The sequence below is a fragment of the Carettochelys insculpta genome, chromosome 1, assembly GCF_033958435.1.
Source record: "Carettochelys insculpta isolate YL-2023 chromosome 1, ASM3395843v1, whole genome shotgun sequence".
Classification (NCBI taxonomy): domain Eukaryota; kingdom Metazoa; phylum Chordata; order Testudines; family Carettochelyidae; genus Carettochelys; species Carettochelys insculpta.
Window position 1 is genome coordinate 176,348,781 of NC_134137.1, and position 144,179 is coordinate 176,492,959.

The following is a 144,179-nucleotide window of genomic DNA, read 5'->3' on the forward strand; positions in this document are numbered from 1 at the left end:
TGAGTTGGGATACGCAGTTCCAGGGCCTGATCAAAAGTTCTAGAATCATACCGAGGAAATTCATGGATGTTGAAGGTATGCAGCATTAGACTGGAGGTATTCAGGATGTCTCAGGATCACAACTCTGCTGAATAGGAGATTGAAATGCCATGAGGACAGCCTTCCTGGTGTGGATTCTCATCATATGAGCATATGAAATTTCCTTTCCCTCAACTATGAACCTGAATATTAGCCCTGAGTCAGCCCTGAACCACATTGTCTGCCTAAACCCCATCTGGATTCAAACATGGCTTGTTCACCTATTCGTCATGCCAAAGAATTCTAAAGCTGAATTTTGGAATTCTCTGTGGTATATTGTAATTGACATAGAACAATGTGTGGGTAAAACAAGCATGTAGTAGTATTTGATTACTAAGGCCCAGCTTCTGCTGCCCTTACTCACACTGAGTACAGTCGTAGTTTACTTTCTGAGAGACACTGCTGAGATCAACAGAACTATTTGTGAGTAAGACTGGCAGAATCTGGCCTTTAATTTATTGTCTGTAGCTTCCTAACCCTGACATCAGAGAAGTCAGAGCATGTGCAAAAGGAAAAGCACATATGGAGGAGCTCTGTGCAGATAATTACAAAGTCACAGCAGAAACTTTTACTCAAACCCTGCAACGTAAAACCTCATAAAAGAACGAGAATGTTGGTTATTTGCATCTGAGATTCCAATACTGAGTTCTTCCCCTCAGGGAGAATTCGCCCTTACAGTGCAAAATATTCAAGTTAGGTAAACTTCACCTCTGAGCAGAGGGCCTTCACAAAGGGTTTCCACTGCTCAAGAGGTCCCATTTATCAGTATTGTCATGGCTTAAAAAGTGGATAGGCCTCTTGCAGATGGTTTGCTGCTCAGAGATTTATTTCACCCAATGAAATGTGAGCTATCTAAAACCTACCTCATGCTTCCACAAACGCTAGCAAAAATGCACAAATCTTCAGGAAATGAAACTATGGAAATTCTATGCAACATGTGCATTTTTGTTTAGTTACTGTGTCTGTCACGGACCTCATGTAGAAAACACAATTTGCATCAAAACGTCTTGTCTGTTTTCCAGGGGCTCGGTCCAACTCCCACAGAGGTCAATGGGGCTATGTCTATGTGACAGAACTATTTCAGGATACAAAATAGATACTCCATGTCTTTGCCATGTGCCTGTTATTTTGAAATAGCTTTGGCAATTACCGGGGGGGAGGGGTGGGCAGCTCTATTTTGGCATCCCTGTATTCCTCTTTGCGGGAGGAGTAAGGGGTGCCTTGAAATAGCACGATATTTTAAATTTTGGCACTGTTTAGACATCACCAAATGCTGAAATAGCTTCAAATTACACTCAAAATAAGCTAAGCAATTTGCATAGCACAAATTACATAGCTTATTTTGAGTTTAGGCTGCTGTGTGGACATAACCTGAGAGTCCTTGCCCTGAGTTCAATGGGAGCTAGATGGGAGTGATCTTTTCCTGTATAGTCTAGTTTACAGATAATTAGCTAGCAATCCCAACTACATAGTATCTTGAAAATCCAGAAAATTTATATTTCAGATAAGATTGCACCACGACAATTCAATACTGGATAGAGAGCAGAGAGGGAGAAAAGCCACAGGCAAAAGAAATGGCAGATGAGCCTAATAGCTAGTTATACAGTCTCACTGAGATAGCCATGTTAGTCTGTAGTTTCACAGAAAACAAGCTTCTCATGTAGCAGCTTACAGACTAACAATTTCCTATGCTTTAAAGACAGGGAGCATGGACAAGGAATATTTCAGTCTGTGGATTTTTGTATCTGAAGAGTAATGCAAACCTGACAGGCACCATTTATGGGGAGCTAAGATGTGCAGTACCACCCGCTCCAGAAGTTTAAACCTCTGAATTTCATACTTGAGATCTGCTTAAAGCTGTGTCTGGGACTAGGGTAGGCACTTTAACTGCAAGGAGCGCACTGCTCCCAGCTTTGCCTCTAGAGCAGAGGGAGGCAGGGTGACTCATCATCATCATCAACAACCATGGGCTCAGAGTCCGTTGGTGTCCAATGCCTCCACTGTTTCCATCCATCTTTCCCTGTCCAGTGCAGAGTGGCTTAGTTTCTGTAGACTAGCTCTGCACCAATCTACTATATCCTCTACCCATTCTCTGTGGGGTCTGCCTCTCCTATTTGAACCATCCATTGTGTCGAATACCAGGGTCTTGATTTTTCTCTCATTGTTCATTCTGCAAATATGCTCGAACAGCTGTAACTTCTATTGTATAACCTTCTACAGTAGGTTCTCTTTCAGCTGTATCTTTCTGTATAATTCTTCATTGGTGACCTTCTGCATCCATCCTAATCTCAGGATCTTTCTCTAACTCCTCTCGCACGCCAATATCCTTCTCTCTGACCTACTCTCCTCCTTTATCCAGACTTGGGATGGGCATGGAACCCCTAAAGGCTTCATAATGGAATTGCAGGGTGATTAAGAGAAAAGTCTTGTCATTCAAGTAGTTAAAGGCTCATTAAATGATTGTGCAAACATTCCTGGGTACTTCACTTAAAACAAAGGAAACAAAAGAGTGGAACTGACTAGTAGGTAGTCCACTGTGTTCGATGATGACATCTTGAGCTTGCACAGGCTCATCGGTTGTGGACTCACATGTGGCTGATGAGTCCAAGCTTTGAACGGCATGGGCGTTCACAGTGAGGGCAAGGGAATTGTCCAGGCTCTGTTGGTGCAGCTGCCGCTGTTGGTTTCTTCCTCTCACAAGCATCATAAATAATAGTGTGAAAAAGGAGGTAAACTGAGAGGTGGGGAAATTTGCAGATGATACAAAATGCCTCAAAATAGTTAAATCCAAAGCTCACTGCAGAGCTTCACACAGGGATCTCACTAAACTGAGTGATTGGGAAACACAATTGCAAATGGAATTAAATGTTGATAAAGGCAAAGCAATGCACGAAGAAAAATATAATCCCAGCTATAGGTACCAAAATGGATGAGGTGTAAATTAGCCATTACTATTCAAGAAAGAGATCTTGGAATAATTGTGAATAGTTTGTTTTGTTTGTTTTTTTAAGCTATTCTTTTTTCCACATCCCAAGTTTGAATAAAGTGTGGTAAAACCCCAGTTATCTGACCTTCAGTTAGCCAACATTCCATACTGCTCAGTCGCCAACCAATATGGAGCGGGGAAGTCTACTGTCGGGACAGTGCTTTTGCAGGTGTGCGGGGCAATCAGTTGCAATTTGCTGCATGGGATTGTGCCCCTGGGGAATGTGGATGAGACTGTGAAAGGTTTTGAAGAAATACTGTTCCCTAACTGTGGAGGGACAATCAATGGGGCTCATATTCCAGACTTCCCCCAGCTCCTACCTGACCTCAGAGTGCATCAACCAGAAGGGGTCCTTCTCGATGGTGCTCCAAGTTCTTGTAGCTCTCTGTGGTGGTTTTACAGATATAAATGTGGGGTGACGTGTCCAGAAACAGTGGTCTGTACACAAAGCTGCGGGGAGGTACTTTCTTTCCAGATCACAAAATAACAATGGACTGTGTAGAAATGCCTCTCATGACCCTGGGGGACCTGGCCTACCCCTTACAGCCCTGGCTCATCAAGCCTCCCCCTGGGCAGCTAGACAGCAGCAAGGAGGGGCTCAACAATCGGCTCAGCAGATGCCTCATGGCTGCTGAATGCACCTCCGGTCCACTGGAGAGGCAGCAGAGGTGGCTATCTGGGAGTCTTGACCTGCTTCAGGACCACATCCCCATGGCTTTGGCCTCCACAAATCATGTGAGCGCAAGGGGGGGAGCATTAGCTCATGGCTGGAGTGCGGAGGCAGAGCATTTGGGCAATGCATTTGAGCAGCCAGACACTCATGCTGTTAAGGCAGCCCATAGGGTGCCCCTTAATATCAGGGAGGCCTGAGGAACTACTTTGACAATGATGAAGGCTGTCATGGATGTGTATGGCGGGGGTTGGGGGCTCAGTCTCACCCTGGACACGGCCACCCTTACTCATTCCCCTCACCTCTCCCGTTCCCCAAAGCGTGTTTTCCTGGAGTAAGAATAAAGGCATCGAACACGGCATCATTTTGGCTTTAATCCACCTCTGCAAATGAACACATAGCAGCACTGGCATAAGGCTTGGTGGTATTTGAGGGAGAGAGATGGGGGAAAGGATCACAGCTCACCTAGACAGTTCACTGTTTTGTAGTTAGGGGTTTGATTTTTCATTCGTCAGAGTACTACTTAGCACTTGTCTTTATTGACTTTCATCTTGCTGATTTCAGACTCGTCCTCCAATTTACCAACATGATAATCCTGCTCTCTAGATTGCTTGCAACTTCTCCCAGCTAAATATCACCTACAGATTTTTACGTGTACTCTCCATTGTATTCCCCAAGTCATTAATGGAAAAGCCGAATACAGCCTGTCTCCTGTGGAACTCCACTCGATACTATCTCTGTTTTACAATGAGCCTTTTTATAACAGCTCTTTTTAGCATGATCATTCAACCAGTTGTGTAGCCACATTACAGTATTTTTTTCCCCAAGGCCACATTTTCCTAGTTTCCTAAGGAGTTAAGAATTTAGGTGCCTAGAGTGAGATAGCAGTGCACATGCTCAGAAGCAGAAATACAGAAGCCTTCAGAACTTTTATTGCAGAAACATAGGTGCTGAGTGAGTTCTAGCGTCTATGTGGTTCGTCAGAATCTGAGTGAGGATTTTGTGAATATCATTTGTGCCTGCAGCTATTGGTATCAGAGGGTAGCTGCATTAGTCTGTAGTGACAAAAACAACAAGAAGTCCTGTGGTACCTTATAGATTTATTGGAGCATAAGCTTTCATGGGCAAAGACCCACTTCATCAGGTGCAATAGATCTGTTAGTCTAGAAGGTGCCACAGCCCTTCTCGTTGTTGTAGCAATTAGGTGTCTAAGTCCTTTTGTGACTCTAACTCAATGCCTTTAGTAAAAGCGAGAAAGCCGTGCTAGTCTATACACTATCAAAACAAAAAGCAGTCAAGTAGCACTTTAAAGACTAACAAAATAGTTTATTAGGTGAGCTTTCGTGGGACAGACCCGCTTCTTCAGCCCATAGCCAGACCAGAACAGACTCAATATTTAAGGCATAGAGAACCAAAAACAGTACATAAGAACATAAGAATGGCCATACTGGGTCAGACCAAAGGTCCATCCAGCCCAGCATCCCATCTGCCGACGGTGGCCAATGCCAGGTGCCCCAGAGAAGGAGAACAGAAGACAATGATCAAGTGATTTATCTCCTGCCATCCATCTCCTGCCCTTGTTCTGAAGGCTAGGGCACCATACTTTATCCCTGGCTAATAGCCATTTATGGACCTAACCTGCAAAAATTTATCAAGCTCTTTTTTAAACCCTAATAGAGTCCTGGCCTTCACAGCCTCCTCGGGCAAGGAGTTCCACAGGTTGACTGTGCGCTGTGTGAAGAAAAATTTCCTTTTATTAGTTTTGAACCTACTACCCATCAATTTCATTTGGTGTCCCCTAGTTCTTGTATTATGGGAAAAGGTAAATAATTTTTCTATATTCACTTTCTCCACACCATTCATGATTTTATATACCTCTATCATATCGCCCCTCAATCGCCTTTTTTCCAAACTGAAAAGTCCCAGTCTCTCTAGCCTCTCCCCATATGGGACCCTTTCCAAGCCCCTAATCATCTTAGTCGCCCTTTTCTGAACCTTTTCTAATGCCAATATATCTTTTTTGAGGTGAGGAGACCACATCTGCACGCAGTACTCAAGATGTGGGCGTACCATAGTTTTATATAGGGGAAGTATGATATCTTTTGTCTTATTATCGATCCCTTTTTTAATAATTCCTAACATCCTATTTGCCTTACTAACTGCCACTGCACACTGCGTGGATGTCTTCAGAGAACTATCCACTATAACTCCAAGATCCCTTTCCTGATCTGTCGTAGCTAAATTTGACCCCATCATGTAGTACGTGTAATTTGGGTTATTTTTTCCAACATGCATTACCTTACACTTACCCACATTAAATTTCATTTGCCATTTTGCTGCCCAATCACTCAGTTTGCTGAGATCTTTTTGTAGTTCTTCACAATCTGTTTTGGTTTTGACTGTCCTGAACAACTTGGTGTCATCTGCAAACTTTGCCACCTCACTGCTTACCTCATTTTCTAGATCATTGATGAACAAGTTGAACAGAATCGGTCCCAGGACTGACCCCTGGGGAACACCACTAGTTACCCTCCTCCATTGTGAAAATTTACCATTTATTCCCACCCTTTGTTTTCTATCTTTTAACCAATTCCCGATCCATGAAAGGATCTTTCCTCCTATCCCATGACCACCTAATTTACATAAAAGCCTTTGGTGTGGGACCGTGTCAAAGGCTTTCTGGAAATCTAGGTATATTATGTCCACTGGGTGCCCCTTGTCCGCATGTTTATTAACCCCTTCAAAGAATTCTAATAGATTAGTTAGACACGACTTCCCTCTGCAGAAACCATGCTGACTTTTGCCCAACAATTCGTGCTCTTCTACATGCCTTGCAATTTTATTCTTTACTAGTGTTTCTACTAATTTGCCTGGTACTGATGTTAAACTTATCGGTCTATAATTGCCAGGGTCTCCTCTAGAGCCTTTTTTAAATATTGGCGTTATATTGGCCGTCTTCCAGTCATTTGGTACCAAAGTGGATTTAAAGGATAGGTTACAAACCACTGTTAATAACTCCGCAATTTCACATTTGAGTTCTTTCAGAACCCTTGGGTGAATACCGTCTGGTCCTGGAGACTTGTTACTATTCAGCTTATCAATTAACTCCAAAACCTCCTCTAATGTCACTTCAATCTGAGTGAGTCCCTCAGATTTGTCACCTAAAAAGGCTGGCTCAGATTTAGGAACCTCTGTAACATCCTCAGCCGTGAAGACTGAAGCAAAGAAATCATTTAATCGCTCCGCAATGGCGCTGTCTTCCTTGATCACTCCTTTTATATCTTTATCGTCCAAGGGCCCCACTGCTTTTTTAGCAGGCTTCCTGCTTCTAATGTATTTAAAAAACATTTTACTATCGTTTTTTGAATTTTTGGCTAGCTGTTCCTCAAAATCTTTTTTGGCTTTTCTTATTACATTATGACACTTAATTTGGGAGTGTTTATGTTCCTTTCTATTTTCCTCACTAGGATTTGACTTCCACTTTTTAAAAGCTGCCCTTTTCTCTCTCACTGCCTTTTTAACATGGCTGTTTAGCCATGGTGGTTCTTTGTTAGGTCTCTTACTGTGTTTTTTTATTTGGGGTATACATTTAAGTTGGGCCTCTAGTATGGTGTCTTTAAACAGTTTCCATGCAGCTTCCAGGAATTTTAGTTTAATTACTCTACCTTTTAGTTTCTGTTTAAGTAGCTTCCTCATTTTAGTGTAATTCCCCTTTTTGAAATTAAATGCCAGAGTGTTTGACTGCTGCGGTGTTCTTCCCAACACAGGAATATTAGAAGTTATTATATTGTGGTCACTATTTCCAAGCAGTCCAGTAACAGTTACCTCTTGGACCAGATCCTGCGTTCCAGTCAAGACTAGATTGAGAATTGACTCTCCCCTTGTGGGTTCCTGTACTAGCTGCTCCAAGAAGCAGTCATTTAAGGCATCAAGAAATTTAATCTCTGACTCCCGTCCTGAGGTGACATGCACCCAATCAATATGGGGATAATTGAAATCTCCTATTATTACTGTGTTTTTTATTTTGGTAGCCTCTCTAATCTCCCTTAACATTTCAGCATCACTATCACTGTCCTGGTTAGGTGGTCGGTAATATATTCCTAATGCCATATTCATATTAGAGGAGTTTTGCTTACCTTGATACTTTTTTTTCCTGATTTGTCAACCTTGATAATTTTCTTCAGATTTGCTCACCTTGATTATTTTTTTCTGATTTGTCAACCTTGATTACTATTTTTGGTTCTCTATGCCTTAAATATTGAGTCTGTTCTGGTCTGGCTATGGGCTGGAGAAGCGGGTCTGTCCCATGAAAGCTCGCCTAATAAATTACTTTATTAGTCTTTGAAGTGCCACTTTACTGCTTTTTTGTTTCAATGCCTTTAATATATGTACAGTATGGTGATTCTTGTTGTGCAACAGTCAGACAACTTTACTTTTCTGCTACATCTGCAGATATTGTCTCTTCTCTGAACTTTTACAAGCCATGTGATTTCATGTTTCCTCCAACAGTACACTAAATGAAAACTATGACAATCATAATCATGTAATCAACTTTATTATATTGCCAGTGTTTAACAGAGAGGAGCCTACCGGGATTCACAAGTATATTGAAAAAAATAAAGCGTATATACATGGCAAATGGTTAATGCTTCAATAACACACTGAAAAACAAGAGCACATGTAAACATGACTGAGGGGAAAAAGAAAAAATGTCTTCACAGTGTAATTGGGCACACAGGGTAGTCTATGTGCTGATAGGCATGAAAATTTAATTACCACATAAACTATTGAAATGAGAGATGCAGCCTCCCATGCCCATAGAACAAAGTTCATGGGCCAGGTGGGCATGATGCAGTTCCACAGAGGAGCTGAATTCACTTAGCCCAGTATTGGATTTATCTCTCAATCTCCAAAGCCCTTTGAAGTCTATGGAAAGGCTTGTTTTGCATTCTGTGAGTTTTGGCTCACACCTTTAGTGTGGTTTGCCAATTGTATTAAATTTATGGCACAGACACATTGCGTTGACCAACCATAGTACTGCAGCCCAGACCAGTATAGGAGTGGAAGTGGAAATGGAGTACCTAGTGGTTCTATTTCTGTATCTCAGGGTCAGGACAATAACTGGTCAATGAATATTTAGAGTCATTCCGTTTAGTAATTAGACTGTCCATTTGGTTGTATTGTATTTATTGCCAAAGTGTTGCCCCATCCTCCAACATCTTGCTCACAAGTAGCCACATAAAAATTAAGGCTTTGTCAGAAAAGACAAGATTATTTGCCAATGAGCTCTTCCCTTGCTCCAGCTCTCTATCCTTTAAGCCTATCTGAGGAAATAATTTCCCCAAGGAAGCTCTTAGGTAGAAGCTAGGTCTGAAATGAAACACAGAGAGAAAGAGAGATAAGATGTGCTTTTAATGACCAATTCATATGTTTTATTTATAGACCTCATTGTTATAAAATACTGCAAGTTTACAGCCAGAGGCTTGAGAAGGCCTGTGTGACTGAAACAACTGTAGCTGATACAGAAATGCAGACAGGAACCAACAAAACATGGAGCTTCACCAGAACTATACTTTAAAACTCTTTGGAATGGATCCCAAAATCACATTATGTAGTTTCACCTCTTACGACCTCTGATGGGTTCACAGTAATGATCTGCCAGAGAATGTCTGCAAGCCACTTTCCCTGGCAGTCTTCTAGGGGAAGAACTGTGCAGCAGGCTTTGGCCCTGCAGTGCTTGCAGCCGGAGGGAGAGTGTGACTCTTCTCCTGTGTGCCTCTGTGCCGGTTAGTGAGCTCAGGGAGCGGAGCTGGCCAGGAACATGTGGAAGAAGAATGGCAAGGGAAAGATACGTGGAGAGGCTGGGCTGGTGAGTAGTGATGGCAACACTGGAGCACAAAGAGAAGTTAAAGAGAGACCAAAAATGGTGTTGATAAAAATATTGCAAAAGCAAGTATTTAATAATGAGATGTCCCTACTTAGAGGAGTGGGATAGAAACACCCAGAGCTGCTGATAGACCAGATTCCAGTGGTGTGCAGTACCAACAGCAGCACTGCCATGTACCTACCAGGGCCTCACAGCAGGAAGGCCCACCATGGTCTGGGCGCTCCAATGCCAGCCTCAGGGTCCCAACTGCCAGCCCCCTGCATGGGTTACCGATGCCAGCCCTTCTGCTGCCGCCTGGGGTCCCAACCTCTGATCCCAGGACTACACCTCTGGCCTTGGCCCAGGGCTCTGCAACCATCCTTAGCTGTGGATACAACCAGGGGCAGTGAGGGGTGCAGACAGGGAAAGGGGGGTGCACAGAAAAGTTGGCACCTCCCTTGACAAGCAGAAACCTGGCTAACTAAAATCATACTGGACCATAGATGTTGCCAGACCAGAGAGACCTGGGCTAGAGACTTTCAACCAGTACAATAAAAGAACAGAGAAATCAGTACAGGTTGAACCTCTCTCATTTGGCACCCTTGGGACCCAATCAGTGCTGAATGAGAGAATCTGCCAGCCCACAGGAGGTCAATATTGTCCAGCAGCATTACCAACACTTCCACTGCTTACTTGGCCCTTAGAAGACATTTAGGGATAAATTACAGGTAAATAACAGCACAGAACACTCAGACCCAGGACTGGTGGCTGGAAACAAACTTGATGGAACCACAGGAAATTTGGCCACACCCCTGATAAGTGGTTGTCCAGCCAACTAACATCACACTAGATTACAGGTGTTGCCAGACGAGAGAGCGTCAGATGAGACAGGTTCAACCTACACTTCGGTAGACAGCCATTTTGAGGATCTGAGCCTATTTCAGAACTATACTCAGTCAGCAGATTCAGTTATTTTTTTTGGCAGGGCTGTTGTTTGTAAACATTTTAGTGTGACAGACAAGTTTTGTGCTTAACCTTTTGCCCATAGCAAGGTTAACAATTTAGCAGGGATTACTTACTTTATTTCAGTTCCTGGGTTTCATGTTTAGTCTGAGTCATATCTTAATTTGGAGCACCCAGTGTTTACATTTTCACAGACAATTGTAAATATTTGATGAAGGGCGAAGCAAAATTTTCCTAACTTGAAAATTGTTTTTTGATCACTGCTAAGTGAAATCTTGTTTTTCTCAACGATTCGCGGGTATATCATCTCAGTTGTGACCCTCCCTGAAAACAAACAAGTAGATCCTTAACATGAGCAGTATATGAGAAAAGACTTCAGAGTGGAACAGCGGGAAGTCAATGTTTTGTCAAGGGAAAGCTCTGCACAAATACTGAAAACATGCAAGCTTCTTTAAAGCTCCAGGTCTAATTCAGACAAAAGCTTTGGTGGAATACAGAATTAGACCCTTAGTATCTTGTTAATGAAAATATTCACTTGAGGTTGGTGTTTCTGATCAGACTTGTAGCAGATACTTATATCTTTAGATAGCACTTAGCTCCTAGCTAGTCAAATGATTCCAGACATCATATCACACCTCATTCAGGCTGATAATCAAAGTCTTTAAAACTGAATTAATTTAATATGGCTTCTGCAATCTGTAGAGACATGCACTAAGCATCAAAAAGTTTATTATTAAAATTATATACAATATATACAAAAGACAGTTGCTGTACTATTTGCAGATTACATTGTTTGGTTTCTGTTCATTACTTGGTGATTCAGAACAGGACCATTCTGAGCGGCGTTCACTAAGTGAATATATAAAGCACTGGAAATGTTTCAAAAAGTTTTTTTCAAGCCAGTTAGGTACAGGATGTTTAGCAGAAATCTGCTCCATTAAGAAGTCCCTGACCTGGTAATCCAATATTTTCACCAAATACCCTGGTGACTCGCCGGCCTAGTAGAAGCATAAAGTTCTATTATTCATGTAATAGCACACATAAGTGACAGGTAAATGGTTACATTCCAGCTGGGCAGAATTTTAATGCCCAATACACAAGTGCTACAGTCTACACAATACCTTCTTTTGTTCTGCTTTACATTTTGTTTCCGATACAGTCGAAGCCCAGTCGCACCTATTTTGAACTGAGAGCAGTCTCTCATGGGAAGTGTTCTGACTCAAGCTGGGTGAAATACTACAAAACGTAACAGGGGAGATTTGTTTGAATACAATGATGAATTCACTTCAGTAATCACAGCCCATTTTATTTGTCTATGCAAGCATGAGAGAGATTTTTGTTTTATTTAGAAAGCAAAAGCTTCCAAAGTAGAACTGAAACTATTCACAAATACAAAATTACTTGAGTTAAATTTGATTAATACGTTTGGCTGAAAAAAAACTTAAAACAACTGAAAAAATGTTCTTTTTATCATAATCCCTTTTGAAATTTTGTTTCAAAACATTTGCAAAATGAAATGACAGCATAAATTATTTTGTTCAATACAAACTTTGTGTTTTTGTTTAGTTTTGTTGTACTGAGACTTCACTTTCAGGGTTTTTTTTTCAGATTGTTTTTGTTCAAATACTGAACCAAAAAAATTAATTATGTGCTTAACTCACTCACAAGTACTTATGAAAATGCATTTGCACAGTGATATACACTCAGGATGGGATCCACAGGCTTTGGAAAACTGAGCATCATAGTTCCTAGCTTTTAGGAGCCTAGAAAAATCACAGGAATGACAAAGCTGAGTTAGATGCCAAAACTCTCTATACACTGAGGCCATGGCTTTGCTAGCCCACTCCTTTCAGAAGGGGCATGGTAATGAGCCACTTCAGCAGATGCTAATGAGGCACTTCCATGAATATGCAGTGCCTCATTAGCATAATGGCAGCCACATGCATTTCAAAAGTGCTGCTTTCAAAACGTACACAGCTCATGTGGACAGGGGCCTTTCAAAAGGTCCCCCTGATTTTGAAAGCCTCTTCTTCCTATTTGGTTTTGGGAAGAAGGGGCTTTCAAAGTCTAGGAGTCCTTTCGAAAGGCCCCTGTCCACACAGGCAGCATGCGTTTTGAAAACAGCACTTTTGAAACATGCGCAGCTGCCATTATGCTCGTGAGGTGCTGCCTATTCATGGCAGCGCCTCATTAGCATCTGACGAAGTGGCTCATTACCATGCCCCTTCTGAAAGGAGTGGGCTAGTGTAGCCAGGGCCTGACTGGAGAGAGATGGAATCCACAAAAGCCCCCAGTGTTAGGCGGGGAGCCACCTAAGCTAGGAAATGGAAGATGCTAAGCTGAAGAGTGGGTGCTAAACCCAGCCCCTCTCTCAGAGAGAGGCATCTAGATCTGCTGAGCAACCCTTTGTTGTCAGAATGGCTAGGAGACAAACCTACATTACAACCCTCTACTCTGCAGTAAGAGCACTCACCCAGAAGGCAGGAGACCTGGGTTCAATTCCTCCCCCTCCCCCAGAGGGGGTAAACCATTTGAACAGAGCTCTGCCACCTCTCAGCAGAGTGCTCTAAGCCTTGAGAAAGGGGATATTCTCACATGGGGCTATGTCAGTCTCTTCCACCAAAGCTGTTCCACTGTAGATAAATAACACAAGAGTGATCAGAGCAGGGGGACTGACCTCCATTTCTCCCATGTCCCAGGAGTGTGCCCTACCCACCAGGGAACAGTCATTGTCTTTCTTTCTCTAGCCAGCATAGACAAATCACTAAATCATTATTGAGCTAGAGAGACCAATGGGACTCAATCTAGTAGACATGCTCAGAGTTTGCCTGTCAAATTGGGCCTGCCCATGGGATAGGCAGCCAAATGCCTGCCCTCTCCCAGTTTGTGATTCACTTTGGGACTTAGGTGAGAGACAGGCATCTGGACACCTAAGCTACATCTACACTAGAGAGTTTTGTCAACATAACCAGGGTTTTGTCAACAAAACTTGCAGCGCATCCACACTAAACATCCATTCTGTTGACATACTGTCGACAGACCTCAGTACTTTTGCCGACAGCCTTCTGCCTCTCCCCCGTGAGGCAGAACATCTCTCTCGACAGACTCTGTCAATAAAAAAGCAGCGTGGATGCTCCTGGGGGCCCTCTGTTGACAGACAGGGCTTCTGAGTCATCAGGCAGCCCTGTCTGATGTGCTTCCGGTAGGCCGTTCTGTCGAGAGAGCAGCTGGACAGTCCAGCTGCTCTCCATTGACAGAGCAGATTAACAGAGTGATCTGCTTTTGTGTGTGGCCATGACCTGTCGACAGAAGGGTTATCAGAAGATATCTTCCAAGAGTAACTTCTGTCGACGGATCACTCCAGTGTAGATGTATCCCTAGAGTGAGGCAGAGATGCATGGGCTCAGAGGCAGTAATGTAGGCAACTAGGAAGCTTCAACCCTGAAAACGTCAGTGCCAAGAAAGTTTAGCACCTTTGGGGCTTGGTGGGAGTTTTGTGGATCACAGGGGACTGAAAAAGTGGGAATTCAGCACCTAACCCTGAGACTTAGGTGCCCAAGGCTGAGTTTTAGGTACATAAGTACCTTTCGAATACCACCTGAAGTGGTCAAGGCCACTTTAAATACTTTGGTTTCTTTTTTCCTGTTTCTGAGAAGTAGCAGAACATAGACAGCCCATGCAGCTGTAGTCATCTAACATGGTGAAAACCAGTTATGGGAAGTTGAAAGCATTGACAAAGCAAACAGTTCATAAACAATCCATGGGCTGAAGTGTCCTCATATTTGTTCATGTGGTACATTTTCAAATCATTAACACATTTTCAAAATCCAAGGCTGCTCAACGATCATTTCTGAGTAGGAGAAAAAATTGATTTGGTACAAGTAGATTCATGGAGTTAAAGGATACACTGGACTACCATAATCATCTTGTGCGATCCACTGCACAACACAAAGCATTGATGGCTGCATTTAGCCTAGTAACTTGTTGTTCAACTAGAGCATATCCTAAGAGTTTGTACAGCTCTCTTGATCATAAAATCATAGATTTTTTTGGCATAAAATCATAGACAGGTAGGGCTAGAAGGGAACTTGAGAATGCAGATTGATTTACTTTAATGTCAGGACACAGTGCTTCCCAGACTAGGGCTTGTCAATACTTGTGGGAGTATTTCTGGGACCCCCCCCGACACCTCTTTTTTCTGAAATAAAAAAATGGAGTGTTCACACTGCCATGCACAAAAAGTTGAGCTAAGCGGTCTTTTCAGAAATATCATCTCCAGCTCTGTGAAAAACTTTCGTCACCCCGCCCCCCACCACTACCATATCCCTTTTCAGAGTTGAAAATGAATGTGTGTGAACAAAGCACAGCTATTATGGCTTCTGCGAACAGGCCTTTTGCAATGCTGTGGATGTGAGTGGTGGCTGTAACTGAGAATTCTCCATTTCACAAAGCTGTGGCTGTGTGAATGCGATTTGTTTTACTTTACTTATTTCGACCTTGGGACATCAAAAATGGTATCCTCGAAAAAAACATGCAGTGTAGACATAGCGTTAGATCCAGTCTGCGCATGTGACGCACCCACAGTTCACAGACAGGCCAACAGGGCCTTTTCTATGCACCAAGTTTCCCAGAGCAGGGCCTCCGAGCTCACCAGTGCCACCGGCCAAACTATACCTGGGGCAGAGAGGAAAATCATTTTTAAATTATACAGGACAGCTGTTCTTCAGGCAACAAAGATGTTTCCAATCCACTGCTCCACAGCTTTCGCCCCATTCCTTGATCATTAAAGTGAATCAAGCTGTAGTCTTTACTGTCGCTGAATGTAAATGAATATGCCAAGCATTTAGCTGAGCATGTCCTAACTAACACACCCTCTCTCTGTGCCACGCAGAAATCCGCAACTCCTCTTTATTAATAGATTGGTTAAATAGACCAAAACTGAACTGGAGCAAAGGAATATTTGCCCATTAAAGTTGCGGGAAAGAGTAAATATTGGCTGCAGATGTCATCAAGATTTAATTCAACAAAAATTAAATATGGCCCAAGGCAAAACAAGCAATCTTTAGAAATGTAATGGTAGGCTGCAAGTAGAAACCCTTTGCACTTTATGAAAACAAAAGTCCTGGCAAAGCCAGTTTTAGCTTAGTTAATTACTGTTTTGATTCAGTGTGAACTGCCTTCAGTTCCCTCCCTAGATATTACATATAAGCTAGCCATTAACAGGGTAAAAAAAAAGCAAAAAACAAAAAAAAAACCCAATGAAAACAAATCAGTGTTCAAGACACTGTAATAGTCCCTAGTGGGGCAGAGAACACTCTTTACAAAGCCCAGCAGGGCTATTAATATACAAGTCATTTTCTTTCCTTCAAAATAAAAGAATGTGTTTGCCAGCTACAGTACGTCTGACTGAACCACATTTCTCTCACATTAGCTTATTTTTCCACAACATGAAAACCACTTAAAGAAAATAAAACACTGGTGTGAAAATAAAGGAGCATGTTTCCTTCTGGAAGCACTGTGCACTGACTTTGAGATCCCATTTTTATAATTAACCATGGCAAATATCTATGTGAATAAATCTTCTCACAGTATCAAACTCCACTTACCAAATGGACGTAGCATGTCTGATCTGACAGCTGGTACAAGGCAGATTCCTAAAATAAATCCAACTCTGTTAAATCATTATGATAAACAAAGAAATCCCACCTAAGTAAAACAAATACTTGATTAATGACTTGACAAAAGGACAGATTTATTCTATACCAAGGCACTTGCTTAAGAGGTCTCTGCTACATTTTCTTAAGAGCCTGTCAGCACAAACTGAATGCTTTTGTTTCAGTTTGTAAATAGGCATTGATGATGATGTCAAAGTTTGCTCAGACTATCAAACATTGCTTTGCTGTAACAACATTGTTCTCAGTCCTCTCTCTCTTTCGTCTTCCTGCCTGTACTTCTCTTCTAGTTTCTGTTTTTCAGAGTCCATGCTATAAAAAGTAGAATCTACACTTCTCCTGATTTGCTCAAACTGGCTAAAATCAGCAACATATTTTCCATTCTGAGAGAGAGAAACTACAGGCACAAACTCATAGCCCCAGTGGATCTCCTCTGGTATGTAAGAAGTTCTGCTTTGGCAGACGGCGCTAGTGGATTCTACTGTAGCATTCAAGAGGACAACCAGTTCAAAATCCTTTTCCTTTAGGTTTTGGGGCGTGAGATCTCTTAGAGGACTACTCTCATCCAAGATATGGTAAAAGGTTAAAGGTAAAATCAGAAATGGACTCTCTGAAGAGGAGTCAACGTGGAATTTGACGCTAGCTTGGTTAAGTAGGATCCTTTCCCCTTCTTTGGTCTCATAGGTTTGAAGAAGTTTCCCAGACAGCTGGCACTGAATCAGAAGGCTCTTCCTCATATTTGCCACTCTGATCACAAGGCAAAGCTCTCCGTTGTGTTTGGTAATTACTGCACAGTGACTGAATTTAATAGTTTCAGCCCGTTTTTTGGGTCTTGCAATTTTGGCCAAGAAGGTACCAGTGATAAAGATCTCAATCAAGGTTGTGATGACTAGCTGAGCAACCATGAGGAATATGGCATGAGGGCACTCCTCTGTGATGAAACGGAAGCCATAACCAATAGTTGTCTGCGACTCCAAAGAAAAGAGAAATGCCCCAGTTAGTGAGTTTACTTCCTTGACACAAGGCATATGTTTTGGGGGGAACTGATCCCTTTCTAAATCTCCATGAAGAAATGCAATGGCATAATAGATAACTCCAAAGAGAAACCAGGTCATCACAAAAGTAGCAGCAAACAATGTAAGTTTGTATCTCCACTTCATGTCTATAACCGTGGTCCACAAATCTTGAAGGTACAGCAGATATATACCATCTACTTTGTCAATCCTCACATTGCTGTGACCACTTTTGGACATCACCCGGGGTCTGTGGGTCTTCAGATCAGCGCTGATGATACTGTTAACAAGTGGGGCACTCGACGTATTGATTTGGGTGGTGCCCATTTTCAGTTCCTCAGTTCTAAGAAGAGAAAAAAAGAATTCAGTTATTGAACAAAGTCAAACATGACTCTTAGAGATCATTTGAAAAATATTGAAGGACAAATGGTACACAATCTTGACCATATTACGTAAGTACTGTATAGGAAAAGAACACCGCTAGAACAAAAAGCTACCGTCGTATAGTGTCTGATATTATAGCCAGTTGACTTTTAAAAATACTATGGCTTTAAGAAGGAGTAAAAGGATATCTTATGTGAGTTTGGAAAGGAGTTTTGACCACCCTAAAATTCTACATTTGTATGATGTTCTCCTAAAACTGACAAAGTGAAATTCTTCTCATTTATTATGTCAAGAAAGCAAGAGAGACTTGTTTTGACTACTGAATATATTCCCACTCAAGCACTGCCACTCAGGAGAGGGATTTCATTAAAGTTAAATCCATTTTAATGCTTGATTTAGAATGCCGGACCACCCTTGTCTTGCCAAACAATATTGTCAAAATAAGCAAACCAAATTTTGATCATGCTTGATTAACTTCCAAAAGTGATTTAATCAACCGTGTCCAGCTCTCCCCTAAACACAAACTAAGCTACACCCTGTCAACACATAAAGAAGATTTCTGGAAAGAAATATTTGCACCTGAAAACCCTTCAAGGCCCTTATCCAATTTCAAACAGTTAGTGGAAAACGGGAGGCAATTCACAAATTCAGCATTCTAGTATTAGGCCCTGACCTGTTCACACACAGGAATCAATGGAGCACAAGACTCAAGAAGTTTGTTTACTGTGAACCCAGTACAGGCCAGATGGCGATGAAGTGGGAGTTCCTTCAGGACAGAGCAAAACTGACAAAGTGCAGGAGAAGATTGTGTGGCCAGTTGGATGAGGCAGATAAAGAGATCCTGCTTCCAGGACAAGACAGTAGTTACGCAGTGCAAGGACAGGGCATACTGCAGTAGTTTCCAATAACACAACTTCCTGCTCTAAAAAAAGCCCCCCAGGCATCCTTTGTGCTTTGGCAGTTTGCACAGCAAACACTGATTTGTTCCATTGTTTTGCTTAAAAAGAAGCTTTAATAAGTGTTTCTTTTTTATGAACCACAGGGAAAAAAAATCTTCCTTGTAACTACTTAAAAGAAAACTTGCAGGAAACTCAAGACGTATTTGTGGTGGGTGGGTGTGCCAGACCAGGGCAGCAACATAATTGTTCACTGTTGTAACTTTCCTGTTATGTCAATAGAAATAGTTTTGTTTACTAAATACACTTATAAACCAAATTACTATGTTTCAGGGAAAGTGTAATTGAAATTTTACTTGTATTTCCACATTGTAATTCATTCAAATCTTGTTTTAATCATCAATGCTCATTTTCTTTATTTTATGCTCAGTTTTAAAATATAAAAAAATAGGAATGTGCTAATGATCCCAGGAGGAGACCTTTTATGTGACAATCAAACCACCATGCACACTGTGCAGCATGTCCAGACAAACAAACAAGAACAAAAAAAAAAGAGCCAAGTGATCTTAAAAAGAACTACAGAAGGAAGCAGAAAAAGCAAAACAAAACACAGCCACATATCAGCAACTGCCGTTTAGACAAGCCCAGAATTCAAATGGTGCTTTCAGAGAAAAGGAAGCTTATGTAATTATATGCAACTTGCAATGCAAAACACCCGATAGTCAAGAGGCTTCACTGCAAATGTCAAAGCATTATCATGATTATCAGTTATTGAAATAAGTGCCTAAGATCTGTCCTGTTATCAGTCCTGTCTCCTTTAGAGCTCACTTCCCTATAGGCTCTGTCTCTGTTCATGAAAAGTGATGGGTAATAATTAATTCCCTGCCCAAATAATTTCAATCTTCTAAAGCAGCTGTGTCCAATATGTTTGCTACTAGCCACATGTGGTGCACAGAACCCTGTGTTGTGGCAAATATGGGGGGTGGCCAACCCACAGCTCTCCAGCCACTTGCGGCTCCTCCTGAGAGCCACATGCAGGGAGTGCTGTCCACCCACTCCATGCACATGCCCCACCGCTTGGTGGGAGAAGTGCGTGGTGCCTCCAATGGCGGCTCCGGTGAGTCACAGGCATTGAATTAAAATGGCGGGGGTGGGAGGGCTGGAGGTGCCTGGCTCTGGGAGGAAGACATTCAGCTAGAGTGGGGAGTGAGGGGCTGGGGTGCCTGGCTCTGGAGGGGGGGTTGGAGAGGGCATTTATGTAGAGCAGAGGGGGGTGGCTGTCGCTATAAAGTTTTGTTTAACATAATGTGGCAAATATGGAAGGATGACAAGCACAACTGTGGCCATCTTTGAATTCCTATTGGACACCAGTGTTCTAAAAGCCAAATTATACCTTGTCTTGGGGGCCTGGCAGCAGAGTAAGGGCCAGCCGCACTCCCTTATGCAGCTTACCAGCATTGCTTCTTTGTGTGCGGGGGACATAGCAAACTCCCCAAAGCTGTTACTTTCCCCCAGCTGTGCGGGTACACGAGGCATGGGTGGAGAGAGCCAAGGATCTGCCCACTCCCCTCAGCACATCTGTTAATGGAGCTGAGCTGTGAGGAGGATGGTGAATGCTGGGCTGGTCAGATGGGAGGGTCCCAGAGCCCCAAACATCTACGCCACACTTAAATGGCTCATTTGCCCAGCAGCCCAGTGTGAACATACCCTAAAGGGCTATAGCAAAACAGTCTCATTCAAAGGAACAGGGAGGAGCCAGGGAAGGCACTGTGATTCTAAGGCCTGGTTCTATCCCACAGTTCTTCCAGGTGCTGCATCTTCCAAAGACATAGAGCCTTCACTTTTAGTTGTAAGTCACCTACAGAATGTTCCAAGTACCTCCCATCCCCACTTTCTAACCCCGGCATCCCCAGCCTTTGCTCCACTTCTGCAGTGGAGACTTACAGATCTGTAGGTTCCTGGTTCTTCATTAGCTCATATATGAATGGCTTCTTTCTGGCCTTTGCTATGCTCCTCTCTTGACTTGTATTTCTGTATTATCTCAAGGCTCTCTGCTCTTCAGATACTTCCTTTTGTGTCCTGGAATGGGTCCCATCGGAGCCTGGGCTTTTTTTCTGACTTCCTGCATTCTCCCTGTTACATCATCCATTCCTGCACAGTCTTGAATTCCTTTAGTCTACTTCTTTCCTCTCACAGGAAATTCATGTAAGTGTTCTCTCACACCAAGAGGACTTCCTCGGTTTGGTGTCATCCTAGCTGAATGAATACTGGAACAAAGGCATTGCTGTACTCTATCAGATCAGCAGTCCATCTAATCCAGTGACAGTGGCCAGTTTCAGATGCTTCAGAGGAATAAATCCTTTTGCAACCAGTTTTGGGATAAACTGCACCTATGGTGAATTTTCTCCGAGTCCAAATAGTTAGAGACTCACTTACACTCTGAAGCTTGCTGGGTTTTATCTTTTCCAAAGCTCTTGGATTTTGAAATGTTCTTTAGTTTAACAGGATATTCTTGTTCTTCAGATAAATATCTGATCCCTTTTTGAATCAGCTAAACTCTTGGCTTCTATGATATTTTGTGGCAATGAATTCCACGGGCTCACTGTCAGCTGTATGAATAAATATTTCCTTTTATCAGTTTTGCATTTACTGCCTTTCAAAGTCTTTGAATGTTCACTTGTTCTTGTAGAAAGACTGAACAGAAGTTGCCAACAACCTTCTCTAACTACTTCACATACTTTTTCCCTCTTAGAGTTCTTCTTTAAGGTTAGCAATCCCAATTGTTTCAATTTTTATTCATGTAAGAGCTTTTCCGTGCTATTAATAGTTTTCTCCTCTGAACCCCCGCCCCCAACACACACACATACACACAAACACAAAATTTGGAAAATATCCTTTCTGAGATGAGGTAACCAATACAGTATCCCAAATGAAGGGAAGTCATTGAGCTATAAAATATTGTTATACTATTTTCCTTAATATTTTCCATCTTTTTCCCTATCTATCTTTATACACAGGCACCTTAAAAGATTTCTACACACTGACTTCCTTACATCTGGAAGTTTTTAGTTTTGTTTTGACACCCTGCCTAGTTTTCAATCCTATTTCTTTCCCCTTCAATTTTTTCTTGAATCAGCAAACATTCCTAACACAACAAGTTTACATTTTTCAAAGAAACAGGAACATTCCCAATAACAACAAAACAGTTGTTAGCTGTAAGGGAACAAATCAGTTGATTTAAATTGAAGTGAAAACTTACAGGTTACTTAGTTAAAACAGCTTGTTGAAAAAGAAACCAACTCCCACCCCAACTCTAACTCCATAGTTAATTCATAAATAGAAACAGTAACATAATAAGGGAAGGGAAGGAGCCATCTCAGATTTGTATTGTGCTGTAGTGCCCAACAGATAGCTGCTTCAGATTTCTGGCCTGACCTTTGGAACCACCAAATACGATATTTCACGCGAGTCTGCAGACTGGTAAAGGAAGGTCAAGAAAGTTTAGATTTATGTACCAACCATAGACAAGCAATATCTTTAAGTTAACGCTGACTAGAAGGGACACATATCAAAGAGTTGAGACCCACTTGCATTCATACAAAAACGTCCACACTGTGCAATCAAATTTGCTTGTCCAAGACCTGCTTGGGCCTACACAAATTGATTAAGTACAAAAAAGAATTATTTGATCAAAAGCGCCTCAAATGCCTCCTCCATCACATAGGCTTAGAGACTAGAGCTTCTCCCCACTCTCCTCTTGGGTATAAATGGCTGCAACTCACATTGCTCTTCTAGCCACTGTACGCTACCAGCATTCAAAACCAAAATGAAACTTTTTCATCCTAGCTGTGTCTACACGTGCACGCTACTTCGAAGTAGCGGCACTAACTTCGAAATAGCGCCCGTCGCGGCTACACACGTCGGGCGCTATTTCGAAGTTAACTTCGACGTTAGGCGGCGAGACGTCGAAGTCGCTAACCTCATGAGGGGATCGGAATAGCGCCCTACTTCGACGTTCAATGTCGAAGTAGGGACCGTGTAGACGATCCGCGTCCCGCAACGTCGAAATTGCCGGGTCCTCCATGGCGGCCATCAGCTGGGGGGTTGAGAGATGCTCTCTCTCCAGCCCCTGCGGGGCTCTATGGTCACCGTGGGCAGCAGCCCTTAGCCCAGGGCTTCTGGCTGCTGCTGCGGCAGCTGGGGATTTATGCTGCAGGCACAGGGTCTGCAACCAGTTGTAGGCTCTGTGTATCTTGTGTTGTATAGTGCAACTGTGTCTGGGAGCGGCCCTTTAAGGGAGCGGCTTGCTGTTGAGTCCGCCCTGTGACCTTGTCTGCAGCTGTGCCTGGCACCCTCATTTCGATGTGTGCTACTTTGGCGTGTAGACGTTCCCTCGCAGCGCCTATTTCGATGTGGTGCCGCGCAACGTCGAAGTTGAACATCGACATTGCCAGCCCTGAAGGACGTGTAGACGTTATTCATCGAAATAGCCTATTTCGATGTTGCTACATCGAAATAAGCTATTTCGATGTAGGCTTCACGTGTAGACGTAGCCCCTGAGATCTTTGGCAAGTCGCTCAGTGGGTTGCACAAGTGCTTCAGAAATGCCCACTACCCTTCTACCTACACACACTCCGGAGGGTGGCAGGAACTGCTCTGGGACATTTGATCAGCTATACCCTCCTCCATGTTCCCACACATGGCATCAGAAAAGTGGGCAGCTCCTGAAACTGAGCTCCTTGCTCACCACAGGCAGAAGCATCCAGTCACGGAGCCTGGTCACTTGTGACCCTGCAACTGTTCCAACAACTATTACTTCTAGGCTCCAAGCTATGCCCTGGGAGGGAGTAATAGTCTCCTCTACAGCAAGAATCCAGGAAGGACACTGGTAGATCTTCTGATCAACAGTACCATTTTTTTAAACACATTTTTTTTATTTGTAAAAGGCCTGGGTCCTCAAGCTTCTGCCTGTGGTTGATAGAACAGTTTCTGAAACTAGGGCATTCAAAAACCCATCCATTCGCCTCTTCCAAACCACTAGTTCATACCAAAGAATGTGAAAGAGAGTTTTGTGAATGATACAAATGGCTTTTTCTGATTGACCTTAGACTTGCATTTCTCAGTGGAGGGAGTAGAACATCCAAACCCAGCCATGATTCTGCACACATTTTTTCTCTGCCTGACTGACATTTGGTTGGTTGAGAATGAGTTCAAACCAAAGAAGTCTAAGTGTTTGTCCCTTTGTGTCCTGCAGAGATTCATAGGGGAATCATGCTCTCTCCGGGGGCCTGATGAGGACCATTGCCAATGTTTTTATGTCAAAGGTAATCAGGTACTACAGTGATAGGAAGAATAAAAATAAAATAAAATTATCACAGATAGAAAATCTGTCCAAGTCAGTGGAGATATTCTATTGTTGTCAATGGCCTTTACATCAGAACCCTGAAGGGTTTTGAGGACCATAGTCCCTGCGGTATGGAGAAGCTTTCACTGTGATAGCCTATGCTCAGTAGAGAAACAGAGGATCTTGCTATCGATAGGTAATCTTTCACGAGCACCATTTTTTAAACAAACTAAAACATGCTAAAATTTGCTTTTCTTTTGTATAAAATCAGTTATAAAAAGCTTCTGGAACACAGACAAGCATTTATGCAAACAGTCACCAAAAACCTGTTATGTTCAAACTTTTACATGAATGACTTTTCCTCAGTAACAAAATATGCTGTATTTTTATGTGGCTCTTGTTGGGATATTATTTTTGCAAATTCCTTAAGTTCAAAGCGCTTTCATCTTTAGCCTTTATTAGCATAGGCAAGCATTCTGACTCCTAACTGCTGAGTGAGTTTCTCTCCTCCCATCACCCTTCCCCCTAGTTCCCGCTGTGCAAATCTTACCTGTCTCTTTAGGAGGGAAAGTATAAACAGATACTAGTTCACTGTGAAGCCACACTTTCTATTTCTGAGGCTTAAAGTGCTAGAATTAAACTGCAGGTTACAAACAGCCATTATCAGCTGTGCATGCTTATCATAATAATACTTAGTGCTTCCCCACTGTGTCACCTGCAGCTTCAAAGTACATAGAGACATTAATTAATCCTCACAGAACTGCATCCCTAGCTCAGTCTACCTAGCCAGAAAGAACCATGGAGAGAGACCAATGTCTTACCCAAACCTGCACAGTGGTAGCCTGGCCAGGATTAGAACTCCTGAGTTCCAAAAGCCTACCTTTTTTTTAATCCAGTAGGCACTACTGTTTGAGGTCCCCCATTTCTTTTCTCCTCTTCTTTTTAATGTGCTCTCTTGGGGTCCTCCATCCCCATGCTCCATCCCTCTTCCCTCTTCCTTTTGAGTTACCCCTCTGTGTCCTGTTTCCCCTAGTCCTGGGAAGTGTCTCCTTCCTCTCCTGCCCTCTTCATCTCTTTATTGTGGCTCTACCTATTTACAGGTGTCTTCCCTCATTCAGCACCACAGTGGCTTGGTCTCCTACAAGTTTTTGTTTTATTTTTTACAAGTATATTTTATTAGGCCTGGCAGATAACATCATCTATAGTGAAGGTTGTCCAATATTTGTCATTATCACACCCTGTTTTCAGTCATAACTTTGCCAGACTTTCACAATTTGGGCTGAAGTTTTCCATGGTAGGTGTTTGCCACAGAATAAATTATTTACAAACATTTCAACCAAAATGGTTCAACCATATCCAAGAATGAGGCTAGGGAAAAATATGTTTTATGCAAGGTCAAGCATCCATAGATCTGAAGCAGCCCCTTTGTGTGGCAGAATCCAGGTCCATAGTTCCAGGGCACCTTCTCTGTGGTATGGAGCAAGGTGACTGGAAGCTCTGGGAGCACTCAACATAACTATGACTTGGCTCTAGGCCCCATGGCAAGGAGCCTAGAAACCTTGATGTTCTCATGGTTCTCGGCTCCAAACTTGGAAATGCTTTGGGGTTCTCAGAACTTCCCAAAAAGTCCTCGGACAGATTTCTAGGCAGCAACTTCTTGGCAGACCCATCCTATATTCTGCCGTAGTATATGTCACCCAGAATTCAAGATCAAGGCCAGCTGACTCTCTGGGTTGGAGGAATCGTTTGGACTCTCTGTCCTGCCATCTCCTGCCCAGGTTAGTCTATGTAGCAGGAAGGTACCTCCCCACAAATCCCGGAAGCCCTGGTAGCTTGTGATGGAATTGACAAAAATCTTATCAGGTTCACTGCTGCTCATGTCAGAATAAATGTTAACAAGAATCCTATCAGTCTCATGCAGCCTCATTTCAGAAATATCCTGAGTTGGCATCTTCAAAACAAAATGGTTTTCGTCCAAGTCACAATGAAACCAAATTTTACAGTGTCAAAATTTCTTCCAAACCGAGTTTAGACCAGCACTAACAAAGAACTAATTTCTAAGTAGTCAAAGCACTCCTCAAGGATCTTAACCCTCTTAGCTCATGGCACTGTGAGAAATATGCAGACTAAGGACTTTGCTTCAACAGACAATGTCTTTATGGAGGGAGCCAGTGAAGACAACAGCAGTTTAGTGAATGGACTCCTCTTAGTAAACCTGAATTACTAAAATGGGTTAGGTGGCGACAGCTCCAATTAGGACCAGGCAAGCTGCTCCCATGGGAAAGGAGGAGACCTGTCCAGGGACACTTGAGCTGCGTCTACACGTGCACGCTACTTCGAAGTAGCGGCACCAACTTCGAAATAGCGCCCGTCGCGGCTACACGCGTCGGGCGCTATTTCGAAGTTAACTTCGATGTTAGGCGGCGAGACGTCGAAGTCGCTAACCTCATGAGGAGATAGGAATAGCGCCCTACTTCGACGTTCAACGTCGAAGTAGGGACCGTGTAGACGATCCGCGTCCCGCAACGTCGAAATTGCTGGGTCCTCCATGGCGGCCATCACCTGGGGGGTTGAGAGATGCTCTCTCTCCAGCCCCTGCGGGGCTCTATGGTCACCGTGGGCAGCAGCCCTTAGCCCAGGGCTTCTGGCTGCTGCTGCGGCAGCTGGGGATCAATGCTGCAGGCACAGGGTCTGCAACCAGTTGTCAGCTCTGTGTATCTTGTGTTGTTTAGTGCAACTGTGTCTGGGAGGGGCCCTTTAAGGGAGCGGCTGGCTGTTGAGTCCGCCCTGTGACCCTGTCTGCAGCTGTGCCTGGCATCCCTATTTCGATGTGTGCTACTTTGACGTGTAGACGTTCCCTCGCTGCGCCTATTTCGATGTTGGGCTGAGCAACATCGAAGTTGAACATCGACGTTGCCGGCCCTGGAGGACGTGTAGACGTTATTCATCGAAATAGACTATTTCGATGTTGGTTGCACGTGTAGATGTAGCCTTGGATGACTGCTCTTGACTGACTCCAGCAATGAGTGTGACTGGGTGGAGCAGTGAGGTGGCACAGTCAGGGGAGTCACCTCTGTGGAACACTCCCAAAGCAGGTGGGAAGGAAGCTAGGCAGACCACCGCCAAAGTTACTGAAATGGATTGGGCCTACTTTCATATATATTCTCGTGGGGGGTTTTCCCAACTTTACACTGGGTTCTCTTTCCCCTAATTACCATTTCCTTCTTTGTACACAGCCACGGAGTGTGCAAGTTCAGTCAGTTAAGGGCTAGAGTTCATTGACCTTTCCCAGGTTTCTGGGAGGGGGCTTGAGACTTCAGTTTATTTAATTGGCAAGAGGGACGACCCTAACTGTATTAAGCCTGGCCCTTCACGCTGCAGTTAACTCCCCTGTTAGAAGGGCTATATAAGAGAAGCTCAAAGTGTTGCTGCCAATGAGGGCTAAGAGGGGTATCTGCCTCCCCTGCTGTATGCTGCGAAATCAGAGACAAAACTCAAAGAGGACCACTCCCAGTGAGACGCGCAGTCATAGACTGGCAATATGCAGACAGATAATGAACCAGAAAGAAAGGTGTCTCCAAGACAGACAGCTCCTGCACAAGGGTTCCCCCTCCTGGCACAAGGGAGCACAACTAAAAACCTCACAGCTTGTTTTCACTGCCACGCATTAAGTGCTCTCCCATGGGCATAATGACTCCAGCTAAACAGGAGCCAGAAGCTCTGCTGGTGGGTGAGCATCTCTGGCCAACCTAGCACCAGGTAGGTAGCACTTTAAGTCGATGTAAGTTACATTGCTGGGGGTTGGGGAGAGGGAGGTGCTTTTCACACCCCTGATTGATGTAACTTACATTGCAATAAGAGGTAATATAGACAAGCCCTCAGTCTCAGCTGCCTAGGAACCAGAAATGGAAGAGATCAGGATTCCCCCCCGGCAAACTGGGGCAGCTGGTAAGTCACTGATTTTTCTTATATGCTGATGCTGGTTATTGCTATAGTAACAAGGGTTGTTAATTCTGGATCTCACCCTCTGTGTAAGACATACCAAGCAGAAATAGCACTGGTCAAAACCTCCGTCCAGGTGCTCCATGACCTGGGGGTTGGGCTGTCTCAGGCAGCAGCTTCCCGTTACAGACAGATCATTCATCCATTTGTGGGCTGGACATGCCTGTGTTTGTACCATTTGTCACTCTGTCCAGGACTGATATAAAACCAAATGTAGTTTTGTCAAGTATTATCAGGGCTGCACAGAGAACATAATTTTACACGACACACTGCTCCACCCCTGTGGCATGACCTCCCCACTGCACCCCTGTATGGAGACTTTTATCCCTGCTGTTTCCACGTAGTATATCCCGTGGAATGTGTTACACAGTGACTGAGATCCAGAATTAAACATCCTCATCCATTTAGCAAATCTGATCACCAGCGCTCAACAAAAGTCAAATCAGGCACCCCTGTGGCAAGCTCTTCACAACACATTCCCTGTATAAATGGGACTGATCAGGTAGCAGGGTCTTGCCAGCAGGGGTGGGCACACACCATTCCGGAAGCTCATACAACTGAGCCAGATGTTCTACATTTTGGGGGTGGCTGCCCTAGCCCCATGCTCCTGTCAGAGCAGGAAATTTCAGTGGCGTTGCGCCCCACGCACCAGGTTGCCACACCACTGACGGGACATCCAGGTCAAACTGGAATTGCCTTGCAACACAATGTGCTTGCTTGGCCCACCAGTTTTTGTAGTCTTTCTGTAGCCTGGGGGCAAAGGATCCCCACTCCTCAGCTTCTGTTGAGAAGTGGAGTACAGAGTACCAGGAATTCCCAGGAGGGTGCGGGGGCACTGGAGCTGGGCTTTCAATGCTTTCTGGGGAAGCAGAGAGGCGGGAGGAACTTGGGATCAAGGACACCCAGAGCTGCCTGTCTCCTAGTGAGGGTGGTGCCTCTCCAGCTTGGGTCAGAGCCTGGAGATGGGTGACAGACTGTGGGGCTGGGTGGAGGAAGCGCACGGGGCTGAGTGAGCCTGAGACTGCAAGAAGGGAGTGCATGTGGAGCTGTATGCAGGGAGATGAGCACAGGTCTAAGTGCAAAAGGATAGAATTTCGGGGGTGAGCTGCAGATCTGGGAAGGAAGAGTCCTGGGTCTTTCCTCAGAAAAATTCTGGTTGTGCCCCTACCGCTCTGTCTCTCTCATACTTATACTGACTCCATTACCACATTATCGGAGTACTGTGTTTAAGAACAGCACCTCGGTGTGGCAGGGCAGTGCTATCATCCCCTTTTTAGAGGTGAAGAAGCTGAGGCAGAGAGAGAAAGACTAAATTATTTGTTCAAAGTCACATAGACTAAGGCTACACTGTGGTTGCTGTTTCAGGATACCCGTGTATCCCGAAATAGCAACTCCAGGGCTAAATGAGTGTGGTATTTGTTTCTGCCGTCCCTCGTTGTGAGCGAGGCAGCAGGAACTTTGAAATAGCTGCTTATTTCAAACTTTGGTGCTGTCTGGATGGCACCGAGTTTGAAATAAGTTAACTTGAGATAATTTGCGTAAATTGTATGAGTTATTTCGAGTTACAGCTACAGTGTAACTGAAGCTATCAAGACTCTGTGACAGAATCCAGGTCTCCCAAGCTAGCATCCTAAATACCAAACCCTCGTTCTTCTCCCCAAACCTTTGAAATCCATTGCATGTCACTTCTTAGTACACATGCCTCATAATTTATTTATGTTAATAGGAATAAGCTTTTCAATGTTAACTTCAGCCATTTTCTACTTTGCATTATTCCCCCTCCACACAAGCACGTAGTAAGAGACACTCCCTGCTCCAAACTGTTCAGAAGCCAAACACACAAGGTAGCTAAAGATTCAGAGTAGAAACTGAGACACAGCAAGATTAAGTAACTTGCCCAAAGTCCCACAGCAAGTCATGGCATAGCCAGAAAGCAAATCCAGCTGTCCTGGCATGCAGATGAGTGTTAAATTCACTGGCTACCAATACATTTAAAATGAACTAGTTACTAGTTTACACTTGGTTTTCATGTTTTCTTTCTCAACTTTGCAATTATTTCAGCCCAAACCCATTTTTTTTCAATGCATAATTGTCACTGTGGATAAAATATATTTTCAAGTGTCCTTCATTCTTCTGGGAGCATAACTGTTAACAAAACTGGGCAACTGGATAACTCACAACAGTATTAACTTACTCTGGGTTTTTCCTAGTTTGGTGTTCGGCAAGTAGACAAGGAAGTAGACAAAAGCCTGCCTGGGGCCTCAGCCGTACTTAGTGAAATGGAGGGTGCAGCTGGACCTATAGCAGTGCTTCTCAGAGTGGGCCATGAGCTTGGAAAGGGTGAACTGCAGCCAATGTAAGTCCTGAGTGTCTGTGGCTACAGACCCTGTTGGTAAACAAAGCTGCATACCACCAGCCCATGGTCCACTTGGAGAAACACTGACTGATAGCTCTTATTCTGAATGGGCAGGATTAGGAGTAATAAACAACCTGGATGACACTGAGAATTCATATTGGGATACAAGAGCTTTTGTAAGTCTTTGGTTCAATCCTGGAGCAGAGGCAGTAGGAATCAATATGTGTTACCGTCTATTTGGCTTTCTAGAAACTATATACAACCAGAACCTAGCTGGTGCAGATTCGGTTATGTCCATTTATTTCAATAGAACTTGGACAGTTTATAAGCCATGAGCATCTGGCTGATAATCTGTCTAGGCCCTAAAACAAATTATCTTTTATTGCAGGATTTTGCCTGGGGAAGGTGGCGATGTGCCTTTGTCATTGATTTCAGTTATTCTTTCTTCCTCTTTTAACAAGCCAGACCGTCTGCCTGCTACATCTCTCATGCTAACTCCCCAGTGGCAGTTACTACATGTGACCCAGATCACAGGGTAAATGGCTGTGCCCCTTTAGTCAGCACCTCGGATACCTACAGTGTCATCAAGAGTCAACAATGGGTGAGTGCAACTAACAGTCAGAGACTTCCCTATACTCTGCAACTCTCCTTCAAAACATTAATATAATATAATATAATATAATATAATTAATATAATATAAAGCATCGCTTTGGAAATGGCTTAATAGAAACTTCATAAGAAAATAAAAAATGGCATCAACTTACAAACATATTTATAAAATGAAATTATTCTAGTGTACAGTACACACACATGCTTTGTAAGGCAAGAAAATGGGCAGGCAGTATGAAATCCTTAATTTAAAGGTCAGTATATTGCTGGCCTTTGGTTAGTTCAGAATCTAATGTAGATAGAATCTAATCTAGTTGGAGAAATACCACATATTCTTTCCCTGAAATAGGAGAGACCCAGCCCAACTACTAGAGTTTTTTTAATCTCTGACAGCTATGGGCCAGAGTCACTTGCATTCTTCAGCTGCTGTGTAAAGTAGCACTAACTCTGGCACAGCTTGCTAATTAAATCAGCTGTATGGCTGTTTTGCTCTATCAGAACATTCCAGTGAATTTGGTCTTATGATTTTACAATATTATAAAGTGTGTTTCCAAGAAAGGAAGACTGCTCTTGTCAAGGTTCCATCTCAAAACTTGTTATGAGCTGGTTTTTGCAGGAAGTGCCTGTGCTAGGCAGAAGAATTCCATTGCCTGTGTGAACAAGTTCATGCAGTGGAAGGGAGATGAGAAGATAAAGCATCTGTTTTACCCATCTAAACCTATTGGTTTTTAAAGCACAGCTTTAATTTGACTTTGCTGGACACTGACTCAGGCCAGGTCTATGCTACCTATTTGTTCTGGTAGAATGATCTGGCTGTGGAGTGTGGAAAAAATTCACACCTTCTACAAACAGTTATACTAACACCTCGCCCCCCCATACACATACCCTGTGTAGACAGTGCTATGTGAGTGGGTGAGCTTCTTCTGCTGATCTAGTTACTGCCTTTTACAGACGTGGAGATGTGAAGACAAGTCAACAGGATGGCTCATCAGAAGCTCTACAGCAGACGTGCTGCACTGGAACAGCTGCACCTACATCTTATATAATTTAAACCTGCCCCCACCTACCATATGACTACATTCTGCTTTAAAACAGGGACGTACAAAGTGTGGGGATGGTATGAAATTTCCTAGCGGGGGTCTCAGGCTCATCCACTAATTAAGTGTCAAAACAAAAAAGCAGTCCAGTAGCACTTTAAAGGCTAACAAAATAATTTATTAGGTGATGAGCTTTCGTGAAAGAAAATAAGTAAGAATGTCAAATGAAAGATCATCACCTAATAAATTATTTTGTTAGTCTTTAAAGAGCTACTGGACTGCTTTTTTGTTTTGGTAGCATACAGACTAGCACGGCTATCTCTCTGTTACTAATTCAAAGTGTTGAGACATGTTACTATTTTTAGGTATGTGTATTCACCTTTATAAACCGACTAATAACATTTTGACATTCCACAGACTTATTTTCTTACATGTGCCAGAAGGTTTTTTTTTCTTTTTAAATATGCACGTAACTGAAATTTCCATTGGTTTGGATCACATTAGACATGTTGAAGGGGCCTCTGGTAATTGCAGGGATGAAAAGTGAGGCCCAATGTAAAAACTTTGCTCATCCCTGCTCTAAGCTAAGGAACTAAACAACTCAATTACAGTGGATTGTCCCTAATTTGCATGTGTGGCTAGGAAACACACTACAAAGGGGTGGGTGAAATTCTCTCCTGCATAGCTGGCCAGTCCAAGGGCTCTGTACCACATGCTAGACAGGTGTAAATGGGAAATAAATGGTGCTTAAGATTTCATGCTGGCTGGCCCTCTGCACAGGGGGGAATTTCATCCTTTGTTAATGAGTGAAAAGCCTTCATGAAAAAATAAAACTATTTATATTTTCAAAAATCAAAAACTGGCACACTTGCAAAGACATTATTTTTGGGCTACGACATAACCACTCAAAAGATAAAAGTACGATGTAGGTGAAACCTGACTGCATTGACGTCAATGGCAAAGCTCCCACTGTTCTAAAGGGTGAAATCCTGGCCTCCGTCTTTTTGTAAATGTGTGCTGCTGTCACACTGCCAGCTTCTGACACAGCAATGGCACATGCATGTTAGTCAGAGTGCAGGATTTTCTTGCTGCTACTGTGTGTTCTGAATGAGCAGATCATGGCTACGTCTACACGTGAAGCCTACATCGAAGTAGCCTATTTCGATGTGGTGACATCGAAATAGGCTATTTCGATGAATAACGTCTACACGTCCTCCAGGGCTGGCAACGTCGATGTTCAACATCGACGTTGCGCAGCACCACATCGAAATAGGCGCAGCGAGGGAACGTCTACACGCCACAGTAGCACACATCGAAATAAGGGTGCCAGGCACAGCTGCAGACAGGGTCACAGGGCGGACTCAACAGCCAGCCGCTCCCTTAAAGGGCCCCTCCCAGACACACTTGCACTAAACAGCACAAGATACACAGAGCCGACAACGAGTTGCAGACCCTGTGCATGCAGCATGAATCCCCCGCTGCAGCAGCAGCAGCCAGAAGCCCTGGGCTAAGGGCTGCTGCACACGGTGACCATAGAGCCCCGCACGGGCTGGAGAGACAGCGTCTCTCAACCCCCCAGCTGATGGCTGCCATGGAGGACCCCACAATTTCGACGTTGCAGGACGCGGATCGTCTACACGGTCCCTACTTCGACGTTGAACATCGAAGTAGGGCGCTATTCCGATCCCCTCATGAGGTTAGCGACTTCGACATCTCGCCGCCTAACGTCGAAGTTAACTTCGAAATAGCGCCCGACGCGTGTAGCCGCGACGGGTGCTATTTCGAAGTTAGTGCCGCTACTTCGAAGTAGCGTGCACGTGTAGACACAGCTCATATGTTACTAAATAAGCCTGGTGAACCCTCACTCCAGAGTCACAGAACCGCTTCAATGCTGGCCTCGCTCATTTGGATCTTCATTTTAAACTACAAATATTGAAAACCATGCAGCCTCTTGTTCCCAGGGACTGTTTGTTTCAAGTAAACAGGGCAAATTCCACTCAGGCTTGAACAAACACTCTTTAGCTCTTAAGCAGACAAACAAGTGAACTGATGAAATAAAAAACTGGTACTGTCTGGGAAAATCAGGATATACAGGACTGCCTTACAGATGACACATCAGTACATACTTTGTTCATTCATTCTGACCACCTCAAGTGAACTTTTACTGTGTATAACAGCACTTCAAAGGACAGTACAGGTTGAACCTCTCTAGTCTGGTGCTGAACAAGAGCATTTGCTGAACTACTGGAGGTCAATATTATTTAGCACATTACCAACACTTCCACTGCTTACTGGGCTCTTACAAGACATTTGGGGTAAATTACAGGTAAATAACAGCACAGCTCACTGACAGCCAGGACGGGTGTTTGCAAATTAACTTTATGGGAGCACAGGAAAATTGGCCACACCCATGATAATTGGTCATCCGGCTAACTAAAATCATGCCAGATTATGGATGTTACTGGATGAGAAAGTGCAGGACTAGAGGGGTTTAACCTGTACTCTCATAAATGACTGGTAGTGTATTTTGTAACAGTAACGTTAGGGACAGGAGCAGGGTCTACACAGATCTATTCACGTGCAGCACGGTAGAACTTGCCTTAGAAATTACACCCCTGTAATGTGCATTACCCCACCACCTAGGCATGCCATCAGTAACATGATCTATCCATGCAACACTGAGTTGCTGTATTCTTGTCCAGAAGAGTGTTGAGAATGAGCAGTTGCAAGTATGAGCAGGTTTGCCTATTAACCAAGTGTTAATTTGTGAGGTAGTGCTGGATTTAGGCTGAATTTGGAAACATCTGGTTTTGAATACACATTCTGTTACAGTCCTTGCCTACCAAACTGCTAGATTCAGTTAGGAAAAATCTTTAGACTGAGACACAAAGGGAAGCTCTGAACTGACCTATTGCGATACCTTAGCCATCTCACTGAGTTACAGTCAGTACAGGACTCAGACTATTTTCTGTGAGCTAAATGTTTTTGAAGTTCTTCCTCAAATACCCTTTGAGTTTTGCCAAAGGACCACACAAACATGACGTGCATGTCCCCAAAAGACTCCCCTAACTTATGACTGGCTGTTAAGTGAAGCAGAGCAAAAGAGCTAGCAGAATGGAGAATGGGGCCGTAAAGCCGAATAGTCAAAGGTTATAAAGATACTGAATCTCCCATTGATTTCAAAGGGAGTTCTGCATGTGCACACCTTTGGGGATATAGGCCTAGTGGTTACCTCCGGCAGCAGCTGCTGCTACATAAGTCACTGAACCCTCACCACTACCCATGTGGATAATGGCTTTAAGCTACAGCCTGAACTCATAATGGGCACTGTAACAGTTCAGATACGCAGCTAAAATGCTTGGGCAAAAGCGGAGTCTTTCATCTGTCACTGTGCAACTGACAGAATGAGATTTAAAACGCCAATGGCACTTTCAAATTGTGGCCATAGCGCTTATTTTCAGTGCCAGATGAGTGTATTGTTTCAGAGCACATTTTTGCTTCTTTCCTCCCTGGTCCATGCATGTGGCCAATTTATGGTTTCGAAGCTTTTCTCCTTCACACACACACCCATATATATTTTCCACTGAAGGCTGTGCTTTTTCCTAGACCCACCCAAATTCCAGTACATAGTTCCCACGTATGCCAAGTTTTCATAGTCTCCACGCAATGAATGGAAAAATGCCTTTCCCCTCACACTTCTGCATATTAGAGGAAGGAAAGGCCTCCAGAGGTATTTGGTTATACCTGTTGTCTCAGAGCACAGACGCCAGCAGGTTCCACTGCTGATGAGAACATTCTAGCGTTGCCTGGGGTGGGGGCTGGAATCCGATCCTATCTGATTGCGTTTTCAAGTTGTAAATATAGAGGAGTGCTACAGAGATTTAAAAAAAAAAGTCATAAAGCAAAAGTAATATAAGCTACTAGATGGTGCGGCCCCCTTATCTGCTTATATGAAATATTCAAGTAACGCTCTTGAATGCATTGATGTTTTATGAGGGAGGTTAAAAACAAATCAAAGCTCAACAAGGAGAGAAATCAGGGAGTTTTAATAGGAAAAGGTTGCTTGTAGCTGGAACCTCATAGATCCCCTTTAATCCAATGCGGCAGGAGATCAGAGCGGATTTGTGAAAGGTGCCAGACCGACAGCATTGTGCTCCTCTCCTTCTCCCCTGTTCAGAGAGGAGATAAGGCTGGGGCGCTCCAGGCTCCCCCAGGCTGCTCCCAATTGCTGCGCTAGGGCACACCACTCTTAGAGCTGCAGGACTTCACTGCACCCCTCTTTGAGCCCCACTGTATTTCCAGAGTGAATTGGAACTCCTGTGGTGCTCAGAAGGGCCTGAGTCTGTTCCCTTTTTTCACACAGCACAGTAGCTTGCTCCTCTGTTGAAGCCAGTAACTCAGCTCAGTGCTAAGGCCCTTGGGACATGCTCTGAGGGAGGAAATCTCGGTGTGCATTTCCTCATGGGGGGGTGAGAGGGAGGTGGTCAGCTTCCCTCCTACCCAAATCTGATGATCCCCAGGCTGCTGGAGGTCAGGGCCATCCACTAACACACAACGCTTGGACGACATGCCTTTATTGGACTGGGCTACAGTGCCCATTGGGATTCCATATGATGCAGTGCTTTGTAGAAAACATAATCCAGTCCCATGTGTATCGTTTTCCAAGTTAACTCCCGGGGCATGGACAGGACAATAGTGTGTCTCCCCCTTCTCACTTTCCCACCACAGTCTCAGCCCCTTCCTGGAGCAGAGACACCAGCACTTCAGAGAGACCATCACAAATCTGAGAAAGAGAAAGTACTGTGTACCCTGGGTATGTGCAGAAAGGGAGAGAGACTGCGAGCATCCCTTCTGCACAGGTCATCTCAGGGGCACTATCAGCGTTCCATCTACTTTTTTCCTTCCTGGGGTGGCATAAACTTTGTTTTGTGCACCAAGACGTGCGGATGTGCACCTCCTGTAAAGAAACATGCTGACGGTTGTGGGTGCTCTGTTAATCAGCTGGGTGGCACCTGCATCTCTCCCAGGTGGCTGCTGCAGTGAACACTAGGTCCTTTCCAAGCCAATGGAACTACTTGCAGAACTCATCCTAAGTAAAGGCAGAAAAATCCATGCAAAATCTCTTTATTTGCGGATGGGGGGCAGAATTTTTTTGGTATTCAGTCCTAATTATTTTTATTTTCATTTTATCCTCAAGCCTGGTGAAAGCTATACTATGCTGCTTTGCAACAGACTTGAGAGAACAATGGTTCACTCCCAACCAGATAAATACCAACCTGTTTTTTTCAAAGTCAGCATACATGTAACTGCATTGAAGAGAGGGTGTAATGCTTGTTTTTGTACCTGTCATCTTATATTTATTATTGTTTCCTTATGATTCTGTCTCAACTCAAAAGTTCAATGATCTTATTAACCAGGAAACCTGATCACTGAAGAATGTAACAGGATATTTCCTTCATGTTCTATTGAGACATAGGTTTATTCTCTTCTTCAGAGCACCCGAAATTTATTTTGAAAGCCCTACAAAATTCAACCACTTGAGGAACTGTTTTAAATTATTTTTGTCTTGACTTGTTCACATGCCAACAAGGCCAGAAGTTAATTTGATGTTTTCTAAGTCACCTGCTTTATCAGTATAGCAAAATGACCCTTCCCCAAGCACCTTATAATGTCCTTTCTAGGTGTTTTGTTGACAAAGATAACTTACCAGGTTTTTAATGGCCTCATAATGAGTATCACAGAGAAGAGGGCAATTTTAAATTTAAACATGAGAACTGGTTGTAAAGTGGGAGTTTCTTCCGCTGAAAATTTCAATTAAAACTATTTGTAATCTTTTAGATAAAAATTCAAATCAAACTATGTGGCCAAAAAACAAAATATTTCTAGTCAAAAATGATACTGCAGTGATTCATACGAGTTGTAGTTTGAATGTCTCATGTTTGTGATCTCCTGTATAGGCCAGACCCTGTAGTTTTCCTTCTTGGGTAGGGAAAGTAGTGCACCATAGGAGTCCTGGTTCATAGAGAAGAATGGGTTCATGAGAAAGTCAAACTACATCTCTGACATGAGACACGTGGCAGTATTTTTTACATCCAAATGTTTCAAACTGAAGTTTTTTGGTTTTCAGGCCTCTGCCTTTGGATGAAAAAAAATACATTTTCCATTAAAATCAGACATTTTAAATGACAGATTCTGTTTAATTTAAATCCCAAATTTTTGGCCAGCCCTCATAAACAACCATATGTATTCTCATTAACTGGTAATTCTCTATAAAGATAGATTTACTACATAAACTATTGTGAAACATAAATGAATCTCACAAGCAGTTCTGAAGCTTGAGTTGAGAGGTACTGTGGGCCAAAATACCACGTAATATTACAATTCAATAACTGTAAGGAAATTTTTTCTTGCTTTTACTATGCAAAATCAACTGCTCCTGGTGTTCAGTGTTAAACAAAGCAAAACAAAAAACACGAACATTAATTTGCACTCCTGGTTGAACCTCTCTAATCCAGCACCCTCAGGACCTGACCAGTGCCAGACAAGAGAATTTGCTGGACCACAGGAGGTCATATTGTCTAGCACCTTACCAACACTTACACTGCTTACTGGGCTCTTACAAGACATTTAGGGGTAAATTACAGCTAAATAACAGCACTGAACACTGAGAGCCAGGACTCGTGGCTGTAAACAAACTTTATGGGACCCTAAGAAACTTGGCATCACCCAGGATAAGTGGTCGTCCAGCTAATTACAATCATTCTGGATTACAGAGTTTGCTTAGAGTGACTGTATCTCCCCAACCAAATATGGGACATGGAGGAATGAGGCAGTTCCAGCCAAAATGGGATGGATGGTCACTCTACCTGGAGTCAGGCGGCGGCTGCCTTGTGGGGGCTGCCGCACTGCTGGTGGCACTGCTGGTGGCAGCCGCGGCTCTCAGCTGCCCCATGACTTGGGGCACTGGGAATGGGGCTGCCGCCCCTCCAGAGGATCTCTGGGTTTCTACCAGCTGTGGGATGCTGGGCAGGAGCCATACTGATCTGGCTCCCAGATCCTGCCAGCTCTGGGCCCTGGATCCCCACTTCCCTTCCCACTGGGAAAGCCGGGCGGTATGCATGCTGCCATGTGGGTCCAGGTCCAGCTTCTCCCGACCAGGGGAGGCTGTGTGGCAGCTTTGTGGGTCCAGCTCTCCCAGCTGGGGGAAGCTGGGCCACAGCTGCGCTGCAACATGGGTCCAGCTCCCAGTTCCCCCAGCCACAGGGAGCCAGAACTGGGAGGCAGCCACCTGCGCTCATAAAAACGTGGCATATGGGGCAATTAGCCCCTTTGGCAAAATGAATTGGGATGCTGGGATGGTGCCCGAAATACGGGGCTGTCACAGCCAAAACGGGATGGATGGTCCCCCTAAATTTGCTGGACAAGAGAGTTCCGGATTAAAGAGGTTTGACCTGTAGTGTGCTTCAGTGGAATGTGTAATAATCTAGGCTTTACGCACCAAAGGGGCACTGACCACAATGTTTCCATTAGGCATGATGCAAATGAAACAGCATTGTGTCATTCTGATACCAATATCCCATCAGTCCAGATTCCTTTATTTGTCCCCAAGTAAGCAAAAATGGCACCCTGGGAAACCCAGAGGCCTCTCCTATATGTAAAACCCCTCATCCCTGGCCCCACCCAAGAAGCCAAACCCCCAGCCAGAGCCATCAGCCCCCTCCAATACCACTGCCCCAGCTGGGTGAGTGAGTGGATTGAGTGTGGAGGAGAGGAGCAAATGGAAGCAGGTAAGTGGGAGCAGGGCTTCCGGATGGGATGAGGCAGGGGTGTTCAGTTTTGTTGGATCAGAAAGTTGGGAACCCCATGGCTTAGCCATCCAAAGTGCTACTGCAAAGTTAATTTTTCTCTCCTATTATGTTGGCCACAACTGCCTCTTTCCTCTCCACTTGCACAGCCTTCCCTTCTTCTACTATGCAAAAGCACAATTCACCTTTGAAGTTTCCCATAACTCTGCCTTCATCCACTCCTACCTGGCCTCCCATTTCTTCTGGTGCACTTCTGACTGCTCCTTTTGTGTCCTTTGCTGACCCTGAGATTTCTCTCCTACCACTCTCCAAGCTGTCAAAACACTCCTGGTATGATAAAGCATTGCAGTGATAGTAGCTATGTGCCACACCATGTTTACCTGTAGAGTATCTGTATCTGCTGATTGTGCTGTATCAGATTCCACATGCACTATTAGAACTGCAGTCCCTTAGGGCAGGGATTTGGGTCTTTGTTTGAATGCAGCACTGTACAAATAATACATTTAAATTATGGCTCATATTCAGGGCTGATATTGATTCCAATACTGCTCTTTGTAACAAATGACCTACCTTCAAACCCTGCAGAAGCCCCATCAGGCTGATAGATATTGGGTTCCTACAGGAGGTCAGCCTAGATGATTTAATAGTTTCTTCCAGCCTTGACATCCATGGGCATGTCTTCACTACAGACTGGATTTATGGGCAGTCGTCGATCTAGCAGAGGTAAATTTATCATGCAGATGTGAGAAGTTGACTGCTGAGCACTCTGTTGTAGACTCCAGATCTCCACCAAAATGAGAAGAGTAAGCGGAGTTGATGGGAGAGCATCAGCTGTCAACTTGCCACATCAAAGACACTTCTGTAAGCAGACATAAGTACACCAATTTCAGCTATGTAATTCACATAGCTGAAGCTGTGCAACTTAGGTCAACAGTTTGCAGTAGTGTAGACAAGGTCTTAGAGTTTATGTTACACTTTTGTAAGCAGGTTAAGTTATGACGGAGGAGAGAGAAGAGAAGGGCATAACAGGAAAACAGCTAACTAAAAATATAAGACAAGGTGTGGGGCTGTGTCTTATCCTTTGGGTGCTTTCCCTTCCAGAGATCACCATCTCCTCTGGGTGTAAACCTTACTAATGCATGACTTGCATCACTGGGAAGAAAGCAAAAAAGCAAACCTCTGTTGACATTAAGTCCCAGTAAAAGAAAGTAAGACCTAAATAATTCAGATGGATTTTTGGGACCAACGAGTAATGGAAATAAGGGATGAAATTAACCTGTGAAATCATCTCATTCCATCCCCCACTGAAGTGTGGTCTCACCTGTCTAATGCTGTACAGGACTAGAAGTTCCCTAATCCACGTTGCAATCTAGATGGATTTACTTTAAAATGAGTGCACAACTATTGAAATACTGTACTCAAAAAGTAGTTATCAATGCTGTGATATCCAACTGAGAGGGCATATCTAGTGAGGTCTAGCAGGGGACAGTTCTGGACCCAGAAGGACTCAATTTTTTTTTTAATGACCTGGATAGTGGAATGGAGAGTGGGCTTATGACATTTGCAGGTGACGCCAAGCTGGAATGGGTTGTAAGCACTTTGGAGGATAGCATTAGAATTACAATTGACTTTGATAAACTGGAGAATTGGTTTAAAATCAACAAGATGTAATTCAATAAAGACACATGTAAAGTACTACACTTGGGAAGAAAAAATGAAATGCACTACAAAAATGGGGAATAAGGTGTCTAGATGTGGATACGGCTGTAAAGGATCTAGGAGTTATACCAGATCACAAATTGAACACGAGTCAACAATATGACGCAATTGCAAAAAAGGTTAATATTCTGGGGTGCATTAGCAAGAAGGACTTGATTGACTCTACTTGCACTGATGAGGCCTCAGCTGGAGTACAGTACTAGGTGCCAAATTTTAGGAAAGCTGTGGACAGATTGGAGACCGTCCATAGCAAAGCAGCTAACATGAGAAAGTTTTAGAAAACTTGATTGTGAGGAAGGATTTTAAAAAGAACTGCGCACATTTTATCTTGAAAAAGGAAAGAGAGGAAGCTGATAACAGTCTTCAAATATATTAAGAGCTGTTATAAAAGGATTGCACTCAATTGTTCTATGGCTCCACTGAAGATAGGACACAAAGTAATGGGCTGTATCTCCAGCAAGGGAAATTTAGGTTAGGTGTTAGGAAAAAGCTTTCTAAATATAAGGATACTTAAGCTTTAGAAGAGACTTCCAAGGAAGCTTGTGGAATCCCCATCACTATAGAGCTACGTCTACACGTGAATGCTACATCGAAATAGCTTATTTCAATGTAGCAACATCGAAATAAGCTATTTCGATGAATAACGTCTACATGTCCTACAGGGCTGGTGCCGTCGATGTTCAATGTCAACGTTGGGCAGCACCACATCCGAGGAGGCGCTGCAGGGGAGTGTCTACACACCAAAGCGGCCCACATCGAAGTAAAGGTGCCAGGAGCAGCTGCAGACAGGGTCACAGGGCAGACTCAACAGCGAGCCGCTCCCTTAAAGGGCCCCTCACAGACACACTTGCACTAAACAGCACAAGATCCACAGAGCTGACAACTGGTTGCAGACCCTGTGCATGCAGCATGGATCTCCAGCTGCAGCAGCAGCAGCCAGAAGCCTTGGGCTAAGGGCTGCTGCCCACGGTGACCATAGAGCCCCGCAGGGGCTGGTGAGAGCGTCTCTCAACCGCTCAGCTGATGGCCACCATGGTGGACCCTGCTATTTCGATGTTGCAGGATGCGGATTGGCTACATGTGCCCTACTTTGACGTTCAACATCAAAGTAGGGCGCTATTCCCATCTCCTCATGAGGATAGCGACTTCGACATCTCGCCGCCTTATGTTCATTTCAACTTCGAAATAGCGCTCACCACGTGTAGACGTGGCAGGCACTATTTCGAAGTTGGCGCCGCTACTTCGAAGTAGCCAGCACGTGTAGACGCAGCTTAGGAGTTTAAAGACAGGTCAGACAAATACCTATGAGGGATAGCCGTGGTACATTTTGCCCTCCTTCAAAATAGAGCAGGTGAAATTAATGACTTCTCAAGGTCCCTTCCAGCCCTCATTTCTATGATTCTACATGTTCGCAACTCCAGAAATGGCATGGGCTGTTTTTAGTAGCACATTTCACTGCAAACACATTGAACTCTGTCTATTATCAGCCCTACATCTTTTCGTAACATCACTTTGATCCTCCACACAGATATTCCTTCCTTATTAACGGCCGCTATTGCAAAAATGACTTTGCAAATATCTACACAGCAAAACTGCTATTTTAAAATAATTTCAACTTATTTGGAATTCTGTAAACCTCATTCTACAGGGAATAGTGCCTATTCCGAAATAGATAATTTGGAATAGGGGCTGTACAGACAGGCTGTGTCTACACTAGCAAGTTATTTTGAAAGGTTTTTCGAAAGAAGGCGACTCTTTCAAAAGATCCCATGGAGCAGCTACACACAAAAAATTGTTCTTTCAAAAGTAAATTGAAAGAATGCAGTGCTCCTTTTGAAAGAACTCTTCCACTCCCATTTCAGGAAGAACGCCTTCTTTCGAAAGCTTCTTTTGAAAGAAGGTATGTGTAGATGTTCTGTTGGCCCTTCTTTCCAAAGACGAGTCCTCATGGTGCCAGATTTTTCGATCCTGGCCCATTCTTTCAAAAGAGCAGGGGCTGCATGGACGCTCTCTATCGAAAGAGTGAATCTATCTTTCGATCCGCTTTTTTGTGTGTGGATGCACTCTTTCGAAAGGAGTTTTTTCAGAAGATATCTTCTGGAAGAACTTCTTTCAGAGGACCTCTATAGTATAGACGTATCCACAGAGAATAGGGGCTATTTTTAAATAACCTATAGCACTCCCTGGGGTTCTAATCTGAAATAGGCTCTATTGTTTGTACATGCACAATTTCGAACTAAGCCATTCCAGAAAATCTCTTTCAGAATAGTTTATTCTGAAATAAGGCTGCTATGTAGACGTAGCTTTAGCGGTATTTGTATTCCCTAAGAATTAATCAATAACCAATACAAAAAGAGACAAAATTAGAGCTCTGCACTGTCACCAAAAGCCTCTGACAGGTGCTTCTCTGCGTTGTTTTCCTTTTCCTCTCCTTTTAACATTTTCAAAGTTACTGATCACCCACTGATTTAAAGTGAAATTCTGTATGCTCAGCAGATTGTGAAAATCAAGTCTATTGTTTTCTGAGGCTGGAAGACAACAGCATCTGTCTGGTGTTCCTGCCTATTTTGTACATTTCCATGTTAACCTTTCAGCTCTGACAGCATGTTTTTAAGCAATGTTCTTTAACTGATGCGTTAAGAGGTTATTGCCCCCTTTCACCTGTGATGGTTATGTAATCCTAACAGACCCAGGTTGCCAGCACCAGGAACAGAACTTAGAAACATAGGGTCTAAAGTCCTGCACTCTACCACATGAGCTAAAAGTCAGCTGGCTCTCAGCTGAGGCTGTAGAGCAAAGACTTCACTCACCCCAGATGAGGTCTCAGTGCCTCTGGGTACTACAGTTAACTAGTTTTGTAAGAGTGTAAAATATCTAGAAGTAAAAGCTTTTTTTTTTTGGAGGGGGTGTGTTTGGGGGGTTGTTTTGTTTTGTTTTGTTTTGTTTTGTTTTGTTGACATCACTCAGAAGTCTTCCAAGAGAAACGTGGTCTATGAAATCTCCAGAGAATCACTCAGATTGTGTATCCACAAAACCATGACAACACTCAGCAAAACCAAAACTCCTTTACATGATTCTCTAGGTCAGGCGGATATATTACTGGGACTGCTCCATTGAATCAGTTTCTGCACTCCACTAAAGGACAAACCCAGAGAAATGGTGTCATGGTAGTATTTCTTAAGGTCTCCATCATGCAGGAGCGCTGATCATGATGTTGCAAAATTAAAGCAAATGTGATTTTGAGGCCTTGGAAGTCAAGTCACAGCTTGCCTATTTTATACTTCGAAACAATAAAAAGAAATAAATCAAGATCAAAGGGCAACTTTTTTCAGCTTCAGAAAATCCAAAAGTATTCTGCAATACCTTCTTCAGTTGCAACACTTCTGAAGAGGAAGGAGCTCAAACGCCACATACCCAGAGTCCTGTAGTAGGGCACTCACACTATTGTTTATGGGAGTTACACAAAGGACAAGCAGTATAAATCTTAAAGTATGTTGGTAGAGTTAGCTCAAGAAGAGCCAGGGTATGAAGAAAAATAAGACAAACCATAGGGGAAAAGAAAGTATAGTAACCACAACTGCACTCTTGTGTTTGCCTTTTCATGTATCTGAAGTTGAGTTTAGTGCTCATGAATTCTATCTCACTGTTCACACCAGAGGCAAAAGGCCTGATTTTCACTTGCATTAAGCTCTGCAGACATCATGCTGGTGGTGTGACGGGTCCTCAAGACCCACATTAAAGTCCCATTACACTTGCCAGATCAGTGTAAAAGGACCTAGATGAGAATGAAAAAACCCAGGCTGTAGAAAATTGTGTATCTACTGTGTATGAATAACAATGACAGTGCAAGATTTCTTTCACTGCCTGGTCTGTTTTCTTCCACTCGTAGTGGTCAAGCAGCATTTTGCATGCTGTGCCATTTCAATCTTTGGCTCTCTTGTAAGACTGCCAAAGAGGACAAGTGCGGTGACAGTGGGTTTTATGATGTAATACTGGTATACCAGGAACAGGGCTGGGACGGAGGGCATGCTCCAGATGAACCACTAAATAGCTGCCAGAGGGAAATCAAACATTTCCTGATCAAATACTAATTTGTGGATTCACCCAGTCCCCTTTGTTCACTCAATTCACTGCATGAAATGCTATGTGAATTCTGCCTCAGTTAATTTCTTCCTACAAAAATGAATGAGCCTTGCACATTTGCTAGAATATGCAAGCCCCATGCATAGACCAGGATGCAGCCTTATTTGTATGAGAGACAGTCTGAGACACATTTCCACAAAAATCACATTTGGTTTTCTTCTCAGATGATGAAACACAGAAATATACACATCTTTTAGAACCAGAAGACACATGGAGAGGTCATTGAGTTCCATCCCCTAACCTGCCCCAGAACCATGGAAGGCCATGCTCAAGGATTGACCTCACAAACCCAGGTTTACAAAGCCAATGCTTTAATGTTTTTCCTACCCTACCTGCTTTTGTAGTTTTGTGACAAGCTTTGTGGGGTGGGTAGGAGAGAGTTGTTAGGTTTTGTAGAGAGGGATTGTTAACAGGCTTAGCATCTAGGAAGTCAGGGCAGATGCTTTTGCAAATGGCAGAAGGTGGCTAAGGCAGCAGAGAAGTAACGGCTGTTCACTGGGGTGTGAGAATGACTGTGGATTCACTAGCTGAGAGGTAGAGTGAAGATGTTGGAAGCGGAGCCAGGAAGTTGTGCAACATATTCAGAGCTTGTCAGAAAACTGAGGGGAGGGCTCATGGAAGATGTCAACAGAACAAATATAATGTCAATTTCACTGAAATTATCCACAGAAAATGTTGGCTTGCTGATCACCAGCACCCCACCAAAAGACCCCAATAATAATTGGTTTTGACAGGAAAGCAGTTTTGATGAAAAATGTTCAACCAGCCTGAGGTACACTATCCATGGCTCTTTCATGACTCCCTTTACTTGTATTTCACAAGATCAATTCATCCTGACATGATGAGTCATGTCTTTGATAGGATCTTAACTACAGTCCACAAAGTTATGTAATAACAACAGAGTGGGACAAAAGATTCAAAAATTTATTTTTATGAAATTGTCCAATTATTGGATGCAAAAAAGGGGAGAAATTTTGACAAAATATTTGTGATTTCCCCTCCCCCCAGGCTTTTCCACCATTTCCCTCTAATCCACTTTTACCTCAGAAAAGCAACACAGACAGCGTTTTTAATGACATAGAGTGAACGAAATTTGCTGACTTGTGCATTGTCCCTTTACAAATTACACCAATTGTTTCGATGGACAATCTTTACTGTTAAACATCCTCAACACAAAAGTGCTAAGAAAAAATGTGGGTGAAAATAAGACTTGAGAAGATGATGTTTTTTTTCTAAAAGCTGTGCTCTAGAAATTAGTTTTGGGGAAATTCTGTGCCCTGTGTTATACGAGAAGTCAAGCCAGATGATTATAATGGTCCCTTCTGGCCTTGCAAGCTATGAAACTAGAGAAGAGCTGAAGCTGTGGAACAAAGTAAATCTAACCAGGTCATGCTAGTATGCCACCACTAATCAAAACTTACCATATATTATTACCTTTGATTCACAAAGGAAGCTTAAAGCCCACTAGTCCAAGCTCTGCAGGACATTTATGCTTATTTGAAAACACAAGGCATATAGCAAGTGCAGCTGCCAGTGCTCACTTACAGAACAAAAGTAAAGCAGCCAACCCTTTCTAAAAAACAAAGCAAAGCAAAACAAAACAACCCCCCCCCCACAACAGGTGAAAATATCTGACCCATCCCAGCTGCTAACTCCCAGGTGTTGCCCATCCCTTCCTAAATGCCAGAGGAAGAAAAAGGACTTTATATCATTTCCCGAAGGTAAACAGATCGGGCTATTTTGAACCAAGTGGGGGAGAAAATTTCTTAGTAATTCCTTCAGTAAAGTAACCCATCAGGAACTCCTTCACTCCCACAGGTTGAACTTCTCTCACCTGGCACCCTCAGGACCCGACCAGTGCCGAACGAGAGAATTTGTCAGGTCATGGGAGGCAAGTATTGTCTAACTTCTACTGCTTACTAGGCTCTGAGAAGACTTTCAGAGTAAATTACAGCTAAATAACAGCAGAGAACACTGAGAGCCAGGACTGGTGGCTGTAAATAAACACTATGGGGCCATAGGAAACTTGGCCACACCCATGATATGTGGTCATCTGGCTGACTAAAATCATGCTGGGTTATGGAGGTTGCCGGGTGAGAGATCAAGTGACCATCTGTCCCGTATTTGGTGGGATGGTCTCATATTTGGGATGCCAAAAAGGCACCCCTACTTATTTTTTAAAAGGGACTAATTATTCTGTATTTGGGCCTTCCCCCCACTGACCTTTTCCACCAGCAGCTGCGCAGGCTGCAGGCATGGTTGCTGGCCAGAGAGTACGTAGGTCACTTTGCCAATCCTCGGGGAAGCAGGGAGACCGTGGGCAGCTGCCACGTCCCTGCCTCTTCCCCAGGGCTTCTGGGGAGCACCGGGGTCTGCTGCTTCCCCAGGTCTTGGAGAGGAATGGCAGATGCCACCTCCTTCCCAGCTCCCTGGGGCTTGGTGGAGCTGGGAGGAACCGCCCCTCCCCTCATGTCTCCCTGTCCTATACTTGGAATAGGGAGCTATGGTCGCCCTAATGGGAGAGCACTGGAGTAGAGAGGTTCGACATGTAATTTCTAGCCTCAGCCTAACCCACAGCAGTACTGCTCCTTTCCAGAGCCAGGATGTAATCCTGGTCCCACGGAAAGGTAGTTTTACTATTGATTTCATGGCATCAGGATTTCACCCCCATACAATAACTAACTCTCCCAGAAGTAGGCAATAATAAATAGAGCTGAGTTTTTTCGGAAACTAACCCAGACCCCGCAATTGCACAAGACTTTCCACTGGCCACTTGGTGGAAGGGGGTGGGGAGCTGATACCTAGAGCCACACTTCCTTATTTTACTTCCTTTCCACCTGGCCACATCCTCCAAAATCACAGTGAGCCTCCAATCTGTGCTGTCCAGGCAATTTACATATTCCTTTCACATATTCATAAGCAAAGATGCTGATGCTATTCCTTCCCCCTCCCATCTGAAGAACTTACCAGCTGGTTCAGGCTTCGTTGCATATACTGCCACCCATGTCCACAGGCCAAGAGGATGATTTGGCCTTTCACTTTGCGCTCATATCCAACACTTAAAAGAGTTCTGACTTTTTCAACTGTGCTGTTTACTCTGAGGCTACGTCTACACTATGGGGATCTGTCGACAGAAGTTATTCTCAGAAGAGATCTTCTGACAAAACTTCTGTCGACGGATTGCTGCAACACACGAAAGTGGATCGCTCTGTAGATCCGCTCTGTAAACAGTGGCCATACTGCCCGGCTGCTCTATCAGCAAAATGGCCAACCAGAAGCATAACAGACAGGGCTGCCTGGTGACCTGGAAGCCCTAACTGTTGACAGAGGGCCACCCCCAGAGCATCCACACAGCTTTTTTGTTGACAGATTCTGTCATCATTCTGCCTCATGGAGGAAAGGCTGAAGACTGTTGACAAAAGTGTTTTTAGCGTGGACATGCTGTGAGTTTTGTTGACAAAAGCCTCTAGTGTAGACACAGCTTGAGGGTGCACAGCCTTGTGTGAGCTCCAAGCCTTTTAGGGGGTTAGCAGCACATGTATACAGAGCGCTAAGGTGATGCTGGAGTCCATAGGACCTAATTCAAGTAACTCATGAATATGCTTTCATTCCAGCGGGTTGGGGACATCACAGCAGGCAGGCAGCTTTCAAATACTTGACTTTTAATGGATTCAGCTCAGATCTGAGAGCTTGAATTTAACCCTTTGAGGGGCCAGTCAGCGATTTCCCTAATTACCATATAGATACATTTTACAGGCAGTTTGCCTCCTGCCACATGAAATGCAAACCCATCAACCAACAATTCCCTCTGGTCCTCTAGAAGCTAAGAGAATTCAAGTTCACTTCCAAATGTCCTAAGGTGCTGTGCGCACAAGAGTAAAGGATTTTTTGTGTGGGATGAGGGGAAGGATAGGAGGTGATTAGCCCTCCACAAAAAAGCACTTTTTTTGTAAAATCTGTGCAAACCAAAATTTCAGCTCCAACTAGTAATGTGAGCTGATGCCATGTTTGTTTTTCTTTCACTTGCATGAGCAACCAGAGTGAAAAAAAACCACTATTTGTTTTCATTTGAAAGGCCCTTGAAAGTAACGGGACTGAAGTGTTGAAAGAGTGAAGCCTAAGTCATCTGTTGCTGTTTTTGTCTCTAGTCCATCCGTAATTTACCCACATGGAATTCTTTGAAAGTTTTTGGTCTCTTCAGCTCTCCAATTTGCAAAATCAATGCCAGTTTGCAATTATGAGCGACAGTACTAAGTTATATTTTGAGCCTTTCTTCCTCACATAAACTTGTTACCAGACAGTGCAGAGTGCCCAAAGCAACATTTTACAACATAGTAAAAATAAAGCCATTTCTGTAGCAGCCCTCTGTTTTCAAAGCACCCCTGCTGTCTCCCTCCTTTGAAAGGAGAAATCATGAAAGATATCAAATAGGAATTTTAAAAGAAAAGTTGAGGTTTAAGGTGGGCACTCAGGTACTAAGATGAAGAGGACCCTAGAAATGCCTATATATATAAGCAAAGTACAGTAGAGATACAATGTTGGTTATAAAGATAATATAATGATCCACAGTTCATGTAGAAAAACTGCTTTTGTTATATTTCCATAACCCACATGACATGGAAAAAGTAATTTAACAATAAATATTTTCAAAGCATAAATTCTACAGAAAAATAAACACTAGAGAGAAGGAGCAACTAAGCCATAGAGTAGTTATGATGAATTTGCAACTCAGATACAACATTTTTGTAGCTGACACTAAGTCACATTCATTATACACAAAGAGGAAATTTAAAGACACTATGTAGGAGGTGGGGGAAAGTGCATAATACCCTCCAAGTCAGAATTGTTTACATTCCTCATTCCTACCACAGAAAATTTACAAAATCCTTTCTGATACAGATATGCACCAGGGATTTTAAAATGTTTCAGTCTAGTTTCCCACTGTGGAAACTAAAACTGATTTCTCCACTGAAAAAGGAGAAACAACTGACTGAAAATTAGCAAAAACAGATCTCTAACAGTACAAAAACAATTTAAAATGTCTTCAGAAAAAGAAAACCGTAACAGAAAAAGTCTTGCAAAGATAACTCATGTATTATCCCCTAAAGCCCCCCAATATCACCCCACACATTGTAAACCTAATGCTTGGAATATTGTACCAGTGGGAAGAATAAAACATGACAGATAGCTGCACTATCACTAAACTACTCTGTAGTTCTATTTTTCACATGCAGGCATGATCCAATAAGCAGATTTTCTTTTGCAGATCATTTCTGGAACCATACATTATTAAAATAGTTAAAATAGGAAAAGAATGGACTCATTAAATTTCACTTCAAACACAAAGTTTTCAAAGCTGTCTTAACCATGAATGCACTCTTTTTACGCAATTACTTCTTACCTGTGAAAGATCAATGTTCAGATTCCTTACTAGATGTTATCGTCATGACAGGTCAGACAGCTGTTTATAAAAGAATGAGTATTTTTTAGGTACAGCACATATGCATGTTTTAAACAGTCCCCCCACTATGCCCCTAAACAGTTTTCCTGAACTCCCTGTCAGTCAAAACCAAGTTGGTAAGAGTCTGAGTTGGAATTACCTGAAGGAGGAAACCGGAGAGAGAGGGAAAGGAATCTGAGAGGAGATTCAGTGATGTCAGCAGTATGTCTTAAGGAAATCTAGAGCTGAGCCCAGCAAACTTTACAATAGCACTCAACACCCAGTTACGTGGTAAGCAAATACCTGCTTAAAAGGAAACTGATGTACTTTTAAAGAGTGTCAGTTAATCTTTGAAGAAACTTTAGCCACACTGAGCAAAGTCCCTCAAAGGCCTTCTTGCCGAAACAAATAATGGCATAAGGCTTTGGACACATGAAAAGTAAAATAAAATAAAGACCAAAAAAGAAAAAAAAGGTCAACATTATTGATGATCCCCTTCCTTCTGGCAAAAAGGAGACTGAAACCCATCTGAAATGAATTTATAGCAGGACTATTTTTGCATACTGAACCATAACAACCATGGTCATAGCTGAAACCCCTGAACACTAATGTTTCCAAGCTGGTTAGCCACGACCCTGATTCTTTTTGATGACTTATTCGGAGCATTCGTGTGTACCATTTCCTCTGTTATTTACCAGATGCAGAAAATAAAATGAGGTGGCGCAGATTTGATTTGGGGAAAATTTGGGAAAACCTCTGAATGTGAAGAGTGAGCCATGTAAGCGTTTTGCCATCCTTAGCCCTTCCAAAGCGCCTAAGGCGCTACTTTCTTGTTTGATGGGATTCCCAGAAGTAAATCCCAAAAGCAGAAGTGAAAGAGGAGACATTACAGCACTGGAAACGTTGATCGGCTGGCTCTCGGGTAGTGTTTTCTGACATGCATCCTCCCTGAATTGTGTTTCCCAGAATTATGTTGTAGCAAGCTGGTCCAATGAAAAAGATCATTGTGACAAACAACCATAGAAACTTCTAATGGCGCACTTGACATTGCATTAATTTTGTCCCCTTTGGTGTTGAGGTGCAAGAGATGTTTAAATATGGCTTTTTACTAACTACATCATAGAAAACATACTAGCAGAAGCAAAAACTCTTTTCCACAGTGGCATTGGTAAACAAACATTAATAATGTCATCGATATGCAACCATAGGAAACTAGAGGCCTGGAATTCTGCCTTTCTGTGGTCAAGTATGTAGGCATTTAGGCAATGCCAGCAGGCAACAGCTGTTTTAAATTTAGAAGGACATAAGTAAGATGTGATTTTATTTCCTTGTCAGAGACAAACAAATTTCACGTCGCTCACACATACGTCGCTCACACACACGTCGCTCACCTCCCCAAGCCCTGGACCTTTGGCACTGTGTGTCCCTTTATTAATTGTTATAAGAAAGGGAGCTGGCAGAAACATCTGTATTTAGGTTCTCTAATTCCCTGCATTATAAAAACCTTTTTGTGAAATGCTGTCTCTTCACCTTTGCTTGCAGCAGGCTTTTCAAACTGGGCAGAGGTAAAGCTTTTGAACTACAGCAGTTCCATTCAGGGTTAGCTCAGCTATAAACAGGCCCACTGACAGGCAGGGGCAGAGAGGGCAGGTGCCCCTGAACCAGAGTTTCAAAGGGGCTTGGAGCTCTGGCCGCCGCTGCTACTTGGCAGCTCCAGGCCCCTTTGAAGTGCCTCAGCAGTACTGCTCGGCCACTCCATGCAGCTGTGTGTGCGTCTGCAGCGGGAAGGGATAGGTCAGTGCCACGATCCACGAGTGCTAAAGGTTGACTGTCTTTGATGCTGCCCCTTCTGGGGGCATGTTACGTGGCCCCCCACACCTTGCCCTAGGTCCCACGGTGACTGTCAGGCCCCACTGCCTATAAATGATTAAAATTGCTATTTCCCCGCTCTCACTTTTCCCCAGCCTGCCAACGTAACAACTGAATGCGAATATTCTGAAGCGTCAGGCCCACACTGCCACTGAAGCAGCACACACTGGCTTGGGAAGCTGGGGTGGCTGCTGCAGTGGGATGGGGATGGAAAGAGAGGTAGGCTGGGCCCTGAGCAGCCCTGGCATGTGGTTTCAGCATGCCAGCCCTGCTCTGTGGATACCAAACGGGGCAGCAGTACCTCCAGCTCCCAGAGAGGTGGGGAGAGAGACAGATGTGGCCTGAGCTTCCCCTCCATTGTGCCTGGGACCCACAACATGCACTAGGCTAGTATTTCCTCTGGGATAAGAGCTTTCTCACACTGTTAACTGACCCATTGAGCTCTCCTATCTCCAGTAGCCGTTATCTGTACTCCAGTGCTACAACTTCATAGCTCAAACCCTATTAATGATGCATTTTATGAAATTACTTGCTAAAAGCAGGGGAAAGCTAGGAAATGCCAGACAGCCCCTTTGTGCATGCGTGCTATGACACAGTCTTAAATTGCATGAGCACATGATCCCCACCTCATTCAGTGCACAAAGTGGCAGAACTAAAGGTCCACAGGAAAATAGAAATCTGGCTTTTCCCAACTTTGTACCCTGCCCCAGGGTCCCAGCCACCAGCCTGTATCCCGGGGGCCCTATTGCTGTCTGCAGTCCAGGCCACCAACTCCTCCCTGTCTGGGGGACCTGGCCACTGGTCCTGGCTGCTAGGGACTCTGCAGCTGCCTGGGTCACAGCAGCTCCACTGCAGGCCTCAGGGCTCCCATCATTGGCCCCATGCCTAAGGCTCTACAGCATCTCCAGCTGAGGTGTCAGCCTGGCGCAGTGAGAGGCGTGGACAGAGTAATGTGCGGGGGGGGCACAGCTCAGAACCCACATCCTAAATATTGTTACAGAACCCCTGGACTGGGGAGAGCCAGGCCCAACAGAGGGAGACACCCTCTGTTAGCAGGCTAGCTTTGGAAGGGGATCATAACACCAGCACGGGGGGTGGGGGTGGGGGTGGGAGCTAGCCCTGGGAAGATGGATTCTGCCACCAAGAGACTGAAGCTGTGTAGCCAACACCAGTTCAAGTGTCCCCGCAGCACAGCCATGGCCTGAGAAGGACGCCTGGGACACGTGAGGAGCAGACTTTGAACTTCTCATACATTCCAGGGACACTGTTTGTTTTGTCGCCTGACACAGAGCAGGTTGACGTGTTTTCCTTGGACCTTTCCCATTTTTTCTTATTCCTTTTTTAAAACCGATCACTATTTAACAAACTGTATCTGCTTTAAAATGTGTGTAATGATCAGTGTCAGAGAAGTGTCCCGCGCAGAGAGTGCACCTCAGAGTGGAGACACCCTCATCCCTCCCCTAAGTGACCATAATAAGGTTAGGGGTTGAGTTCTCCAGGAATCCTGGGCACAGCTTTGTTGGGATTATGAGGCCTGTGCCCCACAGGAGAGTGGAAGGGGAGCCCTCAAGGCCTTGGAGGTCTTTGGGTAAAATGGGAATAACAGTACTTTTCACCTAATGGGATGTTGTGAGGATGACTACATTAAACACACTGAAGAGTGTGAGGTACTCTGATAGTGCGGTGATGAAGTCTATACAAATACTTAAGAGAAAAGCTCTTCCTCATAATTTTAAATTAATGTATCAATATATTGACAAATTTTCAACAAAATGTTGAGGTTCGGTAGTTGGGAGGTCTGCCTGTCGTTGGTTTGGTCGCTGTGTTTTTCCGTCTTCTGTAGTTACTTCAGCTTTTTATCTTAATTGTTGTGTCTATATTTAAAGAAAGTAAAATCCAGGATCTTCAACATTTTCTTTGTGCAGAGAAACAACACCTGTTGGGTTTTCACTTCAGTCACTAAAATATAACAGTACCAAAAGCTCACCTAATAAATTATTTTGTTAGCCTCTAAAGTGCTACTTTACTGCTTTTTTGTTTTTAAAATATAATCGCTTTTGTTTTATTGTTGTTTTTTTTTAAATTAGGCATTGGAGCAATAAAAATGATTGAAAAATTATCCAGTGAGTTCCCTGAATGGTCAAGGAAAAAGTCATAAACTCATTGCAAACCCCTCAAAATGTAATCTGATCAGGAAGTACTTACTTTTCATGCAGACAAAGAGCTGAGCCCCAAATGCATTTCTATCAGTCACTCCAGCTAAATGAGGCCTGGTTATTTAATATGTAAAATCTACGTAAATGGAGTTAATTCCAATTCCCATTAAAATGATGGTAAGAAAATACACACTTCACTCTGTAAACCATAGTTTTAATTAAAAAGAGATGCTAATTTGAAATATGTTATAGATTACTGGGCTACTTAGAAAAGCCTACAAACAGGGACATCCCTAAGCATAGGCAGAGTACGCAGCTGCATAGGGCACCACTTTGCCCCAAATTAAGTAGCGCCCTGTGCTGCACCTGGGTATGCCCAGGAATCTCTGCTCTGCCTCCTGCCCCTGCAGCCCAATCCCCCAGCCCTTCAGCCCCTCCACTCGACCTCCCACCCAGCGGCCCAACTCCCAGGCTGCTCAGTCCCCGGCTCTGCCTCCAAGCCCAGTGGCTGAATTCCTCAGCCCCCCACACCCTGCTTTGATGGTCACCCATCTCCGGTGGCCCCAGTCCCCTGACCCCCTGCTCCACCTCCTGACCCACAGCAGCGGTGGGCTGCAGCACTCTCTCTTCCACCTGTTCCCCCAGCAGCCTCTCTATCCTGCACTTGCCCCCACAGCCCTTACTCTGCAGAGCTGCTGTTCAGCTCCCCATCAGGCAGGGAGGGCGCAGGCGCCTGAGATGCATAGGGCACCCGAAGCTATAAGGACGGTCCTGCCTACGAACCCAGGTCCCTTCTGACATTACTAACATATTGCTTTCCAAACTATACAAGTTCATTACAAAGGATCAGTAGAGATTTGTCAAAACTGCTTTTTCAGGCTATCAGCCATGTAGTCTTTTTAAAAAATCCCCATAGACCACTGTGGACTCTCTCCTGGGTACGTTTTCCTCCATTGTTTTTAAACAACCTCATATCATTTGCATACTTGTCCTCAGGTTAGAGATTTTATTTATAACCCTAATTTTGAATCACACAGCTAAATCTGTTTTCTAATGGCTGAATTGTTGACAAAGTCAGATGAAGAGGTGACAGAACATACATTCAACTAACTGTGCTGTTTCTAGGGCAGTTGTGGGCAATGTGACCATGAAAGGAAATGAGGCCACACTTCTGCTCCACTTAAATCAATGGTAAAGAAGCAATGGACTTCAATAGTGCAGGATCAGGTACTGAGAGAGAAGACATTCACACTTCAGTGTCACTCCGTCCCATTTAGGTGTTGTCATAGTAGTCACCTCTGTCCACGTTTGTGTCTTCATCTTGCTTTTATTATGTGTCTCAAAAGTCCACATCAGGGGGATTGTACCATAGTATAGTTAAAGCAGTACAATCTGTGCATGTAGACAAGCCCTGCTTCACCAGTCTTTTAGGATGGATGGGGATGGGAGACTCAGGCCCTGGTTGACAATTGTCAATGATATGCACATAAGAGTCCCCAGGTGGAATGGGCTTCTCTTCCACTTGAAGAGCTTCACTCAAAGATTTGGGAGGGGTTTTCAAAGCCTCCACCACTGTTGTAACTCTGCTCCCATTGAAACTGATGCTAGAATTTCCCATGATCTTGGCAGGAGAAGAGTTACCTCTACCAATTATTGCCTTTGGAAATTCCTTCCTTTGCATCGAGTAATTGTATTTCACCAAGTGAGCTATTGCTGAGAAGGTTCATATCAGTGTATGGCTAGGGAATGTGTTTGTTTTTCCATTTGAATTATTATCACGTTATCAGAGCAGCAACAGAATGCTATCTTATTAGTTACTTGAAAACGCCCATTGTAAACCCAGCTTAAAAACTGGATTTAAGACCTTCTTTAAAAAAATCTGACATTGAAATTTAGGTTCCCACAGCCTAAAGTTTTAGTCCAAGGTGACAGAAATATTGATCTGTTTCCACTTATGTCAGAAATCTCAAAAGATTTCAAGGGATGGCTGTAATCTCATGATAGCTGGTCCTATGAATCTGTCACTTTATTTTAATTAAAACAGTTAAATCAAACCTTCTGGTTTCAAATGTGACCCAGTGGCTGAAGGAATAGATTTATATGAAGGAATTCGAACACACGCTTTCTTCAAGCCCCAAACCGGAAATCTTAAAAGGCTTCAGAGTCAAGGAAATATCATTTGGCCTGGTATGTTCATGCAACTTCAAAGCAGCCGGAATTTACATCACTTGCCTGAAACTCACACGTCTCTTTCCCACCCCAAGCCTCTTCTGGTGAGTGGCTGACTGGCTCATCAATTGTACACTGAGATGGGAGGACAAAGTGAGTCTTTGCTGATTTCACACACAAGATCACTCAGTGGAATGAATTCTCCACCTGCTTTTAAGATACTAACCTACACAGATAGATGTATGCTCAGAAAAACATTTATTACTTCACAGGGAGCCCTGCTGTGGAAAATCAGAGTGTTAACGGGACGTGACCCAGCTCCCACTGAAACCAATGGAAATTCTCCTATGAATTCAGACAGAGCTGTGTCAGGCCCATGGGGATTTAAGTATCAAAACAAGGAATTTGTACAATCAATTCCAAATGCCCACAGACTAGGTTGAGTCTCTGTAAATGGAACTTAAAACAAAACAGTGCCTCATTTCATTCCAAATGTGTATTCCTGGAAAATAGCATCTTGAATAAACATTTGAATGTTCATCATCCAACTGCAATCAAAGGAAACAAAATCTGTGTTTTTGCAAATACTTTACTAAGAAAGGCTTAAGAATTGAGCCTTCAGAAAGCTATTGAGGTTGATAGTGCCTATGAAATTTTATTAAAATTCCAAGAAATGATGGGTATTAAAGAGTACACAGATCCCACCCTTCTAATCCAGTACAACAATTATTTCTAGGAGTACAATTTCAGAGAGACCTTGGAAGGTCACAGATTACATTTGTTTCCAGATATAGATAACATTACTCAACCTTAAGAAACAATCTACAGAAAAGACAACTATTATTCTTTATCCTGTTAAATTCAGGGTTGAGAAGAGATAAAAAGTCTTCCCTCTGATTAATTTAGTCAAATAAAAGACCTTGCATTCTACTGTCCTGGGACTGACAGGGCTACAAACAATACTGCAAGTACCTGAGAGACAGTGTTTTTCTTCACCAGAAGATTCAATAATAGGTGCTGGCCACACCCACTACCACTACAATTGCAAAATATTTTTCCACTATAACCCTGTTTTTGCATGTTCAAACATTGTTAAACATTGACCTTTGGGGCTTCATTTTTCCATAGTTGCTCCCTACCCGGAAGGTAAATTCTTTTAGAAAGTTTGAGCAAAATCCCTTCAGAGACAGAAACTATTGTTTGCAGAAGGTCGTTAGGACAATTTGCCTGAGGAAGATTGTACAATAAGTATTTTGTTCTTCTGAGGTAAAGTAAAACCTGCAATAACCCACCTGCAGCTGAAAATTACAAGCATGAAATGTAATTGGGGCCTCAGAATTTTAAGGTCTGCAAGGAATGTTTTAAGTTGTCAGGTGGGTTAGGTTAAAAAGGGAGAATAATTAATTGGGAAAGTTATTTAAAGGATTGTGTCTTTTTCTCCCCCACCCTATGCAATACCTGTCTGCTTTAATGCAGACTATATAGAGTACTCATACTAGCAGAATACATCCCATTCACCCTCTTGCTTTAATAGTACCGATCACTGTTATTTGAAACACACGATAATGTATCAGTAAACCAGTGGAAAAGGGCTTTCTCTGTTTAAAGTAACAGCAACAAGAGGGAATCAGGTTAGTAGGTATACACAGAAAACAAGGCCCAGCTTTTCATTCAAATGATGACATCAACTTTCCCTGATGACATCAGTAAGGAGAAAGGCAGGGCCTTTTCTGCCCGTGTGGCTTCTGTACATTGCAGTGAAGAACAGGCTCCATGGGGTCATTCCTCTGTCCCCCACAGCATCCACATGCAGGCAAGAGGAGACTGGACAGAGATGATCAGAGAATGGATGGAATTTTGGCTTCCACCCCTGCAACACCTAAGCTGGTCTAGGCTAGTAGTAGCTTAGTTCATCTCTAGAGCAAGGGGGAACCAGTGAAGGAATTGTGAGTTTCAAAGCTCCTGGGACAGGAGAACGACATGTGGTCACTTGCACCGGTGGAGACAAAGTCATTGAATGAAATTCATACCTTGTTGAAGTCCAGGGGAGTTTTGTCACTGACATCAGAGGAGCCAGGGTTTCACGTTTAGTTAGGCACCCACATCCATTAGAGACCTAGGAAATGACCTGATTTGCAGACATGCTGAGCTCACAGCCTACACTTGATGTCATTGGGAACTGCAAGTGCTTTGTGCCTTGGAAAAATCAGACCATTTCTTTAGGACTCTAAATCAGCATTTTAGTGCCTAACTTCAGTGAGCTAATGTTGGCCTTAGAAAACATGTATTGATGTTCCTTATCAGTACGCTAGCAGTCATGGGTTAAAGTATGAATAAGGAACCCGAAGGGCAGCAACACCCAGAGCAAAAGTAAGATGTGACAATAAAACATCGCACTCCAGGGAGTCAGCAGCCTCATATGGCCCACTCCAGAATGTGCCACTATCATATGACGTGTTGGAAAAGACATCGTACAGACAGGAAAAACTAAGCTCTCCACAGACTACAGCAAGAACTAGTTCTGTCCATATTTACGGGTTTACAAATACATTTGTTTTGTTCAGTCTAATTTGTGATTATTCATCTCATAGAATCATAGGGCTGCAAGGGAGCTCAGAAGTTCATCTGGTCCAGCCCCTTGCTTCAAGCAGGATCAACCCCAACTAAGTCATCTCAGCCAGGACCTCGTCAAGCCAGGACTTAAAACCCTCTAGGGATGGAGAATCCACCACCTCTCTAGGAAACGCATTCCAGTGCTTCTCCACCCTCCTAGGCTACGTCTACACGGGGATGCTACATCGAAATAGCTTATTTCGATGTAGCGAAATCGAAATAAGCTATTTCGATGAATAGCGTCTACACGTCCTCCAGGGCTGGTGCCGTCAACATTCAACGTCGACATTGGGCAGCACTACATCGAAGTAGGCGCCGCAGGGGAGCGTCTACACACCAAAGCGGCCCACATCGAAATAAGGGTGCCAGGAACAGCTGCAGACAGGGTCACAGGGAGGACTAGCACTTCCAGGGCAACAGCAAGCCGCTCCCTTAAAGGGCCCCTCGCAGACACACGCAGCCTGCACAGCACGTGGTCTGCAGAGCCACAAGCACGCACACCCTGTGGAAGCAGCATGGACCCCAGCAGCAGCAGCAGCAGCCAGAGGTCCACCCACCCGCCCCTGCAGGAGCAGTGCTTGCCCTGCTTAATGCCATGCAGGAGGCAGCTGACCATCTTTTATTTGTGGAAGAGGAGCTGCCCCCAGGGGATGAGGAAGCAGCCCCAGACCTTGCTGCCCTCCCAGCCCGCCCCCCCACCGGCCGCACACGCCGCCGGCTTTGGAGCTACCCCACGAGCATGGACTGGTGGGAGCAGCTGGTGCTCGGCGAGTGGGACAACGACCGCTGGCTCCGGAATTTCTGGATGAGCCAGCAGACGTTCCTGGAGCTCTGCCAGTGGCTCACCCCTGCCTTACGGCACCAGGACACCTCCATGCAATGTGCCCTCACCGTCGAGAAATGGGTCAGCATCGCTGTCTGGAAGCTGGCCACTCCAGACAGCTACCGATCCGTAGGGCAGCAGTTTGGTGTGGGCAAGGCCACCGTCAGGGCTGTCCTCATGGAGGTAAGAGGACCTGGAGGGGGAAGCCCTGGGGAGAACCCAGGGGGGAGCCCTCAGGGGTGGAGGGCCAGACAGACCCTGCACACCCCTCACCGGTGCTCTCTCATGTCCTTCCCCTGCAGGTCGTCCGTGCAATCAATGCCCTGCTCCTCCACAGGCTCATGTGGCTTGGGAACCTGGATGCTGCCATTGTGGGGTTTGCCAGCCTGGGCTTCCCAGATTGCTTTGGGGCTCTGGATGGGACCCATATCCCCATCCGTGCGCCAGAGCACAGCGGAGGACACTTCCTCAACAGGAAGGGATACCATTTGGTGGTCCTCCAGGCCTTGGTGGACAGCTGGGGCCGCTTCCTGGACATTTATGTTGGCTGGCCTGGCAGCATCCACAACGCCCGGGTATTCAGAAATTCGGGCCTGTGCCGCCGGCTGGAGGCGGGGACCTACATCCCCCAGCGGGAGATCCCTGTGGGGGACACTGCCATGCCCCTCTGCGTCGTCGCAGACATGGTGTACCCCCTCCGGCCCTGGCTCATGCACCCTTACATGGGCCATCTCACAGCCAGCCAGGAGTGGTTCAACATGCGCTTGAACCATGCACGCCAGGTGGTTGAGCGCACTTTCAGCCACCTCAAAGGGCGCTGGAGGTGTCTCCTCACCCGTCTGGATGCAGGCCTCACCAACATCCCCCAGGTTGTGGGTGCGTGCAGCGCACTCCACAACCTGGTGGAGAGCAAGGGAGAGGCCTTCTTCCAGGGCTGAGCTGTGGAGGCTGGCAGAGCCGACGTCCAGCCACCCGCTGCCCCCAGTCGCCAGGTCGACCCTGAAGGGATCCGGGTCCGGGAGGCCCTGCGGGCCCATTTTGACCAGGCTGCGGGGTGAACGCTGGCAGGGCCAGCTGCGGGCAAGCCACCCACTGCAACCCCCCCATCCTCCACAACACTTCCTGCCCCCATGCCCACACCACAGAGCACCCGAGAGTACACACCCCTACATTTTTCTTTGAAATAAATGGAAATGTTGTTTCAAACAAAACAGTGCAACCTCTTATTATTAACAGAAGAAAAGGGGGGAACCATGTACATGGGGGGCAGCTACAAAAACAGGGGTCCAACAAAAAAATATTTACAAATGGGGCAATATGTACAAAGGAGGGGGGGCCACATCCTCAGCCCCGCACCCTAATGTCCAGCACCCGGTGTTGGGGGGGCGAGACCCACGTCTCGGCCGGAGCCCTGTCTGAGGCTGGGTGGGGGCCAGGAGAACTGGCAAATACGGCCAGCCGGTGTCCGCAGGCCCATGGTCCCCCTTGACGGCAGGCCCCAGGGTGGCAGACGGTGGAGGGACAGCAGGTGGAGCGGCGGGTGGCGTGGCTGGCAGAGTGGCAGGCGGAGCGGCAGGGGGGCCAGGTGTTGCACAATGCGATCAAAACTGCGCATGAAGGCCCCCCAAGCCTCCTGGCGCCAGGCCAGCGCTCGCTCCTGGAGCTCTAGCTGCCGCTCCTCCACCCACAGGTGCCGATCCGACACCTCCAACTGACAGCGGACGGTCGCAAGCAGCTGGGGGTCCATGGCTGTCCGCGGGTGGCTCCTCCATCAGCCCCATCCTGAGGCTGGTCGGTGCTCCGCCGAGGGGCTGGCCTGCTGGAATGGCCCTGGTGGGCTCTCTGGGACCACGGACGCCTCGCTGGCACTCTCCGGGCCCTCCGATGGTGCAGCTGCAGAACACAGGGGGGAAGAAGAGTGGAGACAGCCGTTAGTGTGGGCCCTGACACGTGGCCCTTGTCCCCCCACCCCTCTGCTGCTGGTTCCCCATCCCTGTCCCCTGGAGATGCTCCTGCTGATGATGGGTGTCCCACCCCCCCCACGGGTGACCCTAGGTTCCGCTCCTCCCATCCCCAGGGATGGGGCATGGTGCTGTCCTGCTGGGGGGCAGGGGCTGATGCACTCTTCTGAGGGACATGCCAGTGCTGCCCTTGGGGCCATGGTCATCTGGGCATGTGGAGGGCCCAGGTCATATCTCTTGTCCCCGCCCCTTAACCCTGGGGGTGTGCACCGGGGGGGTACATACCTGATGGTCCACTCCCACGGTCGGGGGACACCCATTGGGTGGACGCCCTGCTGGAGCTGCGGGAGGGGAGGGCAACGCGGAGCCCCCCATCGCTGGAGGAGTCCCCCTCCTCCTCCTCCTCCAGCGTCCCAGGTGTGGGCTCCTGGGGGGCCCCTGGGGTGCGGAGCTTGCCTCCGGGGCAGACTCCATCTCCAGGGCCTGCTGGGGCTCGTCGGCCGAGGTGTCAAGAGTGGCCGGGGGGGAGGAGGAGTTGTACCCAGGGCCCAGGATGGACCTGAGCTCCCTGTAAAAGGGGCAAGTGGTGGGGGTGGCCCCAGATCAGTTGGCCGCATCCCAGGCCCAGGCGTAACCCTGCCACAGCTCCTTAACCTTACTCCCAACATGGTCAGGAGTGCGGGCAGGGTGACCCTGGGCAGCCAGGCCCTCGGCCAGCCGAGCGAACGCATCCGCGTTCCACCTCTTGCTCCCCATTACCTGGAGCACCTTCTCCTCACCCCAGAGTCCCAGCAGGTCCCGGATCTCGGCCTCTGTCCAGGAGGGGCCCCGCAGCCTCTTCCCCAGCTGGCTGCCAGCCTGGAAGCCCTGGCTCCCCTTGGGGGGGTGCCCTGGGGGCGCTTGGGGGCCTGGCTGGCTGTCATCACTGCAGGGTGTTGGGCTGCAGCTGCTGTGGGCGTGCAGGCTGAGCACGTGGCAGTGCTGCTGCCCGCACATGCTCTCAGCTTCCTGCACAGGAACTCAGGGGGCGGGGAGCTTTAAGGGGCTGCTGCATGCGGTGACCACAGAGCTCAGGGGCTGGAGAGAACGTCTCTCAACCCCTCAGCTGATGGCCGCCATGGCAGATCCCGCTATTTCGATGTTGCAGGACGCGGATCATCTACACGTGCCCTACTTCGATGTTCAACGTCGAAGTAGGGTGCTATTCCCATCTCCTGTTGGGTATAGCGATTTTGACGTCTCACCACCTTACGTTGATTTCAACTTCTAAATAGCGCTCGCCACGTGTAGACGTGGCGGGCACTATTTCGAAGTTGGCATGACTCCTTCAAAGTAGCCGGCTCGTGTAGCTGTGGCTCTAGTGAAGTCGTTTTTTCTAATATCCAACCTACTCCTCTCCTTGTGTAACTTCAGACCATTGCTCCTCATTCTGCTGACAGCACTGAGAAGAATTTCTCTCCATCCTCTTTAGAGCACCCCTTCAGGAAGTGGAAGGCTGCTATTGAATCACCCTTCAGTCTTCTCTTCTGTAAGCTGAATAAACCCAGATCCCTCAACCTCTCCTCGTAAGTCATGTGCTCCAGCCCCTTACTCATTTTTGTTGCCCTCCGCTGAACCTGCTCCAGCACATCCACATCCTTTTTATACTGGGGGGCCCCAAACTGGACACAATATTCCAGATGTGGCCTCACCAGTGCCGAACAGGGGGTAACAACCACTTCTCTAGATCTGCTGTAAATGCTCCTCCTAATACACCCTAGTATGCCATTAGCCTTCTTGGCTACAAGGGCACACTGTTTACTCATATCCAGCCTTTCATCCACCATAACTCCTAGGTCCCTTTCCGCTGCTTAGCCAGTCAGTCCCCAGCCTATAACAATGCTTGAGATTCTTCCACTCCAGGTGGAGGACTCCACTCTTTTTGTTAAACTGCATCAGATTTCTTTTGGTCCAATCCTACAATTTATACAGGTCACTCTGGATTCTCTCTCTATCCTCCAATGTATCTACCTCTCCCCCTAGTTTTGTGTCATCCACAAACTTGCTGAGGGTGCAGTCCAGCCCTCATCCAGATCAGTAATAAAGGTGTTAAACAACACCAGCCCCAGAACTGATCCTTGCAGCACTTCACTTGAAATTGACTGCCATCCGGATATTGAGCCACTGATCACTACCCGTTGGGCCCGACCATCAAGCCAGCTTTCTATCCATCCATATTTTTTTAACTTATGGGCAAGAATGTTGTGAAGGACTGTATCAAAAGCTTTGCTGAAGTCAAGGTATTCACATCCACTGACTCTTCCACGTCCATAGAACCTGTTACCTTGTCATAGAAGCTAATCAGATTGGTCAGGTAGGACTTGCCCCTGGTGAATCCATGTTGGCTACTTTTAATCACTTTCCCCTCTTCCAAGTGCTCCAAAATGGATTCCTTGAGGATCCCCTCCATTATTTTCCCAGGGATTGAGGTAAGTTCCTAGGGATAGAGGTAAACTCAGGCACACTGTAGGTCATTCAACGCCAAGTTTCAGCAGATGAAAGTTGACACTAGTTCATTACCATTTGCCTAACACTGAATGTCCAGTGTAAAGCTGGTTGAGAACTTTTCTCCACATATATTTTTGCAAAAATGCCAATTTGTCTAAACCATGGGTGTCCAACCTTTCGGCTTGCCCGGGCTGCATTGAGTGAAGATAGTCTTGGGCTGCGTACAAAATATATAATATATTTAATGTATATAAATCACATAATAATGTTAAAAGTTTACGATCTTGTGGGGCTGCATTACTAGCTGTCCAGTGCCGCATGCAGCCCGTGGGCTGCAGGTTGGACATGCCTGGTCTAAACCAAAACATATCTCAAAAATGGGCATGTTTGGTACGTTTCCTTACTCAAAAACATGCCTCCAAAGATATTTTAAATGGTCAGAATACTTCATTTAGTCAATTTCAAAACAAAAAAAATACTGGTTTTCTGTTTCAAAATGACATCACTTAAAACATCAGCGAATTAGATTAAAAAAAAGTTAAAAAAAGGTCAAATCAAAATAAAAAGTGTTTCAGCTGAAACCCCCGAAAAAAGGTTTGGGTTAGTCAGTTTGCATATATTTCTTAGATTTCAAATTTGTATCTTAGGTTGACAAAGGAAAAAACCTGAAACTCTTGAAATAATTCCCATGGCTGGAAAATGATTTCCCACCCAGCTCTGCTCCAGTGGCAGAGACTCCTAGCCTATCTTAGATTTTAATGCATAAAGTATCTGACATTTGGAAGTAAAACTAAAAGATGTACAGACGAATCTCTCTAGTCTGACACTCTCTTGTCCATCAACATCTGTAATCCGGCATGATTCTAGTTAGCTGGATGATGACTTATCATGGGAGCAGCCAAGTTTCCCATGAAGTTTGTTTATAGCCACAGGTCCTGACTCACAGTCTTCCGTACTGTTATTTAGCTCTAATTTACACCTAAATATCTTCTAAGAGCCCAGTAAGCAGTGGAAGTGTTGGTAATGCTGCTAGACAAGACTGATCTCCTGTGCTCTGGTAAATTCTCTCATTCAGCGCTGGTCAGGTCCCTAAGATGCCAGACTAGAGGTAAAATCTGTACTTGATCATGACCACTCTTGCCCGAGCATTGCTATCACTCAACTATAGCCCCTTGCAAAAAGCTGTTTCTTTATGAGGCTACCCTCCTGTCTGTTGCTTCAATGGCTTTTTCTGTTGCGGCACTGCTATTGTTGACCACCTTCATTTTCTCTTCGCAGTTGGTATGAAACAGATCATTATCTTGGTCTAAAAACCTGGGAATATGGGTATGCAAAATGTTCTTGCAAAGATGGTGTGTATTTGGTTGTTGTGGTGATAGAGCTGATTGTTGCCACAGTAACTGAGTTAGAGGGTTAGTCCAGCTGGTTTTGGTTGGTTCTAGCTTGTAGCGTGGGATGGAATAAATAGAAAAGCGCTCTCTATGTCCAAGCAATTTCTTTCTAAACTCAGTCATTCCAAACATTTAACAAAAGGCACTTAGGGCATGTCTACAATGTGGTCAGAAAGTGAAATTGCAGAGCATGATACTTGAGCTAGATCAAAGTGATCTTGAATAATAATTTCAGTGAAGCCAAGACAGCTTGGACTGGCAGCTCAAGTGCGCCTCCGGGTCCTGAGTGGGCAAGGCTAGCTTGTGCTTAGTGGTGCTGACACCATCACCGTGGTCCTGGGGAAAGTGGGCAGGGGAGGCCCTGCTCTGTGCCTAGAAGGGGCAGGGCTGGGGCAACCAGCCCTCAGCATCACCTGGACCATGGTGCTCTGTTCAAAGCTACCAGTGCTGACCTGTGGCATGACACACGGCACTCTGGCAGCTATAGAGGGCACCAGGGCAACTACCATACCCCTGTTGGCAGGCCTGCCCCTGCTAGCTGGGTCAAAGCTAATGTGTGCTAGTGTTCACACACGCAACAATCACACCTCTTAAGTGCAGTGTATTGCACACATATTCTTAAATTCTTAAATTGCAGCAGGGGAGGTTCAGGTTGGACATTAGGAAAAAGTTCCTAACTGTCAGGGTGATCAAACACTAGAACGAATTGCCAAGGGAGGTGGAAGAATCTCCATCACTGGAGCTATTTAAGAAGAGGTTAGATAGATGGCTTTCAGGGATGGTCTAGAAAGTGCTTGGTCCTGCCATGAGGGCAGGGGGCTGGACTGGATGGCCTCTCGAGGTCCCTTCCAGTCCTACTCTTCCATGATTCTATGATTCTTAGAGATGGAATTAGTAGCTGGACAAAGACAGGAAAATAGTGAAGATACAAGTTTACATGATCCTGGTCTTTGAGCATAAAATCAGATCTACACAATAAAAAATACATTTTTATAAATGGAAAAAAAAATCTGTTCATCCCTTTCTGGCTAACTGATGATACCAGGACTCTGATTTTGTTTGTAAGAGGTTATTTGAAAAGTTGCAATATACAAAGTGGCTTTACTCATGGGAAAAGATACGCAAAGCTCAGTGAAACAATCTGTCTCATTTGTCTATTTGCAGAGGGCAAGGACCGGTCACATCCCACTTGCAGTCTAGTTATGTGCCAGCCCTCTGCACAAGGATGAATTTTACCTTTTCGGAACACACAGCCAGTAACAGGATGGCCCCTTTGACTATATGGAGTTTGCTCAGCCAGAGTTCCAAAGAACCTACAAAAACAACAAGGAGTCCAGTGGCACCTTAAAGACTAGAAATGTTATTATGGCATAAACTTCTGTGAGTTGCAACTCACTCTGTCAGATACTTGAAGTGAGACGAAAAGGAACAGATGGTAGGGATACAGAGACGGGAGTGCATCTGATGAAGTGAGTCTGTGCTCACGAAAGCTCATGCTCAAAACTTTTCTGTTAGTCTATAAGGTGCCCCAGGACCCTTCGTTGCTGTTACAGATCCAGACTAACACGGCTACCCTCCGATACCAGAGACGGGAGTGTTACACTAGACCTGATTCAATCAGGGTGGGGCGCTGTTTTTGCTGAAACAGACCAAACATGGCTACCCCTGAAACCAGAGAACCTACAGTTTACCTTGCACTAAAGGATGTTTTGCAATCAGCTTGAAACGAACCCATTAAATTAATCCTCCAGAAATTTCCATTACTCCAAGTTGAGCAAGGCATTTCACTTCTAATTCTGGGCCCCTGGCCTGGGGTTCCCACAGCTAGGGCTGCCAGCAGGGGCTTGGTGCCCCAGCCAGCTCCCAGCCATGGAGTTGCAGGGTTCGCCTATCCTCCAGCTGTAGATCTCATTGCTGGGGCTGTCAGTGAAGGTTGGCACCACAGTCGGCTTCCCATTTATGGAAAACCTATGTGGGACAGGCAGCCCCGTGGTTGGGTCTGCCTGTCCTGCATAAGTTTTCCAAAAGTCTGGCAAGTCTAAGGCTTAAAAATAATTTACAAAGCACCTTGTTGTCTGGTTTTGGATTCACTCTCTGAGGCTATATCTACACTTCTGGGAAGATCGATGCTGCCACGGTGAATTTTCAGTTCAATTTAGCACACCTGGTAGGGATATGTTAAATTGAATTTATGGGGTGCCCATGTCAGTGCTGTTATTCCTGCCCCCTCATTAGGAGTAAGAGCGTTTACTCTCATTGACCTCCCCAGTGGGGATGGTGCAGAAGCCTGAATTAAGGTACACTGACTCAAGCTATATAATTAATGTAGCTGGAATTGTGTACCTTAATTTGACCTTTCTATTGACTATAGACCTACCCTAAAGCAGATGATTGTTTGCATGGCTTTTCACTTGCACTTTGAACAAAACATTTCACACAATCAAGAAGAGCTCAGCTGACTGTTGGTCAGAGGTGGTTAATAAAATGCTACATCCATCCCCAAACAGGTAAGGATTGCAGGACTATTGCACTTTGCCAGCAATTTCTGAAACCAAAAACAAGTAATAACATTATCAAGATCATTAACTTTTATATTAGATATATACATATAGATGCAGATAAAGAGTGAATCATTAAGCTTTCAGAGGGTACTTGGATTCATCAACGAGCTCCTTATTTCCTTGTACCACACCCTTCAAAAACATTCCCTGAGCGAAAGGAAGGGGAAAAGAAACCATTTGCTCCTGTGTCCTGCATCCCTTCCATTGTCATCTTTCTATTCTATTCCTATGCCTCACAGTGTATTCAACTAATCAATATGCAGCTCTGCCTACTTTACTCTCCTTCTATGATGTTCAGAATAGGCCCACTATAAAGGACTTATTTTATATATATAGCTATTAATCACAGGTACCACAAGGGATTAATGCAAAACAAGTTAACTAGATAAAAATAGTCATGATTAAATCGCATCTTTAATTACACAGTTAAATGATAATAGAATACCAATTTAAATTTATTATCAATATTTGAATGTTTTTTCTAGTTTCAGATATGTTTGTTTCAATTACAACTTAGATTACACCGTACAGTGCTCACTTTATATTGTTATTTCATTACAAATATTTGCACTGTAAAAAGATTAAACAAAAGAAACAGTATTTTCCAATTCATGTCCCATAAGTATGGTAGTACAGTCTTAACCGTGAAAGTGACATTTACAAATGCAGATTTCTTTTTACATAATTGCACTGCAAACAAACCAAAGTAAATTACAAGTCCACTCAGTCGAACTTCTTGCTCAGCCAATTACTATGGCAAACACATTTGTTTACATTTGCAGGAGATAATGCTCTCCACTTACAATATCACATTTATGTGAGAATGGCATTTGGTTTGCACTGGCATAGCACAAAGTGATCACTATTCACTTTTATTCTGTGCTACAATCAGAATCAATATATTTGAAAATGCTGAACATTCAAAATATTTATAATAAATTTAAATTGTTTTTCTATTATTGTGCAACAGTATGATTAAATCTGCAATTAATTGTGACTCTTTTTAACATTCTATTTAATTGTGAATTTAAAAAAAATTGTTTAATGGCCCTTATATAGGTATAGCTACACACAAACATCAAACCCTTTAAGAAGCTTCAGTACAATTTGCATTTTTCACACAGTGTTACAAAAACCATAGCAGCTTATGCAAATTCCTGAGGATCATCTACAAAATATCCGGTAAATAATATTTCAGTTCAAAAAGAATATGCAAGCCAAACACAATACGGGATATTTGTCAGTGTGGACCCATCACAGTTTTTTAGCTAAATATTCTGGGTTTTAAACAAAACATGTATCTACTCCTGTTGTGTCACCTCTCATTTCTTTCCAGGGGGTGGGAAAAAAGCTAATTTAAGTCTGAAACTCTTTAGAATTATCTGACACTTCATCATTGAAAGGCTTTCTTCTGCCTATATATCACTGCAAATATTGTTCTGAGCTCACTCACCTCAGACCTCTGCAATGCCTAAAAACAAGGTTGTACATGAGACCAGTAGTATCACTCCACATTGATGTTGTGCTGCTTATCTCAAAGGAGAGGAAAGGAGCCCACTTGTGCCCTCCCACATTAGGGTTGCCAGATGTCTGGTCAAAAAGGTAACCTGGCAGTGGCCAGTCAGATCTGAAGTCCAGCTACAAGTGGAAGGGTGGGTGAGACAGCCTGTTATCCAGCCCTGAAGCAACAGTTCCCACAGATGCACCAACTTAAGCCACAACTGTTCTCTTTGAGGATCATGTTTTGCAGGCAGCCTCAGAGGAGAGCATGAGAGAGCCCATGGTGAGGGGTCCTCAGCAGGCAGATGGGGAAGGAACACAAGCTGTCCTGACAGCCAGCACTTCCCCAGTGGCACAATCAGGCAACTCTCAGGAGGGGAGGGCTTGAGTGGATGAGAAAGGGAGCTGCTGGGCAAGCAGCAGAGAGAGAGTCTAGAGGCCTGTTGAGCAGGGGCGCCATTGCTTGCCAGCAGGGCTGCCTGGCTGCTACTGTGTGGCCACAACACTCTTCTGACCTACATTGCTAGGCTGCGTGCTGGAGCTAGTCTTGCATGTCCCTCGGAGCTGCTCACCCTGGAGTTGACAAAGAGCACAGAGTGGGGTGGGGGATGGAGAGGAGTGAGTGTGTGTGGAGGGGTGGGAGCATGGCCCTGGGAGAAGAGGCAGGACAGGAGCAGGAGAGTCTAGTCTTCAGACGTTAGAAAGTTGGCCAGCCTCTCCCACATGCTTCCCATTAATTTGCTATTTCTAAAGCGTAGCCCACTGAGGCGAAAAACCACAGGAAGTGCACAGCAGCCCTGCACTGCCGTTCCAAAACACAAACCGAGGAATGCTCAGAGCCTTACTCGCATTCACGCTCAGGTCTCTTCACATCTCCTTGGAAGCACAAAGGGAGCTTACGTAAGAACCAAGCCCTTTCAATGAGACTGTGGGGAGGGTGGAGAATTTATGTTTGCTCAGTGTCATTAAGTAAGCTGCAGGAAAGTAAGGGTGCATGGTCTGAAGCCCTGGCACTTACGAAGAAGTACCCTGGCACCTTTAATTGCTTCAGAGTAAGTTCGCAACAACTCATTACACTATTCCCCTAAAACAGGGTTTGGGAGCCTCTAGCCCATCGGCTGAACAAGATTCATCACGGTTAGGTGCTGACAGACTACCACATGGTTTGGCTACCTGAATGTCCAGAAGCATGGAGCTCTGTAGCTCCCAGTGACTGGGGTTCACCAGTTGTAAGCAGTGGGAAATAGTGGCCCAGCCCACACCACTTCCCACAACTCCCGTTGACTGGGTACAGTGAACTGCAGCTGCCAGAAGCTGTGAGCAGCCATGCCTGAGAATGTTCAGGTAAACCACCCATCTGGCAGCCTGCCAGCAGCTAACCCTGACAAACTGCATGCAGCCAGCATGCCAGAGGTTCCCCAGCTCTGTCCCAACATCTATCAATTCCACATATGCTTCTTGCCGTTACCAATATTCAGGGGTCTTCTCAGCAGCACTTTCTGCAGATTCTTACTGAGCAGCTTAGTCTTGATTCTGCTGGGTTGGTAACAGAGTTCCCCATCCTCCCTCAGTTCTCCTCCAAATTTCCTGCCCTGGCCTGCCCCGCCCCGCCCTACCCCACCCCACTTCTCCTCAGCTCAACCATCCCTCAGCTTCAAAAACACATCGGCCAGAGGAGAGGCCTAGGAACTGTACCTGAGGCCAGAAAGCTCCAGCCAAATCAAGTGACTGAAAAGTCTTTTCACCCTGCATTCTTATAACCTAGAATTCTAATTGCCAACACCACAGAAGTGCTATGGACCCACTGCAGTGTTCCCTGCAAGCTGAGCATTTGTGCAGCCTCTTAAGAGAGATTCAAACGCCGCCCAGCTGATTAGCAGGGCGCCCTAAGCTAGGTTTTGCATTTCTACTAGTGGTGCATATTCACACATTCCTCACTGCACATAAAAATGGATTTTGTGCATGGATAGAGAAAATTACAGGGGACATTGACTCACAGGTTCCCCTTGTTAAAATGACCTGTAGTCTTCTTCCCTGATCTGCTGAGCAGCAGAACAAGAGAGATGACAAAGAACGTAGCTGCTCTAGAAGAAGCATGCTATATATTCTTCCAAATGTACATGCGGAGCTAGTAAGGAACCTACTGCACACAGTAGACTGAGCTGGTGTGCCTGCTTCTGACCTTTGCAGGTAAAAAGCCTGCAGCCACTGCCACTGTGCCTTCTCTTCATACCCTCAATTAATTTAATTATTGCCTTAGGAACATTAATTCAGACTTCAAGTTTGCCTTCGTTTATCCCAGCTGCTGCATAAGGGGGGAAAAAGCAGCAATTCAATGAAAATAGATGCTGTGTCTGCACTAACTAGATAAATCAGCCACACAAATGAAGGATTGCTAAGTACCATTTTGATTCTCTGATAATGTTTTAGTGTTTCCAATCTTACTAAGATGATCATTTAAATCCCAAGTATATCATGGCATTTTATATTAGGGGAAACAGCCCATGGGTATTTGTTACGAGCACAGTAGTTAAAACTACTTGTAACTTACCATTTAGAAATAGGGACAAAACAGGGGAATATTCAGAGCAGTCCAGCCTGTGTGTCAATTTACTTTTCTTCAGTCTGCATTATAATGTTTAGGGTTACCATATTTGACCTTTCAAAAAGAGGGCTCCCCTGAGAGGGAATGTATCTCTATCGGAATCTCCCAACTCACTTTGTATTAATGTACTGTGTGTACTAGAACAGTGTTTCTTAGCCTTTTTTTTTTATAAAGTACCTCTTTTAAAAAAACTGTAAGTACCCCAAATACCTATAATTTTCAGACACACAAGTTTTTTTTTCTACCACTGCAACACCTTTGTTTAAGCAACTTAATCAGAACTGGTCAGTTGGAAGAAATTGTTTATAGGCAATTAACTTTCCATTGTACTTACAACTGTGCAAAAAGGATAAATTAAAAATAAAAGTAGCTGAACATAAAATAAGTCCAGTATTTTTATTCATAAAAAAGACTGAGAAACAGTGAGTTAATGTATCCTCTGGAAAAGATCAGTGTAACCCCAGGGGTACACATACCTCTGGTTGAGAACCACTGCTATAATACATTAATACAACATGAGTTGGTAGATACTGCTACATATACACTCTGTCTCTGAGTGTCCTCTTTTTTATGTGGTTTAGATTAGTATTAGTGGCCCTAATAGTGTTTAGATAGATAGATAGATAGATACTACACACATACGCACACACGCGCACAGAGTGATTGAGAGAGAGAGAGAGAGAGAGAACTGTTCCATCTAGGTGCTGAACTCCAATTGTTCCAGCACGTTATTCCTCAGATAACATTGGCTTGATGATAAACCCTGTATTTATATGCTATCTTAGCAGTAAAACATAGAAAAAAACACTTATATATAAGCTTGCTATCTTTGGTTTTAGTGTAATGCAATGTTCAGAATAGCTCTTACAATACATTAGAGAACATGGGGATTTTTGTTGGGGCAGATGGGGGTTGGAAACATCTAATCTGTGTTTGCAGTTCTAAGGAAATAAAAAAAATCTACTGTGCACTGTAACCTTGAAATCTCGCATGAGGAACATTACTTCACTTCAGAATTTGAACTGGAGACAAGAAAAGTATTAGGCCGAATGTGAACTCTTCTATTCTACAGCTGTTAATTCTTCCTTTCATTTAGGATTGATGTATCAGAAGAAAACTGCATTTCAGAAGCAGGCAGACTTGGAATTTAGTTAAGCTTCAAGTTTTTCCCCCTAAGTTATATCTGGAAGAATATGTTTATCAGTGTGTACATACAGGACACACGCCAATGTGTGATGAATTTGATCTAAGATACAGAATGAAAATTAAAGTGATAGCAATGGTATTTCTACAATAAAGCCTCCTCCAGGAGTGACTGAGGAAAATGCAGAATTGAAAAGGGACACAAGGAGAACTAAAGGTTGAAATCAAAACAAGAGATATGATTATGTACTCAGGCAATAGTTATATACACTCCCATCACCCTCCCTTTCCCTGCAGACATGGGATGTCTCCCTTGGAAATGTGCAAGTACAATGCTCAATGAACCTGCTGTCAGATAGCCCGTCCCACAGCTGGTCCAGCAAAGAGAGGAGCGCACTACTCCTAGCACTTGCTCTAAGGTGCCAGTGGATTCTCAGAGTAGCAGGGTTTCTGTCATTCCTCAAGATGCCAATCAACAAGCACACAAGGCCAATGAACATGCCTGGCATCTTAGCTCACCAGCACAGTGCTCAGAACACTAAGTCACCATCCTGCCTGGCTCCTGTGCTGTGCAAATTAACTGGTAGACAAGAAGTAGTGAGGAAAGAGTCTCCCAAAGTCTTCCTCCAAACTCAAGACTGAGGCAGAACTTACCCTGCAGCACTTGCCTTTACATATGACTTCAAAAGGGAGTCTGCACATTTGAAGCACTGTTCTGTATCTGACGGTTTTTAGTCAACTGCTTTTCTACTTACAGTCAAAACGCTGATGCAACCCTTGCTATTGACTTCAGTGGGTTTGGATGAGGCCCCTATGTGACACTCTTGCACACTCTGTAATAGAGCACAGGGTATAAAGCAACAGAAGAAAATATAAAGCCTTAGACATTAATTGGGCTTGCGATTTCTGTAGCTACTTGTTCACACACTGTTCCCAGGTCACAAGCCCCCCCAGGGCATATGTCTACAGATGGACAGTTCATCTTAGTAAGTACAACATCTTGATTTACACCCAGCCACTGAAATCACAGTCAATGTTCCCTCTGCTTTTTTCCATCCATATGTGGAATAAATTTTATTATGTGCCCTGGGGATGTGCAGATGAGCACCAGCAGTACAAACACGTGCTGCTGGCTGTGGGTGCTCTGCTAATTATCTAGGTGGCATTTGAATCTCTCCTGACTGGCCACCCAGCACTTAGCTTAGAGGAAACACAGGCTCACAATCAAGCTCACATTACTGAAGTGCAAGAGAGGCTGTGACTATGTCCTAGAGTTGTTTTCCTAGAGTACATGTCCTAGAGTTGTTTCCCTGCCAACAAGGACCAAAACCAGTGTTCCCTGTAAGCTGAGCACTTGGGCAGCCACCCAGCTGGTTAGCAGAGCGCTCACCGCACCCAGAGCTGACAGCATGTGTGTCTATGGACGCACATAACTCATACCCTTGTCTTGATACACGTAACAAAATTTATTCCATCCATGGATGGTAAAAAATAGAGGGAATCCTGACCAGGACTGGCTATTGAAATTTCCAGCGTCCTAAACACCAACTGATGCAAACTAATTAGGGGCTGGTTATAGAGCCATTCGAATCTACCTTTTGCTCAGATGTTGCTGCACGTTGCTGAACCCAGATGAATAATTTGTACTGTGTCCATTTTGAGAACAAGTTTCCTTGTTAGAACATTTGTTACTGATCATCAATATCATACTTAAAATCAATTTTCCAGTGACCCTGCCTTGTGCGTGACACATGAAAGTCTGTTGATTAATTGCAAATATTTCCCTCAAAGCACATTATAATTTTACATAACACCAAAAATGTGCTAAGAGCTATGCGTTACTGGAATGGCTTAGGTACCTGAGCCATTTTTTAAAAAAAGTGATTTGGGGATTTTTTCCCCCTCGAGGTGGGAGGTTCCTAATGGTTTGAGCGTATTTTTTTACAAAGAAGAGGAGGGGAAAACAGTCTTACAGAACCAGAAACAAGTAAGAAACATCCCAGCCGAGGTTATCATTCCAGATTTTCAACACAAGTGTGCAGAGTTCCCACAGTCTTCCTATTACAGCTCGTAAGTTTCCTATATCACATGCCTAAGGCTGTGTCTTACACTGTGAGAAAAGACCTGTAGCATGGCTACAGCTTGACCAGGTGAGCTGACTTGAGCTCTCAGAACAGGATACTATAAAATTGCAGTGTAGACATTTGATCTCATGCTGGAACCAGGCTCTGAGCCCATCTGAAGGAGGGGGGTATCACAACCCAGGCTCCACCCCTAGCCTGAATATCTTCACCACTATTTTTAACCCTGCCTCCCAAACCTCCTGAGGCTGACCTGGGTTCTCAGACATAGTGCCACAAGTTTCTTTATAGCTGTTGATATAGCCTAAGCATCTGTCTGAACTATGCTACCTCAGCCTTGTTTCATCACATCCCCTGACCATCCGTGTGAAGTCTGAGCAGGGAGCTAGCTCTCTTCTTGCTGCACGCTTCTGGCACAGTATGCAGAGCAGTTCCCTACCCAAAAGAGCTCACAGTACAAATCACAAGAGTGAAGCAGCACTTCACTCTCCATTTTCATAACAACCCGTTCCATTCTTTTTCACATAGATATGTCCAGCAGTAAGACCTTTAGTCCACATCTAAACAACAGCCTAAACTTGAAATAAGCTATGCAATTTGTGCCGCACAAATTGCATAGCTTACTTTGAGTGTAGTTTGAAACAGGCTATTTTGGCATTTGGTGCTGTCTAATTGGTGCCACATGTTGAAATAAAGTGCTATTTTGAGGCATCCCTTACTCTTCCTGTGATGAGGTGCACAGGGATGTCAAAACAGAGTGCCCCTTATTTTGGAAAATACTTTGAAATGACAGGTGCATTGCACAGAGATAGTGCAGCTATTTTGGGATACCGGAGTATCCTGAAATAGCTCCTGCCATGTAGACATAGCCTCAGTGAATGCCTTATAGTTGCTGGAAATCTGGCTGCAGCTAAAACTGAATTTATGAGAGTTCTGCTATAATATAAATGCAAATTAGCAAAGCAATGCCATTGTGACACATTTAACATTCAGTAAACTCACAAATCAGGAGTTTTAAGTAATCTATCGAAGTTCTCCAGTGATTTTATTGAGAAAAATGTATTAATTTACATGTTACAAAAAAACCTGCATTATATGATTCCAAGAATAATGAGATGTTATTTGGAAGGGGTTGTGCTAACATAAAACTTAAGGGTGAAAAGCAAAAATAGCTAAAATGTTATCTTGGCCCTATTCTAGGTGATAGCAAATCTCGCATTGATTTCAGTGGATCTAGGATTTCACCCTTTTTCTTCAAACAGTGAGTTCAAAGAACAAAGTTCAAAGAACAACCGTCTACTTGCAACTACAGAAAGGAAACAACACGTATTGGCAGCTTTACTGAAGAATGTTTAATATCTAACTTAATATTTAATATTTTAACTTTAATATTCACCTTCATCCTCTTTAAAATTAAACGTGTTATTGCAGCTACTTTTACTTATTTACAAAGTCCCAGGCACTTTTAAACTGATCTTGCTGATTATAATCCCAACAAGGCACCTCAAGGCAAGTTGTTAAATAATCACAGTGTGAATTTTTAGTTCAGTTTCATTAACCCCTCAGTCAAGTGGTTAAAGTATCAGAGTAACTAAGGATATAGCCAACCTACAGTATGTTCATAGGGACTAATCATGCTCACCTGAACAGTCCCATTAATGCCAATGGGAGTACACGCATGAGTCAAGCAACTAGGAATCGGCCTGTTCCCACAGCAGACAATGTAGTGGCCATGGAAGTCTCCAGTAAGACTCCCATTTATTGCAATTGTAGCTGAATCAGGCCCTTAGCTTTCAGTGTATTAAGGTTATGCTTGGGAGGTAGGGGAAAAAAATAATTGTTGTATTTTGGTCTGTTTTTTATTTAATTCAACAGATTTCAACTGGTGCATCTTGTCATCTGTTGCAATCATCACATACCCCAGGAACATTGTCCAAGTATTCCAGTGAATAAAGTATAAATGTAATTATGGTTCTAAGAAAAAAAATACGTGTCAGTATATTGATCAGATTTTTTTTGAGCTGCAACATGAGGATCAGAGAATTCAAGCCAAACATCTGTGTTCATTGATGGATTTTTAACAGAACTGCCATTTTTTCACCATTCAGCAGCCACAGCAAAGCAGATGCTAGAAATTCTCCCTTCAGATCTCTCTGCTTTCAGTCCAAAATTAAAACTGTGCACTGTTCCAAGTTAAACTCGCAAAGGAGAGAGAAATATGCTTGTGTTTTTGCTGTAATATGAATTTTCCATTGAAGATGTGGTTGAATTAGCAGCTCATTTTTTTAACTATTATTTTAATTTACTCCTTGTGGTCAATGTTTTTCCCCCATATAAAACTATGCCTCAGTCCCAGCTCTTTTGAGACACCTCACCACAAAACACATACAAGGGCAGAGAGCTGTCTAATTATATGTCTGTAAAAGGCCCAGCACACTTCTGGGTGCAGTAAAACAAATAACAGAAAATGTGCTCGAATGTGTTGCTGAATAGATGCGGGTATGGATATATGCAGCAATACACAGGTGTTGGGAGCAATTCCTTAGTTAAAATTGAGTCTAGACACCCATTATAAACCCTGTATTTTCAAGGCCCCCTTAATTACTTCAGGTAAAAGTTGATTTATTTCCACATAGTGACACTTAAAAATATAGCACAAAGAGATCCTGTCATCCCTTCGTCCCCTGAACATTTATAATGCACTTGATTAAAGTACTTTTTTTAACTGTTTTTTTCACAAACTGCATGGCTGTGTCCCCACTGAGCCCTTGTGCTGACAGTTTGATGCCAATAAGCAGTCTCAAAAATGCAAAATGGTGGCTCATTTGAATACTAGCATATGGAAAAAATCCGGCATAAAGGGCTGTCCACAAAGAGGAGTTTTGCCAGCAGAACCCCCATCTACACTGCTTGATTTCTGCTGTGGTATGTAAATTAGCCTCATGAATATGCACATTATCCATGAGTAGCCTTTTTGCATTTTCGAGACTTCTTATTTGCATCAAACTGTTGGCACTAGGGCTCAGTGTAGACACAGCCCCTGTGTTTTAAATTCTTCTCTAGCATTATGCGTTTGGTGGGATCTCATAATCTCAACAATGGTGGGTTTATAGAACCTCAGAAGTTACAGTCTGATACGGCTACTCAAGCCAGTTTTAATTCATGGGGCACTTTTCTCAGTGGAGAGAAGTATTTTGGACTCTTGATTCTTATGGACTGCAGCAACATAGAACAGAAAGGCATCAGGGCAGACAAACTAGTTTCACTGTCCCAGAAGTGTCTCACTTGTTTGCTAGGACTGTCTACAATTTTACTGAGGGATTTGTGGGGAGCAAGTGGAAAATGGAGAGGAACCTGAAGGGCCGTAAGAAAAAGTGGTGACCGGACCAGGGAAGCCTGGAGTGTTGAATGTAAAGGGTGGGCTGGAAAGGAGCACCTACATTTATGGTGGCTGAAGACACCAGTTAGGCTCACCAAGTGACTGAACTGTCCAGTAAGGCCCTTGCGTTGAAAGAAGGAGGAGGGGTTCTGAAGCATGAGGAACTATTTCCTGTTCCCTCATTGCAGTACTCTCCTGGCCCTGTGCAGGAGTTGTTGGACAATGAAGCACGTCTACGCCACCTGTCCTGCCATATCCTAATGCTGTACAGCAGTGTTTCTTAAACTCTTGAATAACTCACAGGTATGCCATGAGCATTTGGAAAATACACTAATGGTATATATTTTCTGTTATTAAAACCAGATACAATGTTACTTCTTCATTGCTATGATACTTAATTAAATTACTTCCTTTTGCTTTTACTGGATATGTTGCTGTTGGGTTTTGTTTTTTTTTTGGTTTTGCTTTGTTTTGGTTGGTTTTTTTCGTTCTGACAACAATTATTTTAAAGAATATTTTCATAGGTGTTACACATTAAAATATTATTGTTTGGTATTACATGGTCTCAAAAACTTTAAGAAACAACGCTTTACAGCACCCATGAGGGAGGTCTCTGCCCTTCTCACCACCCTGCCAGACCCATATCTCTGGTTTTGGTTTCCTAGCTCTGGGTACCACCTCTAAGGAAAAGTTAAGATTGTTTGGATGCCTCAACAAGGCATTTTCATAGTTTCTGAGGTGTGGGATCCTTTTACATACTTTTAACCTTGATGCTAAATTTAATGGGTTTCCTGTGCTTTTGGGGTAAGCGCAACATCCCTACAGGGTTGGGTTTATTATTATTATTATTATTATTATTATTCTAAGTTACTGATAGGTACTTTTTGCAAGTGTGTGTGTAGCAGCTCTTTCCTAATTCTCTTCTTATGCCATGTCAGAACTCATTCTTCAAAGTGTAGCAGCTGACAGACTTCCATAACTTCCTGAAGATTTAGACTGCATAATTCTTCCAGAAGGACTGCAAAGCGTTTCAACCCCTCACTAAAATAATGCCAGATGCAGGATGAAATGCAGTGATTTTTGTAACCAACACTACTCAACAGGTTAATCCAAGACGTGAAGAATATCGTTAGCCAGTTTAAACAATGCCCTTCTGGGCAGGCACCTGTTTGTTTGGCATTGGCCTATATCTGTCCAATGATCAGTGGCACCAACAGCAGCTGCAGGCCCACAGCAAGTCAGGAAGGAGACCCAGCTCTGCGCCCCAGACGGCATGGGGCCAAGAGTGGAAGGGGAGGGGCCAAGGGTAGTCAGCCGTCAACACTGCCTGGACTGCGGCACTGGCTCCCTCCTCCCCCAGCCATGCACAGCCAGAGCAGCACTACTGTGGCACTTCAGAGGGGCCTGGAGTTCTGGCCACCACCACCGCTACTTTGGTAGTGGCAGCAGCTGGAGCTCCGGGCCCCTTTGAAATGCTGGGACCCAGGGAAACTGCCCTCTTTGCCACCACCGTTGGCAGGTCTGCCAATGATACATATATTTATTACACTATTGAAATATTGCACCAAATGTTTTTCAGAATTCTCAGTCCTTCCTCCACACTAGTAGGTTTTAATCCTTTCTCCCATTGCATCTTGAACGGTAGCTGACATAATTTCTTCCTATTAGCCCTTATCAATGCCTCCCTGATAGGAGGAAGTAGATCTAAGATGGCTTGCTTCCTAGCTGGAATCTTTAATTTGTGGATAAATGTCATCTCTAATCTGTGCAATTTAGAAATGTTTCTGATTTATGCCTATTTATCTATATTCCTTCCCCAGTAGTTATTTCTGTGTCTCATTAAAACCCCCGTGAATCCTCTTCCTGTCTTTGTGGTCTACAGCTTATATTCACACTCCTCTCTCCTTTGCTTTGCATTTGTTGCTGCCTTACCCAACAAAGCTGATCTTGGTCCAGATTCAGTAACAGTGTGCCCTAAGGTCATGACTCTCGATTTTTACTTACCCTAACAGAGCAAAATCCAGCCTCCCAACTACCTGGGTTGCCCTATGGCAGCAGGCAAAAATATAATGAATATATACATATTGTCTGATCACAATACACTTGACTGTGCAAGCTTTGGTCCCATCAAGATTTCTTGGGCGAGTGACCTCAAACATGAGTAAAAGCTGCACAACTGAGCTGTATGTCTTGTTCAATTGACTGAGGTCTCAATTCAGCAAAATACTTGCACGAGTTTTATAGTCAGCATGGCTTAAGGCCTTTCCCTGTTCAGAAAAGCCTTTAAGCACATGCTTAATTCCGGCTAAGGTCAATATTATTTAACTATACTTAAATAGTTTGATGAACAGACATGGACTTAAACATGGGTTTTGCTGAAGGAGAGTTTAAGTCTGAAAAAAGCCATCAGAGGCACGTACGATAGTTTAGAACTCTCTGAGCAGTCATGGTGCTAAAAGACTTCAATAGAAAGTGGCAGGTATTTGAGAGCAAACTTGGTTGTAAAGATGTGAAAGCAGTGACCTTGTCTGTGGTGCCCAGTGACTGTTCTGAGAGTACAGTGGTCTGTAGCCTAAGGCTGAACAATGTATTTCCTCAAAAGAGAGAAAGTGAGGTAGAGCCTATTCTGCTTTTCACATGCTGTTCCAATAAGCTCCAGAATGATTTTTGTCCAAGATCAAACAAAGCAGAGGGGTGAGCATCACAGAATGTTCCTAACCCAGCCATTCCCAGGGCTTTTTAAGAAACAGAAGGCTTCTCTTTCAGACTAAATCATACTTCCTCCAGCACACGGCTGCAGGCACACCCACACGGTGGTGGAATTTTACTCTCCTGGCTTTGATCCTGCAAGATACTGAGAGCTAGAATGACCCTATTTTGCTGTGCTGAATCCGGGAGACCTGGCAAAATTACTCATATTCAAGCTAGTTCAATGACAGTCAATCAGAGCTATGTAGTGTAAACATTCAAACTAACATCAAATTGACCAAGCCCCTGTTAAAAAAATACCCTATAGCTGGAGTCGTTTTATGTATCTTATCATTAAGGTTTGCATAGGGAGAGATGGTTCACACACATTCCTGTTCACCTCTTTCACATGGGGGTGGGTGTGGCTGACCAACCTGACCCAACTCTCCATTCCCAGTGCGCTCCTCTTTCTGTGCCTGGCTGGGCCACTGGGATGGACACGCCTTTCCTGGCACCTAGCACCAGGTCTTCTCAAGGCAATGTGTGTGGGGCATGTAGTGTCATAGACCCTCCTCTGACCCTGGTCCCAGTGTCTGTCAAGGGACCCACCAGAACACAGCAAGCTGCAGCCTTTAGGCGCTGTGCAGGAGGAAAGGTCCAGGAGCTGCTTCCAGCCCAAGGGGTGTGGGAGAGGGGGGTAGGGATGACTTGGCCTGTATTTTTCCAGTTGGCATCACTTCCTTCTCACCATCACCCCCACTCACTTGTGGCTAAAAGCAGTTTGTCCCATCCTGCACACACAACGTAGAATGGCACCTAACAACTCCAAACTGCTGCTGGCCCTTACGTAACCCGGCCACCTCATGTTTTCTGGCTACAGTGTGGGCAGGAAGGGGTTAAGCCCTAACCATGCACTGAGCCCCAGGGTCCAGGGAACCTGACTGCAGATGTTTCAGCAAACCCCGCCAGAAAGATGACCAGGCAAGGGTGGGTAATGATGGGAAACAGCAGCTCCCATGCTCCTTGAGGGGCAGTGTGTGAAAAGGGTGCTAAGCACCTTTGCCTGGGGACCTGCAGGGTGGGGGTGCAAATTGGCTGGAAATAGGTTCCTCCTCACCACTCCAGAGCTTAGCTGAGGGGTGGAGAAGCTGCCCCATGCCAGTGCTGTGTGGGGCTTTGGCACATGCAGGGCTTGGCTCCTCCTGGCTAGTGCCCTGAGCCAAAGGGTCTTGGGTGTTCCCTGAGTGCCAGCCCAGCTAGAAGTAATGGGGAAGGAAGGAACTTGACAGCCAGGCTGTTTATGAGCTGAATGATCCAACCAGCGCCTGGGATGCCCCCTGCCGGGTAGGTTATAGAAGAGCAGCAGGGCACGGGATGGGGGTGGGGGGCTAAACAACACAGGAGGAAGAGGACAGTGAGTGGAGAAGCATGTGGAGGGCCAATAGGTGGACAGAAGAGATGACACCTAACCAGCCACTGTCTGCTCACGCTCCCCAGCCACTGCAGCAAGCAGCCAGTGGCTGGTTACTTGTTGTCTCTTCTGCCCACCTGTTGGCCCTTCACATGCTTCTCCACTCACTGTTCTCTCCCTCCGGGGCGGGTGGGGGTGGGGAGGAAGAGCCTATTGGCCAACAGCTGGTGGCTCACAGCAATGAGTGTACTGATGGACCAGCGGCGGGTGGGTGATCACCAATGCACACTACAGCTTTGCCAGACCACCAGCCTTGCCCACACCCCATCCTATCCACAACCAACAGATCCCACCATTCACCACTGGCAGGTGGGCAGCTGGCGAGGAAGGATCTGACCAACAGTAGGACCCGCCGTCTCTGATGGGAAGGGAGAGAGAGGAAATATGGGACAATGTGTCCATTTTCTTTAAAAATGGGACATCTGGTCACCCTAGCAAGAGCTTTTCAGAGGCCCTGCTGAGCGCTGGCAGTCCCCACTGACGTCAACCTCGCAGGGTTGAGCTCTTTGTTTCCACTAAGGCCTACGTCAGGAAAAAGTAGGAGTGTGAACTTATTTTAACTTTGAGCACATGCTTAAGTGCAGGGGTGGGCAACCTACAATCTGCGGGACGCAAGAGGCCCACCAGAGTGAACTGATTGCAGGCTGTGAGACATTTTGTTGCTATTGAGCATCTGCAGGCACCTCCCCATGCAGCTCCCAGTGGCCATGTTCTCTGCTCCTGGGCAATGGGACCACGGGAATGTGTTGTCTGCTGTTTCCCACCGCTCCCGTTGGCCAGGAACAGACCCCCACAGCAAATGGGAGCTGGGACGGTGTGCCTTATGATGAGCCATGTCAACAAAATGTCTCATGGCTCATAAGTAGGTGGCCCACCACTGTTCATGTCTCACTGAAGTCAAAGCAACAATAGTGAGTGCATGTTTATTGTCAAGAAATGGCATATTGGTTTATGAGTTCTCCTGAACTGGGAATTGATGAGATGGTTCACGTGCCACTAGTCTGGTGCCTCCTCCTGGCCACTCTGGGGATTAGCTCATCACATCATCACTCCGTTGCTGTGTCTGGTCAGCAGCCCCACTCTCACTCTAGAAACTACAGTGTCGCCTTCATGACTCACTCCTCCAGCCATGTCATCCACTCCTCCCCTCCTTTTAGGGTATATCAAAGTCTTCCTGTCGGCAATCTGAGGCAATCTCCCCATTCATTCATTGCCTCAGGTGCCACTGTTTCCATGACGGGTAGGGGACACCAGGCCTGTCTTCTACTACAGGTTCCAGTCCTAAGACCCTCAGCCCAGCACTTCTGATTTTTGCTCTTCCAGTCTTCACTGTACCTCCCCTGTACTGATTCCTACCACTCCTGGTTCCCTCCTCCCTTCTTTGGATACACCAGCTATAAACCATCACCCAGCTTCCCCCAGAGTGACCGCTTTATCCCAGCAGCGGTTCCTGTCTGTTGCCAATGCCCTGCTTTATAAGCTCTGCTGGTTTCTGTGCAGCTGAGCTTCCCTGCAATCAATTACTCGCTCCTCCCTCCAGCTGCAGGCTGTGGAGTTACTAGTCCTACCTGCCCACCCTAGCCCCTTCCATTCCTCTGAGGGGTAAACACATGCCCCATCACAGGGCCTGCATTCAGAATTGTATCAGGAGGGCATACTATAGATAGAAAAGTTGGTTGAGATTCAATACCAACCTGGTTCTTTGGGCATCCTGACAACCAAATCAAATCAGATTTCTTCCATTTAAAAAAATTTGGGAAAGCTGAATAAAAACTACTCCTCTCCCCCTCCCATGCTTCCCCTTCCTAGGCAGCCTCAGCGCCCCCTTCTTACCTCTGTGCCACCATCAATGGACATGATGCCAGCCACAGTACTAATAACTACTAGTGGATTTTGAAATGAATTCACACCATCATTGCCCTCGACTGAACTTCTGACAAGGCCTTTGCCACCACAACCATTGCTGTGTAGGAAAACACCATGTGTGACTGCCTTATAGTGATTGAGGTTTCAGTCTGCTAGCCTTGGCTACACACTCACACTGCAAACAAGTTCTCAGTGTAGCCCCCTTGCTGAGATTATTTCTATGCTTGAAACTGCTGAATTTTGGTTACTATTCAGGCTCAGTCTTCATTATGAGTACACATGGCAGCTGACCGAGTTATAACAAGTATAATGGGTGAACAACAGTGAACTTGCGAACTCTAAGAGACAATATGTTCACCACTTTGGCAAGTGGTACCCTATACATTATCTCTAATGTTCTTTTAATGTCTTAACAGTAAACTAAATATTTTTGCATTTTGCCAAAGCCTAAAATACAGTCAACTGACGCAGAACGAAATCACTGGGAACAATACAACTCTAAAGTAACACAGAAAAATCTAGTCAATGTTTTAGATTATAGGTTGCCCAAGGAGGCTGTGTTCAGGTCCGGATGAGGTTGGAGTTCAGAGAACAACTTTGAGGATAAACCAGAGCTAATATTTCAGGTCAGATTCACTAAGGGTGCCAAATCTTCTGAGGGTTGGGAAGTTGGAAAGACTGACCACAAGAACGGATGTCAGGGAGCAAGGAACTGTAGAAATATAGCACTGCACAATTTGAATTACAGGAACATTCTGTAGGAAGAGGAGAAGCCAAAACCAATTACTCTGTTAATGTTCATAAGAGTATGCAGAACTCTGTTGCTTTATGATAGCTGATGATGTGTTCAGGAAACACTGGAACACTGGAAAAAGATAGTCACAAAAACTTCTGTCTGATTCCATAGTTATATTTAGTTATAGAAAGGTGTCAGCTAATAATAAACATTTACTATGTAATGTACTTCATAAGCTTCACTAATTCATCCTCCCAATGCCTACATTAGGTATTTAAGTAAGTATTATCATCCACATTTAACAGATGGGGAAAGGAAACATACTGAAAGAGAGTGGGCCAAAGTCACTCCTGAGGTACCTCCCCTGACTTCAGGTGACCCTCCTGATCACACAGAAAGCCTGAGACGGAGTTTGGTTTAAAACTGAGGAATTCCTTGCACTCAGTCCTGTGCTAAGATCACTGAACAACACCCCATCTTTCTCTTTAAAGAGAATAAGATGGCCGTTTGGGACATCTCTTACAGAATGTGCATTAAGCAGACAGCTATCATGTTGAATCAAATTAACTTTCATATCTGTATATTCCAATCTTTTAAAGCATGTAGAGCTTCCAGTTTTACAGCATGGCAATAATTCTGAAATGAGTTTGCTGACATCTAGAAATGATTTTGATAACGTTTTTCAGAGGCTCTGGGGAAAAGTTAGTTTTTAGTTCTCTTTTATGACTGCTTTTTCTTATGACTCAGCTTATCCTTCTGATTATTTTATTCACCAAGTATGTACAGCTATATTGAGAACGTCACTTACTTGCCAACTATGATTATTCATCAAATTACTTCAAATTGCCCTAGGTGTCTGACTGGGAGTTAATTTTCTCCAACAATCATAAGTGAAGTGTATTATTTTCTTTTAGGAGTATAGCAAACACAGTCAACTGTTTCTGTAGCTGTTTGTGTCATTCACGTATTTTGCAATGTACTTATCAATTTGCATGGTCTCAACAAACTGAGCAAGAAGCCGCTTCCTTTTCGTGTGCACTTAACAAGGATGAAAGCCTGGACTTAATTTGGTTTTTATATTTTAAATGGTAAACTGCAAAATCAGTATTTACATGTAAGACATATAACAAAGATGAAGAATTCTTCATAAATAATTCTGACTAAAACAAATGAGAAGGCAAAGGCTCAAAGTTATCTCAGAATTAGAGACACTTACTATCAATCATTCTCAATTATCCACAGGATTGCCTTGCCCATGCACAAACAAGAAGAAGTCCTGTGACACCTTGTAGACTAACAGATAATTTTGGAGTATAGCTTTCGTGGGACAAGACCCGCTTCCGTCAGATGCCCATGCAATTTAAACAGAGAAAGAGTAAAAACTTCTTTGTTTGTGAAATAAATACTGCATTTGCAGTTCTTGTATACACGAAGAGCTTCTTCCAACATTAATGTTCGCCAAATCTTTATCTTGATTGTCAGCTGTCACTCTTAGGCCGTGTCTACATGAGCCCCAAACTTTGAAACGGCCACGCAAATGGCCATTTTGAAGTTTACTAATGAAGCACTGAAATGCATATTCAGAGCTTCATTAGCATGCGGGCAGCCGTGGCACTTCGAAATTGACGCGCCTCGCCACCTCGCGTCTCGTCCTGACGGGGCTCCTTTTCGAAAGGACCCCACCTACTTCGAAGTCCCCTTATTCCCGTGAGCAGATGGGAATAAGGGGACTTCGAAGTAGGTGGGGTCCTTTCGAAAAGGAGCCCCGTCGGGACGAGACGCGCAGCGGCGAGGCGTGTCAATTTCGAAGTGCCGCGGCCGCCCGCATGCTAATGAAGCACTGAATATGCATTTCAGCACTTCATTAGTAAACTTCAAAATGGCCATTTGCGTGGCCATTTCAAAGTTTGGGGCTCGTGTAGACACAGCCTTACACTATCAATGGTTAGTATAACTAGCAAATGCCAGTGCTACATACCTTGAAAAACTGCAATGCTACACCATTAAGAGGCTACTGCCTGGACTTTGATTTTGAAAACAGATTACTAAAAATGCTTCATTGTTTGTTAAAATGATACAGTGCATTCTGGAAAACATCCCTTCAGATGAGCTTGTCCCCTAAAAGGGTTGCAATACTTTGATGCAAGTAGATCTGCTAGGGAAACAACAGGTGATGAAAGAATCATTGTCTGCTTTTTCTTGGCTTTCTCTCATAGAAACTGTGTCTTTAGTCTTAATCTAGACTCACTTTCTTACATTAAGAATTATTCTTATTAATCATAGTAGTACTTACAATCTCAACCATGACTGGGGTCCCATGGTACTCAGCATTGTATAGATACATTAGAACTAAGTAGGAATTTTCCACTATAAAGACGTTGTACTTTCTTCCATATCAACATTTCCTGCACAATTTTGATTGCGCTGAAATTTTTCAATTTTCTGACAGAAAGCCAAGCAAAATATTTTATTTCAGGTCTGTTTGACCCAAATTCAAGTATTTTGGTTTGTGGAACTCTACTTCTCTACCGTGCTGCATTGTTTCAATGCGAGTTGTAGGTACAGTTGCTTCATGGAACTATTCTCCCCTGTGGGCTGTGGCCACTGGTGGTACTAATAGCCTATGGTACACAACATGATCTCCTCTCTGACTGACCCACCCCGCACCAAATGAGAGACATTGGCTACAGATGATCATGACAGATGTAGTTTAAACAGAGAGGCCAGCCCACAGGAGACAAGGGGGCAAGAGGCACCCATAACTATAATTCCCATGAGGCAGTGCAAAGCTGTAGGGAAATACAGTTAAGCGTTGACCTCCCTCAGAACTGTATGTAACAATTGTGTTTGACAGAGTGAAATGTTTGGTTTAGACATTTCTGAGTGGAATTTTTGTTTGGGACTTTTCAGTGCTTGGAACATTTAAATATTTTCACTTTCAGCACAATTTGTGATGGAAAAATGTCATGTTGGAATTCCTCACAGGATGGGATTCCCATTTTTTTACTCAACTCTAGATTTGAGTCTACATGTGCAAGAAACTTTGAAATATCTGGACCACTTTCAAAAGAACATGAGGCACACCTACACACGTAACACGTTATTGCAAAAGGAAATCAAAGGAACGCAGCGCAGGCTTCAAAATCCCAACCCCGATCCTGTATCAGGAAGAGTGCCCCCCCCTTTCAAAATACTCTTTCAAAAGAAGACACGTGTAGACACTCCACGGCCCGCTCTTTAGAAAGAGGAATCCACCTGGTGCCGGTCAACTGGAGCGTGGGGACGGTCTGGCCCAAAGCAGCGGGGCTCTATCATCCCATCTAGCTGCTGATAAAAAGCAATATGGACCCAGAAACCCCATGGCAGGAAGCTGAGAGTGTGCTAGCAGCACAGCCATGAGCTGACAGCAGCACAGCCATGAGCTGACTGCAGCACACCCTCTCACCCACCCTCCAACATCGAAAAAAGAACAATGGCAAGCAGCCACCTACCCCATGAGCCCCAGGGCTCCCCCTCAAAGCCCTCACAGGGCTCACAGGGGCTTGGAACAGAGGAGAAAAAAGGGCATCCTCCTGGATGGAGTGGGAGCTGAGAGACCTCCTCGGCCTCTGGAAGGAGTCAGTCCTCAGGGAAATGGGGGTTAAGCAGTGCAATGCTGAAGGTTTCACCTGCCTGGCCCAGGGCCTCTTCACCCAGGGTCACTTGGAGCATACCGCAGCCCATGTCCACAGCAAGGTTAAGGAGCTTTTGCAGGGCTGTGCCCTGGCCTGGGATGAAGCCAGCCACTGCGGGGCAGGTCCATCCACCTGCCCCTGCTACAGGGAGTTACAGGCCATCCTGGGGCCCTGGGACAGCTCCCCACCACCTGCTGTCCTCAATACATCTGCAGATGAGCCACAGCCAGAAGCGGAGGAGCAGCCAGGACCAGGGAGCCAGGAGCCAGACCACACTGTGGAGTGGTCAAGTGAGAAGGAGGACCTCATGATAGACGTACCCTCCCGGTCATCCTGCTGGGCCACTGGGAGCCAGGCATCACTAGACCTCATCAAGGGACCTCTGGTATGTCCAGATGCCATATCTGCCAGCTAGCCATGCACATGACCTGTGGCTCCACACTGGACACTTCCTGGCCTTGCATGGCACCCAGCACCCCATGACAGCCAATGGAGACAGCCAGCACCCACCCCCATGGGCAGCACTGTGACCCACAAAGATGGCGAGAGGTAGCTGGGGCCAGACAGAGCCCAGGGACTGCTCCACATGGGCTGGGAACCCATACCTTCCTGAGATGCCCCATAGCTGCTGTGCCTTTGGATGGGACATGTTGCTCCAGGTGGAGAAATGGTGCCCTGAAGAGGATGGATGTGGCCTCCTGGTCATGACCCCAAGGGTCATAATATGGTACCAAAATGTCGTCCTTCTCTCCATACAGATGCATCATCCAAGGGCTGGGAGAGCCCCATGCTCTCCATCATCCCAGAGAGCTCCCCCGTGGTGGTGGAGAGCACCCAGGCATGACACTGGGCCCACAGCAGAGTAAGACATGGCCAGCTGCTGCCAGGCCAAGGTGGCTGAGCAGCACCTTTGCCTGACTGATGCCAACATGGAATAGTGGAGGGTGGCCTGGACCAGGCCCATAGACAACCTGCAGGACATTAGTGGCATCCAGCAGGAGTACATGGCCAATGTACAAGGCCTATCTCCTTGGCCACTTGCTGAGTCCCCTGCCACCCCCGCCCACCAATTCCCCTGCCACCTCCCCACTGAGCCCCTGCTAAATCCCTCCCACAGCCATACCTCCCAGTGCTCCACACCACATCCCAGCCCCACTGAGGATAGGGATCCAGGGGCACTAGGGGCACTAGGGCTCATGGCCTTCCACCCCTGCCCTGGACATATCCCTCCCACACCCACTCCAGGTTGAGATGCCTCAAGGTTCACTATTTGCCCCCCTCCCTCTGTACATAGGTTTTTGTTCATTCAATTAACAGTTCCAGTATTGGGTAGTTAAATGTTTTATTTGACAAACACTCCCCTGTACTGTGCTCTTCGGGGAGGGATGGTGAGGGGTGGATTTGTGTGGGGGTCCCTGGAGCCCATCAGTGAAGCTCCATTGGAGGGCCTCCGTGATGGGGAGCCCATCTTGGTGAGCCTGGTGAATGGGGACAGTGCCCAGCTGCTCATACCAGGGTCCAGACTTGGCCGCCCACCCCTGGACGAAGGCATCTCCCTTGCCCTCCACAATGTTGTGGAGGGCTCAGCAGGCACCCACCACTTGTGGCACATTCAGCACCCCAACCTCCAGCCATGAGAGGAGGCACTGCCACTGCCCCTTAAGGTACCTGAAGTCCTGCTCAACCATGTTGCGGGCCTGGTTGAGGCGGATATTGAATGCCTCCTGGATGCAGTTGAGGTGGCCTGTATAGGGCCACATTAGCCACAGAGGTAAGGAGTAGGCAGCATCTGCCACCATGCAGAGTGGCATGATGACATCCCCGACCAGAATCTCCCACAGGGAGGATGAAGGTGCCAGCCCTCATGTGCCAGCAGAGCCCAGAATTCTGGAACACATGGGCATCATGTGTCCAGCCAACCCAGCCCACGCAGACATCCATGAACTGGCCTCTGGACTCCACCAGGGCCTGGAGCACCACCAAATGGTATCCCTTGCAGTTCACATACTGGCTGGAGCTGTGTGCCAGGGCGCGGATGGGGATGGATGTCTCATCCAGGGCTCCAAAACAGTTCGGGAAGCCATATGCAGCAAATCCCACGATGGTGGCATCTGGATCCCAAAGGCAGATGACCCTGTGGAGCAGCATGGTGTTCGTGGCCTGGACAACTGACAGGGCAGGGAGGACATGCACTCTCGTGAGGGTATGGTGGGGCATTCCCAGCCCTCTGCCCTCTTCCTTCTCCGTCGGCCCCTCTCTAGCCTCCTCCCTGCCACCTCCCTACTCCTGACTGCTGAGGATCTCCCTTGCTCTAGGACTGCCCCTCCCCATGGAGGGCATGTGACCTGGGCACAGCTTACCTCCATGACTACAGCCCCAAACTGGTATCCCACGGAGCGGTAGGACTCTGGGGTGGTCAGCTTCCATAAGGGTATGGTGTCCCGCTTCTCGAGGAACAGAGCGGGCTGCATGCAGGAGTTCTGGTGCCTGAGTGAGGGGGAAAGCCGGTGGCAGAGCTCATAAGAGGTCTGCCTGCTCATGCAGAAGTTACGGATCCATCGAGCATCATCCCACTCCCCAGCACCAGGCACTCCCGTTACTTGGTGCTTCTGGGGCGGTTCCAGAGGTGCTGGGGCACTTGGTGGGGTCCTGAGTGGGAGGACTCCATGGCCCCAGGTGGACTGCTCAGCCACCCGAGTAGATGGGGGGTTGCCACAACAACCGTGCACAGAAGTGCGAGCACAGTCTCCATGATCAATGTGTCCTCAACCAGGAGTAGCAGCTGGGACTCCATGTGGGTGCACACTGAGCTCTGCTTGGCTGGGGGCAGCTGGGCAGCACTCAGCTCATGCAGGCTGTGGGTGTTTTTTGGGAGGGGAGCTTTAAGGCAGTGGCTGGCTGCAGCCCTGGAGGAGCTTGTCAGCCATGTGACCCCATCCAGTGTTTCTGGCTCGCTTCTTTTGAAAGAGTGCCTGGAGCCGTGCGGATACTTCCTTTCAAAAGAACACAGCAGTCTTTCAAAAGGGCGGATCAATGGTTCGGTCCAATTTTTGTGTGTGGTTGCTGTCTTTTGAAGGCCTTGGTTTTGAATGCCCTCATTCAACTGTCAGCCTTTCGAAAGGGTGCTTATGTGTAGACACAGCTTAGGGGACAACATGAAAGCAAATCTGTGCTTTGAACATCTTAGTCTAAATACAGACAAGACAAAGTGGCTGCAGCATAAGATTATCCCTATGTTACAGATGGGGTGTACATGTTCTTACAAAAGGTTGGTCTGTTAGATGGGGCCGGAACCCAGATATCTTTGATCCCTACTCCAACACCTTAACAACAAGTTCTGCTCATTAATATCCTAGTTTGGTACACAACTCAAGAAGCCAGTCTACCATATACATAGTGTAGTTGCAGCTGTAAATATACTAAAGATATTATGAGATATTCTACTTTAGTTTTTCTAGAAGGAGAATTCTAGACCTTCTTTTTCTTCCCGTAATCCTAAAGTAATTAGGAGTTCCTGGGGCTTCAGGACTAAAGAAGCAGGAATCTCATCCTGACTCCCTCATAAGGGGTGATGTGGGATAGGTTTTGCTGTCAACAATTTGATGGCAAGACAGGTACAAATTCTAAGAACAGAATGTAATAATGGTCTGGGAACTTGCAAGAACATGGGTTTATATAGGCGTTCTTAATTAATGTTCCAGTGCAATTTCAAAGAGCTTGTCTCCTGACATGTCTGCACAAACTCTTGCACCGTTCAAAAGTTCTCTTTCCAAGAGCGAGGGCTGCTTGTCAGGAGGACAAGAATCACCTCACGGAATTCTCTGTGACAAACACAATTTTCCCATTGAACTCTCCACCCCTCTTCTCCCTGAGATACAGTTATGTTCCTTTTGGTGAGGAGAATATGCTTGCACTGGCAGAAAGTGATACTCCTTTATAGACGCCAGATGAGAGAGTTCCAGATTAGAGATGCGCAGTAATAGATTGTAAGAGTTTGGGCATGGGGGCAAACTCTTACTATTTTTGTTCTGTGTTTGTACACCACCCACTACTCTCCAGATTGGCACCTTATCACGGTGAATGAGCGTGTGTTCCAATGAACCTGAACATGCTGCTGTAGGGCACGGTTCTCAAACTGGGGGGGCGTGAAGAAATTCGGGGGGGGGGCATGAGGCAACCCAGCCCCCCTCATCAATCCCCCCCCTCCAAGAAAGACCCAGACTTTGCTTCTGGCTCTCAGCCCCTGCCATTTTTTGTGGGCGACCCAGAACAGCCGCTATGAAAAACAGGCAGCGGGCGAAGACCCACGTGGAGGTAGCTGCCTCCTGCAAAGGCGAGTGAGTGTGGGTTGGGGGGAGGGGAGAGAAGGAGTAGGACGTGATTAGATGGAGAGCTGGGGGTGCCTGGCTCAGGGGAGGGGGACGGAATAAGAGCGTGAGGCTTGTGGTGCCTAGCTTTAGGGGAGGGAAATGGCTCGGGCAAGCAGCTCTTGGGGCTCGCTGGGCTCAGGCAGCTGGCCCCAACAGCGCGAGGATCAGGTGGCTGACAGGTGGGGAGGCAGCTGGCCTCACCGGCTGGTGGGCAGGCAGGTGGCTGGGCCCAGCAGTGCGGGTCTCGGGCAGCTCAGGTTGGTAGGTGGGTGGCTGGTCCTGGCAGCGTGGGGCTCAGGTGGGTGGCTGGCCCGCAGCTTGGGTGGGTGGCTGGGTGGCTGTCCCTGGCAGTGCAGGGCTTGGGCAGCTGTCCCTGGCAGCTGGTGGATGGGCAGGCCACCTGGCAGCAGGCAGCTGGCCCCAGCAGAGCGGGGAGGCTCAGTCAGCTCAGGCAGGTGGCTCTGGAAGCACAGAGCTCAGGAGGCCGGGAGACTGGTGTGGGCAGCTCTGGCGGCCGGCATGGGGTTTAGGCAGCTGGGCCTGCACCAGGCACCCTCAAGGCACAAGGAAAACTATTTGTGCCTATTTCTAATTTTAAATAACATTTTTATATCAAATTTTTCTGTTTATTTTAAATTATTAATTGAATTTTTTGTTAAAGGGGGGTTAATGATGGTAAAGAAAAGGTGGCGAGGGCATGAGGGTTTCTCAAAAATCAAAAGGGGGGCATGAGGCTGAAAAGTTTGGGAGCCATTGCTGTAGGGAGTCTCGTACTCCCAACAGGGTCACCCATGGCTGCAAGATCAAGCGAGAGGGTCTCGACAAAGAATGATTCTAAAAGTCCTCAATGGTAGAACAGGCGGAGGATAGCAAAGGTAATGCTACAATGGCTGTGAAGGCAGATGAAGACTGCAGAGGACAGCAGACTCCCAGATATCATGGATCCCACACCATTAGACCTGAGCTTTCTATCTGTCAAGAACCTGCAGTGCAACAGTCGCCCCACATTGGAAGAAGTCACACGCAGGCATCTTCCTCTCCTAAACTTAAGCCCCACGGTAACTATGTGCTGAGTGAAGAAAAACTTTATTAGTTTTAAACCTGCTACTCATTAATTTCATTTGGTGTCCTCTAGTTCTTGTATTACAGACACAAGTAAATAACTTCTCCTTATTCACCCTCTCCACCCCGTCATAATTTTATATACCTCTATCATGTCCCCCCCTCCATCTCCTCTTTTCTAAACTGAAAAGTCCCAATCTTCTTAGCCTGTCCTCATACAGGACCTGTTCCAAGCCCCTAATCATTTTAGTTGCCCTTTTCTGAACCTTTTCCAGTGCCAGGATATCTTTCTTTAGGTGAAAAGACCACATCTGAACACATCTGAACACAGTATTCAAAATGTGGGTGTACCATAGATTTATATAGGGGCAGTAAGATACTCCTTGTCTTATTCTCTATCCCTTTTAAATAATACCTAACATCCTATTTGCCTTTTTGACAGCCTCTGTACACTGCGTGGATGTTTTCAAGGAACTATCCACGATAACTCCAAGATCTCTTTCCTGATTAGTTATAGCTAAATTAGCCCCCATCATGTTGTAAGTATAGTTGGGGGTTATTTTTTCCAATGTGCATTACCTTACACTTATCCACATTAAATTTCATTTGCCATTTTGTTGCCAAATTACTTAGTTTGATGAGATCTTTTTGAAGTTCTTCACAGTTTGCCTTTGTCTTGACTATCTTGAACAATTTAGTGTCATCTGCAAACTTTGCCAACGCACTGCTCACCCCCGTCTCCAGGTCATTTATGAATAAACTGAACAGGATTGGTCCTAGGACTGACCCTTTGGGACACCACTAGTTAACCCTTTCCATGTGGAAAATTTACCATGTATGCCTACCCTCTGTTTCCTGTCTTTTAACCAGTTCTCAATCCATGAAAGAACCTTCCCTCTTACCCCACGACAACTTAATTTACATAAGAGCCTTTGATGAGGTACCTTGTCAAAGGCTTTCTGGAAATCTAAGTGTACTGTATCCACGGGATCTCCCCTGTCTGCATGTTTGTTAACCCCTTCAAAGAACTCTTAACAGGTCAGTAAGACGTGATTTCCCTCTGCAGAAACCATGTTGACTTTTGCCCATCAAATTATGTTCTTCTACAAGCCTGACAATTTTATTCTTTACTATTGTTTCAACTAATTTGCCGGGAACTGATGTTAAACTTACCGGTCTGTAATTGCCAGGGTTACCTCTAGAGCCCTTTTAAAATATTGGTGTCACATTAGCTATTTTCCAGTCATTAGGTACGGAAGCTGATCCAAAGGACAGGTTACAAACTAGTGTTAATAGTTCTGCAATTTCCCATTTGAGTTCTTTCAGAACCCTTGGATGAATGTCATCTGGAACCGGTGATTTGTTAACATTAAATGCATCTGTTTGTTCCAAAACCTCCTCTAATGACACTTCAATCCAGGACAGTTCCTCAGTTTCATTTCCCACAAAAAATGGTGCAGGTTTGGGAATCTCCCCAACATCCTCAGCTGTGAAGACTGAAGCAAACAAATCATTTCGTGTCTCTGCAATGGCTTTATCATCCTTGATTGCTCCTTTTGTATTTGTATCGTCTAGGGGACCACTATTTTTTTAGCAGGCTTCCTGCTTCTAATGTATTTAAAAAACATTTTGTTATTACTTTTTGAGCTTTTAGCTAGCTGTTCCTCAAAATCTTTTTTGGCTTCCCTTATTGCATTTTTACACTTAATTTGGTGGTGTTTATGTTCCTTTCTATATACCTCATGATGATTTGCCTTCCACTTTTCAAAAAACGCCTTTTTACCCCTCACTGCTTGTTTTACATGGATGTTAACCCACGGTGGCTCTTTCTTCCATTTCTTAGTATGTTTTTTAATTTGAGGTATACATTTAAATTGGGCCTCTATTACAGTGTCTTTGAGAAGCTTCCAGGCAGCTTGCAGGGTTTTTGTTCTAGTCACTCTGGCTTTTAATTTCTGTTTAACTAACCTCCTCATTTTTGCATAATTCCTCCTTTTGAAATTAAATGCTGGAGTGTTGGACTGCTGAGATGTTCTTCCCACCACAGGAATATTAAATGTTATTACATTATGATCACTATTCCCAAGCAGTCCTGTAATAGTGACCTCGTGGACAACATCCTGCACTTCACTCAGTACTAAATCGAGAATTGCCCTTCCCCTTGTGGGTTCCCGTACCAGCTGCTCCAAGAAGCAGTCATTAATGGCATCGAGAAATCTTATTTCCGCATCTCATTCTGATGTGACATGTACCCAGTCAGTATGGGGATAATTGAAATCCCCCATTACTATTGAGTGTTTTATTTTGGTAGCCTCCCTAAACTCCCTTAGCATTTCAACATCACTATCACTGTCCTGGTCAGGCAGTTGATAATATATCCCTACTGCTATATTCTTAGTAGAACTTGGAATTACTATCCATAGTGATTCTAGGGAACATTTTGATTCATTTAAAATTCTTATTTCATTTGATTCTATGTTATCTTTCACATACAGTGCCACTCCACCACCCACCTGGACCATTCCATCCTTCCCGTCTATTTTATATCCTGGTATGATTGTGTCCCATATGTTGTCTTCATTCTACCAGGCTTCCATGATGCCTATTATGCCATTTTCCTCCTTTAATACAAGGTACTCTAGTTCACCCATCTTATTAGTCAAACTTCTAGCATTTGTTTAGAAGCATTTCAAAGATTTGCCTCTGCTTATTTGTCTTCTCATCCCAGATATATTAGATTCTTTTATACGTGATTGTTTGTCTGATCTAGCTCATTGTTTGATATCTCCCCTCCTCTCTTTTTTACTAAAGCCTAGAGTATCTCTATCAATGGATTCTCCTCTAACAGGAGTTTCTGTCCGATCCACATGCTCCTCTGCACGTATCGGCTTTCCCCCATCTCTTAGTTTAAAAACTGCTCTACGACCTTTTTAATGTTTGTTGCCAGCAGTCGGGATCCCCTTTGATTTAGGTGGAGCCCATCCTTCCTGTTTAGGCTCCCCCTCTCCCAAAAGTGTCCCCAGTTCCTAACAAATCTAAACCCCTCCTCACTACAAGATCATCTCATCCACACATTGAGACTCTGAAGTTCTGCCTGCTTACCTGGCCCTGTGCATGGAACAGGAAGCGTTTTTGAGAATGGCACCTTAGAGGTCCTGGATTTCAGTCTCTTTCCTAGCAACCTAAATTTGGCCTCCAGGATGTCTCTCCTACCCTTTCCTATGTCATTGGTACCAACATGTACCACGACCACCAGCTCCTCCCCAGCACTACACCTAAGTCTGTCTAGATGCCTCGAGAGATCTGCAACCTTTGCACCAGGCAGGCAAGTCACCATACAGTTCTCCTTGTCATTGCAAACCCAGCTATCTATGTTTCTAACAGTTTAATCACCCACTACTAACACCTGGCTTTTCCTAACAACTGGCATTCCCTCCCCCGGAGAGGTGTCCTCAGTGCAAGAGGATACCGTAACATCCTTTGGAAGGAGGGTCCCAACTATGGGATGTATTCCCTGAACTTCCAGTGGCTGCTCTCTTCCCCCAAGCCTTTCATCCTCCTTAAGAGCACTGGGACTCTGAGACTGGAGGTGGAACAGTACTGCAGTGACCTGGAAAGCCTCATCCACATACCTCTCTGCCTCCCTGAGCTTCTCTAGTTCAGCCACCCTGGACTCCAAAGCCCGAACTCGGTCTCTGAGGGTCAGCAGCTCCTTGCAATGAGCGCATGCATATGCCACCCACCCACGGGGCAGGTAGTCATACATGTTACACTCTGTGCAATAAACAGGATAGCCCCCACTCTGCTGCTGGGCTTCTGCCTGCATTTTCTCTATGGAATAGTCTGAAAATAAATGGGGTTTTTATTTAAAGACTTGGGATATATATCATAGATCAGAAGGAAATGACACTCTCTAACCTTCCCCCTCAAGTTCCCCTCTCAAAACTCCCTCCTGTTTGCAACGGCCCTGTTTGCAAGCTTCCTGGTCGCATTAGCAGGGTTTTAAAGCTCTGGCCTTCCTGATAGCCCCGCCCTCTGGCTACAACTCGACCAATGAGCAGAGAGTTTTAGATTTCAATTCCAGCTATGACTCACAGCTTCCAACTGCCACTCTGAGCACACGGCCTTGCAAACAAACAAATACATCTGAACACTCAAAAACCTCCAAACAAACAGACAAACAAGCCCAGAATCCCCATGCACAAAACACCCACACACTCCAGAAAGCCACTTACCTCAAGGTGTCGGAAATCACCCCTCCTTCACCAGGTGAGCCCCTCTCAAAACAACCTCCTGTTTGTATTCACGACTGAGCAGCCTATTTAGGATCCGCTGTGCTTACCCCACATGGGGAGAGGGCTAAAAAGGTGACCTATACATAGCGCACCTCCACCTCCCTGACTGGATAACTGTGTCCAGTGTGTTCACCTCCATGTGGTTGAAATCAAAAAGGAAACTTCGGAGGGTGAAATATTCAGACTGTAATGGACAACCCAGCCAGTGAGTGACCCAAAAGATGCACAGCAATTATCGCCCACTGGCTGTGACAATTCAAGATTGATATTGCTGCCCTGGCAGAAACACGTAGACCAGAAGAAGGACAAATAAAAGAAGAAGGTGGAGAACACACATTTTTCTGGAAAGGAAACCCAAAGGAAGAAAAACAAATTCATGGAGTAGGATTTGCCATCAAAAACGAACTGACAAAGATCTTATCTGACATCCCTATCGGCATCAATGAGAATCTCATGACTCTCCACTTCAAGCTTACCAAAAACTGACAGGCAACTGTCATCAGTGCTCATGCACCAACTCTAGATGCCAAAGATGATGTGAAGGAGAAGTTCTATACCTAGCTGGATGCAGTCCTGAAAGACATCCCCAAAGAAGACAAGATTTTTCTCTTGCATGATTTCAAAGCCAGGGTTGGAAGAGATGTGGATCTCTGGCAGACTCCCATTGGGAAAGGAGAAGTCAGCAACAGCAACGCCAATGGGGTGCTTCTCCTTATGAAATGAGTTTGTCACCACAAACACCCGGTCTGTTCTGCCAGAAAAACAAATTTAAAACTTCATGGCACCATCCTCGATCAAAGCACTGGCACTTCACAGACTATGTCATCATCCACGCTCAAGATCAGCATGATGTCCTTCTCATACATGCAATGACTAGTGCTGATGACTGCTGGACCAATCACTGCCTTATTTGATCCACAATGGTGATTAGGATTTTCACCAAATGGAGAAGTCAGAGGAAACAGATCTGATGAAAGATCAATGTACAAGGCTTGAAGGACCCTATCAATCAGATGAAGTGACTTCCACAGAGTGCTCCAAAGGAAGGTGCTGACAGTACAAGTGGGGATGTAGAAGAACACTGCTGTCAATTGAAAAATGCCATCACTGGAGTATGTGGAGAAACATTTGGCTACCAGACCAGGAAGCATCAGAACTAGTTTGATGAGAACAATGTAGAAATTGAATGCTTGATTGAGGCAAAAAAGGAAACCTCTAAGGCCTGGCAAAGTGATATAAATTGCACAACAAAGAAAGAAGTGTGTGCCAAGGGCAAGGCAGAACTCCAATGTAAAACAAGGACTCTGAAAAAACAGTGGTAGACTGAGAAGGCATGAGAACTCCAGCATCTCGCAGACATCAACAATACAAGAGGCTTCTTCAATGCTACCAAATCTGTTTGTGGACCAAGAAACCATAGAACTAATCCCCTGAGATGAAAGGATGGTACCCAACTGTTGAAAGACAATGAAGCCCATTGCTTCTCACTGGAGGGAGCACTGTAATGACCTCTTGAACTGCCCCTCCACTGTGGTCCTCGAATCTCTTGACCAAATCCCTCAGTAACTGCCTAGAGATGATTTTGCAACACTTCCTACCCTGAGTGAGGTCCAAGCTACCATCAAAGCAATGAAATGCAACAAGGCAACCAAACTAGATGAAATCCCCACTGAAGTCTTCAAAGAAGGTGGGCCAGAGCTTCACAAACAACTCCACCTCCTGATTCTCAGGACACACTAATCATCAGTCTTTTCAATAAGGGTGACAAGTCAGACTGTGAAAACTACCGTGGCATCTCTCTTCTGGCAAAGGCAGGGAAAATCTTAGCTCAAGTCTTTGCAAACTGACTCCTGCCACTCTCAGAAGAAATTCTCTCGGAATCCCAGTGTGGCTTCCGGCCATTCTGAAGAACAGCAGAGATGATCTTCACCACCCATCAACTGCAAGAAAATGTCATGAAAAAAACCAACTAAAACCTAATATATGAGTTTCTTCGACCTGACCAAAGCATTCAACTCAGTCAGTTGTACCACCCTCTGGGCTATCCTCTCAGAGATCAGCTGCCACAAAAAAATCATTAGCAAGTTAAGGCTGCTTCATGACAACATAACTGTCACAGTACTGAGCCACAATGGATCCCAAAGCGATCCCTTAGAGATCAAAAGGGGAGTCAAGCAAGGCTGTGTCATTGCCCCATCACTGTTCTGCATCTTAATCACCATGCCCCTTCACCTCATTGATGGCAAGCTTCCATAGGCTGTGAAGATTGTCTATAGAATGAATGGGGAGCTTTTCAATCTCAGAAGAATGAAGGCTAAAAGCAAGACCACCACAATTTTGATCATGGAGTTCCAGTACGTGGATGACAATATAGCTGCTGCTCATTCTCCCACAGCCCTTCAGACCATCTTTAGTGCCTTCACTGAAGCAAATGAGAATCTCAGCCTAACACTGAACATCAAAAAGTTCAAGGTGCTCCACCAATCTTCACCGACAGGACAATCTCATGCACCTTCTATTGACATCAATAGAGAACTGCTGGAAAATGTGGAGCACTTCCCATACCTTGGAAGTCATCTTTCTGCTGAAGTCAACATTGATGTGAAAATCCAGCATCATCTGACACATTCAAGCTTTACTTTCGCCCACCTGAGACAAAGGATCTTTGAGAACAGGGACATCTATCCCACAATGAAGCTGTGGTTGTTCCAATGTTACTGTATGCATGTGAAACCTGGACAATATGCAAGCATCATTTGAAGATACTTAAACAATATCATCAATGCTGCCTCAGGAGAGTCCTAAATATCTCTTGGAAGGATAGGTGCATGGATACTAGTGTCTTGGAAGAGTCAAACATGACCAGCATTGAAGCCCTTATCATTCATCAACAACTTGTTGGACTGGTCGTGTGGTTTGGATGTCTGATCAGTGCCTCCCCAAACAGATTTTGTTTTCTGAATTGGAGGAAGGACAGAAGAGAGTTGGGGGCCAGCAGCAGCAAGATAAGGACATGCTGAAGGCACACATGAAAAATGTAACATTGACATTGACACTTGAGAGAACCTTACCCAAGACTGTCCTCGGTGGAGAATGGTAATCTGTGAGGGGTTGCCACAATTTGAGAGGTCGCACCACAGTGCAGACGAGGAGAGGCAGAAAAGAAGAAAAGAGCATCAAAAACTGCCCCACCCCCCTCCAACAGATACAAATCCCTGCCCTTTCTGTGATAAGATCTGTGGCTCCAAAATTGAGCTGATCAGCTATCAACAGACTCACAAATAGGAGGGTGACATGAAAACATCCTACTCGTTATAGAGTGACCTCCAGGAAGAAGACTACAATGAGGTCTTGATCCATGACAGGAACTCCAAGGTGCTACCACAATACAAATAATGTAGAACTAAGTTATTGAATACAAGCTCCTGACCACCACAACTACCAGTTCCTTCCTTCTTTCCTTTCTTCATAGAAACACTGAGATTAGAAATACAAAAGACCTAACAAGCCAGTTTTTCCAGCTCCCCTTGCTAATGCAGGATTGAATTTTCTATGTTTTTCTCCTTTAAAAACATTGAAGTGCTGGCATTTCCTGCCCTTCTGTTGGGAACCTACACCACGTTATAATAGACCTCATTGACAGAGTTATTTTCCAGATGCACAGCCTAAACTTTTCTTAACTTTGTCCCATTACTTCTATTCCTCTCAAATCATCCTTCTCCTTTCTTACTGTTTATAGCCTTCAACTATCTGTAGGTAGCTATTGCCTCTCTTCATCATTGCTTAATCTAGCCCTAGAGATTTCACTTTTTAAATCTTTCTTCACAAATTCATTGCTTTGTAACCCCATCTTTGTTGCTCTTCACTGAATCGGTCTCTTGGTAATGTTTCCAGAACTGAGGATGGTAGAGGCATTCTCACTGTCTGATCCTCAGAATGTATAATGGCATCTGAAATCTTTCTCACATCAGGCTTGCTGCATTTATGCCATCTTCTGGTTGCTTAGTGAATGGTATGCATTCCACAGTACGATTGGCAGCTGTAGCATTAGGGAAATGCATATGTCTCTTTCATGAATTTTACAGTTGCTTATAATCATTTTTCCCTTGAAGTGTTATGAAATTCTGCACTATTTCGGTTTTCTTTCTTGATAATTTTTTCTTTGTTCAATACCTTTTCACCATAAAAAGAAATTGCCATGTTCCTTTATGTGATAATGTGGTGCATTCCTCCTACCCTAAAGAAACAGTTCCTGAAGCTAACTGAAAATCCTGCATTGGTAGTAGGATTAGATCAATTGACCTAGTAAGCTGAAATTTAGTTTGGAACAGCTGAGTACTCGTTTGAAAGAGTGCCTCTTTTTTGCTGTAAAGTACACAAGTTAATAGTATTTGGTATGGGCTTCTTTTTCAGTACATACTCTCCTTTTATTCTTGTATTTGTTCTAGTTCTGATGCAGTTGACTTCAGTGGGAGCAATAGAAAACCTTCTAGCTGGAATTTTAGAGGCAATTATATGGGAAGGATGATACATTTATTATTCCTTTGGGGATAAAGGAATGCTCTAACCAGCTCCTTTTCTCGATTTTTTCATTGCTCTCCTACCAATATCTTTATCATCATCCACTCACAGATGGAGTTTTAAAAGGAAAATATTGATTTTTAGTAGCCTTAAGTTCTTTGCTTTACAGAATTCTACAAAAGTAACTCCTAGCTGAAACACATGTACAGAATAACTTCAAGTGAGCGGCTAGCAAGTCAGTGGAGACCTAGCAAAGAAAGGAGGAGAACCTCTATCCCCAAGGACACATATGGCCTTCTTTTCAATACTTCCCATCAAAAGTAGGGGTCCTGGCAGAGACAGATACATCCTGGCAGCAAATGTGTGTCTGTGGGGAAGGTGTTACTAATTGGGCTTTGACCATGGGATGCTGTTCTGGGAAGAAGATCCACCGAGCAGAGAAGCAGTACGCTTACTGAGGAAGGGGAAGAACATCTTTGGATACAGGCTGGCTAACCTACTGAGAAGGGCTTTAAACTAGGTTTGAAGAGGACAGGAAGACAAAAAGCCACAGGTAAGTCAAAACATAGTGCTAGAGACAAGGCTCAGAACTTGTGGGGAGGGGATCATGAGCAACTGTAACAGAGGTAAGGGAGAGAGAAATGAGAATATAGCGGGGAAATCAAATCAGTACCCTAGATGTCTGCATACTAATTGATGAAGTAAGGGAAATCAGCAGGAAGAACTAGAAATGCTAGTTAATAAACATGATTATGATACAGCTGGCATCACAAAGTTGGTGGGATAGTACACGTGAATGGAACACTGGCATAGAACATTACAATTTGTTCAGAAAGCACAGGAAGGGAAAAAAAGGGAGGAGGGTTTGCTTTATATATCAAAGATGCACATGCTTGGACTGATATTGAGATGGAAATTGGGAGACAGACCCGTTGAAAGTTTCTCAGTAAGCTTTAAAGCAGTAAAAAACAAGGGAGATGCCATGGTAGGGGTTACTAAAACCACCTAACCATGAAGAAGAGGTGAATCAGGATTTTTTTTTAAATAACCACCAAAATTATCCAAAGCATAGGACTTGGTGGTGATGGGGGACTTCAACAACCCAGCCAGCTATTGGGGAAAAAACACAGCAAGGCACAAATTAGATAATAAGATCTTAGCATGTATTGGAGACTTTTTTATGATTTCACAAGATGAAGAAAGCAACTGGAGAAAGGCTGTTCTTGATTAGATTTTGGTAACTTGGGAGGAACTAGTTGAAAATTTGAAAGTCGAAAGCAACTAGGGGGAAAGCTGTCATGAAATGACAGACTCAGGCTACGTCTACACGTGCCCCAAACTTCGAAATAGCCATGCAAATGGCCATTTCGAAGTTTACTAATGAAGTGCTGAAATGCATATTCAGTGCTTCGTTAGCATGCGGGCGGCAGCGGCGCTTCGAAATTGACGCGCCTTGCAGCCGCGCGGCGCGTCCAGACGGGGCTCCTTTTTGAAAGGGCCCCGCCGACTTCGAAGTCCCCTTATTCCCATGAGCTCATGGGAATAAGGGGACTTCGAAGAAGGTGGCATCCTTTCGAAAAGGAGCCCCGTCTGGACGCGCCGCACGGCGGCAAGGCGCATCAATTTCGAAGCGCCGCTGCCGCCCGCATGCTAACGAAGCGCTGAATATGCATTTCAGCGCTTCATTAGTAAACTTCGAAATGGCCATTTGCATGGCCATTTCAAAGTTTGGGGCACGTGTAGACACGGCCTCAGAGAGGTAGCCATGTTAGTCTGTAACTTTGCAAATAATGAGCACTCATGTAGCATATTAAAGACAAACAAATGTATTAGGTAATGAGATTTGTGGGCAAGGTCCACTTTCATGATTCTAACAGATCATAGGAGGGGAAACAGCACTGTAAAGATAAGTAAGTAAGGCTGTGTCTACACGAGCTCCCTATTTCGAAGGGAGAATGGTAAGTAGGGTGTTGGGAGTTTATTAATGAAGTGCTGTGCTGCATATGCAGCACTTCATTAAGCAAATTCCCCCTTGCGTCAACTTTGAAGTTTTAAACTAAACAAAATTTTGAGGAATAAAGGGACTTCGAAGTACCCCGGGCACTTTGAAGTACCAGCGGGTGAGCCACGGCTAGACTCAAGCTGGAACTTCAAAGTTTTATGCACTCCAGCACTTCATTAATAAACTCCCAGCACCCTAATTACCATCCTCCCTTCAAAGCATGGAGCTAGCGTAGACTTTAGCAAACTCATGGAGTTAGTAGGTAAGATGCCATGGGAAGTAAGTCTACAGGAAAACCAGTTCAAGAGAACTGGTAATTTTTCAAGGTGACTTTATTAGGGGCACAAGAGCAAACTGTCCCATTGTGCAGGAAAGATAGGAAATAAGGCAGGAAATCCACCTGCCCCATAGCTTAACCAGGAGTTTTTCACTGATCTGAAAATCAAGAAAGAGTCCCACAAAAAGTGGAAACTATATAAAATTATAAAGGATAAATATAAGCAAATAATACAAGTAGCTAGGGATAAAAATGGAAAAAGCCAGGCTAGAGGCAGAAAGGGTAACAAGGAAACATTCTACAAACACATTAGAAGCAAGAAGACCAGGAAGAACACACTAGGCCCACTACTTAATGCACAAAGCAAACCAGTAACAGAAAAGGTGGAAAGTACTAACCAACTATTTTGTTTCAGTTTTCACCAAATGGTTGAGTAGTGACTGGCCAACGAATACAATGAACACCAGGGAAAACAAGCTAGGATCAGAGGCTAAAATAGGGAAGGATAAGTTAACATTTACTTAGACAAGTTAGATGTCTTTAAATCACCAGGGCCTGTTGAAATACATCCTTTGAATATTCAAGGATCTGATTGAGGAGATATCTGAGCCATTAATGACTATATTTGAAAATAACAAACATGCCAGTTGCACTTGGAATCCCACCTCAAGAAGTGGGTCCTACCCACAAAAGCTCATGACCTAATAAATTTGTTAGGCTCTAAGTGCCACAGGACTGCTTGTTATGTGTGACGCGACAGACTAACATGGCTACATCTCTGAGACTTTTCATCTTTGAAAAGTCATGGAAGACAGGAGAGATTGCAGAGGACTGGAAATGGCCAAATATTTTTCCAATCTATAAAAAGGAGTATCAGTGTCTGGAAAAATAATTGTGCAAATAATCAAAGAATCAATTTGTGAATACTTAGAAATCAAAAAGTTGATAAATAACAGTCAGCATGGATTTGTCGAGAATTAAATGATGTCAAACAAATCCAAAAGCTCTCTTTGATTGGGTATCAAACATTGTGGAGAAAAGCTGTAGATGTGTTATATCAGCTATGTCTACACATGCATGCTACATCGAAATAGCTTATTTCGATGTAGCGACATCGAAATAGGCTATTTCGATGAATAACATCTACACGTCCTCCAGGGCTGGCAACGTCAACGTTCAACATCGACATTGGGCAGCACCACATGAAATAGGCACTGTGAGGGAACGTCTACACGCCAAAGTAGCACACATCAAAATAAGGGTGCCAGGAACAGCTGCAGACAGGGTCACAGGGCGGACTAACGCTTCCGGGGCAACAGATAGCCGCTCCCTTAAAGGGCCCCTCCCAGACACACGCAGCCTGCACAGCACGTGGTCTGCAGAGCCATAGGCACGCACACCTCGTGCGACGCAGTCATGGACCCCCAGCAGCAGCAGCAGCAGCAGCAGCAGCAGCCAGAGGTCCACCCAGCCGCCCCTGTAGGAGCAGTGCTCGCTCTGCTCCATGCCATGCAGGAGGCAGCTGAGCACATCCTTGTCACAGAGGAGGAGCTGCCTGCAGGGGAGGAGGACGCAACCCCCAACCCTGCAGCACCCCGCCCCCCCCGCCTCATACGCCGCCGGCTGTGGAGCTACCCCACCAGCACCGATTGGTGGGAGTGGCTGGTGCTCGGAGAGTGGGATGACGACCGCTGGCTCCAGAACTTTCGCATGAGCTGGCAGACATTTCTAGAGCTATGCCAGTGGCTCACCCCCGCACTGAGGCACCAGGACACCTTCATGCGGCGTGCCCTCACTGTGGAGAAACGGGTCGGCATCATTGTCTGGAAGCTGGCCACTCCAGACAGCTACCGATTCGTGGGCTAGCAGTTTGGCGTCGGCAAGGCCACCGTCGGGGCTGTCCTCATGGAGGTAAGAGGACCCACGGGGGGAGGGGGAGGCAGCCCTGGCAGGGGAGGGGGGCCCTGGCAGGGGAGGGGAGGGGAGGGGAGGGGGGACCTGGCAGGGGAGGGCCACACACACCCTGCACACCCCTCATTGGTGCTCTCCCATGTGTTTCCCCTGCAGGTCGTCCGCACCATCAACGCCCTGCTCCTCCACAGGCTCGTGAGGCTTGGGGATCCGGATGCCGCTATCGCAGGCTTTGCCACCCTGGGCTTCCCCAATTGCTTTGGGGCTCTGGATGGGACCCACATCCCCATCCGCATCTCGGAGCACAGTGGAGGGGCTACCATTCTGTGGTCCTCCAGGCCTTGGTGGACAGCCAGGGCCGTTTCTTGGACATTTATGTGGGCTGGCCTGGCAGCACCCACGACGCCCAGGTATTCCGGAACTCGGGCCTGTGCTGCTGGCTGGAGGTGGGGACCTACATCCCCCAGCGGGAGATCCCTGTGGGGGACACCACCATGCTCCTCTGCATCATCGCAGATGCGGCGTACCCCCTCCGGCCCTGGCTCATGCACCCTTACACGGGCCATCTCACAGCCAGCCAGGAGCACTTCAACCTGCGCCTGAACCATGCGCGCCAGGTGGTAGAGCGCACATTTGGGCACCTCAAAGGGCGCTGGAGGTGTCTCCTCACCCGCCTTGATGCAGGCCCCACCAACATCCCCCAGATTGTGGGCACGTGCAGCGCCCTCCACAATCTGGTGGAGAGTAAGGGGGAGGCCTTCTTTCAGGGCTGGGCTGTGGAGGCCGGCAGGGCCGACGTGCAGCCACCCGCTGCCCCCAGTCGCCAGGTGGACCCCGAAGGGACCCGGGTCCGGGAGGCCCTGCGGGCCCAGTTCGACAAGGCCGCAGGGTGAACGCTGGAAGGCCCCCCGCTGCACCCCCCCATCCTCCACAACACTCCCTGCCTCTACGCCCACACCACAGAGCACCCAAGAGCACCCCCCCCACACTTTTCTTGTAAATAAAAGCAGACATTTGTTCGTCAGATCAAATATCTGTAGAACTCTTACTATTATTATCAAGACTAATTATTTTACAGGCAAAATTAAAATTATATATATGTATTATAAATAAGATAAGATGAAAGGGGAAGACAAGGAAGGGGAGAACTATATACATGGCGGGGCAAGGATCAGCATAACAACAGGGGTCTAATATAAAAACTATTTACAAAAGAACATTAAACTGGGGGGGATATATACAAAGGGGGGGCCACGTCCTGGGCCCCACACCCCCTAATGTCCAGCGCTGGGGGTGGGCGGCCGTGACCCACACCTCGGCCTCAGCCCTGGCCAGGGCTGGCTGGGGGCCGGGCCGACCAGTAGATATGGCTGGCGGGTGTCAGCTGGCCCCAGGTCCCCCTCGGCGGAAGGGCCCTCGGTGGCGGGTGGCGGTGCGACGGCGGACGGCGCAGCGGGTGGCGCAGCGGGTGGAGCAGGCAGGGCAGGCGCAGCGGCAGCTGGCGTGGCATGGGGGGCCAGGTAGTCGGCGATACAGTCGAAGGTCCGCATGAAGGCCCCCCATGCCTCCTGGCGCCAGGCCAGCGCCCGCTCCTGCAGCTGGAGGCGGCGCTCCTCCACCCGCAGCCGCTGCTCGGCGACCTCCAGCTGCTGACAATGGATGGCCAGCAGCTGGGGGTCTTTCGCCGTCGGGTGGTGGTGCTGGGTCCGCCATTGTCCCTGCCGTGGGGCTGGTCGGTCCTCCGCCGAGGGGCTGGCCTGGACTGATGGCCCCGGTGGGCTGTCCGGGACCACTGACACCTCGCCGGTGCTCTCCGGTCCTTCCGATGGTGCAGCTGCGGAACGCAGGACGGGGGAAGAAGAGTGGAGACAGCCGTTAGTGTGGGCCCCGAGCCGTGGCCCTTGTCCCCCCACCCCTCTGCTGCTGGTTCCCCATCCCCGTCCCCGGGAGATGCTGCTGCTGCTGCTGCTGGGTGTCCCACCCCCTCCCCCTGGGGGACCCTAGAGGTTCCGCTCCCCCCAGCCCCGGGGATGGGGCATGGCACTGTCGTGCTGGGGAGCAGGGGCTGATGCACTCTTCTGAGGGACATGCCACTGCTGTCCTTGGGGCCATGGTCATCTGGGCATGTGGAGGGCCCTGGTCATATTTATTACCCCCGCCCCTCAACCCCAGGGGTGTGCACCGGGGGGGTACATACCTGATGGTCCACTCCCACGGTCGGGGGACACCCGGTGGGCAAACGCCCTACTGGAGCTCCAGGAGGGGATGGCGATCTGCAGGCTGGCATCGCTGGAGGAGGACTCCCCCTCCTCCTCCTCCTCCTCCGGTGCCCCGGCGGTGGGCTCCTGGGGGGGCCCCTGGGGTGCAGGGCTTGCCTCCGGGGCGGACTCCACCTCCGGGGCCTGCTGGGGCTCGTCGGCCAAGGTATCAAGCGTGGCCGGAGGGGAGGAGGTGTGCCGGGGGCCCAGGATGTCCCTGAGCTCCCTGTAAAGGGGGCAAGTGATGGGGGCGGCCCCAGATTGGCCGGCCGCATCCCGGGCCCGGGCATAACCCTGCCGCAGCTCCTTCACTGTACTCCGGACATGATCTGGAGTGCAGGCAGGGTGACACTGGGCAGCCAGGTCCTCGGCCAGCCGAGTGAACGCATCCACTTTCCGCCTCTTGCTCCCTATTACCTGGAGCACCTCCTCCTCATTCCGGAGCCCCAGCAGGTCCCGAAGCTCGGCCTCCGTCCAGGAGGGGCCCCGCTGCTGCTTCCCCACCTGGCTGCTGGGCTGGGAGCCCTGGCTCCCCTTGGGGGGGGGGTCCCCTGGGGGAGCTTGTGGGGCTGGGGGGTGGCCATCGCAGCGGGTGGGGGTGTGTGGGCGCGGAGGAGCGTGCAGGCTGGCCGCGTGTCTGGGCTGCCTCCTGCACGTTCTCTCAGCTTCCTGCACAGGAAGGCAGGGGCGGGGAGCTTTAAGGGGCTGCTGCACGCGGCGACCATCGAGCTCAGGGGCTGGAGAGAGCGTCTCTCAACCCCTCAGCTGATGGCCACCATGGCGGACCCCGCTATTTCGATGTTGCGGGACGCGCAACGACTACGCGTTCCCTACTTTGATGTTGAAGTAGGGCGCTATTCCCATCCCCTCATGGGGTTAGCAACTTCGACGTCTCGCCGCCTAACGTCGGTCAACTTCGAAATAGCACCCAACACATGTAGCTGTGACGGGCACTATTTTGAAGTTGGCGCCGCTACTTTGAAGTAGCCGGCACGTGTAGACGCAGCCATCTTGACCTGAAAGAACATATCAAGTGGGGTGTCACAAGAATTGGTCTGGGGTCCATTTCTGATTAATATCTTCATCAATGATTTGGATTATGACATACAGAATACATTTTTAAGTGCACGGATAATACCAAGCTGTGAGGAGTTGCAGCTACTTTGGCAGATAGGATTAAAATTGAAAATGAGATGGACAAACTGGAGAAATTTTTTGCAGTACATAGGGTGAATTTCAATAAGAACAAATGAAAATCACTCCCCTTAGGAAGAAACAATACATTCTAGACACACAGACTGGGAAATGACTGCCTAGGAAGGAGTACTGCAGAAAGGGATCTGGGGATCATATTGACTCACAAGCTAAATATGAGTCAACAATAATGTAACTCTGTTGCAAAAAAGCAAATGTCATTCTGGGATGTATAAGCAGGAGTGTTGTAAGCATGACCCAAAAAGGAATTCTTCTTCTCCACTGCACAAAGATTCCACTTGAACTGGAGTATTGTGTCCAAATTTCTGGAAAGACATGGATAAACTGGAGAAAGTCCAAAGAAGAGCAACAAAGAGAATTAAAGGTCTATAAAACATGAACTATGAGGAAAGATTGAAAAAATTGGCTTGTCTAGCCTGAAGTAGAGAAAACTGAGGAGGGCTACAATAACAGTTTATAACAGGTTGTTGCAAGGAGGAGGGAGGAAATTGCTCCTCTTAACCTCTAGCATAGCACAAGAAGCAGTGGGCTTGCATTGCAGCAAGACAGGTTTAGGTTGGACATTAGGAAAAAAATCCTAAATGTCAAGGTTGTTAAGCACTTGAATAAATTGCTTAGGGAGGTCTTAAATCTTACTGGAGACATTTAAGGACAGATTAGACAAACACCAGTCAGGGATCGTCTAGACAATACTTAATCCTGCCATGAGTTCAGAGAAAAAAAACTCTCAAGGTTCCTTACAGTCCCACATATGGCCCATATAGTTGAGGTTAGGTACATGCTTCATACTTGGCTTGAATAAGTGTCTGGATACTGGAAGTGTAACCCACACATCTATCGGGTGTGGTTCACGTTCTTATGTAATGGCACTTACACCACTTATAAGCTGCGTCTACACGAGCCAGCTACTTCGAAGTAGCCACGTCAACTTCGAAATGGACACGTGGCGCGCGCTATTTCGAAGTTGAAATCGACGTAAGGCAGCGAGACATCGAAGTCACTATCCCCATCAGGAGATGGGAATAGCGCCCTACTTCGACGCTGAACGTTGAAGTAGGGCACGCGTAGATGATCTGCGTCCTGCAACATCAAAAGAACGGGGTCCGCCATGGTGGCCATCAGCTGAGGGGTTGAGAGACGCTCTCTCCAGCCCCTGAGCTCTATGGTCGCCCCGTGCAGCAGCCCCTTAAAGCTCCCCGGCCCCTGCGTTCCTGTGCAGGAAGCTGAGAGCGCGTGCAGGCGGCAGCACTGTCACGCGGCCAGCCTGCATGCCCGCAGCAGCCCCAATCCACCACCGCCGCAGCGATGGCTGCTCGCCAGCCCCCCAAGCTCCCCCAGGGCACCCCCCCCAAGGGGAGCCAGGGCTCCCAGCCAGCCAGCCAGCCAGGAACGAGGCAGCGGGGCCCCTCCTGGAAGGAGGCCAAGATCCAGGACCTGCTGGGGCTCTGGAGTGAGGAGGAGGTGCTCCAGGTAATGGGGAGCAAGAGGTGGAACGCGGATGCGTTTGCTCGGCTGGCCAAGGGCCTGGCTGCCTGGGGTCACCCTGCCCGCACTCCTGACCACGTCAGGAGTAAGGTTAAGGAGCTGCGGCAGGGTTACGCCTGAGCCCAGGATGTGGCCAACCGATCTGGAGCCGCCCCCGCCACTTGCCCCTTTTACAGGGAGCTCGGGTCCATCCTGGGCCCCCGGTACACCTCCTCCCCCCCGGCCACTCTTGCCACCTTGGCTGACAAGCCCCAGCAGGCCCCGGAGACGCAGTCCACCCCGGAGGCAAGCCCTGCACCCCAGGGCCTCCCCAGGAGCCCACCCCTGGGATGCCAGAGGAGGAGGAGGGGGACTCCTCCAGCGACGGGGGGCTCCGCATTGCCATCCCGTCCCGGAGCTCCAGCAAGGCGTCCACCCAGTGGGTGTCCCCTGACCGTGGGAGCGGACCGTCAGGTATGTACCCCCCCCGGTGCACACCCCCAGGGTTAAGGGGCGGGGACAAGAGACATGACCAGGGCCCTCCACATGCCCAGATGACCATGGCCCCAAGGACAGCAGTGGCATGTCCCTCAGAAGAGTGCATCAGTCCCTGCCCCACAGCAGGACAGCACCATGCCCCATCCCTGGGGATGGGGGGAGCAAAACCTAGGGTCCCTCGGGGGGGGACGGGGGGATGGGACACCCAGCAGCAGCAGCAGCAGCATCTCCCGGAGACGGGGATGGGGAACCAGCAGCAGAGGGGTGGGGGGACAAGGGCCATGGGTCAGGGCCCACACTAACAGCTGTCTCCACTCTTCTTCTCCCCGTGTTCCGCAGCTGCACCATCGGAGGGCCCGGAGAGTGCCAGCAAGGTGTCCATGGTCCCGGAGAGCCCACCAGGGTCATCCCAGCAGGCCAGCCCCTCAGCAGAGCACTGACCAGCCCCAGGACGGGGCCGACGGCGGAGCCACCAGAGGACAGCCACGGACCCCCAGCTGCTCACGACCCTCGGGCATCAGCTGGAGGTGTCGGAGCAGCGCCTGCGGGTGGAGGCTGGAGCTCCAAGAACAAGCACTGGCCTGGTGCCAGGAGGCTTGGGGGGCCTTCATGCGGACCTTCGAGCACATAGCGGAACACCTGGCCCCCCCATGCCGCACCACCCGCCGCTCTGCCCGCCACTCTGACCGCTGCTCCAACCGCCGTCCCACCGCCATCTGCCACCCTGGGGCCTGCCACCGAGGGGGACCTGGGGCCTGAGGACACCGGCCAACCGTTTTTGCCGGTTCGCCCGGCCCCCACCCAGCCTCGGCCAGGGCTCCGGCCGAGGCAAGTGTCATGCCTTCCAACCCCAGGTGCCAGACATTAGGGGTGTGGGGCCGAGGACGTGCCCCCCCGCTTTGTACATATCCCCCATTTGTAAATAGTTTGTGTTGGACCCCTGTTCTGTTCCGCTACCTGCCCCCCCCATGTAAATAGTTCCCCCCTATATATATACAAAGGGGAGAACTATTTACATGGAGGGGGCAGGTAGCGGAACAGAACAGGGGTCCAACACAAACTATATATATATATATATATTATTAATAAGAGAATGCACTGTTTGGTTTCAAACATGTCCATTTATTTGCCAGAAAAGTGGTGGGGGGTGTGCTCTTGGGTGCTCTGTGGTGTGGGCGTAGGGGCAGGGAGTGTTGTGGAGGATGGGGTGGTGCAGTCGGTGGCCTGCCAGTGTTCACCCCGCAGCCTGGTCAAAATGGGCCCGCAGGGCCTCCCGGACCCGGATCCCCTCGGGGTCCACGTGGCAACTGGGGGCAGCGGGTGGCTGTACGTCGGCCCTGCCAGCCTCCACAGCCCAGCCCTGGAAGAATGCCTCTCCCTTGCTCTCCACCAGGTTGTGGAGTGAGCTGCATGCGCCCACAACCTGTGGGATGTTGGGGAGGCCTGAATCCAGGGGGGTGAGGAGACACCTCCAGCGCCCTTTGAGGCGGCCAAAAGTGCGCTCGACCACCTGGCGCGCATGGTTCAAGCGCGTGTTGAACCGCTCCTGGCTGGCTGTGAGATGGCCCGTGTAAGGGTGCATGAGCCAGGGCCGGAGGGGGTACGCCGCATCTGCGACGACGCAGAGGGGCTTGGTGGTGTCCCCCACAGGGATCTCCCGCTGGGGGATGTAGGTCCCTGCCTCCAGCCGGTGGCACAGGCCCGAATTTCTGAATACCCGGGCGTTGTGGGTGCTGCTAGGCCAGCCAACATAAATGTCCAGGAAGCGGCCCCAGCTGTCCACCAAGGCCTGGAGGACCACCAAATGGTATCCCTTCCTGTTGAGGAAGCGTCCTCCGCTGTGCTCCAGGGCACAGATGGGGATATGGGTCTCATCCAGAGCCCCAAAGCAATTTGGGAAGCCCAGGGTGGCAAAGCCTGTGATGGCAGCATCCGGGTCCCCAAGCCGCATGAGCCTGTGGAGGAGCAGGGTATTGATTGCATGGACGACCTGCAGGGGAAGGACATGAGAGAGCACCAGTGAGGGGTGTGCAGGGTGTGTCTGGCCCTCCACCCCAGGGCTCCCCCCTCCAGGGCTCCCCCAGGGCTCCACCCCTCGGGCTGCCCCCCCCCCAGGGGTCCCCCCTCCCCAGTCCTCTTACCTCCATGAGGACAGCCCTGATGGTGGCCTTGCCCACGCCAAACTGTTGCCCTACGGATCGGTAGCTGTCTGGAGTGGCCAGCTTCCAGACAGCGATGCCGACCTGTTTCTCGACAGTGAGAGCACGTCACATGGAGGTGTCCTGGTGCCGTAAGGCAGGAGTGAGCCACTGGCAGAGCTCCAGGAATGTCTGCCAGCTCATGCAGAAATTCTGGAGCCAGCGATCGTTGTCCCACTTGCCGAGCACCAGCCGCTCCCACCAGTCCGTGCTCGTGGGGTAGCTCCACAGCCGGCAGCGTGTACGGTGGGGGGAGTGGGGGGGCAGCAGGGTCTGGGGCTGCTTCCTCATCCCCTGGGGGCAGCTCCTCTTCCACAAATAAAAGGTGATCAGCTGCCTCCTGCATAGCATTGAGCAGGGCAAGCACTGCTCCTGCAGGGCGGGTGTGTGGACCTCTGGCTGCTGCTGCTGCTGCTGCAGCTGCTGCTGCTGCTGCTGCTGCTGCTGGGGGTCCATACTGCTTCGACGGGGTGTGCGTGCCTGTGGCTCTGCAGACCGCGTGCTGTGCAGGCTGAGTGTGTTTAGGAGGGGCCCTTTAAGGGAGCGGCTAGCTGTTGCCCCGGAAGTGCTAGTCCGCCCTGTGACCCTGTCTGCAGCTGTTCCTGGCACCCTTATTTTGATGTGGGCCGCTGTGGTGTGTAGACGTTCCCCTGCAGCGCCTACTTCGATGTAGTGCTGCCCAACGTCAACTTTGAACATCGATGGCACCAGCCCTGGAGGACGTGTAGACACTATTCATCGAAATAGCTTATTTCGATTTTGCTACATAAGCTATTTCGATGTAGCGTCCCCGTGTAGAAGTAGCTATAGAGAGAAAGAATGAGGCTTGGTCTACACTAGGCAGGTAAGGCAATGGCAGACACACAATTCTAGCTATGGCAATTGTGTGGTTAAATTCGACTTATCTGCAATCAACTTACCTGGCTGTCCTCACCGAGGAAGGTCAACGGGAGAGTTTCTCATGTCAACCTCCTTTACTGTTTGCGAAAGAGTGTGAAATTGAACCCAAGTAGACTGACCCTGAGCAGGTTGATCTTCTGGCTAATGTAAACATGGCCTTAGTCTTCTCTACAGCCCTAAGTGAGAAGCATCTGGTTTCTAGCTCATACAGCAAAGGCCCATGCACTGAGGTCCAAGGTTTGGTTTTGCCTGCTGGCATTACAGAAGCTTTGAATAATAGTTTTAACTGTAGAAACAAAGAATTCTGCTCACCTTCCAGGTTTTCATGTCAACTCCACTACATTGCTTAAAGGAATATCAGTAATCCATTGGAAAATTGAAAGAAACACTCGGATGTTTTGCTTTAAGAAATTGGCAGGCCATTAGGTATTGAACAGTGCTTTTGTACAATAGTTTCAGGATTTCAGTTTACCCACTAAGTACTGGTATTTAGAAATAAACAATGAAAATTACAATTATTCCAGGAAGCAAACTATTTAGGAAAAGTGGCATTTTTGCATTTAAAATACAAACATTAAAAATCATAGAATCATAGAACACTAGGACCGGAAGGGACCTCGAGAGGCCATCGAGTCCAGCCCCCTGCCCCAATGGCAGGACCAAGTACTATCTAAACCATCCCTGATAGACATCTATCTAACCTGTTCTTAAATATCTCCAGCAGTGGAGATTCCACAACCTCCCTTGGGAATTTATTCCACTGTTTGACCACCCTGACAGTTAGGAACTTTTTCCTAATGTCCAACCTAAACCTCCCTTGCTGTAGTTTAAGCCTTTTGCCTCTTGTTCTATCCTCAGAGGCCAAGAAGAACAAGTTCTCTCCTTCCTCCTTATGACTCCCTTTTAGATACCTGAAAACCGCTATCATGTCTGCCCTCAATTAGAAGAAAGACATTAAGGTAAATCACTGATATTAATGTTATGTTCTGCTGTTACTTATGTTCAGTTTTATACAGTTATTTTTGTTTCAGTTGAGAGGGAAAAGTAATAATCAGGATAAATCTAACACCTCAATCTAGGACACACTCAGAATAAACAAATGCTCAATCTAATATATAATTGCTGCACTACCTTACATTAAAACGCATAACCATTTTTGACAACGTCTGGAAAGACAGTTCCTGCAGGTGTTTTGCATTTACCCAATGGCCACCATTTCTACTATAAATACTTTTCTATTTTTACTGGACTGCGTGTACAACAAATGAGAAGTTATATATGTATGCCATACATAATATGTTATTTTTAAAAGAAAAATCATGTTTCTATTTCTAGTTAAATTAATAATTTAGATAATTTACAGATTCCTTTTTCAAAGAGATACCCAGTCTACATTCTCAATGTACACACAAATTTACATGACACATACAATCTCAGTCATGGTAAATACAAATTGGAATTTTCTCATACAAATTTGCATGTGCTAGTAGGATGGCTGAATGGCTATATAAATAGTTACTGCAACAGAAACACCATCAGATCCATGTAAATGCATGGGAACCTTGGATTTCTCCCACTGAAATTTTGCTAATTAATAAATAATCTGAGTTTTCTGCTTCAAAACTAGCATTTTCATATGACTAAGGCATATATAGCATTTCACACTTAATAACTGTGAGGAAGGCATTTCTTTAGATCAGCTGTAGGAAGCAAGTCAGACAGGGAACTAGGAAAGGAGGTAGTAATAAACTTTAGTTAAGCAAAACAAAGATGGAATAGCTTTAAGCAAAACCAGTAACCTGCAAAACCTGTTCCTTGTTCATTGTTAGAAGAAAGCAACATCTTTTGCAATTCCTTCCCATTACGTTGACAATAATTAAACTTCAGCTTCTTTCTACAGATATTTTACTTTTAGGGACAAAAGTGAAAATATGCAAAGTATTTTGAATATAACAGAAGTTGGCCTGAACTTCTACCCCAAGTTCAATTTTATGCATGCATGTGCACAGAGAGAGAGAGAGAGAGATTGAGATTGAGAGGGAGAGAGAGAGAGAATATGTAAACGGCCTAACATTCAGCAGCCTAGTGATCCTGTCACATTTGGAATGTTCAGCCAGTATTTGGACACACCTTTGTTTTTGCAGCTCCTGCTGGAAGTCCTGCTGGTCCCAGAAGAGGCTCATTTCCTGTCTCCTACCAGCCCTGGGGAATATGAGCCACAGTATAGAACTAAGTAAGGTCTTCACTTTCACTCTCAGGCCTTGGAGACAGAAACTGAACCAGACAGGGAGAAATAGACACTTTTCTTCCCTCCAGAAGGGAGGAGCTGAATCAGTTAGGGAAGGGATCTTTATTCTTCTCTCTGCTGACAGTAGCAGGCCCAGAGAGTACTAAATTATCAGAATATGTGGAAAGATCAGGGATATCTGGGTTATTTATGGGGCTATCAGTCAGAGTCACAGATGGGAAACTTGGTATTTGATTTGTCCCCCCCGCTTTTTTTTTTTTTTTTGGGTATGAAAATCAATCATCTCTATCCCTTCTTTCTCATTTTCATGTGTTTCTGCGGTTCCAGATTATGGCCAGGAATGGAAGGAAGTGCTGAAATACCACGAGTAGATTTATTCTTACGCTATTTCTGGCCTGATTGGAAGCAGAGAGTATCTGAAATCCAGTACGTTGAGATACTAGGTTTCCATCTGATTTTTGGAGACTCCAGAGGTTCAGATTGTATCGCTGAGCACCATGAGAACCTGAACTATTGGGTGCATGGGTATGCAAAACAAGCCTCTGAACATTTTCCCATTCACTCATGAGTTCTACTCAAGAAGGAGAGGCAAGAACCCTATCCAAGAACATCACAAGTATTGCTTCATCTCAAATCAAGCTGTTAGGCTTTGGCTTGCTAAATGATGTTCTTAACATAATCAGTGACAGAGCCAGCAAGATTTCTATTAAAAGACCAAAAGACTTTCTATTAAATCTGTACCAGTACCACAGGGTATCATTAAATTGGATCTTGCTTTGAATCTAAGATTATTCCTTAGAGGTGTTCATTCCAGTTTCACTCTATTGCCAGGTTTCCGTGTCCAAATACAACGATTCTCTTACTTGACCTCACAATCATATGGAAGTAAACATAATTTATAGATATAGGCCCTAACCAAAATCTTGGCTATGAAGTTCGAGGGAGGGGCAATACAAACTTGAATCTGTATTCAAATTATACATCTGGTCTTTATCTCTGTAGCATATTGAGCCAAAGTCCAAACCTAAACATCCACAAGAATAACTGTACTTGTATTTACTCTTCCCTGGAGAGCAACCACTTAAAGGCAGAGGCAACTATCTCACTTCCTTCTGACCTGAGCTTTTAAGTCTATATGGCTCACTGAGCTACATTGTACTATTTCCAGCAAAACAGCCTGTTTTGCTTTCTCTACAAGGCTCGGATGAGAGCAGTCATACTCAGATCTCAGTGCTTCGGAGCCAAAAAAGTGATCAGCATTACCCAGAAAAGCCACAGCCACGTAGATTCACTGTTTCATTTACTATTTTTATATGTATACCCATTATTCTCACAGCAAGATGACAGATAAAGTATTATTATTCTATCAGTTACAAGAGGTTAATAGCATAGTAAAAGTATTCGAGGGCAACCATGTTAGTCTGTAGCATCACAAAAAACAAAAAAAACAATCTGTCCTGTAGCACTTTGAAGACTAACAAATTTGTGGTAATGAGCTTTCCTGGGTCAGTCTCACTTCTTCAGTTTTTCAGATTTATCTGAAGTGGTTTTACCCACGAAAACTCATTTTAACTGCAGCTGTGTCTACACTACATTGTTTTTGGTTCCTGGAGAAGCTGCGGCAGCCCTTCCCCATGGAGTACAACACAATCATACATAAAACATTATTTTAGAACAAAGATACTTAATAATAAAGGCACCAAATGATATGGCAAGAAGTTGCCACATCTGTCACACTCTTCTCCTAGGAGAATTTGAAATTCAGCTTGAAATCTGAATTTTGCAAGTTGGGTCCATCTTTTCCAAGCATTATTGCCTTTCTTTGATCCTTTCCATCTACTGATTTCAAATGCTTGATAAACATTTATCTTCACAACAGCCTGGAAGAGAGGTGAAGACACTTGAAATAATTTGCAGAATGTTCTATGAGTCCATGGTAAAAATTCAGAGTCCTGTTTCCCTAGTCCAGCACTCTAACCCTGCTGTATCACATTTCCAAAATCAACTAGTTTTAGTTTAATTAATGCAACGCCTTTTGCCGGGGGCTGAGGACACACAGCCAACAAATTGAAGACATTATCATAATAAGAATGCTTAGTAAAGTTGGGTAGAGCAATTCATGTTCTGGCAACAAAGGGAAAATATCAAAAAGAGAGGAAGCTAAATATTAGAAGACTGAATGGCACAAGGGCAAAGATAATAAGAGGCTACACACTTACGATGTCATCTTTCATTCGAGGATCTAAAGTTACTCCAGAAATATTAATTTTCTCTCAGAAATAAAATATGTTGCAGATGGATAAAGTGAGGCACAAAGACCAAGACCAATTTTTTAAAATGTGTCCATTAATTTTTGTTATCTCATTTTTGAATTCTCAGTTTTGTTTCCTGATACCATGGTGATTGATGATCCTAAAAATAAAAATACAGTATAAATCCTATAAAATAAATTTAAAAAAATTATATTCAATTTTCCCATGTGCTGAGTCTAAAGTTTTCAGCTAGAGAAAGAGGGCCGCAACTACTCAGAGGGTATGTGTACAGTAGGAACTAATTTTGAAGTTAACTTCAAAGTTAGGCGCTACTTTGAAGTAGCGGGCAGAGTCTACATATGTTTTCCCTTAACTTTGAAGTAAGGGAGCCCAATTTCAAAACCTTTATTCCATTCCCAGGAACGGAGTAGTGCCCTGCTTCAAAGTTTAACGAAGTTTAAGTTTAATGAAGTTTAATGAAGTTTAAGTTTAACGAAGTAGGGTGTATGTAGATGCTCAACTTTGAAGTCTGTTACTTCCAAGTTGTCCTTTGAAATAAGTAAATTTGAAGTTATTTTTGTAGTGTAGACACAGCCAAAACCTCAAAAAAATCAGGTATAATGCTGCTCAGGTTGGGCGCCCAAAAGCTGATGCACCAGGAATTAACGGGCTAATTTGAAAATGTGGGCCGTTTGGATTGACGGTGTTGAGACACTGAGACAGAAACAGAGCCGGGAATATGATCTAGGAATCCTGATTTCTAGTCTCCTCTATCCACTAGAACATCCTACCTTTTACACTTATGCAAAGAAGTATACCTAAGAGACTAGGTAAGGGCGGGGGGGGGAGAATAGAAAGATGAAGTAAGGTAGGAAAAGGTAAAAGGGACACATTTGAGTACTAATCTGTCTCTAAAGTGAAAAAAGGTTATCTGAATCACAAAGTGGCTTGGAGAGAAAGTAACATTGTCAGACAGACAGAGTAGGAGAAGTGAAATTCCCAGTCTCCTTTGTGGAACGCAGAAGAGAAGGGGACAGAAATAACAGCCAATCAATCAGCATGCTTAATAGGAATAACTAGATTACACCTCTGATGGAATTCTACTTTCACTGGTGCAGATTTTAAATGTTTCTGTCCCCAGTCTCATCTAACCTGCTCCACCTTCAGAAACCTACCACCTCATTTCCCACCATTCTTTTCTAATTGTACACTCATCCCTCGCTATACGAGCACAATTGGTTCTCAACTTTCTGCTCATAGGTGTAAACTCATAAGAGGGACACTAAATACCCATTAAAATACATGTAAAAGTCTCTGATTGGTTCCTAGTGCTCCTAACTCATCAAAGGAGCGGCAGCATGTGCCGCTGCTTTTGAAGGGTAAGTGAACTTTAGGTTGTGGGGTTGGAGAGGGTTAAAGGCTGGGGGCAGTTTGGGCCATGAGTGGGAGGGAGGGTTAAAACCTGGTGGTGGGTTGGATCCATGGAGCAGGCAAGGGGGTTAAGTCTATGGCAGGTTGGGTTTGTGGGGTGGGTGGGAGGTGTTAAGGCCACGGCAGATTGCATCTGTGAGGCTGGCAGGGTTCCAGGCTGCAGCAGGTTGTGGCCACAGGGCAGGCGGAGGGGGCTAAGGCTGCAGCAGTTTGGGTCTGTGGGGCTGGCAGGGGGGTGTGAGGCTGCAGCAGGTTGGGGCTGTGGGGAGGGGGTAAGGCTCGTATTAGCCAGGGGAGTTCACTCATCCAGTGAACAGAGGTAGGTACGTGTGTCCCTTGTTTTAGCGAGTACTCTGATGTAAAATACTCATTTAATGAAGGATGAGTGTATTAATAAGCTCTCTCTCTCTCTCTCTCTGTCCCCACAGCATGTCATACACTTTCCAGAAAAGAAAAACTACAAGCAATATCACCCAACAATCACTGTTCTGCTATGTTTTCTAAAGAGCCATTCCTAATCTAATGCTCTGGTCCAACATGCTTATGATACTGCTCCTAAATTCACTTTCCAGTGCTAGCTGATTACTTTTTCTTAGACAATGGGACAGTTTTGTTTGCTGTTCTTCCATTATTTATCAAGTAATTAATGTCAGTCCCACAGGTTTGGGGATGTTGGCTCTGACGGATTTGGTCCAGGTTTGCACACAAGTGCTATAGTCCCCTTGAAATCCTTTCTAAATTCAATCTACATTAAACAACTCTGCAACCAAGTCCAGTGTTTTTATACAGTGGTGCGGCAGGCTTTCAAGCATTACATTGCCGATATCAATCTCTTACAAACCAGCTAACATCTGAAGTATAAGAGAAACAAAAGACTTGCCCATGGTCCCAGGTTAGGGAGTCGGTCCTGAATGAGACTAACCACCTTCTCCACAACTCCGCATGAACTGCTGATAATAGGCCGCACCCTCCGTGACTGAACAGACCTCGTCAGCTCTCGCCCTCTCCTTGACTGAGACTCCCTCTTTAAACCCTCCTCCTAAACCTCCTGACTCACACATCTGACGAAGCAGGTCTTTGCCCATGAAAGCTTATGCTCCAAAACATCTAAGGTGCCACAGGACTTCTTGTTGTTTTTGAAGATACAGACTAACTCGGCTACCTCTCTGATACTTGTCACCTTCTGTGAGATACTTAAGCTAATGAGCGCAATCAGCCCTTTGCTGGACTGGGCCCTAATTTTCTGACTAAATAAAACCAAACACCCTTGCCCCCGCCCCAACCCCCTCACTCCATCCCCTTTTCCCCCATCACTTGTTTTATCCTACCTTGGCTCACTTGCTCATTTTCACCACACTGGCAAGGGTTCCTTTTCAAGCAGGTGTTCATTTGAAAACAGGACTCCTGGCCACCGTAGGCCCTAAAACTGGTGGCTTACCCCAGACTAACAATAATTTTCCTCCTGACTCCCAGCACACAGAAAACCAAGAGTCCTCATGAGAGGGGCACTGAGAGGTGTACTGAAAAGCAGTGACTGAGGCCACATCTCCATTATATCTGCAACAGCAGCACAGTCAAGTTGCTGGAGCATCATAGCCCAGTTGCCTCCTCCAACCATAGAATGGGGGGTTTCCATAAATCCACCTGTCTGAAAGGCAGTAGGTAGGCTGACAAATGACTCCTGCCATCAACCTACTCATATGTGCTCAGGAGGTTAGGTTGACTGAACTATGGCATTAAGGTGGTATAATGTTTCACAGCCCCTAACCAATGTAGCTGGGCCAATCCAAGTTTTAGATGTAGACCAGGTAGTAGATTAAAACAGGACTCCAGTTATGTTTGGTTGATGGCAGTGACAAATAATAGTCAATTGTTCTGCCCAAACCTGCAACCACATGAAGGTGTTTTGTGAATGGACAGATGGGAAAGCCGGATGCTGATTAGGAGAACAGCACTGGGTTCATTCACATCAGTGCACAAGAAGTGGAAATTACCACTACTCCGACTGAGTAGATTTTACACCCTCTTTGCATTCAGGTTATATGGACATACACATCTCATAGAAGTGGAAGGGACTGCAGGAGGTCATTAAGTCCAGTTCCCTGCCCTCTTGGCAGGACCAAGCACCAGCCCCTGCTTTTTTTTTTCCTTCTCCCCTTCCTATTTGCCCCAGATCCCTAAACAGCCCTCTTAAGGATTGAGTAGACCACCCGGGGTTTAGCAAGCCACTGCTCAAACCACTGAGCTATTTTTGCATAAGTGTAAGTAACTGTACAAGGTACAGACAGAATCTGCTCTGCTGACTATCTTCAAATACTCATGCTGCTCTGATTGGCAAGAGGATTGCCTTTTACTTAGCTGTTTACTCCTAGAGTGTGCATTTTTATTATTAATTGTTTAACCATACAAAGCTGTAGTCAGAGCAGACAGGTTGAACAAATTGAAAGAACTGTTGTATTGAGCCCTGCTCAATGGCAAATTTGGGGATAAGGCATAATTCTCTAACTTTATACAAAGATTTAATGGCCAGTATTGAGTCACAAAATTATGTAAGTAAAATAACAGCCAAAATATAATGCCATAGATGGCACTTTAACCTGCAATACTGCAGGAGTTAGATTTGAGTTGTATGATTTGGGATATATTTTAAGTTCACATATTCAGTGAAATCTTCTTTCAGCAATTTATTTTTCACAAAAAGATGTTACTAGCCACAACTGTAATTTACACACTGCAATGCACCACAGCAATTGGATTTTCAAGCCGTTGATTATAAAGAGAGTTTTACTGTGGTTAACTCACCAGAGCAGGTTCCACTGTTATTTTTCTTCTTAGACATGCTGAACTGGCTAATTAACAGTCCATGCAGTAACAGGTATATTTGTTTTAAATGGCTAGCAAACCCAGTAACTATACACAACATAATCCTGGGCATGCCATACCAACAGGGGGATGGTTCTGCTTTAAATCCCGTTGAAGCCAATGGAAAATGTTCATTGACTATACTGGGTTTTGGAACCAGCCCTATAACAACAAACCCAGAAAGTCTACTGCTCCTCTTATCAGGGGCAGACTTTTGGCTCTCGCGGGAAACAGGGTGGCACATTTCATGTTGAAAGACATACAACACAGCACACAAATCCACACATAATTTATCTGACAATTAATAATTTTGACCCTGCTGAGAGACTAAGAGAAGTTTATCCTGAGCAGCTGTCAGCTCTCTAGTGTAGCCGTAGCTTATGAATATATATAGAGAAAAAACAGACGAGAATTTATAGTAGCACAAAAGACGAACTACTCTTGTTTCTCCCAACAAGACCAAATTCTGCTCCCTGGCACATCTCGGCAGTCACATCAGGGTCCACAGACACTGCAATCTCTCAGGGCAGAACTAAGCATAAGGAATCAGCGCCGATCAACACCCACATTTTCATTTGCAGCTGGAGATGTCTGATTTAAAAACTCACTTTCATGTTGAATACTAACAGAGAAGTAGCTGTGTTGGTCTGTACTCCAACAAAACAAAGCAGCAGGAATGTAGCACTTTAAAGACTAACAAAATGATTTATTCAGAGATGAGCTTTCGTGGGACAGGCCCACTGAATCTGAAGAAGTGGGTCTGTCCTACAAAAGCTCATCACCGAATAAATCATTTGTTAGTCTTTAAAGTGCTACATTTCTGCTGCTTTGTTTTGACTTTCATGTGTTTGGTTTAGAAAATAAGACCAAGGCTTACAAAGAATCAGCAGCCAAAGAACTGAAGACACAAATTTCTGACAGCACAAGTTATAAAGCGGCAGTAAGCAAAACTAATCCCACCATGATTTTCAAGAAAGAATCACACATTTCTCTCCACATTCCTATATTACAAATTGCTTTTCTATCTGACAACAAGCCTCATAGGCATCATGCTTTCTCCTCACATTATCTATGGGCATTCTACAGCTAGGGATGAAAATACAATGCGTGCCATCAAGCTGTTATTCTGCTCGTAACACCTGGAGTTGACAGTATCTGAAATTCAGTGAATTGGTTAGCATATTTCTTGTCAGAGACAAAAAGTTATTTAGAGCGAAGCAAGAACCATGCGGTCACAGTAATTACCCATACTGTTCATTGGCAGGAAAAAGCTTCAGGGATAAGTTGCTGGAGCAAAATATTTGAGTCGAAAAAAGAACTTTGCTAGCTTCTCAGCTTTATACACATACAGTCACCTGAGATTGCTACACAAGTGGCCAGAGGAAGCTAGACATGTACTCCAACACCAATCACGCACTGGGACTAGGTAGTGAAGATTATCTGGAGAACGAAATGACTTTTGCTTTTGAAAATTCCAAGCTGAATACAGCTTTATGGCTCTGTGTTTAATCTATTTTTTATTTGCTTTTACTATTATTTCTTCACAGTTCCATGGTACCTTTCGTCCTAACATCACAAAAGCTGTGTCTACACATGCACGCTACTTCGAAGTAGCGGCACTAACTTCGAAATAGCGCCCGTCGCAGCTACACGCGTCGGGCACTATTTCGAAGTTAACTTCAACGTTAGGCAGCGAGACGTCGAAGTCGCTAACCTCATGAGGGCATCGGAATAGCGCCCTACTTCGACGTTCAACGTCGAAGTAGGGACCGTGTAGACGATCCGCGTCCCGCAACGTCAAAATTGCCGGGTCCTCCATGGCGACCATCAGCTGGGGGGTTGAGAGATGCTCTCTCTCCAGCCCCTGCGGGGCTCTATGGTCACCGTGGGCAGCAGCCCTTAGCCCAGGGCTTCTGGCTGCTGCTGCGGCAGCTGGGGATCCATGCTGCAGGCACAGGGTCTGCAACCAGTTGTTGGTTCTGTGGATCTTGTGTTGTTTAGTGCAACTGTGTCTGGGAGGGGCCCTTTAAGGGAGCGGCTTGCTGTTGAGTCAGCCCTGTGACCCTGTCTGCAGCTGTGCCTGGCACCCTTATTTCGATGTGTGCTACTTTGGCATGTAGACGTTCCCTCGCAGCGCCTATTTCGATGTGGTGCCGTGCAACGTCGAAGTTGAACATCGACGTTGCCAGCCCTGGAGGATGTGTAGACGTTATTCATCGAAATAGCCTATTTCGATGTTGCTACATTGAAATAAGCTATTTCGATGTTGGCTTCACGTGTAGACGTAGCCAAAGTGACAAAGTCATTGTGTCTGTCACTCAATTACTGCCTCTTGTTGAACTTCCACAAGTATTTTGCTCCTTATGGTATCACAACCTATGGCTTTGGCAGCAGCATGTTTCTGAAGTGCACTTGTTCAGCAAATTATTTATCTTTTTAAGGATTTTGGCAATAATAATGTGGGTGACAAAGACTATTTTTCCATACTTGCACCCAAAGCTTCCAGAAAAGAAACCCCCAAATCAGTCATTTCATCGTTTTGGCTGCACCTACACTACAGCAATCTGTCGACAGAAGTTATTGTCAGAAGATATCTTCTAACAAAACCTGTGTCGACAAGCTTGCTTCTACACATAAAAGCAGCTTGAAAGATCAACCCGCTCTGCTGACAGAGAGTGGCCAGACTACCCAGCTCTCTCTTGACAGAAGGGCCAACCGGAAGCTCTGCAAACAGGGCTGCCTGGTGAACCAAAAGCCCTATATGTCAACAGAGGGCCCCCACAGTGTCTACACTATAGTTTTGCGGACAGATTCTGTTGACAGAAGCTTTCTGCCTCATAGGGGAGAGACAGAACTCTCCTCAGAAAACGACTGCATTCTGTTGACAGTTTTGTGACAGAATGCATTTTAGGTATAGATGCTTCATGGGTTTTGTTGAGAAAACCCTATAGTGTAAATGTGGTTTGTGTGATTTCCCACCATTCCTCCTCCTTCCCAATGGTTAGAGTTCCTGACTATGACCTGAAAAGCATTTATTGGGATTGTGGCTAGGCAAATCGTTGATTCATTTGGTTTCAGAAATCAAGAAAGAAAAACAGACCATAAGCCAGGGCCACAAAAAGAAGAAAGAAGAGGTCCACTATTGCAAAAAAATAACAAATTGGGCTAATAAAAAGAAATCCCTCTTGCATGGTTGAGGAGTGAAATATGAATAATGCCTCTTACACAGAAAGCTTGCTGCAAACCAAACTCCAGCCAACAAGGGCAAAACCAAGTTATTCCATGAGGTCTGGAAACATTTTAAAGGTCTGTCTATGCTAGGAAAATGACCTATTGCTGACAAGCATTGACAGCGGCAGAAATCCCTCTTTCCCCTATGCACTATTTTCCTCTCAACTGGTATTAAAAATGATATAGTTGCTAATATCAGTGGGACAACAATCATTTTCAACACCCTTATAGAAAGCCTGTCTGGTGGAATGGGTGTCCACCATGCTCCTAGTAACAGTGCAAAAATGGTTTTGTCTCTCTGAAACTAGCCAATGTAAATCTCTTCAACACTAGCTGAGGGGGAAGAAAGTGAGACCTGATCCATTGCTGACAACTTCTGGCAGCAGCAGCAGCAGGTAATTTCCCTCATGCAGATGGACTCTTGAGTCTTGTCTACATTGTTGCTAACACTGGTTCATCTCTGAGAGCACTAGGAGATGATTGTGTTGACAAGTTCTCAGTTGCCACCACCATTTGAAGCACTGCTTCACCTAACACTGCTTAGCACTTCTAAACTGACAGGCTGTGTCTACACTTAGGAAAAACTTTGAACTGGCCATACTAATGGCCAAATTGAAGAATACTAATGAGGTGCTGAAATGAATATTCAGAGCCTCATTAGCATGCTGCCGGCTGCAGCACTTCGAAAGTGCTGTGTCTTCTACCCAGGGGTCCTTTTCAAAAGGACCCTGCAAACATTGAAATCACCTTACTTCTATCAGCTGAATGGCCCCACAACCTCTCTGATCACCCTCCTATTTTTAACATGCCTGTAGAAAACCTTCTTGTTACCCTTCACATCCCTTGCCCACTGCAGTGCCAGTTGTGCTTTTGCTTTCCAGATTACTCCCCGGCATTCTCTAGCCATATATTTATACTCCTCCTTATCATCTGTCCAAGTTGCCACTTCTTATAGCATTCTTTTTGAGTTTGAGCTCACCAAGGATTTCCCTGTTAAGCCAAGCTGGTTGCTTACCATTGTTTGCTTTTCTTACTGTGCGTCGGGATGGTTTGTTCCTGTGCCTTTACAAGACTTCCTTAAAATACTGCTAGTTCTCCTGAACTCCTGTGCCCTAAAGAGGGGAAAGTAGTGTAGGACCAACTTCAAAGCTGCTTGGAACCCTCTGCAACCCAGAGCAGCCTTACCAAGGGCTAGAATTTGGCCCAGAGACGTTAAGACATAGCACTTAGTAAACTAAAGTGAATTTAATTCTCCATTAAGGCAGCAGCTCAATATTGCCCTGGCATAGAAGCCATGTGACACCCATTTTCTCACCCCCAGACGTGCAGGAGTTTGGGCCACAGCACAATGCAGACTTGAGATTTTGCCCAATGAAGCAGTTTCTAGGAAGATGTTATCTGCCTAAAAAAGTTGAAACAAGCCTGAAACTGACAAGCTGCATTGGGAATACTCAGAAGTTGCTCACCTTTCCTCACAGGACCCACAGTGGAAGGAAGCTGGAATGAAGCCACTTCTACACTTCCTACAGCTGCACTGAATGTTCCTCTGGAGCACCTGGGGTCAAATTTATCATGACTTGTCCAAGGTTGCAATTGTGTCTAAGAGCCAGGACTGCACAGATCAAACCTGGATTAGAGCTCAGAAGATTCTGGTTGTTGTATCCATGTTCCGAGCATCAAGTTATGATGCCTGTTGAGCAATGGCTATGAAACCTTTTCTGGAAAGATGCTTTTGGGTCACTCCTTACTCCTTGTGTGTTGCAAAGGTATAATTTCTCCTTTTACAGTTAAATATGGTAGCCTTGTGTTGTTTCCACTAGATGGCATCTCAGTTCTTCATGACATACCTCAGTTCTACAGCATTTTTCTAATGCGGCTAGACATCACACTGCTCGTATATCATAATTCTGTTGTTTCACAATTAAACATGAGTGAATATATTATTAGCCTGTGGCCGCTTCTATTCCTGGATACTCAGGAAAGCCTGTTGAGCTACAACATTGCAATAACTTTCCTGTGAACATGCCTTCCAGAAAGTGACAAAGCCAGAAATGACCTTCCAATGGTACTGAATCAGTCTTTCCAGTAATGGCTGATGAAGTCATTTCCAGGTGCACAGCCAGATTTTCAACTCTTAACAAAGAGGGTGGTCTATAAATCCATCAACTCTAGCAGTGACAAAACAAAGATATTGTTACCTCAAAATTTCACCTCTGTCTTGCTTTGCAGAATGTTCAAGCTGTATTGCTTGTGCCATAACAGCTAGCAGCAACCTAATAGCTGTACCACAAATTTATTTAATAAATGCCAAGTCCCAGTATCTTTTCAGCACTTGTAGTTATGATGCAGTTTGAAATTTTAATGGAGGCCCAGGCTGACTTGTCTTGAACATAAAATGAAAGGGCCCCATTGGTACTGGGTTTGCAATCCAATTTCTGATTAAGAAGTCTGCCTTTAATGACAACGATTTATTAATGTGTTCTCAAGTCCACAAAGGCTGAACTTGCCTGCAGCTCAGTGCAGTAAAGACTCCGAACAAATTTGGTATTTAAATTTGCACTGTTCTGACACACCACAGTCCCAATTCCCCCACTTCACTACAACATGTTTGAGTCCGTGGGATCAGTGGTACAAAACTGCAGTAGCACTGGGAAGAACCAGGCCCTAAAACACAGAAGGAAGATTTAATGCACAGCTAAAAGTAACCTAACAGTTTCGGTTAAGGAGGTAGACATCAGGGTCTTGATCAGCAGCTGTGCTGATGGCCACTTGCAGTAGCAGTCCCTCTACTTGGGGAGAGAATGAGAGCCCAAACTAGTGCTCACTGAAATCCGTGGAGAGACACTCATTACATGGAATGGATTTTGAATTAGGCCCTGAATGCTCAGTCCTGCTCTTTTCCTCAGACGTCCCTGGGAGCAGGAAATGAAAAAGAGGAGCACACGGAACTCTGAGCTGTCGTCCCGTCCTCTAACCTCAATTCACACCAGGCCCAAAATACACACTCCCTGAAGACGGGGAGAAGCATGGGGAGAGGTTTGTATCGCAGGGATTTGTACAATCTGTCTGGCTTTCTTCTAGGAGCAGTGCAGCTCCACTCTGCCCCCAGATCAGACTGTGGCATTTTAGTGTCAAAGTCTGTCTGCTTAGAACGGATTGGGAATATGCTACTGCAGTGCACGCAGCCTAAGCTAACAGCGGAGGGAAATGAAGAACCTTTACTGACATAGTCCTTTGCTCTGAGTAAATTAGGGCTCGATGACTCAGAGAGTGCCCACGAATCAACATACTGGGTGTAAGGCAGGAGTGGAGAATAATTTTCTGGGAGCAGGGGGCACCTCAAGACTTTGGTAAGTGGTCAAGGGCTGCACTTTTCTATGGCTGAGGTGTAGGATGGTGGTTGGGTGCAGAAAGGAGCTCTGGGTAGGGGAATTGAGGTGCTGGAGAGGGAGTGGGGTCTGAAAGGGAGTTTGGGCAAAGGAGGGGATTGTAGCCTGGAGCAGGGGATTTGGGTGCAGGGTCCAGGAGGGGGTGTAGGTGCAGGAGAGGATTCTGGCCTGGGCGAGGGATATAGGAGTGGGCGCAGTGTCCGGGAGGGAGCTGTGACCTGGGACGGGGGAGGAGGATGCAGAGGGTTTGGGTGGTGACCTGGGGCATAGGATTGGGTGCAGGGTCTGGGGTTTGGGAGGGAGGAGGGGGGCAGGCTGTGGCCAGAAGGCACTTACTGATGCAACTCCCAGCCAGCTGCACTCTCAGGCAGGCTTTCCTGCCACCAAGCAGCTCCAGACCATTCAAAGTGTCTGGCTGTTCCACGTGGCTCTCTGCGCTGTGAGTGTGTGTGTGGTCGAGGGGAAGGCTTCCCACGCTGCCCCAGCCCCCAGCAAAATCTCTCAGCTTCTATTTACTGGAAACCTGCCAATGGGAGCTGAGAAATTGTGCTGCACTTCCCCCATCAAAATCTCTTAGCTCCCATTGGTTGGTCTCCAGGCAACAGACACTGAGAGATTTTGCTGGGGTCAGGGGCAGCATGTTCCCACTGCAGTGCAGAGAGCGTGAGGGAACAGCCAGCCACACTGAGTGGTACTGCTCTGTGCTGCAGAGATGGGCCATGGGCCAGATTAAAAGATTGGTGGGCCAGATCCAGCCCGCAGGTCATATCTTTCCACCCCTGAAGTATGGAATACTGCACTTCTTGGTAACTGTATGGAGTGCATGTTAGGGGCTGGGGAAGGCCACAACACCTCACTGCAGTCTTGCTGCCACCTGGTTCAGGGTGGGGCAGTGGTCACTATGGGGCTCAATTCCCCTTTAACTGGGCCAAGCAGGCAAGCCACATGGAAGCACCTCACCCTGGGGCAGGGTGGGGCAGCCCTCAGCACAGCGCTTAATCCCATGCCATCAGGGCTACGCAGGAAAACAGTAAGTAGGTGCTTCACCCTGGGGCTGGGCATGGCAGCAGTCAGTGCAAGGCTCAGCTCCTAGAAGCCGGGCTGGCAAGCAAACAGGAAGTCAGTAGTTTGCCCTGGAGCAGGGCAGGGTAGCTGTCTGTAGGAGGGCAGGCAAACAGTAAGTAAATGGCTCACTCTGGTGCAAGGCAGAGCAGCAGGCAAACCATCAAGTCAGTGCAGGTCTAGCAAGGCAGAAGGCCCACCCACCCCACTGCACCCCAGCCCAGGGCCCTAACAGCAGCTGACAGTAGCTGGCAGTCAGTGGGGATGCAGGCTGCAACACACTGAGGTTGGTTCTGGCATCCCTGGGCTACTTCTTACCTCTACCTCCTTTGGTGCAGGGTCCCACTCAGGGTCATCCAGGAGTCCAGGAAGGTCCACTTCCTCTGGGCAGGTCAGTGCCTTATTCAACCTATGGATGGAAAAAATTAGAGGGAACTCTGCTCTGGATTTTCTCCAGTTTGTCCATATCTTTCCTCAAATGTGGCACCCAGAAATAGATATAGTACTCTAGGTGTGGCCTAACTGGTGTGGAGTAGAGTAGAAGAATTAATTTTTGTGTCTTGATTATAACACTCATGCTAATGCAGCCCAGAATTATGTTTGCTTTTTTTGGCACAGTGTTATCCTGTTGACACATATTTAGCTAGTGGTCCTCTATGACCCCTTGATCCCTTTCAGCAATACTCCTGCAGCCACTTCCCATTTGTATGTGTTTAACGGATTGTTTCCTCTTGAGTGACTTCCTTTTAATTTGCACTTTTGTTTAATTTCATCCTATTTCTGTCAGACCATTTCTCCCATTTTTCCAGAACATTTTGAATTTTCACCCTATCCTCCAAAGCATTTGAAACTGTACCCAACATGTTATCATCTACAAACTTTATAAGCATACTTTTTATGCCAGTATCTAAGTCATTGATGAAGATGTTGGTTAGAACTAGTCCAAGAACTAATCCTTCTGGAACTCCACTCATTACTCCCTCTACAACTGTGAACCATTGGTAATTATTACTCACTGATAATGGTTAGCCAAACAGTTATGATCCCACTTAAAAATAGCCCCATCTATGTTGTATTTCCCTAGTTTGTTGATGAGAAGGTCATGTAAGGCTGTATCAAAAGCCTTACTAAAGTCTAGATATAATACATCTACTGCTTCCCCTCCTATCCGCAAGGGGAAAAAAAAGTACCAGGGTGGTTTGACAAGATTTATTCTTCACAAATCCATGCTGAATATTACTTATAACCATATCATTTTCAAAACGTTTGCAAACCGATTCTTTAATTATTTGCTCCATTATTGTTCCTGGCACAGAAGTTAAGTTGACTGGTCTATAATTCCCTGAGTTGCTCTTATTTTCTTTGTTATAGATTTGGACAAGACGTGCCCTTTTCCAGTCTTCTGGAGCCACTCCCGGCTTTTATGACTTTCCAAAGATAGCTTCAATCAGCTTCTTGAGTATTCTAGGATGCATTCCATCAAGACCTCATGATTTGAAGACACCTAACTCGCCCAAGTAAGACATCTAACTTACCCAAGTATCACTAACTATGTTAGTAAGCAGTACAACTGCAATGCTGCTAGAAATTTTCCCTTTTAAAAAAAAAGAGTTTAATTTACACAAAGTTCTATTGCCATGGCACTATTGACATAATTAAATATCTAAGCACATCTTCATTTAGATGCATATATCTTCTATAATAAAATAGCCATCAATAAATTTCAGGGTAAGTTCCTTCATGATAGAAGCCGATGTCCAAAATTCACTGTAACTGATGTGACTTTTTTTTCTGGAGTATTCAATTGCTGGGAAAGATTAGAAGCATAATGAAGGAAAATGTCACCATCTGGTCTCAGACTGGCTTGGAGAGGGAAATGAAAAAAAATATTATTCCTAAAGGTAATTTATCATTTTGACACAAAGATAACGAAATGTTCATTAAAAGGAACCAAATATTATAATCACCATTAAGTGTTTATAATTTCTTGTAACCTTTTTTTTTCATTCTTGTCCTTCAGTTTCACAGAAGAGATGACCAAATTAAAGCATGAAAGTGCTGCAGGTACAGTGAGAAACAGATGGCTGGAACAGTGGACTAAACTTAGACAGCATGCAAAAAACCCAGAACCCCTAAGACTACTTGGTGAATAAGCTAATACTCGCTGATTCTGGAATACACTACAGCACTACAGACCTATGGTTTGCATGCAATAGCCATGTCGCTTTTGGAAGAATGATTTGTTGTGGACTGCTGCTAAAACTCAAATAAAAGAACTGAGATGATAGATTTGCACCAAATCAGTGATCTGTGTTAAGGGCAACAATGAAACCCTAACACATTAGGTAAGATGACAGACCATTACATTCCCAGCCCTTTGTGGAGATTGAGTCCCATTTTCAGTGCATTACATTTTGCAATGATTGGCCTCTCTTTCTGGCATATTTGTTAAAGCCTTGCTATCACAATAAAGCTCAGAGGTGTAGCCACGTTTTTCCTGTATGTTCTGTGCGTTCACAAATGACAAGCAGTCCTGTAGCCCCAATAAAGATGTTACACAATGTGTGTTGGTAAGAGACAAGTGGGTTTCTGCTACACTACGATGGGTCCTGTTGGAGGGGCCATGACAATGAGGCAATTTGAAGCAAGCTAATAAGGCCCTGACATGCATATTCAGTGCCTCATTAGCATAATGGTGGCTGCATGAACAAACATTGATTTTCAGATTGAGAGTGTAGATGGGGGCAGTTTTGAAATAAGTGCCCCGCTTCGACATTCCCTTACTCCCGTAGAACGAGATTGGAGTAAGGGAGTGTCAAAGCGGGGCACTCATTTCGAAGCTGCCCCCATCTTCACTGTCAATCTGAAAATCAATGTTTGTTCACACAGCCACCATTATGCTAATGAGGCACTGAATATGCATGTCAGCTCCTCATGTTTCCCTCTAATAGCTCTAGCACCAAAAGGCTCATATATAAAACATAGATATTTGGCATGAAAAGGAGGTCTAGAGTACCTTCGTGCTGGGGATTCATCATACCTGCAAGAATCTCCAGGCCAACACCAATCAAACTGACTTCATGGCTGAGAGTATGAAGGAGATATTGTGGGACTCAGGTTTTGGCCCAGTGTGCACAGCGTGTGTGGTAGAAGGCAGTGGAGAATAAGGCTTGAAGATTTTCCGTGCAATGCTCATTTAAATTTGCTGCAATCTGAGCTTCAACAACTTGATTCACTGAGCTACTTGACTCTGGTTAACAATGTTGTGTAAGCTCATATAGAAGATGAGTGGACCTTTATGTTCAACCAACACCCTTAGTCTTCTTAAGTAGCTGCTTCATTGTGAAAGCACTGGGTTGCATCAGGCAGGTAAGTGACAAAAATATCTCCACACGACAGAGAGTCTACTGGCATAGCTATGTCACTGTAGCAATATCAGCATAGCCCAGTAGTGCAGACGTGATGGAAGGGATTTCCCATCATTGCAGAAACATCACATCCCTGAATGATGGCAGCTAGCTCAATGTAAGTATTCTGCTATCAACATAGCTGTGTCTATACTGCAGGTTAGACCGACACAATTACATCAGTCAGGGACATGGATTGTTTATGTAGCTACATCAACCTAACTTTTAAGTGAGGTCAAGCCAGAGACTGCTATCATCCTCCCAGAGCACTTGGCACAGTTCCTGCCCTGGAGCAATGACTTACAATTGCTGCAAAGGTAAGCACTGGGAGCACTTGGAATTGCCTAGATCAGTGTTTCTTAAACTTTTTGGGACCATGCAACACCAAACAATTTTATGCAGAACACCTATGAAAATTTTCTTCAAAAGAATTCTTGCCAGGATCCCCACCCCCATCAAAAAAGCAACATAAGCAGTAAAACCAAAATGAAGTAATCAATCATAGATCATAACAAAGAAGAAGTAACACCGTATCTGGTTTGAATAACATAAAGTATATACCCTCCGTGTATATTTCCAAATGCTTGTGGTGTGCCTGCGAGTTGTTCATGAAACACCAGTGTTCTGTGGAACATAGTTTAAGAAACACTGCTCTAGATAATTTTCTTGTTAAATGGCTAAGGGAGTGGGGCTGGAGGAGGACATGGTATCATTGAAAGAGCGAGCAGAGGAGATGATGGTTACACTCCCCATAGTCATGCCTCCAAGGAGAAGTCTGCAGCTTCAGACAAGTATCCAAAAAAAAAAAATTATGGATCTTTAATGTCACAATTAGTTTAAAATGTTTGCAATTATGACCAACTTCTTTCAGTACGAGAGGGAAAAGGGGCAGACATCTGATCTTTTTGGTTACGTATCATGAGCTGGCTTCTCAGCTGAAGTAAATAACACACCTCTGTTGACTTCTGTCTCAATTTGCATCAACCGTGGAGAGGCTGGCTGAAAATGGCATGCTGTGTGCAAAAAGTGGTGTGTTGAGAAGAGGCTTCCACTGGGAGAGAAACAAAAAACAGCCTAATATATTTTAACTCTGTTGCTTTCAAAGCACTTGCTCCTGAGCAAGTTTCCTCAAGGCAAAGTTGAAGCTTCAGCAGATATATTTTAAAGTAACGGTAATTAAGCCTTCCTTAGATTTCAGCCGGAGAGCACTGAAGAAATCCTGCTCACCAGGCAGGTTTTTTCAGGCATTCACAGCCCATAAAGCTATTTGTTCATCAATATCCAATCTGCACATGGTGCCCTCCCCCTCTTTCTACTTCCATTCTAACATTCTCAAGAAAACCTACCTCTCCCAGGGGTTCCGTACATTCCAAGCATTTTTTTTTTTTTAAATCTAGCAGTGCTGAAAGCTACCCTATTATTTCTCTGCACTCCTGCGGTAGATCTTATCATGTAGCTGATCTATAGCATCCCTCACAAAGCAGGCAGAAGGCCTCTTCTAAACTGAGAGTTCAGCTGAGCATCATATGCCTATCAGAAAATAGTAATGCAGAGCCAGACATTGTAGGCAAACTGGTAAAAGAGTGGTTTAACAAAGTTGCAATCTCAAACAGTTTGCTTAGCTCAAGTTAATACATCAAAATCCTAGCCTGGCAGCAGAACTCCATTTGACTACATAAAGTAATTAATCTTTTTGGAATCAAGGCTGAAATACTGATGAGGGCTTTAAACTAGGAGATGTTGGGAGAAGGCTGGGAGAGATGCAGGAAATCTTCGCGCCTTACCTCAATACACAGGAAGAGGAAAAGCAGCTATAGGATAATGGATAATACTTAGTCCTGACCATTGTGCAAGGGACTGGACTACGTGATCTCTCCGGGTCCTTTCCACTCCTGCGATTCTGATTCTATGATGAGTAATCTGGAGTCAGCAGAAGGCTTATACGGAATTAGAAAACGGAGTTGATTAGCAAAGAAAGCTACAGAATGGAGATGAGAAAATGTCAGACTAAAGTGAGAACTGCTCAAAGTCAAGCTCAACTACCTCTTTCCAAGGAAATTAAGATAAATAAGTGGGTTTTTGTTACATAAATACAAAAGAATAATGCAGTTGGCATCTGAGCTATGTTTTTCACATGCAAGAAAATTAAGTGATGTCTGAGAGAAATAACTGAAATGCTTCTACATGAATGCAAAGTGTCTAGACAATAAAATGGAGCCACTGCAACTACTGGTTTAGAAAGTCAAATCAAATATGGGAACTATTGAAATGTGTTGACATAGCACTTGTGACTGTGATACAGATACTGAAGGGCATATGATGCAACTTTAAGACTTCCTTTCAGCAAGGAGACATCCTAAAAGAACTGGTCATAGGAAATAATTTTCATTGAGTGATCACAAGCTGAGTCAGTTTGAATTAAATGGAAGGATAATCAAACTCCAATAAACAGCTATGATAATATATTTCCAAAGGGCAGATGTGGTAAAATTAAGGGAATTTTTAAAAAGTCAAATAGACTGAAAAGATCAAGGGCTTAAAGGCAAAGGAGGCTTGGAAAGTCTTCAAATCAGCTATATAAAACCTATTTGAAATTTGAATCCCACAAGAAGGGGAAAAACTTATAGAGAGGCTACAATCTTATCTGAATGCACAAACACCTCAAAATGGCACAACAATAAAGTGAGTGCATAACTGTTCAGAAACCATTCCTAGACAAAAATAAGTGGTTCACAGTCAAGCTGGAATGGTATAGAAATAAGGTTTCACAGGGATTAGTACAGGATCCAATTTTTTTCAGCTTTTTTATCAGATTTAGATAATAGCACAGAGGGCACACTTATAAAGTTTACCGGGATGACACCAAGCTAGGAGGGGTTGTGAGTGCTTTGAAGGATAAGATTAAAAATAAAAATGCTCTGGAAATATTTGAGAAATGGTCTGAGGTAAATAGGATGAAATTCAATAAGAACAAATGCAAAATAATCCACTTAGGAAAGAATAATCAATTGCACACATACAAAATGGGAAATGACTGACTAGGAAGGAGTACTGCAGAAAGGGATCTGGAAGGCATAGTGAATCACAAGCTAAATATAAAGCAACAGCATAACACTGTCACAAAAAAGAGCAAATATTCTGGGATGTATTAGCAGCAGTGTTGTACTAGACACAAGAAGTCATTCTTCCACTCTACCCTATGCTGATTAGACTTCACCTGCAGTATTATGGCCAGTTCTGGGCACTCATTTGGGGTAAGATGTGGACAAAGTGAAGGAAGTCCTGAGAAGAGCAACAAAGATGATTAAAGGTCTAGAAAATATGAACTATGATGGAAGATTGAAAGAACCGGGTTTGGTTAGTCTGGAAAAGAGAAAACTGAGAAGGGAACTCGATAACAGTTTTCAAGAATCTAAAATGTTGTACAAGGATGAGGGAGAAAAATTATTCTTAATCTCTAAGGCTTGGACAAGAAGCAATGGGCTGAAATTGCAGCAAGGGAGTTTCAAGTTGGACACTAGGAAAGTCTTCCTGACTGTCAAGGCAGTAAAGGACTGAAATAAATTGCCTTGGGAAGTTGTGGAATCTCTTTCACTGGAGATTTTCAAGAGCAGGTTAGGCAAACACCTGTCATGCATTATCTAAGTAATATTTAGTCCTGCCAGTAGTACAAGGGGCAGCGTCCACTGACTCCCTCAAAGCCTTTGGGGAGCGGTGGGCGCTGTCCAGGGTTCTCTGCTCGTTGCCCCCCTCTGGCTCCCTTGTTTTGAACCTTTGACCCCCCCCCCCACTCCCGTCCCTGCTCTCTTTTTAGTTGTCCCCCGAATTCATTCGGGGCCATGTTTTTTTAGTGGGTCCCCCCTCTTTTTGAGTGGGGCCTTTCAGTCAAGGGTGGGCTGTGCCCGCCCCCTTCCATGGTCTCCCAATAGGGCCAGTAGTACAAGGCACTGGGCTAGAGGATCTCCCAAGGTCCTTTCCAGTCCTGTGATTCTGATTCTGTGAAAAGTAATTTGGAGTAAGCAGAAAGCAATATAGGGAATAGAAGAAATGACTAGCAAAGAAAGCCACAGCATGGAGATAAGAAAACATAAGACTAAAGTGAGAATTGCTAAGAGTCCAGCTGAATCACCTCTTTCCATGGAAATTAAAATAAATAAGTGAGCTTTAGTTATAAATAAAAAAGGATAATGAACAATGTAGTAAGGCACTATGCAGTGTGGGTAGGAAGAAGATTAAGATAAACTAGGTATGGCCCCAAAACTAAATAAAGATTTATCTCCATTTTTCAATAACAATGCTAATATGGAATGTGTGCCTAAAGGAAACACAGCTGATAGAAATTAATGTCTACAAATGGAAATTACCACATCTGTGGTGGAAGAAAAATTTAAAGACCTTAATGCACTGAAATCAGGGGGATTCAGTAATGCCTATCCTGGAATACAGAAAGAACAGCCACATGAGTATACATGCCCAGTGGCCAGGAGTTGTCATAAACCTACCTTTTTGGGAGTAGTACCATATGACTGGAGAAAAACTAATGTCATCCCTATATTGAAGGAAGGTAAAAATGTAATCTGGGAAATTACAGGCATGTCAGTCTGACCTCAGTACTGCAACATTCAAGGTGTTAGAGGGAATATTGAAAGAATTAACAGTTACACTCATAGAGGTAAAGGAGATGTAAAGCAACATGGTTTTACCAAAGGAAGAATATTGAAAGAAGTGCCACATGAGAATGCATGTCCAAGCAGTTAAACTGGGGGATCGAGGGATCAGTACAAACATTGTGAGTTTGCTGAACAGGAGAAAATAATTGATTGATTTAAAAATTGAATTGTCAATTTAAAAATTGAATTGTCAGACTGGAGAGATTACTAATGGAGTTCTTCATGGATTCATCATGGAATAAATCTTGTTCAATATTTTAATCAATGACCTTGGCACCAAAAAAGAGTGCTAATGAAATATTCTGATGATACTGAGTTGAGAGGTACAGTCAGTACAAAAAAGGATTGGAATATTATATAGGAAGATCTGGATGACTCTGAATATCAGAGTGACAGAGAAGGGATGAAATTCAACGGCACTTAGGTTCTAATAATAAAATATTTTTTGCTACAAGCTCATCAGTTGGAAGTGACAAAGCAGAGAGACCTAGGCGTCTAGGTCAATCACGGAATGCCTACAAGCCACCATTCTAATGCAGACAAATGTGATCTTGGAATATATTAAGTGAGGTATTTCCAGTAGTGATAGAGAAGTATTAATGCCATAGTATAAGACATTCGTAAACCCTCATTTAGAATACTGTGTAGGAGTAAAATGAGAATTCTCATTGTTCATTCTGATAATCCGTGCTCAAGAAAAATTAATTTAAACTGGAAGACTTGCAGCAATTAGTATTGGACTGATCAGAGTGATGGAGGCCCACCTTATTAGAGGAAATAGGAAGAACTTGGCGTGTTTAGTCCTACAAACAGAAAGCTGGGAGGAAACATACACTCACAGAAGAATCATAGAAGATCATGGTTAGAAGAGACCTCAGGAGATCAGTTAGCCCAATCCCCTGCTCAAAGCAGGACCAAGCCCAACTAAGTCATCCCAGCCAGGGCTTTGTGAAGCCTAGCCTAAAACCTCTTAAGATGGAGTCTACCACCTCCCTAGGTAACCCATTCCAGTACTTCTTCTCCCTCCTAGTGAAATAGTTTTTCCGATTATCCAAATTATATCTCCTCCAGTGCAACTTGAGACCATCACTTTTTGCTCTGTCATCTGCCACCACTTAGAACAGCTTCTTTCCGTTCTCTTTGGAACCCCTTCTTTAGGAAGTTGAAGGCTGCTATCAACTTCCTCCTCACCCTTCTCTTCTGCAGACTAAATAAGCCAAGTTCTGCCAGCTTCCTTTCATAAGTCATGTGCCTCAGCCTCCTAATCATTTTGTTGCTCTCTGCTGGACTCTCTCCAATTTGTTCACATCCTTTCTGTGGTGATAGGGCCAAAACTATACACAATACTCCAGATGAGTCCTCATTAGTGTTAAGAGAGAGGAAGAATCACTTCCTTAGATCTTCTGTCAGTACTCCTACAATTGCAGCCCAATCTGTCATTAGCCTTGTCACCAACGCGGGCACATTGTTGACTTATATCCAGCTTCTTTTCCACTGTAATGCCAGGTCTTTTTTTCTGCAGAACTGCTGCTTAGAAAGTCGACTTAGCAGTGCATGGGATTCCTCCATCCTAAGTGCGGGACTCTGCATTATCCTCGCTAAACCACACTGGATTTCTTTTGGCCCAATCCTCCAATTTGTCTAGGTCACTCTGGACCCTATCCCTACCCTCTAGCATATCCACTTCTCCACCCCACTTAGTATCATCTGCAAACTTGCTGAGGGTGCAGTCCAACCCATTATCCTGATCATTAATTAAGATCTTGTATAAAACCAACCCCAGGGGCATTCTGCTTGATATTGGCTGTCAGCAAGACAGCAAGGCATTGATCACCAGCTGTTGAGTCTGATGATCCATCCAGCCTTCCTTCGTATAGCCTATTCATCCAATCCATATTTCTTTAACTTGTTGGCAAGAATACCGTGGGAGACCATAACAAAAGCTTTGCTAAATTCAAGATATATTATCAAAGGAGGCTATTGGATTTGTCAGGAGTGATTTGCCCTTGCTGAATCCATCTTGACTAATCCTTATCACCTTCCCTTCCTCCAAGGGTTTCATAGTGGATTTCTTGAGGACCTGATCCATGATTTTTCCAGGGACTAAGATGAGGCTGACTGGTCTGTACTTATATGGATGGTATGATTGAGCTCTATAAATAAGTAAGTGATGCAAATACTAGGGGGAGTGAACAGCTATTTAAGGTAATGGACAATGTTGGCACAAAAACAAATGGATATTCACAGGCCATGAACACATTCAGACTGAAAATTAGAAGGGTGTTTGTAATCATCAGAGGAGTGAGGTTCAGGAATAGTTTCCCAGTAGTACTTGCAGGGGCAAACTTAAGAGAGAACTGGATAGATTTGAGAGCAGTTGTGTGACAGGATTTTTGTGAGGGTGGGGAAAGCAAGGATCAACAGCTATGTAACTCAATTCCAGTTTGTCTTACGTTCCCAAAGCTCATGCTTCAGCCGTGGGATGGACAGCCATCGTGG

At 45.3% G+C, this 144,179-nt stretch overlaps 1 protein-coding gene across 2 annotated transcripts; it reads right to left on the bottom strand.

Moving 5' to 3' along the window:
* Nucleotides 1-15,850: 15,850 nt before the first annotated feature.
* KCNJ15 (potassium inwardly rectifying channel subfamily J member 15) lies at nt 15,851-51,093 on the bottom strand. Of its 2 annotated transcripts, none has more exons than XM_074983424.1 (2): nt 50,946-51,093; nt 15,851-17,591 (listed from the first exon to the last, which is right to left on the bottom strand). In XM_074983424.1, exon 2 carries the CDS (start codon nt 17,573-17,575, stop codon nt 16,448-16,450), a length of 1,128 nt encoding a protein of 375 aa, XP_074839525.1. In that variant the 5' UTR covers nt 17,576-17,591; nt 50,946-51,093; the 3' UTR covers nt 15,851-16,447. The 2 variants fall into 2 exon arrangements, with proteins under 2 accessions (XP_074839525.1, XP_074839526.1); XM_074983425.1 differs by lacking the exon at nt 50,946-51,093 and adding an exon at nt 48,512-48,600.
* Nucleotides 51,094-144,179: the final 93,086 nt, after the last annotated feature.

Excerpts from the sequence above, each read along its gene's own strand:
- KCNJ15 (XM_074983424.1), bottom strand. The coding sequence starts at position 17,575 with ATGGGCACCACCCAAATCAATACGTCGAGTGCCCCACTTGTTAACAGT.